Below are 144179 nucleotides of genomic sequence, written 5' to 3' on the forward strand. Positions count from 1 at the left end.
AAACGGCGTCCAGAATCGAAACGTGTCAGAAATAGCCAATACCATTTCTGTATCAATCAAATCCGTGCTATTTTTGAAAAGCTTATTTCACTCGTATATAAGTATTATACAACCCGATTAACACACTTTTTATATACGACTGAATTTACCTTGTCAAATTTGTACTATAATTATTAATAACAATGGGGATAAAAATAATATGCAAATACGGGCAGCATAAGAACAAGTCTATAGGACAGCCAGGAAGTCAATGAACAAGTTAAGCTTGAATTGTTTTCTCCATTTCTGATCTTTATTAAACATATTTCTCTATGATATTTTTGTGTAATTGTCTCGCAGTATTCATCTCTTCTAAGATATGATTTCTTGTTCCGCCGGCTGTGTTTAGATATTGAAATAAACATCTGTTGCCTCGTTAAAATGACACGCCATACATGCTGTTGAGCTCAGGTCGTGTATTGTTTGTGTAGCCTATGTTTTAACCGTGTTTATGCCTTTATGCATGTATTTTAAAAATAATGTTCAAAATGTTGTGGAGCTTTCTTCCTCGTAATCAGTACGTAAGTGGTTTCAAAGCAACCGGACCTCAGTGATGCACGTCCAATGATTAACAGTGGTTTTGAAACAACGTTGGCGTATAGATCTAGTACTAGTACTACTACTAATAAATATAATGATTCTGGATGTTTTAATATTCCCAGTGTGTGAAGCTACGTGTTCTCCTTTGCAGGTTCTGAATAAATTAACAAAGAAGAAATTGAGAAAAAAAGTCATACAATCATTCAATACGAGCTAAGAAAGAAAACAATGCAGCGGGACATCAGGATCAGTAGGCAAGCCAATTAACTAATTAACGGGTTAATTACCTCAGGTGCGGGCGGGCTGTGTTGTATAAAACAGCCGGTGGGAAGGCGCTCTAGATGTTTCTGGGTTGGGTTGGAGAAGGACGATCGAGCGGCCCTGGGTGACAGAAACGCTGTTTTATTCGCTCGCACGAAAAGCCGCTTCTTTGTCCGTCTTTCCTCCCGAGTCGCGGCGCGCAATGGGGGCGGCGGAGCTCCTGCTGCGCGTTGTGTTGGCGGCGCTGTGGCTCCAGAGCGGTGAGTGCGTGTTAGCGGCCCGGTGGATCGGCTCTGTGACCTGTCCGGCTGGGTGATTGTGACCGTCTAGTCCAGGGATGGCGAAGCTGTGGCACCGTGCCGTATAGGTGGGCACGCCAAGTGAGCGCCCACAAGTAATTGAGCATCGCTAACGTTATTTTCTGAATATTAATGTTTTAGGTCGGGTTCTTGTTCGCAGATTGTCACTGTTATGCGTAGAATTGCAGCGTCCTCCTCTCCCATTGGTGGAGCTACGCAGATCCTGTATCAAATGGCTACAATCATTCATTTAACACCTCGACAATTTTAAAAACTTCATGAAGTTTATAAAGCAAAATCGATGTAAATTCTCAAATGATGCCTTTGATTGTAGAGTATATCTGTGCACACTCCTAATCACGGTAGATGGATGACTGCATTATTTTTCTTGAAACATAAATGCCACACAATGTTAATCTACCAGTTATTTTTCAAAATGTAAACGCTGTAATATTTGGTAAATGTGTTGGGGAAGGGGGGGGGGAAACGAAGGTGCATTGGTGGTGATTCAGTGCAAGTGCAAACAACGCAGTAATATGGAAGGGTTACTAATGCAAGAAGTAGACGTCTGATCATTTGGCTGCATAGGGCAATGTGGGAAATCTGTGGGAATTTGTTTTGGGGTTAAATTGTGACTGTAATGGTGTTTTAAAATGTACTTTAGCATTATAATCCTGAAACTTAATGCGTGATTAAATGTGATTTTGTGGATTTTACTGCACTGTAGAAATACTGCAACATTTAAATGGTTCAAGGTGGTGGGGGGGTGGTGGGGTTCGTAGTGGATGCATGTTTGCTTCACTTCATAACAAAATGACTGACTAAAAATTAAAAAAAAAAAAAAAAAAGCCCTTTAGCCCCTGTATAAACTTTTATATCCCTAATTTATCATTGGCACCCTTTGGCACTTGGCAAAGTATACAATCTAGACTTTGGGCACTCCAGCCAAAAAAGGTTTGCCACAATGCACACCTGGCATTGTTGGGGCACTCCTGAGCTGCTTTACTCGACTCCTCTCCTGCATTAACCTGACTGCAGAAATTGCAGGGCTGTGGTGGCTCCATGCTGCCTCTCTGGTCCTTCAGTGTTTCCTCCCCCCTCTGAAAAGTTGTACCCACGCAAATTCTCCTCCCCCCACAGTGACTGCCCTGCCTGTGAATGGAGGCTCCCGTAGGGCCCAGCTCAATGGAGGGGGTAAGTGTGGATTTCTTTATCCTTTCCCACTTCATTCTACTCTAACCTAACCCCCTTCCTGTGTGCATGCTGCCTTCCCCAGCCCTGGCACCGCTGCAGCGACGTAGCACTACTGAGGACCTGCATGCTGCCCTGGAGGCCATTGATGCCATCCACGATGCCCTGTTAAGTGAGTGTAGGGGATGTTCTACTGGGTCATCTAAATGGTGCTATGTTCTGCCTTTGTAATCCAAGCCAGTTGCTGAGCTGCTTGCACTAGTGGTCCTCCTGCAGTTTGTGCTGTAGAGACTGGGAGCGGGTGGGCTCTGCTCTGCTCAAGTCTGTAATCCTCTCTCTCCTCCACTCCCACAGACGACCTACTCTCCCAGCTGAGCAGGCAGCCTGGCACTGGGGAGCATGGCATGAGTCATGGCTCTGGCATGGGTCAGGACACTGACGGTCATGGCGGGAATCCGGATGCTGGGGGTCATGGCATGGGTCACGGCTCCGGCATGGGTCAGGATGCTGGGGGTCATGTCTCGGGCATGGCGGCCACAGATAGCCCCTCTGTGACGGAGTCTCTAGGGCCTGTGAGAGCCCTGAATCCGACTGAGCTGCAGTCCACTGCTTCTGAGCCCCACACCACTGCTGTGCTGCCCCAGTCCACTGTGGGTGTCACCAAGCACTCCACGTCTGCCCTGATGAGTGGCCACCATAGACACGGTGCCCACCATGGACATGCCCATGACCATCTCCAGCTGGCCTCCTTGAACAGCCTCTTCTGTAACTTTGAGATGGACCTGTGTGCCTGGACTCAGTCGGGGACGGGCCACTCTCACTGGCTGCTGCACCGTGAGAGGCCAGGTGCCTTTGAAGGTGTGGCAGTCAGCGGGGAGGATGGCTGCCGCAACAAAGCAGGTATGGCCCAAAGTTTTTGATGGAAACGTTTTCTGCCCTGCCCCCATGTAAACCATTGTCCTGGGGCCTTCTTCCAGTTCTCATGGTCCCTGTCACTCGCAGGGCAGTACCTGTACATGCAGTCCTCATACCAGCACAGCCAGGGCTACACTGCAGAGCTGCGCAGCTGGGAGCTGACTGGTGCGGCCTGCCTGTCCTTCTGGTACAGTGTGTTCGGGGCTGGAGTGGGTGAGTGAGCTGAGGGAGGGTGGGGCAGATGCCTTGCTCCAGGTACACATGGTATCCAAACCCTTACCTGTTGACTAATAAGTTGCATTACAATAGAGGACCGCAAGCTTTTGACTCTGGTTCTCATGTGCCTCCTGCCTTTAATTCCCTACTGGAGGTACTCTATGATCTAACTGGAACCCTGATGTCCATCTTCTCTCCCTCTCAGACTCCCTGTCAGTGTACCTGGTGTACTCGGAGAGCTCTCTGGGCAGGCGTCTGGTCTGGTCTGATGGTGGCAAGGAGACCCGGCAGTGGTACCTGGAGACTCTGGATCTGGCAGTCACCGGGGCACAGAAATACCGGGTGAGTGAGGGGCTGTCTGCCTGCCCAGCTCTTCCACTGCTTTTGTCTGGTCTGTTGATCCAAAGTGACTCGATTTTGGATGTGCAGTGAGCTAGCTGTACATCACCCTGACTCCTGACTCTGCACTACTCCCCATTATCTACCGGTGTATCCGCAGGAATCTCTAGCTCTGTCCAGCCTACTAGTCTTGGTGCATTGCTATGGTTTGTGGTGGTCTTGGGCATCAGAGTTGGTGTCAATCTTGAAAGGCTGTTGGCCAACAGACCCATGGGGGTGGGTGGGTGGGGGGGGGTAGTGTCCCACTGACCCCTTGCTTGTGTAGTATCTGTAGCAGAGTACTGGGCTGTGGGGGTTGTCTTGGGATGTCTGGGTTTAAATGAACAAATGCCTCCAACTTCTCTCTCTCCAGTTGGTGTTTATAGGTACTATTGGCAATGGTTGTAATGATGCTGTGCTGGATGATCTGGAGGTGTGGGGCCAGCCATGTGCCAGTGTGTATAGATCCACCTCTAAGACTGCCATCACTACCCCTTCTATGACTGCCAATGGGGGTAACTTTAGTACCACTACTGCTTCTAGTTCTACCAATGGGGGTAACTTGCCTGCCACAGAAAACGGAACTGCTTCAATCACTGCCAACCTTGCCACCCTCCTGCCAACCACTGCCAGACTGGGCAATGCCACCTCGGCTCCCCCTGGCTCTGTGCTGCTGTACTGCAGCTTTGAGTCCTCGCTATGCGGCTGGACCCAGTTCCAGGGTGATGACTTTGACTGGCGCCTGCACCGGGAAAGGGAGCTGACGGCAGGGGTGCACGAGAGCCGGGCTGGCTGCAGAAACCTGGGAGGTACGGGACTGCCCTTGGGAGTTGAGGGGGTCGGGTTTCCATCCCTGCTCTGGGTCCTGTCTCAAACCCTGCAGGTGCATGGAGCAGGCTGTGCTGGTGAGCACGGTTGTCTCCCTCAGAACTTGGGGTGGGGGTAAACGTTCTCCTCACTGTACCTCTCTCCACCCCCTCTCTCAGGACAGTACCTGTACATTGAAGCGATCTCCCCCAGGAAGACGGGTGACCGGGCAGTGCTGTTGAGCCCCCCACTCAGTGGCTCGGTGTGTCTGCGCTTCTGGTACAGCCTGCTGGGCCAGGGAGTGGGTAAGTCTGGTGGGCTCCGCCCTACATGGCTACAGTCTTTTACAGTGGGGTTAAAACCGCAGCCTGTGGCCGGTCCAGTCAGAGCTGCACATTTCTGTGCCGTAGCTGGATTAGCTGTGAGGTACTTCAGGATGGGTGGTCTCGCACTGGTCTGTGGACCCCCGTCTGTGGCAGATCCTGTCCTTTTAAATGTTTATTGTACATTATTGCAATGAAGTTTTAATCCCAAGTGTTCTCTACTGGGTTTTGTTTTTCATTGGGAACTGCATTTCCCTCTACAAGTACACTTCAGTTCTTGTATGCAGTATTGTGGGTTGTGTAGTTTCCAAATGTCCTCTCCTCTTTCCCACCCCCAACAGACTCCCTCAGTGTGTATGTGCTGTTCTTGGACACCCCTGAGCTCCGGTACAGGTTGTGGGAGAGGCAGGGCTCCAGTGCCCGGGTGTGGGCCAGAGCACAGGTGCCACTGTCTGTGGAGCCGGATCGGAGCTTCCAGGTTAGTGTGGGTGAGAGGGCATGGACTGTACGGATACTGCATTGAACCCTTCTTGGATTCCTCTATCTGTTGGGGGGGTGGGGGGTGCATTCTTGCTCTAAATCTGTGCGTCAGCCCCCTGTCACAGTTCCACTCCTCCTTTGGCAAGCCTGTTGAACTGACCTGCTCTTTCTTTGTGCCCCCCTAAGCTGGTGCTGGAAGGAGTGCTGGGGGAGCAGCCCTGTGGTGACGCAGCCCTGGATGAGCTCATGATTGCGAGGGGCCGCTGTAGGGGGCAGTGAACTGTGCAGGATGCGTGTGAACCTGCAGGAACCAATAAACCTTTTTACAACCTAAACCACCTGTGTGCTTCTCCTTTGGAAGGCGTTTGAGAGATGCACATTGTCAGTGCCGGCCTGTTGGGAAGGCTCATTTGAATCTGGGGGGGGGGGGGGGGGGAAGGTGGTGGCTGCTTTTTTTTTTTTTTGTTGCCTAGGGTGGCTGAATGTCCAGGGCTGGCCCTGGGTTGCAGTCCCAGCCTGGGTCCTGCTGTGGGGTGTGAAAGCATGCAGGTGGGGAGAATGTGGGTTGAACCCAGGGCAGGAGGGTGGGACTACCACCACCTCTGGAAGAGATACTGGGCACTATGGCCTTCCTGCTAGAGGTCTGCATTCCCACGGCTCTCCCCGGGACCCGTTCAGATTTCTTGCAGCGTGGGATTACATCTCCGAATTGAAGACGGTATTGGTCGGTAACTGTGGTGTACTTTGGACAGGAGCGGGCAGTCTGACAATAGCCGCTCCCGATATCCTTTGACAACCACAGATCTGCGCTTTACTCATGCTTATCAACCCCCTACACAGCCTGCTCTGAGCACTGTGCTGCATGCAAGCATGAGTGCAGATGTTCTAAATTTGTAGGTGGGAGTGGGATGGGGGGGAAAAAAGTACTGTGCAGACCTCTACTTCCTGCACCAAATGCTGACCTGCCTGGCTAATGGACACTATCATTCAACAGTCCATGGGAAGAATGATTTAAATGGAGGAAAAAAAAAAAAAAACTTGCAAATGATTGTCCAGTTATTATTTCTTGACCGACACCCTTATGTAGGGTGACTTACAAAATATAAGTGCAATACAAAGTGCAAGAATACAGTGCAGTACAAGGCATCAAACATTACAAATTCAAATTTACATTATATAATGCAATTCAAAGTATAATACATTTTCCAATTTACACAGGCAAGTACAGTAAGTGAGGTCATACATCCTGGAAAGTCAAGGCTAAATGCTGTCAAGACGTCAGGTCACAGTCCAGGGCTATGGGAAAGGGAACAAGGGGAAAATCAATAATCCAAGTATTCGTAATGCAAGGTGCATGGTAAGATGTGAAGTGCTATCTTACAGGAGAGTAAAAGGACTAATATTACAAGTACGGTCTGAAAATGTGTCTTGTGTAAGCGCTGGAAGGAGGTCAAGGACTCTGCTGTCTTGATTTTTGTGGGAAGGTCATTCTACCACTTAGGGGCCAGGGATGAGAAGGAGTGGCTCTCGAGGAATGGGAGTGTAGAGGAGGCAGAGTTAGTTTTCTGGCACCGGAAGACTGCAGTGGTCTGCAGGGTATGTATGGGGAAAGGATGGTCTTACGGTAACTTGGTGCAGTGTGGTCAAGACAGTGGTAGGTGAGGGTCAATGTCTTGAACTGAATGCGTGCCGGTATCGGGAGGCAGTGGAGTAGCGTGTGCGAATCGGGGCAGAGAGAATACCAGATGAGCCGCAGAGTTCTGGATGAGCTGGAGCGGCGGGTCGCAGTCGCAGGCCAGGTGGGAGAGGACCAGGGACTGAATGAGCATGAGTCGAGTAGTTGGTGAGGAAGGGACAGATTTGACATATGTTGTTCAGGAAGAATCTACAGGTGTGTGTCAGCGTGATGTAGGGTTGGCAGTGCTCCAGGTTTGCTGGCTCCGGAGTGGCTCCAGGGTTTCAGCTCCGGCTCCAGAGTGGATGGAGGCCCCCTGCTCCAACTACAGGCCAGCTCCAGCAGCCCCAGCTCCAGCTCTGGAGCGGCTCCGGTGCAGCTCCACACTGCTGCTCCAGTGTTGGCTGCTTTTAACCATCTCCAGCTCCGGAGCCACAAAAAACAGTGCAAACTAGGATGCAAACGTTATCTTTCAAGTCGGAAGCACTGCCCAAGGGGGAGGGGTTTCTGCGCACTTCCTTAGGAACCCAATAGAAACGTCACTCTATCAAAGCTGCCATTGGCCCCTGTGCACGTCACTCAGAACAGGTCCCTTCCCACTTCCTGTTCTATAAAACGCGGCTCCCAGGCCACAGCCCAGGTCACAGCCCTGCCCACCTGCCGATCTCCGCTAGCGCCTCACTGGCAGGCAGGCGCCCCCCCAAGGCTCGCTGCCATGGCAGCTTGTGGTAGGAGGGGACCCGGCCCGACCCCACCTCCTCTACCACCCGAGCCCGCCCCTGAGGCATTCTAGCTCCAAATTAAATCAGTTGGCTACTCCCTGCAATTTCAGACATGTCCACCCCCCTTCCAGGGCATGGTATGGACGCGAGTGAGGGACCCGTTGTAGTGTGTGGTGCTTCGCATCGAAATCGCCGCTCTCCTGGATCTGCCACCTCAAGGTGCTGCAACCTGCGCACCATGTCCCAGGCCATCAAGCCCGGCGACTGGTTCACCATGGTGGATCTGAAAGATGCTTACTTTCACATCCCCATTGCGCAGGCACACAGGAAGTTTCTCCGCTTCGCCTTCGAGGGCCGAGCGTTTGAGTTTTCTGTTCTCCCCTTCGGCCTGTCGCTAGCACCATGCACTTTTTCCAAGTGCATGGATGTCGTGTTAGCCCCCTTGCGTTGCCAGGGGGTCCGCTTCCTCAATTATCTAGATGACTGGCTGGTTTGTTCTCACTCGAGGGATCAGGTTCGGATTCACACAGACCTGATTTTAGGCTGCCTCTCCGAATTGGGCCTTTGGGTCAATCGAGAGAAGAGCGGCCTGACGCCAACTCAGCAGGCACAGTTCCTCAGACTGCACCTCGATTCCGTTGCCATGCTCGTCATGCTAGCGCCAGAGAGAGTTGCTTCAATACACACGTGCGTCTCCCTCTTCCGACTGAGAGCTCGTGTCAGGGTGTCCCTTTGCCAGAGGCTGCTGGGCCTCCTAGCGGCAGCATCACAGACCCTCCCCCTTGGCCTCCTCCAGTTGAGGCCGTTGCAGTGGTGGTTCAGGTCTCTCAGGATGCACCCTGACTGTCTCATTTCCTGCCAGTCCTGCGGGACAGACATGTGCAGGTCCGGACAGACAACACAGCGGTGGTTGCCTATATCAACAGGCAAGGAGGTCTCCGGCCACGCAGACTGTACTGTCTAGCACGCCGTCTGCTTCTGTGGGCGCAGCCACGGTTCTGCTCTGTCAGAGCAGTTCACCTCCCAGGCCTGTCCAACACGGCGGTGGACCTCCTCTCTCGGGGAGACCCCCTGGTCTCGGAATGGCGCCTCCACCCGCTTGTGTTACAACAACTGTGGAGCCGGTTCGGCAGGTCGGACATGGATATCTTGCCTTGGCAGAGTGCACACACTGCCCACTATGGTTCTCCGTCCAAGACCTCTCAGGCGTGGCCGCGCTGTCTCCTTTACGCGTTTCCACCGTTCCCCCTTCTCCCGGTGGTCCTGGAGAAGGTCAGGAGAGAACGAGCGACAGTTCTGCTGTCACGGTGGCCTCGCAGATTCTGGTTCGCGGACCTGATCGCCCTCCTCCACGGAGAGCCTTGGCAGCTCCCAGTGAGAGCGGACTTGTTGTCCCAGGTGCAGGGCACGCTTTGGCACCCCAATCCGGGCCTCCTCCAGCTCTGGGCCTGGCCCCTGAGCGGGAGTAATTGATTACCTTGAGTTTTCCAGTGCCCCGCTGTGTACATAGTTCATTTATTCACACGGTAAGAGCTGTAGTTGCCCTGCGTTAGCTGCGCTATTCAACCAGGTGTCAACTGCTCCTGTGTTCCACTTGTGGTGCATGAGCCAGCTCCTGCACCCCGTGATGTATATATGTATTATGTGTTAAACAGCAGGACTGTGGCTCCATTCTAAAATTGTGCTCTTGTGCTGCGTGCTGACAGCATGAAGGTCTGGCTGTCACGCGATATGTTTAAATTGTATTGTTCAGCTCGGCTACTCTGTTGACTAGCCAGCTATGTATTATATTGTATTTTCTCATTGGGTCTGTGGCCCCGCTCCTATTGGATTAGGGGTCCACTGCCATGATATAGCACGGAGGCCGCACAAGTGCTTGATTGCCCGCGCCAGACATTGTGCAAGTAGATTACGGCCTCGCTCCTAGCTGCACTAGTAGAGCAGCCGGCCTTGCTCTTGTAAGAGGAGGGCATAAGAGTTAACCTCTGTAGCCCCGCTTTGTATATGCTGATTGCAGACAGTTCCCGGTAGAGCGTGACTACGGTCCTCGCTCCTGGACGGCTCAGGTACAGACCTACGGGGCCCCTAAGGTTACTGTCTGGAGTTGTGTTGCCGAGGCCCCCTAGCGGTGCACCTCGGGGCAGGCTCCCTTATCAGCTCGCTGCCTCCTCCCTTGCAACAGTTTTGTTATACAGTAACCCCTCCCCCTTGGGCAGTGCTTCCGACTTGAAATATATCTGAAAAAGGAAGCACTGCCCAAGGGTTGCAAGGTTGCGCGGGAGTCCTGGACGAACGAACGAAAAGAGGACGAACCTGCGCAGACGTCACGTTTTATAGAACAGGAAGTGGGAAGGGACCTGTTCTGATAGCTTCGATAGAGTGACGTTTCGATCGGGTTCCTATGGAAGTGTGCAGAAACCCCTCCCCCTTGGGCAGTGCTTCCTTTTTCAGATAACCGGGGTTGCATACGCAACCTATCATTTTAAATAATGATTCCAGTTTTACTTCTTTTATGTAAATAACGGTTTAACAAAACCCGAAAAATATGAAAAATATTCATTACAAACATCGGTTTAACCATTCAAACATGAAAAAATAGAAACTTGTAAAGATGTCTGTGGCAATTAGGGTTGCCAGCCGGCCAGTATTTTAGCAGACTGTCCGGTATTTGTACACTACATGGCCAACAGTATATGGACACCCCTTCTAATTACTGTGTTTGGCATGTGGGAGACTCTGAGACCAAGTAGAGGAAGATTCTATTGTCTGATGAGACCAAAATAGAGCTTTCTGGCCTCAACGCTAAGCGCTACATTTGGTGCAAGCCTAACACCGCACATCATCCTGAGAACACCATCCCTACTCTGAAGCATGGTGGTGGCAGCATTATGTAAAATGGATGCAGCAAAGTACAGAGAAATCCTGTAAAAAAACCTGCTGAAGTCTGCAAGAGACCTGGGACTTGGGAGAAGATTAATCTTCCAGCAGGACAATGACCCCAAGCATACAGCCAAAGCCACAGTGGAGTGGCTTAAAAATAATAAGGTCAATGTCCTGGAGTGGCCCAGTCAAAGCTAGGGCCTCAATCCAATTGAGAATATGTGGAAAGAGTTGAACATTGCTGTTCACCAAAGGTCCCCATGCAACTTGATGGAGCTTGAGCAATTTTGCAAAGACGAATGGGCAAACATTGCTGTGTCCAGATGTGCAAAGCTGGAAGAGACTTATACACATAGACTCATGGATGTAATTGCTGTCAAAGCTACCTCTACCAAATATTGACTGAAGGGGTGATTACTTATGCATTCAATAATTTTCCGTTTTGTATTTATAATTAATTTAGAAAAAAATGCAGATCATATTTTTCACTTTGACATTATGGACATTTTCGTTGTTGATTACATGTTGACTGATTAAATCCATTCTGATTTCATGAACATAAGAACATAAGAAAGTTTACAAACAAGAGGAGGCCATTTGACCCATCGTGCTCGTTTGGTGTCCATTAATAATTGAGTGATCCAAGGATCCTATCCAGCCTATTTTTAAATGTTCCCAAATTTTCAGCGTCTACCACATTGTTGGGGAGTTTGTTCAGATTGTGACTACTCTCTGTGTAAAGAAGTGTCTCCTGTTTTCTGTTTAAATGCCTTGAAGCCCAATTTCCATGGGTGCGTGTGTCCCTGCTGATCTGGAAAAGCTCCTCTGGTCTGATGTGGTCGATGCCTTTTATGATTTTGAAGACTTGGATCAAGTCCCCACTTAGTCTCCTCTGTTCCAGGGTGAAAAGGTTCAGTTCCTCAGTCTCTCAGTAGGACATTCCCTTGAATAAGTCTGGTTGCTCTCCTCTGAACTGCCTCTAGAGCAGCGATATCTTTCTTGAAGTGTGGAGCCCAGAACTGTACACAGTATCCAGATGAGCTCTAACTAGTGCATTGTACAGTCATAACATTACTTCCCTTGTTTTAAATTCTACACTTTTGACAATATACCCTAACATCCAGTTTGCCTTTTTTTATTGCTTCCCCACATTGTTTGGATGGAGAAAGTGAGGAGTCCATGTAGACTCCTAGGTCTTTCCATTGCGATACTTCATCTAGTTCAATTCCTCCCATAGTGTAATTATAGTGAACATTTTTGTTACCTGCATGTAATACCTTGCACTTGTCCACATTGAATTTCATCTGCCAGGTGTCGGCCCACAACTGAATGTTATCTAAGTCCCTTTGAATAGCCTGTGCTGCCGAGATTGTATCCGCTGAGCCACCTATTTTAGTATCATCTGCAAATTTGACAAGTTTGCTAACTATCCCAGAGTCCAGATCATTAATATAGATTAGAAAAAGCAAAGGCCCTAGTACTGATCCCTGTGGAACTCCACTAACAACCTCACTCCAGTAGGAAGCAACTCCTCTAATCGACACCCTCTGTTTCCTATACATCAACCAGTTCATAATACATCTACTTACATTACCCTGAATGCCTACAGCTTCCAATTTGGGGATCAGTCTTTGGTGTGGAACCTTATCAAAAGCTTATCAAATCATATGCTTTCACGTGATCTACAGCTGCAGTTGCATGTTCAAAAAATTCTAATAAATTAGTAAGACATGATCTGCCTCATCTAAACCCATGTTGACTATCTCCAAGAATATGGTTTTCATTAAGATGCTCCTCTATTTTCTGTCTAATCATTTTTTCTAACATTTTACAAGTGATGCAAAAGAGACTGATTTGTCTGTCATTTCCTGGCTCAGTTTTGTCCCCTTTCTTGTGGATTGGTATGACATTTGCTGTCTTCCTGTCAATTGGTACATCCCCTGTTCTAAGTGTCATTTGGAATATTTGAGTTAGCGGCCTATAAATAATTTCCCTAATTTATTTAAGTACTGTTGGAAATATACCATCTGGCCCAGGTGATTTGTTTGTTTTTAATTCTGCTAGTCCCTTTAGTACATCCTCCTCATTTATCCTGATCTCTCCTAGGATTTGACTGGACTGATAACCTGTGGCATGTTATCTGTCTTTTCTTTTGTAAAAACCTCTGTGAAATACTCATTTAGAACATTTGCCACATCTTGTTCGTTTTCCAAGATACTTCAATTTTTGCCCTTTATCTGTTTCACTTCCTCCTCTTTGCATTAGTTTTAGCTCCAAGAGCTATGTTTCTTTCTATTTCCCTCTTTGCTTTCCTGATCCCTTTCTTAAGATCTCTTTGCAGCTCAACATATTCTATGTATTTTGTTTCATCTCCGTCCCTTTTGTATGCGCTATACAACATTTTCTTCCTCTTTATATTTTTTTGCATACCTCTATTAAACCATTTTGACCACTGTTTTTTGGTCCTCAATTTGCTAAGTTTTGGTACAGATTGCTCCTGAGCAAGTAGTATATTCTTAAAATATAACCATCCATTTTCAACTGAATCTGTATCCAGTGTGCTCCAGTCTACCTCTTCTAAGTGCTGCCTCATACCTTCAAGGTTTGCTTTTCTGAAATTGTAGACCATTGTTTTAGACTTGAACCTTGTTTTTTTAAAGAATGCCTCAAAGCTAACTATATTGTGATCACAATTTGCCATTGGTTCTCAAACTAGTGTCCCTCTGACTCTATCCTGGTCATTTGAAAATATCAAGTCAATGCATGCATTCTTGAGTTAGAAAGCAATAATTTAACATCTCAACCATTTCTATTTCTGCTTCTGTAGTCCCAACCGGGCTTTCCCAGTCTATGTTTGGGAAATTGAAATCCCCCATTATAACAGCCACATCCTTGATACATGCAGTCCTGATTACACTGTACAATGCAACATCTTGCTGAATATCTGAGTTGGGTGGTCTGTAACACACTCCTACCACTAATCCTCCAGATCTCTTGTCCAAAAGTTTCACCCACAAAGATTCTGTTCCATTACTAGGATCTAATATGAGTTCTTCTGCCTCAATGTCATTTTTCACATATAATGCTACCCCACCCTCTTTTCGATTTTGTCTCTCCTAAACTGTGTGTATCCTTCTAACTTGTATTCATCCCCATCATTTTCTGTAAGCCATGTTTCCGTCACTCCTACAACATCATAATCACATGCCAGCACTGTGGCTTCCAAGTTCAACATCTTGTTCCTTATACTCCTGGCATTGAGGTACAAACATTTCAGGACTTTCCTACTAGCAAATTCTCTTTATTTTCTTTCCTTAGTGGAACATCTCCCATTGTCAGAGCTCCCTGCCCCCCTGGTCCCTAGTTTAAAAGATTCTCAATTTCTCTGCTCATATGCTCTCCCAATGCATTAGTCCCCCTTCTATTTAGATGTAGACCGTCCGGTTTGTACAGGTCCCATCTATTCCAGAAGAAAGACCAATGCTCCATAAACCTAAACCCCTCTTCCCTACACCAAGATTTCAACCACGTTAAACTTTCTAATCTCTGCCCGTCTCCCTGGCCTGGCACGTGGTACCGGAAGTATTTCGGAGAAAACTACCATGGAGGTTCTGCTCTTTAGTTTTGTTCCTAACTCTTTAAATTTGTCTTGCAGAACCTCTGTCCTACCTTTTCCTATGTCATTGGTTCCAATGTGGACCATGACCAGTGGATTCCCCCTGGCTTTGACCAGTAGCCCGTATACTAGTTTAGGGAGATCTGCAACCTGAGCAGCAGGCAGGCAAGATACCATGTGGGTCTCCTTATCACTAGAACACACTGTGTGATCTATGACTCTAAGAATTGAGTCTCCTACTATAACTATTATTATTCTTATTATTTATTATACATTTTTTTAACATAAGTGCAAAACAAAGTGCAAAAATACAGTTAACTACATCGATCATTACAAATAAAATTTAACTAAAACATAGCCATTCAAAATTACAAATTCCAATTTACAATTTACACATGTACAGTAAGTGAGGTCCTACATCCTGGACGGTAAAAGCTAAGTGCTGTCAAGATGTAGGGTCACAGTCAAGGGCTACGGGAAAGGGAGCAAGGAGGAAAACAAAATCGAAAACACAAGAAGCATGATAAAACTGTGAAATGCTATCTAGCAGGGATCATTTTGGTAACTACCTCCCTCTTTTGGGGGGAGTGGGCACCAAGGTGCTCTGGTGCTCAACTGCCCCCTCATCACCCTCTGAGCTGTTGGGCAATTCAAGCTCTTGGGGTGTCTCTAGGGGTTGTGCACGCCCTTTTCTGCCGTTACGACCTAGTGTAACCTAGCAGTTTTCTACGCTGTCCTGCTCTGAGGTCTCAACTCTCCTAGGTTTTGGCGTGCACACCATCTCTCTCATGGGCTGATTGACCAATTCTTCTATATACCTAATACAGCGCAGATCGACAAGCTGAGCCTCAAGATCACGAACTTTGATCTCTAGGATTTCAACCTGCCAGCAACATTCACAAATGAAACTTTCTTGGATGAGTTAATCCAGGAAGGCAATCATTCAGCAAACCTGACACTGTAGTGGCCACATGCTTCTAAATGTTAGTTTTCTTGTGTTTTTTTTTTTTTAATTATTATTACGGCTCTTGGTTCCTGTTGCCAAGTCAACTGCTTACATTTTGTGAACGAGCTCTTTCTCAACATTTGCTTTAAGTAGCTTTTGTCTACCTACCCCCAATTCACACCTAACTGGCCACACCTGGCTCCTCCTGCAACAGAATTCCTGCTAGTCCTCGACAACCCATTTACTTTCACCAACTCAGCAGCTGAACTGAATTGACTTCAATTTAGGCAAACTACAGACAATGCTAACTTCAATTAAGGCAAACTTAAAACAAAATGAGCAATGCTAAGACTGGTCTGAAACTAGTCAAACAACAAGATGGCTGCCTCTCACCTGTACTTTCCTGTGTCTCTTTTTGGCAACTTGTAAATACTTCTGTTTGTAACACAATGACATGTAACACAATGACATATTGTAACACAATGACATGTGGAAAAGACCAAGAGGGGTGAATACTTTTGAGAGCCAGTGTAAAATCAAGCAAATGCAGCAATCTCCTTAGACAAGCATTGGCAGTAGCATGAGCTTTACTGAGAGCTCAGTGACTTTCAACATGGCACTGTCATAGGATGCCACCTTTCCAACAAGTCAATTTGTCAAATTTCTGCCCTGCTAGAGCTGCCCTGGTGAGCTGTAAGTGCTGTTATTGTTAAGAGGAAACATCTACGAGCAACAACAGCTCAGCCACACATGCTCACAGAACGGGACTGTTGAGTGCTGAAGTACGTAGCCCATAAAAATCTTTCGTTGGTTGCAACAATCGCTTCTGAGTGCCAAACTGCCTCTGGAAACAACATCAGCAGAATAACTGTTTGTCAGGAGCTACATGAAATTGGTTTCCATGGCCGAGCAGGTGCACAAGCCTAAGATCACCATGCGCAATGCCAAGCGTCGGCTGGAGTGGTGTTAAATTCACCATCATTTGACCTGGGAGCAGTGGAAATGCAATCTCTGGAGTGATGAATCACGCTTCACCATCTGGCAGTCCGATGGAGGAATCTGGGTTTGGCGGATGCCAGGAGAACGCTACCTGTATGAATGCATAGACCAACTATAAAGATTGGAAGAGGAATAATGGCCTCAGGACTCGGCTCCTCAGTCCCACTGAAGGGAAATCTTAATGCTACAGCCTACAATTACATTCTAGATGATTTTGCACTTCCAAATTTGTGGCAAACAGTTTGGGGAAGGCCTTTTCCTGTTTCAACATGACAACCCATGCACAAAGTGAGGTCCATACAGAAATAGTTTGTTGAGATTGGTGTGGAAGAACTTGACTGGCCTGCACAGAACCCTGACCTCAACCCCATCCCACCTTTGGGATGAATGGAAAAGCCAACTGTGAGCCAGGGCTGATTGCCCAACATCAGTGCCCGACCTCACTAATGCTCTTGTGGATGAAATCCCCTCAACAATGTTCCAACATCTAGTGGAAAGCCTTCCCAGAAGAGTGGAGGCTGTTATTGCATCAAAGGGGGTCCAACTCCATATTAATGCCCATGATTTTGGCATGAGATGTTTGACGAGTAGGTGTCCACATACCTTTGGCCATGTAGTGTATGTACTTTGACCCCCTGTCCAGTATTTTTGGAAGATGTCTGGTTATTTTAAGTACTGTAATCCCCTACGGTGGCCCTGAAGTGCAAAACACACAAAAAAAAAATTGAGAACACAAACAATTATTTGAGAACACCAAAAATATTTTGAGCGGACAAAAAAAAATTTGAGGACACAAAAAACATTTTGAGAGGACAAAAAAAAATTTGAGGACACAAAAAATATTTTGAGAGGACAAAAAACTATTTGAGAGCACAAAAAATATTTTGAGAGCACAAAAAAAAAATCCACAACACACACAATTCTTCACAATGGAAATGACATCACTCATGAGAAGGCACTGTGAAGCAAGAGGAAGCTGAAGAGAAACGGTTGGAGTCGGTAAGGAGTTTGTTTTTAATCTTAAATTTGCTTATTATTGTAGCATGTTACTTGACACATGCTGTACAGCAGGATCGGCAACCTTTTAGACACGGAGGGGGGGGTGACGGTGCGTATTTTATATAAATGAAAGTCGGCTCCTCTCGCTGGTGCTGCGGGCCCGTGATCACCCCACGCGTGCCATAGGTTGCCGAGCCCCGCTGTACAGCAGCCCAGTGTGAGAGAAAATGCGTTTATTACAGCTCTAGCTTTAGGGGTTGCTTTTGAACAGTAGTAGCAGGGGCGTCGCAAGGGGGTAGGCATCCCAGGCAATTGCCTGGGGCCCCGGGCCCCCAAATGGGAAAAGTTCCGCCGCACCCTCCCCACCCCCCCAGCTCTCACGGAAGAAAACTCCGCAGCACCCCTCCCTCACGGGAGAAAATACCATCACCGTCAGGAATTATTTTGCCTAGGGCCCCCACATACCCTAGAATCGCCTCTGAGTAATAGGTCATGTATTTTAATTTACACTATGTGTATAATAGTGTTTTATTAATGTGCCATTATTTTTTTATTTGGAAACAAGGACATAGAATAAATTAAGTCACGTTTCTCAATGCAGGTCATGTTTTGTCCAGGTCAGCTCGACCATGACCTGCATTGAGACATCGCTGTGCCCCGCTGAGGCAGATCTCTGGGCTCTGGAGTCTCCCGCAGTGCCTCAGTGAGCGGGCAGTGCAGGCCAGGCTTTACTGTCCAGCTCATATTTAGGATGTGACCAATACTTTTTGGATATAACTTAGATAATAGCATTTCTACCAATTGTGATCATTACCGTATGTGTTAATTATTCATTTGTACGATTTTAGGTATGACCGGAGATGGGCTGACTCAATTGGATATGATAAGGGAGTATTTCAGAAAAGGCTACCCCTATGATGTAATGTTGGATTTTCTAAAAGCACATCATGGAGGATGAAGAACCTTTATTTAATGAAGTGGAGAAGTCGCTGAGAAGTAAAGCAAATATTTAGTACGAGCTCACCAGTCCAAATGTCAGTCTCGAAAGCTTACAAGTCTGTCACAGGTTTATACAAATTTTCCCTTGGCTGGGCAACATAGCGGGGGCAGCTCCTGTCACAGAGGTATTCACAGATGTATGCGTTATCTTCGGTACATGTCCACGTCACAACTTAGATACAGGAAAAACACAAACAATCGCTAAACTTGTATCTTGTTGACCTAGTTCATTTTGCTGACCTAATCTAATTTGCCAGTATTTTAATACTAAATTTAAGAGATCATTTCAGTTAATATTAATCATTACACTTGCTTCTTCGGAGTATCTGTGAGTCTGAGAATTTTAAAAACGGTCCGTCTAAGCATTGCAATGGCAGCTGAGTGCGCTCTGCAGTGCGCACAGCGGAGAGGAGCTGCTCGCTGTCTGGATACAGCGCTGTTTCAGGTGTTACAGCACAAACACCAGTTGTGTGTGAGGAGATGTGATGAAATGAAGCTGTATCTGAAATGAGTACGTCCTGAACATCTGTCAGCAGAGGAGATGGTTCTGTAGATCAGCTATTGGGCCACATTATGTTTGTCACGTAGATGGAAATGACTAATTAAAACCTTAAGGGTAAGTGGATGCATGGACGGATTTTCAAGAAAGATTTTATGATTAAACTGTTGTCCCACACAATCCAAAGCACACTGACCACTTTCCAAGTCACGTTTAAATATATAATCCTGGCTGTCAAATTTTAGAATACAACGGTAAAGTTATAGCCAATACATGTATCCTTTTTGTTGTATATTGAATAGATACATATGATTACATTGTGCAGTAGTCGTGCACACGATTGTTATTAAAATGCATAAATGCATTTATATGCACTTTGGTACTGTAGATTACCCTTTCCTTGTTTTTTTACTTTTAAAATAAACTTTGCATATAATTTATTAACATTCAGATAACTTTCACACAATATGTTTAAAACAATGTGTCATACAAGTGAGTTATGTTGAATAACTAAATTTCATATCTTGAGCACCCAGTTTTGGATGGAGCTCCTAGACTTGAAGGATGCAGGCTATTTCAATGGCAGCCATGAACAGGAGTGTTTTCTGTGCTTTGCTTTTTTTTAACATCCTCCAAAAGGATTTAAATGAATACAAGCTGCTCTGCGACCAGTACAGGATTAGACCTTTGAGAATGTCAGCTTGTCCATCCGGAATTCCTAATGAGATATTCAACCTGCCACACAGGTCAAGTTTATTTTTTATAATACTTGACTAAACAAGTGGGGAAACTATTTCTAATATTAGCTTCTTATAACAAACCAACTGAAAACAAACTGCCATACCAATGTTCTTTTGTAGTTTTTTCAATATTAATGAATACATCATTAATTGTTACTTATTTTGTTTTAACTTATATTTGAACATTAATTCAATTTATCTTGTGTAGCAGTGCAATTTTGCACGGGGACAGTGAATCATTAGTGTAATTGTAATATCTTGTTTAGGTTTCAGTTGATGGATTGTGGCAGTGGAGTGTCTGACGAACAGCTTCAGCAACTTTCAGCTCACTGTGAAGAGATTTGCTTCTGTGGAGATTAAAACATTCTGAACTATTTGAACTCAGTAAGAGAAAAAAGAAAACACTTCCTAACTTCCCATTGACACGTGAATGTGCCCTTGACTTGTATTTGAAATTGAAAGAAATAGCTGATTTGTAAAGATTACATAGAAGCTATAGTTTCTATTAATTAGTGTAAGGGTCATACTAACAGACAAGGGTTGAAAGAAAAAACAAACAAACTTGTATTTCAATTACAAATTACAAGCATTTGCACTTTGCATGCTGTAATCGACATTAGCAATCGCTGTTTGCATTTGTTAAAGCTACTTGTAAAATGTATTGGCCTATATATTTGTTTCAAATGCATTTAATTACTGTTTTAAACATTTGATAGGGTGGTGTTAAAATCTCATGGGACATGCCAATCACACTTTACAAAACAATATTATCCCTGTTTATATGAGTAGGAGAAATTAGATGCTTACAAAAACAAAAGGCAATAACATTCCATTTTGTAAAGTGTGATGGACAGGTGCCATGAGATTTTATTAGGTCCCAGCCCAAATCTGTAACTTAAGGTGAGACTTAATCAAACTTCTACCAATTGCCATTGATTCAATCAAACTCACCTGTAAATGTGACAACTTTGTAGTACATCAGTATTAATGAAATGTAACTAAATGTAAAGTATGACATGCACATAATTTGCATCTGCTTAATTTACCTGTCCAACTACCTCCTGTATATGTATTGTTCTTCTGTTGTGTATACTGATTCCCTTGAATCAATTACCTTTTCCACCTCACTGCCAAAACCCAGTATAATAACAAAAATGGAAAACTGAGATGCATAAATCTTTTTACATGGTATTGCCATTTGGTCTTTAATGTGAACATGTATTTTTCATTGACCAGTGAAAAATGTTAATGCTTGCTTTTAGTGTACTTTCAATAATAAGGATGCTTTTATTGTACTTTGTACTGTACTTACTCATGTTTTTTGCATTGCAGTATAACAAATAAAACTTGTATGTGATCCCTTCAGAATCTTTTATTTTCCTTCAGAAGCTTCAGGAGAAATACAAAGAGGCAGGGTTTTTCATCTCTCCTTTTTCAAAATGCCAACACACTCAATCATGGTCCCAACATTAACCTGAAAACATACAAAATAAATCTTAAATACTGGCAAAAAAATATATACCAACAACTTATCATCAAAACCATGGGTTTTAAAAATTAAACACTGACAACAAATATTTAAATCCAATTCACATTCTCTACAAATGTTTTACAATACAGGAGGAGGCCCAGGACGAAGCCTTGTGGTACACCTGTGAGGAGAGGTTGGGGGGTGGATGAGGAACCTCGCCATGTCACTTGGTAGGTCCAGTCGTTGAGGTAGGAGGAGAACCAGGTGAGAGCAGTTCCAGAGATTCCAAGGTCAGCGAGGCAGGAGAGGAGGATGGAGTGATTGACGGTGTCAAATGCTGCAGAGAGATCAAGGAGGCTGAGGACTGAGGAGAGGGAGGCGCCCGAGCACAGCTGAGGGAGTCAGTGACCGCCAGGAGAGCCGTCTCAGTGGAGTGAGCTGTGTGGAAGCCAGACTGCAGAGGATCCAGGAGTGAGTGATGGGACAGAAAGGCAGAGAGCTAACGGTGGACCGCCCGCTCGAGAGTCTTTGAGAGGAAGGGGAGTAGGGAGACAGGACGCTAGTTCTGAGGAGAGGTAGGGTCAAGGGTTGGTTTCTTGAGGAGTGGGATGACAGCAGCTTGTTTAAATGCAGAGGGAAACAGCCAGAGAGGAGTGACAGTTTGCTAATGACTCGTAATTGTATCCTAATTTAGTTACTTGGTGTTTGGTAATGAAGGGCCTACTTTTCATCAGCAACACTGACTCAATGACAAACAAGTTATTCATAAGAAGACAACTGATGGCACCTTTATTCATAGCAACTAGTTTCTAAGTAATGTATCATTTGATTGTTAATCATAAATATAATAAATAATGTGTCAGGCAGTCATTCATGCAATGGTATGCAAAATCATGATCCTACTAAACAGCTACTTCAATTAGGGTACAATCATTTAGCAATCAATTATTTATTTATCAATCATTGGACACCTATTTGGAGGTTGAAAACAAACATTTTAGCACTTTGTCAACAATTATTAAATGATCAATATGTTTCGATTTTAAATGTAGCCAGAAACGTAATCAGAAAGTAGCAACAGAGCTTGCCAAGGAGTGGTGGATGGGTTGACAACCTGCTCTTTAATGGCGTTACAGCACAACGTTGTTTATGACAATAAGGCACACGTGTGTGCATTTAACAAGTTACACCATATCGTGGCATTATAATCTAATATTGTACAACACTGAAACGCTTTTATTTTTTTCGTCCACAACCAACGAAAACTTAACATAGGCTGAAAGTAGCAAGCTAACGTTAACTGTGAGGGCTGCTACTTGGGTCAAATAGTTAGCTAGAACATTACGTAAATTGGTAAACGATTTAGCCTAGGCTACTAAAACGAACACCAAAACTTAACATGAACTGTTAAAAATTTTAGCAATTTATGCTAAAAATCGATGGAAGCTGGCAACCTACACGTTTCTCACCTTGACCTTCTTCTACGGGTATGGATCAATTTTCTGTTCTGATCTCAACAAGTCTGTGCAAATTACTGAGTAGGCACCAATCAGAGGCAGCATTTTTATTATGTCATCATGTAGACTTCTCACAAAGTATTTTACAGTATTTTTAAACTACAAAATACTAAAGTATTTTGATACAAAATATGAAGCCATTTCCATCAACCCTATCAAATACAAATTACAAAATCCTATTTTGTATTTGAAATACATATTTTAAATACATGTATCATAAATACTGCCCATCCCTGCACACAGGCCATATAGGATACAAAAAGAGCAAACAGAGCTAGATACATTATTGTGGCCTGGCACACGCAGATACAAGCCATGGTGGAGAGATGTGGTATGTGCATTGAGCGTCGCAGCTCCAATACAAAAGAACCAATAATCTCATGAAAATTAAAAGCAATATTGTCACACTTTGAAATCTCTCTGGCCAGGGCAGGGACTCAAACCCGGACCCCCTGCACAGCATTACAGTGACCTCACCACCTCACCTAACTGTTTAATATTGCTTAACATGCATTAACATAACCAATCTGTACATTTACAGGTGACATTTTCTAATGCTACAAATAAAATAATACATCGAAAACTCATGAAGTGTTACATTATTTTTATCCAACTTAAAAAAAAATTAGTTTCAAAGGTGTTTTATGAAGGATTGAGCCGCATATGTTGCGGGTGTGACAGCTGTATTTAGCCAGAAATCTCGGGGGTTCTAGTGGAAAATTATTTCATTATTATATATTACTGTTATTTATTTATTAGCAGACATCCTTATCCAGGGCAACTTACAAATCATAAGAGCATTATAAAAGTGCAATACAGTATACAATTACAGATCAAAACATAGTACAAATTACAAGTTCAAAATGCCATAAGTGCATAAGAAAAAATACACTTAATACAGGTCTTACATCCTTGTGAGCTAATCGTTGCAGACAAGATGTGAAGTCATGGTTAGAGCTCAGGCAAAGGGACATAGGGGTGATCAATAAACAACATGATATTGTATTGGACTACAGCAATACAAATATAACGTTACATTATCGTAATTATCCATACACTCATTGCGGGAGACAGCTGTTTTATTCAGACAGCTAATTCTAATTGGAGGTATTGCCAGACGAGAATGGATGTTTAAAGAAATAAACCCCTGCCCTGGCTAATACACCTCACGCTATATCTTAAAAATGGCTCATGTGAGCTAATGGACCTGAATGGACACATCACTGATGACCGATCTCACGGTCAAACCTCAGTGTAAAAGGGTGTGAAATCTCACTGTATGCATCTCAGTATGTATTGTATTGTACCATGGGGTGAATTATGTTACTAACGGCGCCTCATACTGTGCCATCTCTCCCTGTGAGCAGCCATCACATCCAGACACAAAGCCAGGCCTCTACTGGACACGACTGCGCACATCACTCTATCTTCCCCTGTCCTGTGCACCCAGTCCTCTGCCACGGGAAGCCGCTGCCACCATGCATATCTGCCCCTGTGCAAATAAGATGCGTTACAATATGAAAGTGTTTTATTGTAAAAGTCAGTGTTTCTGCATTTCTAGAGTAGGAGAGCCTTCCAGCCTGACCTTTCTGTGAAGCCACGCTCTTCAGGCTGTTAATACCGATGATTGTGTCTTATATTGTAATATCAATCTCTCAGTGCCACTGGTCAATCAACATGCGGGTAGATTATATATGAGGGGATGGGGCGACAAAATATTCGCACACAGGGCCCGCAATGGACAGCGATAAGAATGAGTGCACACAAATCACTGACTGGGTGGGACTAATTAAGCATTTCATTAATATTGATATTCGTAAGTATGAAACCGTGAGATGCAGTAATGAATTTTGGGTTACAGCTATAGCATAGGCAGTATATTGTTAGCATCCTAAAATTAGTATTAAATCAAATCATGTGTAGCGTTATGTTGGGTGTATTTTGATAAGAGCATTTGGGCTCTGAGCTGAAGCACTGATCTAAAGAAGACCTCTCCCCCCCCAAAGTTATCAGATTTCCTTAGCTCATCAGCTTGGAACTGGTTTGCATCAAAGTGACAGTTTTGGGGAGGATGGTACCGAGAAGAGGCCAAATAGGTTGGAATCCTGCTATGAGATGTCTGGAGAAAGGGGCCTGTAGGTAATAAAAACTCTTTGAAGTGGACGAGAGCCGAAATCCCGACATAGAGCTACGAACCCGGGCCAACCGGCATTTCCAAAAGATGGCATGGATTGACATCAGTCATAAATCAAGCCCCCCTCCAATAGGACACTGGGGGCTGAAACCGAAATCCAATCTCAAGAACTCAAGAACCAATCACCTATTGATCTGACAGACTATAAGGAACAGCGCACAGCCTTTTTTTCTCTCTCTCTCTCTCTCTCACCTGAACCAGAAACTCGCTGCCACAGCTCAACCTGTAGCTCTGTTGCCAGAACCGGAACCAGAAACCAACCAAGTCTTTGCCGGCAACAGAAGAGTTAAACTGGGAGAAGGAGATTGAGCCGTATGAAGAATATTTAATAAAGTCCTTTAAAAGAAAAGAACTTTACAGACTGCGCTGCCCGCCTGTGCCCACCTGATCAGTGGAGTTTTACAGCTGGACAATTGACTAAGTTGACTGTATACGAAAGTGTCAGTCATTTAAATAGCTATTGAGTCTTAAGAAACTTGACCCTTGGAACAAAGAGGGCCCTGCTTTCCTCAAAGACTTTGTCTTCAAGTAACTACGGTGGAACCCTGCTTACAAAGAAGATTTTGTGCACAAACTTGGAGCCTTCAAACCAGTGGAAAATCTGTTTGGAAAAGACTCTACATTCGCGAAACCCCAACTTCCAGGTGCATCGACTGAGTGGAAGTTCTTGGACAAAGCCGAACCGGACTGCCTTTGTTCCAAACCACACGGACCTCGTGCCGTGTGCTGTCATCTGAGCCCGAAGCCAGAGAGGCCTCTCTGCGACGAAGTTCAGATAAGTTTAACAGTTTGGAGTTCATGATTCATGACATTTGAGAAATCAATTAGAAATGTTAATCTGTGATTCATAACTCTAGAATGTGTAATATCATTTAGTTTTCTTAAATATAAATGTGTGTTGCATTAAACTGTTTTGTTGATAATTTTAGAAATAAAATCTGTCAACGCCGAGAAATATCTTCTCATTCCTGTTTAACTGTTTAGTCTGAAATTGACACAAGTTAATAGACATTAGATTATTGGTGGCCCTGCCTATCCTTAATCATTGAATAATAATCAGTTAAGGGAAATTGTGGTAACAAGTAATGATAGGATATTTCTCGGCACCTAAACGTAAATGAGACTGATATATATATAACGAGAAGTTACCTGACATTAAATACTAACCTGCGTAGTTATTTAATGTCTGACTACAATACTAATGAGAGACTCACCTTCGTCTTACTAACCGGTATTGTAGTCAATGTGTTTATTACCTTTTTTGTTTAACGATTTGTGTGTTATCATATGCGATCCCATGGTCTTTGATTTGTTGATCTAGAGTTGAATTTTAATTAGTTTTTCCCTTTTGTATAATTAGTGTAGTGCTACATTTAGTCTTTGTTTTTGAATAAATTTGACAATTTATATCTTTGGAATTGGTGTCTGTGTCCAATTATTACAGAAATTGAGTTCTACAAGATTCCAGGATTCGTGATAAGGTGATACTATAAATTCACTTCTTTAATTGAAATTTATAAGTGTACCTTACGCTACACGTGCATCAGGTTGCTAATGCAAGATAGTCTGCTTCTGTCAGCACAAGTGTTGCCCAAGACAAAAACACACTAAATCGCCCCCTACTGACCATATCTTTACTACAACCCACTTTTATTTCTTGTGTATGCATTTACAGATTTATATTTCTATTATTACGATTTAAGACAAAGTACTTTTTTAATTACATACAACAATCATTAATCAAATAAATAAATGAATACATACGACTTCTTGTGGTTTACTGTATACTGAGACGTCAGAATTCAAGCTCAGGAGATTAAACAATCTCTTGTTTCAACCAGGAAACAACTGGATGAAGTGAAGAGAGACAGGGACGCTGTGGTCCAGGAGAAGGATGATCTGATGGCTTCGGCCATGTGGGAACAGGAGGGGGAAGTGAAGGAAGCCAGGGATGATCTGTCTCTGCAGAAAGACCAGATGCTGGCTTCAACCTTGTGCAAACTGGAGGAAATGAAGGACATCCGGGACAGCCTTGAACAAGTCATAAGCAGCCTGACAGAGAAGCTCCGATCGAGCAAGTGGGAAGTAAAGGTATCCAGACTGTTATTGCCTTGGGGAGCACAAAAGGATCATGGGGCTGATGTAGGAAGAGGCTGGAGCATTGACACTGGGTTTCTGAGCACTTTCACAGTGATAGTACTGTTAAACAAAATGATAATTAGCATCCATCCCCACATACTCATTAGATGACCCTTTCCTCAATTGTTGTGTTGTAGAGCACAGTTTAATGAAAATGTACTGAAGTTACCTTTTATGACACCTTAGCGTATATATGTGGTAACAAATGATGATGATGATGATGATGAATAGGGTTTACTTTGTGTTCATTGCATTCAATTCTTTAAAGTAAAGATCGTAAAGATGCTGCCACCTTCAATAAAAGCCACAATTCCATTCTGAATCGGCAAAGAAATTGTTCTTTAAAAGCTGACATTTTAACAAGTGACAGATCTGATACAAGCATCCCCCCGCCCCTGCTGTCGGCCTGCAAGAGAAATTGGGCCTAGATGCAACAGCTCACTGCTCACCTCGAGAAGGTCCTGGACAATTATTCTGTCCCCAATGTGCGTTACATAACACCAGGGGTCTCCAACCCTGGTCCTGGAGAGCCCCAATCCAGTTTATCTTATAGGTCACCCTAAATCACCAATTTCTAAATACTAGGAACACATGTGAGTTATTAATCAATTAAGCAAATCAACCAAGGGAGCTCTTGCTCAGAGAGGCTGCAGGTATTCTGATAATTGCTTCAATGGTTTCTAAATTACTGAATTTACCAAACCAAAGCTTCACTGATCTGACTGAAATACTTCCAGGTGTTTATAAATTGGCAATATAAGGGTGACCTCTAAAACCTGCTGAATAGGAGCTCCCCAGGACCAGGGTTGGAGACCCCTGCACTACACAAATCGACAGATAGCGAACATGGCTTCAAAGAAGATCAGTGGCAGGAATGAAGTTGAGGGTGTTTACTCAATCTTCCATGAATTTAACTGTAAAACTGCAATAAAGACAAACAATGAGTGCATATAGAATGTATACATATCAAACAGCTAACAACTAACAACGGAGTGCTATACAAAAATGCAAACCTGCCTATATAGCATCAACAAAGATTACAAAATAGCATAGCATTTCTCTTCCTGGCCTAAGCCAACTAACCATTTCAAATATACCACATGTTGTGAATAAATTAGAAATATCACAATACATTTGCACTCTTGCACCTTATGACAAAGAAAGGCAAAACTTACAATCAAAGCTCTCCAAGGCACACAGTGGCTGTAAGAAGGAAAAAGCTTGCTGAATCACCCATTTTGAATAATATATGAAGTCACATGACCTTCAAGGCAAGTCACATGACCTGTAGGAAACCAATGAAGACACTTAACAATCCACTAGATGGTGTTGACAACAACAAATATAAAGCCACTAAATGTGTTACATAACACTCCCCGTCTGGTAATCAAACGATTACCATAACCCTAACTTAAACCGTAAGAAATGTCTCAGTCCTTTGGTGACATGAAGAGCACTGTTTCTGATACGGGTCTCAACAAGGTTTTCACCCTTCCATGTTTGGCAATCCTGAGCTTGATCTTCCTGACCTGTCCATCACTACTGGGAAATGTCTCTGTGACAAGAGCCATGGGCCATTTGTTGCGGCTCACTTGAGTATCTTTAAGCAGAACCAGATCACCCCATTTGATGTTCTGATGTTCGTCTTGCCATTTGCTATGGCCTTGTAGTGTTATGAGGTATTCCCTCCTCCATCTGCCCCAAAAAGATCTGTATCATTGAAGATGCCTGGAGGGGGAAGAGGGGTGCACACTTTCTGGTTGAGAAACATAGTTGGTGTCTGGAGAGAAGGAGAATCTGGGTCCGTGGAGATGGAAGTGAGAGGCCTGGCGTTGATGATTGCTGTAACCTCCACCATCAAGGTGGACAGCACCTCATGAGTGAGACGAGAGGGACCTGTCTGAAGGAGCATAGAGTCAAGTATACGTCGTGACACGCGTACCATCCGTTCCCAGGCTCCTCCCATGTGGGACGAATGTGGTGGGTTGAAAATCCATGTGCAATCTTCCTCGCACAGGTACTTCCTTACACTGGGCTGGTTGATGTTGGTCAGCAGGATTTCCAGCTGATGTTTGGCAACTCGAACCTTCAAGCTCCCTCCACAGATTTTCTATGGGATTAAGGTCTGGAGACTGGCTAGGCCACTCCAGGACCTTAATGTGCTTCTTCTTGAGCCACTCCTTTGTTGCCTTGGCTGTGTGTTTTGGGTCACTGTCATGCTGGAATACCCATCCACGACCCATTTTCAATGCCCTGGCTGAGGGAAGGAGGTTCTCACCCAAGATTTGATGGTACATGGCCCCGTCCATCGTCCCTTTGGTGCGGTGCAGTTGTCCTGTCCCCAGAAAAACACCCCCAAAGCATAATGTTTCCACCTCCATGTTTGACGGTGGGGATGGTGTTCTTGGGGTCATAGGCAGCATTCCTCCTCCTCCAAACACGGCGAGTTGAGTTGATGCCAAAGAGCTCGATTTTGGTCTCATCTGACCACAACACTTTCACCCAGTTCTCCTCTGAATCATTCAGATGTTCATTGGCAAACTTCAGACGGGCCTGTACATGTGCTTTCTTGAGCAGGGGGACCTTGTGGGCGCTGCAGGATTTCAGTCCTTCATGGTGTATTGTGTTACCAATTGTTTTCTTGGTGATTATGGTCCTAGCTGCCTTGAGATCATTAACAAGATCCTCCCGTGTAGTTCTGGGCTGATTCCTCACCGTTCTCATGATCATTGAAACTCCACGAGGTGAGATCTTGCATGGAGCCCCAGACCGAGGGAGACTGACAGTTATTTTGTGTTTTTCCATTTGCGAATAATCGCACCAACTGTTGTCACCTTCTCACCCAGCTGCTTGGCGATGGTCTTGTAGCCCATTCCAGCCTTGTGTAGGTCTACAATCTTGTCCCTGACATCCTTGGACAGCTCTTTGGTCTTGGCCATGGTGGAGAGTTTGGACTCTGATTGATTGATTGCTTCTGTGGACAGGTGTCTTTTATACAGGTAACGAGCTGAGAAGACACCTGGGAGCCAGAAATCTTGCTGATTGATAGGGGATCAAATACTTATTTCACTCATTAACATGCAAATCAATTTATAACTTTTTGAAATGCGTTTTTCTGGATTTTTTTGTTGTTATTCTGTCTCTCACTGTTAAAATACACCTACCATTAAAATTATAGACTGATAATTTCTTTGTCAGTGGGCAAACGTACAAAATCAGCAGGGGATAAAATATTTTTTCCCTCACTATAGGTTTCAGATGGGAGTGACAATGCGCGGCCTTGGGGGTTGGTATCTCAGCGCTGTCGTCTGGCATGTTGTAGCACTCAATCATCCTTGGCAATGTTACCTTGGTGGTTCCATCTAAAGACTCCACTCAGAAACATGATGCTCTTCTCCCAGATGTCTCGGTCTGCACAAGTGCAGATGGTGTATGGCAAGTCTGATCCCTTGATGCAGAATAGATCAAAGAACTCAGACCTGATGAGTGACCTATTACTCTGGTCATCTAGAATCACATATATGTTTGCTGCCTTTTCTGGCTGAGCCTCTGGGTAGATCTTCACCAACCAGATCTTAGAGCAGGACCATGCACTTTTACCTTCAACACAGACTTCGGTGCATTTAGAGGTAGCTGCGGGTGGGGGTGCTTCTGTTTCTCCATGTTCTCTTCGTGTTATAGGATCTTTGTTACCGATCTTCGGGAAATTCTTGATCCTGTCGAAAAGAGACTTTTCTATGACCTCTGGAGATCCATATACCTCTTCTAGGGGTTCCCAAGTGTTATCTAGGCCGATGGTGGGATGACCTACGTGCACTGCTCTAATCCTCCTCACGTGCTTAGGCTAGCCACTTCGACATGAGGTCTAGCTCTTCGCTGGCTGTCAATTGTTGCCCCTCGATGGCGTTCACAAATGATGATTTCCAGCCCAAGTAGCTTTCTGGACGATCTTCAAACATAAGCCCAGAGTTGACGAGCTCCTGGCGCACTAGATATCTTGCGACATCACTCATGTTGGCTCTGTCATTGAACTGTGGCTGTGGTGTGGCCTTAATAGAGGAGGATGTGAATGGCTGAGCAGGGGAATGAAGGTATGGCACTGGCGTTGGCTTCACAGGCTGCTGTGCCATAATGCCATCCTCACTTTTCATGTGTGAAGCTCTTGTATTATTATACAAGGTAATACGATGAAATCTGACAGGTGTCTCAGGTCTCAGTTCATGAACGACTGGCTCTAGTGGTGGACTATATGGTTCAACACCTGGAGGCGACCTTGAGCTTAGCTGAGAATGGCATGCAACGTAGGAGCGAGTGAGATCAGAGACCTCTTTCCTATATGAATGCCTTTCTTCATATTAACTCTTCAGGTACTTTAGACTCAGCAGTGGCTGCAGCAAATTCCCTTTGATGCTTTAATGCTTCCAATGTGGCTTCCATATGAGCTTCTGTCACTTTGAGTTGAGCCTTTTCAATCATGACTTCGGACTCCTGTCTAAAGAAGTCAGCTCGGACACGGGCGGACTCTAGCTTGGCACGCGCTTTGGCAGCAGCAAAGCTTGCGGATGAATCCTTGTACCCCTTTGATGATATGGATGCCAATGACCTTGTCTCGTATGATTGAAACAACTACGATTTATCTTCAGTCTTTAGCTGTTCCTCCGCCATCATGTAGTGCAAACGCCAAGGTGTGTGGAGTGTGATGATGAAAGAGATGTCTATACTGAAGCTTACTTCACTTGAATAACAGTGCCTTCTGTGAGGCTGATTTTTTACTATTCTGTCCCCAATGTGCGATACACTACACAAATCGACAGATTGTTAACATGACTTCAAAGAAGATCAGAGGCAGGAATGAGGTTGAGGTTGTTTTCTCAATATTCTATGAATTTAACTGTAAAACTGCAATAAAGACAAAAAATCAATGCACATAGAATGTATACATATATCAAACAGCTAACAACTAACAATGGAGTGCTATACAAAAATGCAAACCTGTCTATATAGCATCAACAAAGATTACAAAATAGCATAGCATTTCTCTTCCTGGCCTAAGTGGTTCAAATGTATTGTGATATTTCTTAATATCACAATACATTTGCACTCTTGCACCTTATAACAAAGAATGGCAAAACTTACAATCAAAGCTCTCCAAGGCACACAGTGGCTGTAAGAAGGAAAAAGCTTGCTGAATCACCCTTAAGACCAACCACCATTTTGAATAATATATGAAGTCATATGACCTTCAAGGCAAGTCACATGACCTGTAGGAAACCAGTGAAGACGCTTAACAATCCACAAAGTGGTGCTGACAACAACAAATATAAAGCCACTAAATGTGTGACATAACAACGACGGAAAATGGTATTGCATGGACTTGATTTCTAAGCAGCAGCAGATCCAGCAGCTATCTGAAGACTTGCAGGAGAAGAGCAAGATCAACCGCAGTCTGGAGAAAGAATTGCAAAAGATGCAACGTGTCACTGCCGAGCTGCAGAGAGAGAGAAGCGCTTTTCAGGAAAACGTGAATCAGCTCCTTTCTGAGCTGAAGGGATAGCAAAGGAAAGCTGCAATTGGTCCTGAAAGGAGAGTGCTGTGATGACCTGGAAAAGTCTCTTGGGGCCGAGATTCACCACCGCGCTGCACAGCTCAATGAGGTATGAATGAGGTAATTCCTGCCTTTTGCACTGTGGTTTTAGCAGGGTGGCCCAGGACTGGATTACAGAGTAGTAAATATGATCCAGCAGGTCTGATCTAACTAATGATGTCCTATGCTGCCTCTGACACTGTGTATTCACTGTTCCAGCTGCCTAAACCCTCAGAGCTCTCTGTCCCTCTTCTGCTGCTGCTGTTCTGAGATCCCCTGTGTGCACATGATGCAATATATATACATGCATTGCATTTTCCACTGGCTGACAGTATGTGGCTTCTGTGCACCCTGCTAGCCAATAGACCGAACATCCAGCCATACTTTACATAAGAAAAAAGGCTTCATATAGAGGTAATACAAAACAGCAAGCTCAAACAGGAGCACGCCTGAACACACCCCTGCTCAATAGCTTGGCACTGCATTCCCAAAAGGGCTCGACGGGAATCAAACGATCGTACAGGAGGCGTGAGAGAGGTCTGGTACACCTGACGATTCTGTCATGCCTTAGGGTGAATCTTGCAATCTGGGGAAGTTTTCCATGTAAAAAGCACTGCGATATGAAGCGCACTGTTGCTGATCGTGTGACCGATTGCTCTCCTGCAGGACGAGAGGGCTGGCAGGAGCATGACGGACTCCAACTAGGCTGAAGCTTGGAGCACTGGACACGGGGAATGTGATCAGGTGAGACTGACTTTCAACTCGGTTTGGTCTCCCCAGACCTTGATTTGCAGCAACGATAGATTCATGATGTCAGTTGAGGTTTACAGAGTCCTGGGTAAGTGCTGGTGAAGATCTGGGAAGCCTGCAGTGAAAGTATGAAGAAGAAAAAAGCCCTCTAGCAGGAGACTTGTCTCATTTATGGGTCAAGTGCCTTTTAGAAAGAACCGCTTGTAAGATATAACGGTTTTGGGGGGTTAGTTCACATATAGGATGAGTTGTAAGGAAGCGTGTCTGTCCCAGACTGTAAGCACTAGAGGAGCCCTGGTGTCTGGGAAGTGCGCTGTCTAATGAGCTCAACATACTCTCTTTCAAACGGCCACGTGTGAGATATGCTTTGGTCTCGCACTGGCCCTACTGTTGATCCAGCCCTGTTCAAGTGTGGCTCATTGATTTTCACTCTTCTCTCTCAGGCCTTCTGAAGCTTCTGACTGATCCACAGTCCAGGACCCATCACACCAGATCCCAGGGCACCCAGGAAGGCAGATCTACAGTCCAGTTACTGTGGTGGTTTTTGCCTTACAGGTCTTTTTCCAACACAGCCGGAGAGCATGCAGCAGCAGTAAATCCGAGGCCCAGCTGCCCGGCCTGCCTCGGGCTGTCATTAGAGATGCGTAAGGGGCTCCTCTGCTGGATTGCCCCCGCACTGCAGCTCGCGGCTGCGGCTGTAGGAGATCTCACTCTCTCCGCTAGCTGGGATGGAGATCTGCTTTCGCTCTCTGTGTGACACCCCCGGCACATCGGCGTCTGGGGCTTGTCCGGTGGTGTTGCTCCCTGGTACCTCCTGCGTCAGTGCTGAGGCATGGCCCAGTGACGTGAGCCTTGGCTCGTCCCAGTGCAGCAGCAATGCGGTGTTCTCCGGTGCTCCACTTGCCACGAAAGAATCCCAGCTGGTGCTGTGCCCCGCTGCCTGCACGCTTCACTCTCTCAGCTGTGTGTGTGGCACTCGGTGAGGATGGAGAAGTTTCCGCCTCCCGCTTCCTCTGCTGAGCCATGTGTGGCCACCGCATGCTTCCTCATGCGGATGGACATGTATGTCTGGACCTGACCACAGGTGCAGAGCACACAAGGACCCCGCCCCACTCCAGACCCCATTGCCTCCGCATCTCTGAGTCACCCTCTTCCCAAAGTGATGGCAGGGCTTCAGTGGCTCAAGAGTTTTGGCCTCCGCTACTGCTGAACCTCCTGGTGGAGCTGCAGTCCTCTTGGGACCACCTGGTGATGGCCCCTTCGCCAGGAAACAGGATCCAGAGAAGCAGGATCGACTGAGTTTCATCAGATCAGCTCCACCATCACGGCACTAGTCTCCTTTACCCCCCTGTCTGGAGAGCCCCAGGACCTGTCCTGCCCCATCGGGCAGTTCAGGTCGCTGAAACGCTTCTCCGGAAGGCCTGCAGCCCAAGCAGCGCGCCTGCGCAACCCTGCGAACCTGTCAGGCCTCTATGTGGCCGACTTGGCTGGGAGATAGTGGCGGCTGACTTGTTGGTCACTAATGCACCACAGCGCACGGGCTCCCCGCCAGCAACGGTGGAGTGCCGGATGCGGGACTCTTTTCCAGGCCTCACAGTTTGTGAAAGGAGCGTACGGGCTGTGGCCTCCTCACGCCCTTTCACTGCCCGCATGGAGCCTTGATGTCCTGCTGGATGTGCTTTCCAAGGCTTCGTCTTAACCACGGCAATCAGCTGAGTGTCGCTGAAGACGAGGGTGATCTGCCAAACGCGTGAGAGAGACGCATGTCCGTACAGCCTTCATGGGCCTGTTCCACGGGAGACGGTCCAGGGTTACCCTCTAGCCTCACCCTGTGTTCATCCCAAGAGTGCTGTCTCTGTTCCATGTGTACAGGCCTGTAGAGTTGGTGTCTTTCCATCCTCCTCCCTTCTCGTCAGAGCAGGAGAGTCAGCTGCACCTGCTCTGCCACGTGATGGCCCTCAGGGGGCCACTTGGAGCCCAAGGACACTCGGCGCTCAGACCGGTTGTTTGTGTCAGACGGAGTGCGGACACAGGGCCAGGCACTTTCAAACCCCTCGTTTTACAGTCACGTGATGTCTTATTGCTTTGTTTCACAGTACGGATAAAATGGTTCAATTTATAGCTGTTTGCCAATAAATATAAAAAATAAAATAATAAAACGATGATCTGTCTGGTTTCCTTCCAATCACAGATGGTTATCCAATAGTAATAGACCACTGTGTGTGAATACTTTTATCCACATCTGTGTGTACAGCAGCGTTTATTGGTTTCTCTCTTAAATCGAACATCACGGGATACAACTACTGTTGTAAACTGAGCTTTTATTGATCACTGAAAAGCGTGTACAGCTCGGGATGGCGCTCACTTTTAACTAAAGCAGAGCTGCTGAGACATGACTTCCCCTGACTCATGACCCCTATTGGAGCTGCTCAGGGATCATGTGACAATTACAGTACTTAATATAAAACTTAACTAAACCCAAGGGGCTAACTATCGATATTCTACATACACAAACACACACAGTGAGCTATATACTCTTCCGTCTCCATGTATATACCCAATATAGATGTATTTGAGCATAAACAAATGAAACGCATACAGGCACAGATTCACAAAGGCACGTGCAGCTATAGTCTGTGCTCCCTATCACAGAACATCTGTACAGGAAGAGCAGTTTGAACCTTTGTTTGACTAAATGTTGCCAGACCTGCACTGCTATGGTAATGGGCGGGGTGGAAAGAGTACATTTGGCAATCGCTTTAATTAGCTTCTGCTTGACTACACTATCTAATGATTAATATGAGCACTGGGACTCAGTCTCCACCAAACCTCCTGTCCATCACTACACACCACAGTAAAGTCCATGCTGGTTCTTTGTCTCGGGGGTCCACAACATGGGAGACAAAACCAAGGGGAAAATGTTTCATTAAAAAGTCAAAAATGTAAAGAAAAAGTCATTAAAAACTGCCCACAGATCAAAAGTATTCCTTAAAAAACATGCAAAAGTCAAAATCACATGAAGCTGTCCAATACAATGTACTCCCACTGTCTCTGCAGCAAGAAGATCAACAGAAAACCTCCAGCCTCCAGCCCTGGTCCAGGAGGAGACCCTACCCTGCTGAGCTCTCAATTACTTAATTGAACTAATGGTTTCCTAAATCAGAGCCTTTTAGTGACAGTAGGGGTTTTAAGATAGGTGTGTGGAACAATATATGGAGCAAACTGCAGGAGCCCTGAGGCTGGACGCTGTGGTGACTGTGGGGCGATGCAGAAGACTGCTCTACAGCTCTGTGTTGTTAAATGTGACATATGTTTATTTCATGTGTGTGTATTCTATGTCCGTATATTTGTGTGTATATTGTGTGTGTTTTTTGTATTGAACACAGGACTCCACTGTATTACCAAAGCATGTGATACAATTGATACATATAAACAGGAAAACATAGACTCATAGAAAATAAAGTAAAATAAGAAATATTTAATACAAAATAAATACATAAACATCATTAAAATAATTGAATAAATAAAAAGAAAATCATTGAAACTAGTATGATTAGGTACATTTCAAAACATAGAAGTAATATATATCATAGTAAATAATCGTAATAATATTTATGAAAAATAAACGACATCCCAGTAAAGTCCCTCCTCCCCCACCTTAGAAAGCCCCCCCGATGTGCTGATCCTATATCAGACTATAGGCTGTGTGGCTGCCCCCCCTCCGTGTGGTTGCAGGCCGTCCAGACACTGTCGACACCAAAGTCCACCCACTGTCCACATTGTCCACAGATTGTCCACACCACTGTCCACATTGTCCACACACTGTCCACATGGTCCACACACTGTCCACACCACTGTCCACATGGTCCACACACTGTCCACACCACTGTCCACATTGTCCACACACTGTCCACACCACTGTCCACATTGGTCATTATCAATGTTTGCCTTTCTTTCGAGTTTTTGATTTTTAGGTATTGTGCTTACACAATTCAAGTTGCAGTTTTTCTATCTGGCTTTTATCCCAGACTGTATAGGTGGGGTTTGTGAGCGGACCCCACACCTCACTCCCGTAGACCAGGATTGTCTGGCTAATTGCTTGGTGCCAGATTTGTATGGGTATTCTTGTTTGGCCAAATTGTGTTTTTATGGCTTAGAAAGCCCAACGTGCTTTTTCTTAGTGTGCTGTGGCCTGATTGACATTCCCTGAGGCACTGAGGGTCAGGCCCAGGTAGCTGTAGCTGGTGTTGTGCTGTAGCACCGTTGTTCTGGAAAACCATAACTCTGGTCTTGTCCAGATTGACTGTCAGGTCACATTTCTGACAGTACTGCTCTAGCAGGGCCAGCTGCTGCAGCCCCTGCTCTGTGGGCGACAGCAACACCAGGTCATCTGCGTAGAGCAGGAACTTGATCTCTGTGTAGTGGAGTGTGAGGCCGGGGGCGTCAGACTGCTCCAACACTGTGGCCAACTCGTTCATGTAGATGTTGAACAGTGTTGGACTCAGACTACTGCCCTGCCTCACTCCCCGCCCCCGAGTGAAGAACTCTATTATCACCAGTTTTCACTGCGCACTTATTTTCCGAGTACATTGATTTCATGATGTCATAGACTTCACCTCCTACACCACTTTGGAGGAGCCTGTAAAGTAGTCCTTTGTGCCAGATTGAATCAGATGCCTTTTTAAGGCAAGCATATATTTTACCTCTTTTTTTTGTTGGCCGTGTTTGTCTATGGGGGTATGTAGGGTATAAATCTGGTCGGATGTGCGGTGTTTTGGGAGGAAGCCAGTCTGACTCTGACTCAGGACACTGTGCTCAGTAAGGAAGGCCAATATCCAGGCGTTAATGATACTGCAGGACACCGTCCCCAGGTTGCTGCTCACACAGATGCCCCGGTAGTTGTTGGGGTCAAATTTGTCTCCACTTCTATAAATCGGGGAGATCAATACTTGATTCCAGACCTCAGGGAAACACCCGGCTCTCTGCACCAGGTTAAAGAGTCTGAGCAGCGCCTCCTGCAGCTGCGGGCTGCTGTGCTTCAGTGTCTCGTTGCTGATGCAGTCGGGGCTGTTGGCTCTCATGAGCTTCAGTTTGCATATTTGGTTGGTCAGCTCCTGCCAGGTTATTGGGGCAGTGGGTTTTCAAAGTTTTTAATAAATTTTTCCAAATCAGTTACATTTGGGTGATGCTGGCCTGATAAGAATTTAGTGTTTCATCAACTGGATGGTATACATTTTCAAAGTATCTTTTCCAAATTGTGTTTTTCATTTTTTGGACTTGGTTCTTTTAGAGTTTCCCAGAGAGATTTTTGATCGATTGACTTTTCAAGCTCTGATAATTGCTGGGACATAGCAGTGTAGTGTGGTTTTCTTGCGCAGCAGGTGTCTCCAGTGTTGTGCAGTCTGGCAGTAGCTGAGCCGCAGCTCCTGGTTGTGCAGCTTGTGGTGCTTCTTGTTGGACAGCTGTCTGAGCTCTTTTCTGACAGCCATGCACTGCTTATCAAACCTTTTGTCTCGTTTGTCGGTGTCCCTATTTTAGTTTTTTTGAGGTTGAAGTTTAGTTCTTTCAGCTAATATTCCGAAAATGTCATTCATTCTTTTTATTGCCAGGTGTATTCCCATTTTTTGACTCTCGTATTTTGTGCACTGCAAATAGTTTAGCATGTCTTCAGTCTCTGGGCTGCTCAGTTGTTTCTTTAATTCCTCTGTGCTACCCTCTGTCCATATGTATGAGGGTTTAAGTTTAGTTTGTTGGGGGTTGTGGTTCTTGTTTGTGTGTTGATTATTTTAAATGCAGGACTATTTGATTGTGGTCAGAAAGGGGCATTTGTTGCTTCACTATGAAGAGATTTATATTGTCAGGGTCCATGTCTGTGGCACAGTCAACTTCACTGTTCCCCAGGGCTGAGCTGTAGGTGGATCTCCCCAGAGAGTCCCCCCTGGTCCTGGAATTGACAATGTACAGACCCAGGCCTTCACAGAGACCCAGCCCCTGCTTCCCGCTCTTGTTGACCACACTGTCGTGGCTGTGTCTTGGGGAGGTCACCGGTGTGTGGTACAGAGAGGCGCTCCCCGCTATGTGTCCATTTCCCTCTGCGCTGATGTAGTCGACCTCTCTTCCAGTCCTGGCATTGAGGTTTCCACACAGCAGCAGCGAGCCCAGGGTCTGGTCGTGACTCATTTCAGTCTGGAGGTTGTACAACCCCAATTCCGAAAAAGTTGGGACAGTATGGAAAATGCTAATAAAAACAAAGAGGAGTGATTTGTAAATGTACTTTGACTTGTATTAAAACAAAAAATGTATAAAGACAAGGTATTTGGGACAGTATGGAAAATGCTAATAAAAACAAAGAGGAGTGATTTGTAAATGTACTTTGACTTGTATTAAAACAAAAAATGTATAAAGACAAGGTATTTGATATTTTACCTAATCAACTGCATAGTTTTTTGAAGGTAAACATTTATTTTGAAATTGATGCATGTAACACGTTCCAAAAAAGTTGGGACAGGGGCAAATTAGGACTAATTGCAATGTGACAAGTTGAAATAAGAAGGTGATGTGAAACAGGTGAGGCAATCATGTAATCATAGTATATAAGGAGCCTCCAAAAAAGGCATAGTCCTTCAAGAGCAAGGATGGGTCGAGGCTTGCCAATCTGACAACAGATGGGTAAGCGAATAATCCTACACTTTGAGAACAGCATTCCCCAAAGACAAATCGGTAGGATTTTGGGCATTTCACCTTCTACAGTGCACAATATAGTTAAAAGATTCAAGGAATCCGGTTAAATCTCGGTGCGTAAAAGGCAATCCCGAAAACCACTTCTGAATGCACATGATCTCTGATCCCTCAGACGTCACTGTCTTAAAAACCATCTGTAATGGATATCCTGACATGGGCTCGGGAATACTTTGGTAAACTTTTGTCAGTCAACACCATTCGCCGCTGCATCCACAGATGCAAGTTAAGGCTTTACTATGCAAAGCAGAAGCCATACATCAACACTGCCCAGAAGCATCGCCGACGTCTCTGGGCTCGGTGTTATCTGACATGGACAGTAGTACAGTGGAATCGTGTTTTGTGGTCCGATGAGCAACATTTCAAATAGTTTTTGGACAAAACAGCTGTCGTGTTCTCCGGGCCAAAGAGGAAAAGGACCATCCAAGCTATTATCAGCGTCAGGTCCAAAAGCCAGCATCTGTCATGGTATGGGGGTGTGTCAGTGCCCATGGCATGAGTAACTTGCACATCTGTGAGGACACCATTAATGCAGAAAGATATGTACACATTTTGGAGCAACAAATGCTGCCATCCAGACATTGTCTTTTCCAGGGACATTGCTGCATTTTCCAGCAGGACAATGCAAACCACATTCTGCTTGGATTACAAGCACATGGTTGCGTAAGCAGAGAGTGCCTAGCATGGCCTGCCTGCAGTCCTGACCTGTCTCCGATTGAGAATGTGTGGGGCATTATGAAGCACAAAATAAGGCAACCAAGGCCCTGTACAGTTGCACAGCTAAAGAAATGCATAATGGATGAATGGGGGAAAATTCCACTTGCTAAACTTAACCAACTGGTGTCTTCAGTGTCCAAACGCTTAATAAGTGTTATTAAAAGAAAAGGTGATGTTACTCAGTGGTAAACAGTCGACAGTCCCAACTTTTTTGGAGTGTGTTGCAGTCATCAGATTTGAAATGAGTGTATATTTTCAAAAATAAATTAAAGTAAAAACAAAGTAAAACATCAAATAATATGTTAAAAATGTGTTTTCAATATAGTACAGGGTGAATTGAATTTTCAAATGACTCTTTTTGTTTGTTTTTTCGCATTTTCCATACTGTCCCAACTTTTTCGGAATTGGGGTTGTAGAATCCTTTAAAGTAGTCTGAAGGGGGCATGTAGAATGCACACAGGTATGTATCAGTTTGTTGATGTAATATTTTAGCTGTGATTTTGAGTCACATGTGTGTCTCCCCTTTCTGTAGTGGAGAGATGTGGTCTTTGAGCTCCTCTCTATACCACACTATGACACCCCCCGAGTCCCTGCCATGCCTGACCTGAGGGAACTTTACAGAGGGCACTATGAGTACTGTGAGGGACAGTGTGTGGGCAGGTCTGCCCGGCACCACCAGAGGCGATTCAATCCTGCCTTGGTACCCTGGGCTACAACTTTTTGGAGGCCCCTTGTTTGGCCTCATCGGCCTACAGCGTGCAGTGTTCACTGCCTTTCATGGATACACTGATTCACAATGTGCATGTGCTAAATACATTTTGACCTCTTATGTGCACATATAAGACGCGCAAGTCACGGTTATTTTCTCATCTAGAGATGCAACAAGTGAGCGTGAGAGTAGCTCACACACAGCCAAGTACAAAGATGTATGAAAAGTTACCATAAATAACACTTCTGAATTCTTTCCATAAACAAACCCCTGTTGTCTATCTGAAAGCACTAGTAAAAGACACGGGATTCAGTACCCCCACCGATTATCAGTGACACATTACACAGCAAAAATAGCACAAAACCTACGATACTCCAAATATAATAAGTAAAACCACCAGGTCAACAGAGTGATACATCAGCCAATTATTTCTTATTAAAGAAGGAGGGCATTGGAGGTGATGATGAGAATGACAGCTGCTCTCCATGCTGGCAACAATGTTAGCGCTAGCTAGCCAAAAGTCGGGCGATGCTGTTTCTCTGCTAACTATTTCATGTGTAGGATTAGTTGGCGGCACAGATTTAAAGAACCCAGTTAGTTTGGGATTTTTTTTCAATAATTCCTGGTCACGGACCTCTTTTTGTTTTTGAGCCTTTCTTTTTTGAGTGCCGCTCTCAAATTTCCTACCCCGCTCAAAACATTTTGCTTGCTAAGTGAACATCACAGTACAGAATCAGCTGCGTGATTCACGTCAACACCAACCATTCTGAACCAGCCACTTCGCATTATTCTGACCAATCAACAGCAACACAACTTCATGTGAAGTGAAAAACTAGCAAATAAAAAAAACACAGTGAATGCTATATGTAAATGTGTATGTATTGGCCAATGAGAGGCCCCCTTGAGCTTCTGGTCCCATGGGCTTCAAGTAAGCCTGTGCATTAAAGCACCAGTGTGTATCAGCTATTCTGTCAGTGAAGTGCCATAGAGAGCAATGGCGTGTTGTAGGGGACAGGGGTGTCTCATAGGGTACATAGGCGTCTCACAGGAGACAGGTTTGTTGTAGGGGACAGGGGTGACTAAGATGGGACACAGGTGTGTTGTAAGGAAAAATTGTTGCAGATAATGGCTGCGTTCACGACACTCATAATCTGCACAGTCTCTGCAACAAACCTGTCCAAGGTAGCCATCTGCGTGAACTCAGCCGGAAAAGACGTCACCAGGTCATGCATCCACAGTGTAAAAATCTGTGCAGCCGCACAGCTTCTCAAGAGGAACTGTGGTGGAGCAGCCGTGGCTGCAAAACAATTACCGAACAAAGACGTGAGTGTCAATCAGAGACAGACCTCACTGCATGGACCAGCGCCACCTAGTCAGGGGGTGTGAATCGCCTTGAGTCAAGAGGATCCTATGAATTTCATGATAGATATGGCAAAGTACAACAGAAATATAATATTTTATCAGTGTCTCTGTGTTTTAATTTGCTACAAAGCAATCATTTTGGGTGGTATCTGGCCCTATGTGTATGATGTAGAATCTCTGTACAAAGTTCAGTCTGTCTAGCATCAGAAGAAAATAATAATAATAATAATAATAATAATAATAATAATAATAATAATAATAATAATAATACTGGGCTGTATTCATGAAGGGTTTAGCACGAATCTGCTTTTTCATAGAACAATTCTAGCAATAGTAAAGGTTCAAATAACTGTAAAATGACCGAAAAAATGCAAATCGAAAGGACTAACAAAGTCTGCTACTTTCCACAAAGAAAATTATTCCTAACATGGAACCAATTTTAGTAATTACTCTACATTCTAATCAGGCAGCGCAGAAGGCAGCTGCGGGGTCCTTCCACACGTGTCATTGGCTGCGGGGTCCTGACACACTATCAGGCAGGAAGCACTATTGCCTAGTGTTTTAAAAGTAAGTTACACATTTTAAAACTTGTGACTCTTCAGAAATACATGTATGGTTGTGTATGTATGTTTTTGCATTGCATACTGTACACCACGTTGTCGATCTTTTATAGCTAGTCCTTGTTGAAAACCTATGAACTCAAATGTGATCTGATGCGCACAGTGGCTGTAGTTACAGAGCAACACACGCACAGTATAGTGTTGCGAATCACAACGTTTGGATTAAGACCCGTAACTCGACATGATCCGTGTGTTAAATAAAATAGACGCACGTTTTGGTCCCGAGTAGCCAGGTATGGGGATTAATTTACCCACTGTATTTGTAATCTGCCCTGGCAATGGAAGAGTTAGTTATATGAGTAAATCCTTCAAATACTAATGTATATCTGTCCCTGTGTTTGTGGCCTCGCAGTGCCCGCTAGTGGAGGTTTAGTTAGAGGTGTCACTTAATTAACATCGTAGCCCACAACAACAACTTTTAAAACGCCAATAATAATAAGGCACATAGAGGAGAGACTGGTGTAAAATAAACCGCATCACTCCTCGGCTGTTGCCAAAGAAGTGTACTCAGGAAGGAAAGTTTAATGGTTTTAAAATTAAGGCAAAAATAGACCCTCCAGTGTGCAGGACAGCCGGCGACCCAGCTGCCCGGGAGGTGGCAGGGAAATGAGCCTCAGTCAGTTTCCCATTCTACACTAGTGCACTGCTGCCATGTGTGCGCCAAATGAACCAATACTGCGGCTGCTACATCCACTACTAGTAATAATTGCAATGGCAGCAAAATGCAAGAGAAGAATAAACCTTAAACACTGGAATAAAACTCACCGGTTGCATTTTTTTTTAGCTCATGGTTTTTGGTTATTAAATTAATTACTTTAAATGCTTATTTATACATAAATAACGTGGACAACCATTGTTTACTAACTTATAATGGGGTTGTGCAATAATTCACAAAGTTTTTGCCCTCCCCGTTCCAGATCTGTGGCCAGTGACACGATGGGTCGCTCCTCCAAGGACAAGCGGGATATTTATTACCGGCTGGCCAAGGAGGAAGGCTGGAGGGCGCGGAGTGCCTTCAAGCTGCTGCAACTGGACGAGGAGTTCGGTCTCTTCACAGGTAGTCTTGGCCTGGTGTCTCTCATCTCCTCCACTTGCCTGACAGAGAGCTCGACCAAATCAGAGCTTTGACCCGGCCGCCCACTGCAAATGACTAACGGGCCTGTCGGGTTTTCATTTATAAGCGGAAGAGATGTGGTTTCTGACACAAGTGAAACCAATACTGGGTGCAGGTTTGAGATTTGGGATTTGGCCTCAGCTTAAATAAAGGGCAAAAAAATGTGCTTTTCATCCATTAGTTGCAGAGTAGCTTGAACTTCCCACAATGCTGAGTGTAACCCCCTTCTCCCTCCCTCTCCCTCCCTCCCTCTCTCTCTCTCTCTCTCAGGCGTACGCAGGGCTGTGGACCTATGTGCAGCCCCTGGGAGCTGGAGCCAAGTGCTGAGTCGCAAACTACGGTGAGTCCCCGTTTCCCAGACTGCTACACCCCAACACGCACCCTGTGCAGAACCTTGCTGAGTGATGATTCATTTAGAGTGACTTGTGAAACCTGCAGCCTCTCCAGAAACAGGATCCACAGCCCCCTACTCTCTGAAAACAGATGTCGCAATGCAGTCCTCTTTCTCCATGCAGGGCAGACGAGGGGACGAGCGCGCAGGTGAAGATCGTGGCGGTGGACCTGCAAGCCATGGCCCCTTTGCCCGGAGTCACGCAGATCCAGGGAGACATCACCAAGGTATGGAGACCCGGCGGTGCCCCGGTGCATGGCTGTGGAGCTGCAGGTGGGAAGTGTGGGGCAGAGCGATGGGCGAGAGGCTCATTTCAGATGTGCTCCACTAACGCTTGGTAAATGACTCTGTCTCTGAGTGAGGAATGACAACACTGTCCCTCTGCTCCCCACCACCCCCCAGATCTCCACGGCCCAGGAGATAATCCAGCACTTCGAGGGACAGCCTGCGGACCTGGTGGTGTGTGACGGCGCCCCCGATGGTAAGTGTGTGGTACTGCAGTTGGTTCTCCTTATCATTGTATTCACAAGAAAATTGCAGCCGATTAGGCATCAGGCAGTCAGTTTGTATTGATGCTATAGAGCAGTGGTTCCCAAACTGTGGGGCGCGCCCCAAAGAGCTGAACTGGTAAAATGTGAAGGGGATCTGACAACCGTTGATTGCCGCCCCGCTGAAAATGCATTGGATGATCTTATTTCTTTTGCATCCACCTACCTCTTTGAAACAACTTTTTCCACACTTACACACATTAAAAACATACTGTACTGTCCTGACTAATAAGAGTGTAAATCAGTTCTCGGTTATTGGATTATTCCATATCCAATCCTGGCCAATGAGAATAGAGGATTTTCAGGTAGCAGTGTCTGTGAAGCCGCTGATTGGTAGTTTCAGACCAAAATACACAAAATGTGAGGTGATAATTACGGTAAAATAAATACATAAGAATAACTTCCAGCTCCAAAATGTCAACGAGTGGGAAATGAGCTCACCAGGACTCTCTGCTGCAATATTTTGGAAACACATTAACATAGAAATATATATATAATTAGGGATGAGACTGAATATATATATATATATATATATATATATATATATATATATATATATATATATAATATGGGTAAAATTGTACGAAATGGAAAGAGGGTGTTACTGTATCTTCAGGCTCATCCGTCTCATTAATTCGAGTGAGCAGCACTAGATGGAGTAAGAATAGGTTCATGCAGAGAGATTCCAATGTAAATGGCCAAATAAAATTGTAAAAAGTGAAATGCAAACAAGTATTAAAGTGTATTCATCCTTGTTAAGCATTAGGGCTTTCATAAAAATAAATGTTAATATAAATATGACCGTGTGAGACATGGGAGGAGGGGATTTAGGGGCGTGAGCTGTGACTCAAATGTTTTTGGGGGGCGCCACCCAGAAACCACTGGGAACCACTGCTATAGAGTACAAGTGTAAGATGAAGTAAGCAGCATGTAATCAGGGTGGGGTCAGTGGCACTGATCAATAATGATTTGGGATATGAACTGGGCGCTGAATGGAACTGTCTGAGTCTGAGACAGTGAGTCTCACGGCCGTCTCGTGGTTCTGTCTCTAGTGACCGGCCTGCATGACGTCGATGAATACATCCAAGCTCAGCTGCTGCTTGCTGTGAGTATCCCTCCACAAGCCGCCACTACACACCAGCAATATAGGACTCGAGACGGGACACTGCAGCCCAAAACCAGGCCAGATGTCGGAGCTGGCTGCAAAAGACCAGAATACAAATGACACGGGGAAAAAGAAAACAAACACATCCTCTCTCTCTCTCTCCAGTTATTGTAATTTAGTCTGGTTCTTTACACACCTGGACCCTTTTACTTGTTTATTTACGGGCAGAAGTTGTTGCCTCTGGGAATGAAGTTAAACTTCCAATCAGGTTCAGGTTTGGAAATTGCAATTTGAGTTTTCATGTGCTCCCGGCCTGAGTGTCTGTCTGAAGGCCTTCCACTGAGAGATGATTGTCCCAGACGTCTACCTTCGACTCCTTCCATGTCCGCAAATTCTAGGAGTCACTGTTTCCTGTATTTGTAAAGAAATCCCTTGATCTGCTTCCCTCCGCAGGCTCTCAACATCACTACCCATGTGCTGAAGCCCGGGGGGAATTTTGTGGCAAAGGTAAGGCGAGGGGGCAGCAGTGTTCGCTCCTTCTGTCTTCAGTGTTTTAGTGCTGGAAGGAAGCCCGAAGCTCCAACTACAAATGTTTGTCCGTGCCTCTGTCGGGTGGGTCGGGCTGGGAGTGATGGAGTGTTGCTCACCGTGTGAGTGAGTGTATGCCAGTGCTGAAGCATTTGTTCGACTGCGGGAGTGTGGGTGCCCATCTGTGAGCGAGCGAGTGGGAGTGAATGAGTATTGATCGATGCGTGGGTGGGTGGGTGTACGTTAATTTGTGTGTGTGTCAGTGAGTGAGTGTTACTGGTGAATCCAGCCTGTGTAAGGCCGGTCTCACTCTTCCCTTGTGGTCTCCGTTCTGTGGGCAGATTTTCCGTGGCAAGGATGTGACTCTCCTGTACTCCCAGCTGAAGATCTTCTTCTCCGGGGTCACCTGCGCCAAGCCCCGCAGCAGCCGCAACTCCAGCATCGGTGAGCATGCAGCTGAGCAGGGCGTGTGTGTGTGTGATTTTACCTCAGCCAGCCCCAGTATAGTGAGTCTCTGTGTCTCCCCCTGCAGAGGCATTCGTAGTCTGCCAGAACTACTCTCCTCCTGAAGGATACGTCCCCAACATGTCCAACCCGCTGCTGGACCACTGCTACGGTACGCGTCCTCCGCCTGCTGGCCCTTCCCCAACTGACACAGAACGCCCTGCATCCCTGCAAGAACCACACGCTTCACAGCCATACTGACTCTCCATCAGGGAACGACACATTACTCTGCTCACCGAGGGACAGACGCACGGACTCTCCGTCTTGAGGACAGACTGACTTGCATTAAAGAAGCGGGCACACAGTCAGACATGCGGGCCGTACTAGTCGGGGACACAGACTTCTCCCGGGTTGTTTTATGTGAGAGGACCCAGTTGGGAGTCTGACCGTGTGGTTCTTCTGTCTTTTTCTGTTCGCAGACGTGGACTTCAACCAGCTGGAGGGCCCCAACCGTGTGATTGTTCCCTTCCTGGCCTGCGGAGACCTGAGCGCCTACGATTCGGACCGCACGTATCCCCTGCAGGTATCACAGTCACTCCTGTCTGGTTTTCGATCATTCATAGCCACTGGCCTTGGACAACTTGAAGCTTCAGACCTAAGCTGTTCAAGGAAAGCAGGAGAAACTAAACCAGAATAAACTAACAAGAAAAGCCTTAGCGTGACATGACAGATAATTGGCAGTCAATGATTGGGTTGCGATAAAAGTTGCCGTCTTTTCTAATATTTCAGATGCATTCTAAGCGGAGTGGCTCCTGTGTGCATTTGTGGTATTTGTGGCTGTGTTGTGTCAACTAAAACGCTTACTGAGGTCAGGTTTTGTTTACATTGGGAAGGCGATTGATCCTGTTTGCAATCTGTCTTCCATTCAAGTAACCCTCTTGCTTAGGAGAGCGTAAGAAATGTCACTGATTCTGTCTAATTTTGGTGGCTTGATAAGATAGATCTGATGCATTTTCTTGCTTTTGCTCTACAGTTGGATCCCAGCAAGGAGTATCGCTACCTGCCCCCCACCCAGCCCCCGATCCGGCCCCCCTACCAAGAGGCCTGTCACCTGCGCAAACATAACCTGCTGGCCAAGGAAGAACTACCCTCCACCTCATTGGAATGCACAAGCCCCGCCCCACAAGTGTCGACCAATCAAGGACTGGGGACAGCTATGTCACCTCCCCCTTCGTCTCAACAAACAGCCAGTCAAGATCAGGTGGCACAGGAAGCAGTGTAAACAGGGGAAACAAAAATGGTGCAGGAGGAATTGTTTTAATTGTAAGATTTAATTTTTCATCTGAAATACACTTACTGTCAGGGATAATAGAGACGCTTCATGTGACCTTAAAGAACAATCCATTCTGAGTGGATGTGTATTTAAACAGCAGAGACCTGGGAAATAAAATAAGGACATATAAAGTTATAAAAACAATATCTAAACGAGGTCTGCAGGCCGGGGCACAGTGAACTGAAGAGTGTATTGCCATGCTCTCATGTACATGATTTTATCTGTAAATTATTTTTTTATGTTTTATCTATCTATCTATTTTCAAAACAAATAAACAAAACAAGTTTATTCTTGGACTTGAATACTTATTTGTAAATCATGCATGTACCCTGTTTCTACAATATTCACTAACTCTAAACTACATTGAGGAGTTCTAGGTGTATACAATAACACACGTCGATCACAAGTCATGTAAAACTGTGAGTATAATAAACTACTGAATCATGTTGCGTCAAAGAATGATGTCTGCAGAAGTCTACAGGCTTTGCTACCAGACATACAGGAAACCTTAAAATTAAAATTGGTATTGTATTTGTTGTGCTTCAGGAGTGTCATTTCTTTGCAATGGTAGCGAGATGCTCTCTGAGCCTGCTTCTGTGTCCCACAAGCTCGAGAGGCCCGTCATGTTCATCCTGTTTTTAAAAGGTGGGAAACGACGGCCCAATGTCAGTGTTTTCAAACATGGGATTTACAACAGGGTGTGACTATGCTGGGAGGTACAGGCAGGCTGCACTGCATGACTACCAGGCTACCAGGAAAGGATTTGATGTATAGGCTGCATCCCAAATCGCACACTTGCTCCCTCTGTACTATGGTAGCCATCTTAAGGGGTGTCCCAATCTCCCAATCCATCAATCCCTGTTTCTGCCCTTCAGTGCTCCCTTCAACGGAGTGAACAAAATAGTTAACTTATACAGAAGTGTGTTAATGCTGAAGTCCCAGAGCTCTGTGCGTTAAAGGCAGAGACAATTCAATTGGGAAAATACGGTAGTGGCGGTGCATATAAATAAAATGTAAATATAGCTAGACAGTTGTAGATGTGGTTAAATTATGTATCAAGGAAATTATAATAGATAATATACAATTATTCTATAATCATTATTTAAATATATGATTTGAAAGTACAGCAAAAAATTACAGCACATATCAATTAATTCATTACTGAAGTAATATTAAACTAGGAGGTGATAAAAGCGAACAATATATTTCCACATTATTATTATTATTATTTTATATTGTATAAATACTATTTGCCAAAATCCTTGAAAAACTTATTTGGAAGAGGAACTGTCAAATGCTATAGCTCTATTCTTTAAAACTACAGTCTGACAAGAAAATATTGTGTAGGTACTTTCTCAGTCAAAGGTAAAGGTGCTGAAGTGTGTCCCATTGAATGCTCTTAGCTTCGCCCTGCACCTGCACCCTCCTCACTCAAGTGCACACTGAGATGTCAGCACAGCGTCATGTAAAGTGCACACTTGTCGAAGGGTGTAGGGAGCAAGTGCGCGTTTTGGGATGCAGCTTTTACTCCCACTGCTGCCCCCAAACCCTCACTCTCCCTAACTGTGCCTCACTGCCTCCAATGTCCCGTCGCCTTCCCCTGCTGCCCTCCATTGCCTCTCACCACCTCCCACTATCCCCCACCCGCTGGCCTCAGTGTTTGTCCTCCGCCGTGTCCTTGCGCTTGCCCTCCGGCACCTTGAGGCAGGCCAGGCAGGGGTACTCGTCTAAGAACTGGTTGTAGATGTGCAGCAGCTCCTTCCAGTTGCTCTTCTTGCTGTAGAGCAGGATGAGGGAGCTGGCAGCCGTGTAGACCGAGGTAAAGAGGCCGGTGAGGTACAACATGGCGTTGTGGAACATGACATTGCGGTAGTGCATGTACAGGTCCATCGCCACGAAGCAGAAGAACACTGCCACCAGGCCCAGCGTCATGCGGATCACCCTCATCTCCGAGCCCAGCTTGGGGCCATGGAAGCCGTTGGTGCTGGCCTTCATGTGGTACAGGTGGATGCCCAGGTGGATGACGATGGAGATGCTGGACTTGATCACCAGCAGGCCGGGGACGAGGTCGGACATAATTAGGTAGTAGCCCATGTAGATGTAGCCTGAAGTGGTCACGGGGACCAGGATGCCGCAGTCCATGTTGCCGTGTGTGGTATTGTTGATGACCAACACTGAGACCATGGGCATGCAGGTCCCGAAGCCCACCAGGAGGATGGCCAGGGACACGGTGGTGGTGTGCTTGAGGAACCCCTCCTGGATCCTGGTGTAGCAGTGGATGGGCTCGATCACCAGCTTGGTGCTGTAGAAGAAGGACAGGAAGGCGGTGGTCCACACGATGGAGAACTTAAGGCTGTAGATGACCACAATGAGGAGGGAATAGACGAGATCATTCAGGATGCAGACGATGTCCAGATTGTCCAGGGTCATCCACAGGTAGCAGGCCAGCTGGTGGGCGCCGTTGCAGAAGCACAGCGTGGTGATGATGATCTCGCAGGGCAGCAAGTGGCCATTCTTGCGGTAGATCTTCAGGTTGGTCAGCACGATATAGACGTTGAAGAAGATTGTCAAAAAGGCCATGATGCTGGTCAGTACCCAGATGGAGTATTTTGTGTCATTCAATGACATGGTGCCCCTGTCTCTCTCAGGCGTTTCTGTCTGTCGGAGGAGGAGAGCAGGGGAACAGATTTCACAGCGGCTAAAAAAACACACATTCAAGCAGGGTTTTAATAGCAGTACATTTATAGTGTTTTTTCTCCAGTGCAAAATGTGTTCCTTTTTTAATGGAATCTGTGTTAAACTGGAACACCAAAACACTTTCTAAACAGCACGATTGAAAGATTGGTTTCAGATCAGTTCGCTTCATTTATATATATGTATATATTTATAATGTTACCTTTATCATCATCTGAGGTGTAAAAGCCTGTCACCCATCTATCACTTCTTAAAAATATTTAAAACCAAAAACCTAATTTGGAACAATATCATCAAAATAATAATAATAATAATAATAATAATAATAATAATAATAATAATAATAATAATAATAATAGTAGACTCACCAAAAGCCATCAAAATAATAATAATAATAATAATAATAATAATAATAATAATAATAATAATAATAATAATAATAGTAGACTCACCAAAAGCCACACGTACACAAAACAGAAATGGCATTTAATTGTATTTGCTAACCTCTGCACAGTTACAATATGAGAAGAGTCCACTAGAGGGCGTAGTAAGACAGGGAAAATGAACTGCCCAGGCAAAGTAAACAGACAGCATAATTGCACGTACGTGTTTTACTGTGGATATTTAATTTGCAAACTGGCATCTAAAATCATTTGTTCTGAACATACAATTACATGGGTGGTTGTGTGCTTTTATTAAGTTAGATTCCAAACAGGCGGAGATGTAGACCAATTAAAACTTTGACTTACCGGCAAATCACAGTACAAAAGTTCTAACCTGTACCCTGTACCTCACCACACTTTAATTTACTGTCAGAAGGCCAATAATCTTGACATGTAAGGTCCTGAATGACTCACAAATCATAAATTAATTAGCTCTCAGGAGCCTCTGGGTGCTGGGAGTGGAGCCTGGCCCTGTGCGGGTTTATACCCCGACTTTGAATTTCACACAGGAAATAAATGAGCCCAAACCTTTTAGCTCTGAAGAATGTCCCTGTGTCCTGCTGTTGGACTTCCAATACAGTTCCTCCTGTGACACAGAAAATTGGCAGCAGCTGCGGTTTATTGTGTGAAGGGCAGGTCAGCCGTGTCGGGCTTCTGTCTGAGAGTCTCCAGCAACAGTTATTCAGGTCTGGTAGGCAGCCAGAAAGCACTCGCCCCGATTTCACATTAATCTCTCTGTCACCATAGAGGCTGCTGCGAAACAAGGTCCATTAAACTAAGGTGTGTGTGTGTGTGTGTATATATATATATATATATATATAAAAAAAGCAGAATTCAATAACGTTTAAAATGTGAGTTTGTATCCCAACTTGAGACAAAACTGAGAAGAAAACTGTACAAACTGTGCGGATGTGTATTCCTCAGGGGTCTTGGTTGCCAGTCCACAGTCACTGCCCACCCACTGTCATCTCCAACTAAGAGACAGAGTTCAGTTTTGCAGCATTAGTTGGTGTACAAGTTGTCAGTTTTTTTCTTTCTTCAGTCCTGGGATTGCAAAAAAATTAAACCACGACAGCAGTGTCTTTTATAAGCTGGAGAGTTTTTCTCGGATCATTACATTTCTAGCAGAATTAAACTTAAAATCAATTAATCAATTAATTAGTCAGCCTACTTTCAACCCACAGACTCTTCATATACAGGAAACACAGCAGCCAACTATAAAGGAAAAATAATGATAAAGTAGGTGAACAATCCCTCGACTGGATTGCAAGGAGATCGACTGGATACAGAATAATGATACCACCAGCAGCTCTTTACGCAGTGTTTTACTTGGACAGTGATTGTGGTTGTGGGTGGGGTGGGGTGGGGTGGGGTGGGGTGGTGGGGGTTGGTGGTTCTGGTAGCTGTGGGTTCAGATTTGTTTTGGTGTTGCCAGACACTTAGGTGACCGCGCAGCAGGAGGCCCATGTTTGTCCGGCTGAAAGCCTATTCAAATGCTCTTCCTGCAGCAGCACATCCCCAGCTTACAACAAGGCTTAGCAGAGACCCGGTTTGCATGCAAAGCTATAGGACAAGAGCAAGACGTTCTCACTGATGTTGGGAGCCAGTATGGATGCTTCCCCAGAGTCTTTAGCTCCCCTTGTTTATATGTGATGGTAGCTTGCATTAGAAACATATTCAAAATTCACACTTTGAAACAAATACATTACAAAACTATATATATATATATATATATATTTAGTTATAAGCTATAGTTCTACATCAATTACATTAAATAAATGCATAAATACAATAAATAAGTAACTAATTTGCATGAATGGTGAGGAGTATGTGAATATAATGTTTGGGTTTTGTGTGCTTTCTCTTTTTCTTGTTCTCTTCCTGGACTTTTTGTTTGCACACTCATCCCATTATCCACTATTATCTGCATCTAAATAAACATAAAATGTAAAAAAAACATGCTTTCTGTAAAACAACAACAACAACATAACAACAACAAAAACAACAACAACAACAACAATAATAATAATAATAATAATAATAATAATAATAATGTCTTTCAAAATATAATTCCTTCTCAGGCCGCTATTATAATTTGTCCTAACCTGTGTGCTGATCCAGGCTGTGTGCTCAGAGAGATTTGGGGGGAATTTGCAAGACCCTGATTTGCCTGAACCACAACCTTGGACTGTTATTGAGCCGGGCTGAGCCGGGCCAGGAGGTAGGAGCTTTGTGTGGGTTCCCCCCGCCTTTCCCTGCCCGACGAACACTGAGGACATTTGTGATGGACAAACCCCCAGCATCCTTCCCCTCTCTCTCCTGTAGAACACCCCACTCCTTTTTTGCGTTGTTTTTCTGTTTGTTTGTAGTTTTCAGTGCTGCTCATACCCAGGGTCAGGATCTGAAGTTAGGCGGAACAATAGCAGGTGAGAAAACTTTAAAAAGATACAAATTAATAATAATAATAATAATAATAATAATAATAATAATAATAATAATAATAATAATAATAACACTCATGTCTACTTTGCAGTTTAGTTTTAAATTAAATATCTGCTTCTGAAACACAAAAGAAAGCAGTGATATATATAGCATATGTGTCTGCAGTTTCTTTTTGTCTATCTTTGCAACGCGTCTTGTGAAAGTCCTCTCCCCGGGGCGCTTTTTAATCCCCAGGCGGTTTGTGGGTCAGAGAACAGGCAGGTGGAGGTCACCTGTGGCTTGTGGTCCCCATCTCTAGAGCTCTGTTGGGCCTAACGCTGTGAAGACTGCGCACTACGATCTCTCGCCCCCCACAGCTGAGAGCGGGGCTGGGGGTCTATTTATACAGATGCAAAGTCTCGTCTCTCTACCTCTCATCTACCGTTTTTATTTTGAGAGCGGTGATGAGCCCCTCTCCTCTGTGTGCTGTATTGCAACTGAGAGATGGGGTGAGGTTTTCAAAGCAGCAATGTTTGTGTATGTGTGTGTGTATGTATGTGTGTGTGTGTGTGTGTGTGTGTGTTATTTCTTATTTGGTTTTATTTGTTAGTTTGTTTTTTCCCCCACAACATTATGAACATAATTAACTTCCTTTGGTCAGACTGTATAAACTGTGGTTGCTGTTATATGATAGTCAAACCTTGTACACACAAATAAATACATACATACATAAAACCAATGCTCTAGTAAGTCCAGTTCTAGTATCCACAGCAATCTCACCCCAGGCCTCCCTTTAAAGCTATAATCAACAGTAATTAAGCCGCCCAACTTTCCCCCACATTATCTCAACCGGCAATAAAACTCAAGAAATGAATCATTTCCCCCTGAGCAGCGTAGGCAAAGGGTTTTATTCTATGTGTGCAGCATCTGCTTCATGCAATTGAACAAACAAACAAACCAACAAACTGTGAAGCCAAGTAAATGCAAATAAAACACCAAGCCAGAATAAACATGTGCAGAGTTATAACCGCTCTGCTCTCCAGTGCGTTCCTCTCACCTGTGTTCCCCTTGTGAGTCAGCGTCCGGAGAAGAGCGCTTTGTGTGGTGAGGAGTGAAAACTGAAGGCTTTGACCTGACCATTCTCTCTTACTGTAGGTTTGTAGGAGAAAAAAAAGAAAGATTGAATAAAAATTATCCTGTAAACGATTAAACAAGTAACAATCAAAGAATTTAAATAAATAATATAAACTGTGCCCACCAGATTTATTCAAATGCCTGAATAAATAGGAACAAAAGACAGCATAAAAAAAGAAAGATTTAAAAATTGCATAACATGTCCTGCTGAATAAAAGTCTACAATGTTATACTGTAATCTTATTAGCATTTCACAGAGCAAAGTCACATTTTCCAGTTTTTCTGAAAATTTGGTTGGGCATTTATTATGTTATTAAGGAATATGTCCCTAGTTTGGGAATATTTATTACAGAAGAAAGTACATCTCTGTCTCACGGTCTGCCTGTGTCGGCCTGTGGCCAGGCTGTGGTCACTGAGGCTGTACTCGGCCAGGATCTGTCTCTGCTTCGTATCTCTGACAGTGAAGAGAGACTCTGACAGATTATAGTTTCTGTTTAGGGCCTGATAACAATCCAGTTAATTTGGGGATTTTGTTTCTATATCCCAATATTCCAGTTTGCAGTTTTGTGGTTAGTTTTAAACTTAATGCTTAATTCTGCCATGCATGCTATATTTTTTATTAATTTTTTATTTGCTCCTGCAGAGTTCAGCATGTAGATTTGATTGGGTGTTTGTCCCATTTAGTGTAGTCCTGTTGACTGAGGTTCTCGTGACCCTCCATAGAAAGTGGACTGGTCCTCTTCTCTTAAAGACTGCATTAATGGTACATACGCAGAGGTAAATTGTATCAGACTGACTCTGTTCTAAACCATGATTAAAGATGTTCTTTATGTTTATAATCGACCGCCCCCAGTCTGTCCCCCAGCTCCAGACTACATGCTAGATACTCGTAGGGTTTGCGCACTATGCAGAGGGGTTTGCGTGGCGCAAATGGCTATCGGACAAAAATGAGCATTATTTGCCATATTCAAAACCCTGTTTTGCAAGGCGCAATCCATTCTGTGCACAGCACAAACTGGGAGTGTCTGAAATTATATATGATTCCTGCTATATTCGTAGCTGTGCGCCGTGAAAAAAACAGGTTTGTGACACGCAAAACAATGCATTGAAAAGCATGTTGTTAACTTCACGCACAGCACTATTTCAGGGGACAGTGACTGGACAGCGACATTCCAGCGCACAGTCAACAATAGGGCTGTCTATTTTTATGGTTGTATGTGTGCTGCACCTGAACAAGTTCCTAACAGTCTTGTTTTTTTTTTTACATAATGACAATACAGTGAGGGAAAAAAGTATTTGATCCCCTGCTAATTTTGTATGTTTGCCCACTGACAAAGAAATGATCAGTCTATAATTTTAATGGTGGGTGTATTTTAATAGTGAGAGACAGAATAACAACAAAAAAATCCAGAAAAACACATTTCAAAGAAGTTATAAATTGATTTGCATGTTAATGAGGGAAATAAGTATTTGACCCCTTCGACTTAGTACTTGGTGGCAAAACCCTTGTTGTCAATCACAGAGGTCAGACGTTTCTTGTAGTTGGCCACCAGGTTTGCACACATCTCAGGAGGGATTTTGTCCCACTCCTCTTTGCAGATCCTCTCCAAGTCATTAAGGTTTCGAGGCTGACGTATGGCAACTCGAACCTTCAGCTCCCTCCACAGATTTTCTATGGGATTAAGGTCTGGAGACTGGCTAGGCCACTCCAGGACCTTAATGTGCTTCTTCTTGAGCCACTCCTTTGTTGCCTTGGCTGTGTGTTTTGGGTCATTGTCATGCTGGAATACCCATCCACGACCCATTTTCAATGCCCTGGCTGAGGGAAGGAGGTTCTCACCCAAGATTTGACGGTACATGGCCCCGTCCATCGTCCCTTTGATGCGGTGCAGTTGTCCTGTCCCCTTAGCAGAAAAACACCCCCAAAGCATAATGTTTCCACCTCCATGTTTGACGGTGGGGATGGTGTTCTTGGGGTCATTCCTCCTCCTCCAAACACAACGAGTTGAGTTGATGCCAAAGAGCTCGATTTTGGTCTCATCTGACCACAACACTTTCACCCAGTTCTCCTCTGAATCATTCAGATGTTCATTGGCAAACTTCAGACGGGCCTGTACATGTGCTTTCTTGAGCAGGGGGACCTTGCGGGCGCTGCAGGATTTCAGTCCTTCACGGCGTAGTGTGTTACCAATTGTTTTCTTGGTGACTATGGTCCCAGCTGCCTTGAGATCATTAACAAGATCCTCCCGTGTAGTTCTGGGCTGATTCCTCACCGTTCTCATGATCATTGAAACTCCACGAGGTGAGATCTTGCATGGAGCCCCAGACCGAGGGAGACTGACAGTTATTTTGTGTTTCTTCCATTTGCGAATAATCGCACCAACTGTCGTCACCTTCTCACCAAGCTGCTTGGCGATGGTCTTGTAGCCCATTCCAGCCTTGTGTAGGTCTACAATCTTGTCCCTGACATCCTTGGACAGCTCTTTGGTCTTGGCCATGGTGGAGAGTTTGGACTCTGATTGATTGATTGCTTCTGTGGACAGGTGTCTTTTATACAGGTAACGAGCTGAGATTAGGAGCACTCCCTTTAAGAGAGTGCTCCTAATCTCAGCTCGTTACCTGTATAAAAGACACATGGGAACCAGAAATCTTGCTGATTGATAGGGGATCAAATACTTATTTCCCTCATTAACATGCAAATCAATTTTTAACTTTTTTGAAATGCGTTTTTCTGGATTTTTTTTGTTGTTTTTCTGTCTCTCACTGTTAAAATACACCTACCATTAAAATTATAGACTGATAATTTCTTTGTCACTTACCACTTCCGTAGGAACCCGATTCGAAACGTCACTCTATCAAAGCAACTTGTGCGCCTTCCGTGCATTAACGTGGCAGTGAACCCTTGATCCTGCAGGAGCGGGGCCACAGACCCAGATAATAACACACAGCTGGCTAGTTCACTGAGTAGTTACAGCTGGACATATTCACTGAACGGTACAGAGCACCCAGCTCCACTGTGCTGTCATAACAACTAAACACATTGTGGGGTGCAGGAAGCTAATCATGCACCACCACGTGACACGGGAGCAGTTGTCACCTATTAGCGCAGCTAATGCAGGACAACAGCAGGCTCTACCATGACCATCAAACCATAACACTGCGGTGCGCAGGAAACCGTTCATGCACTCTTCGCATAACATGGGATCATTGGCCACTTGCTCCACTAGCCCAGCTAGGAGCGAGGCCACACCAGCTCTACAATGTTGTACAAATGAACATCAATATATATAGCGTGGCAGCAAGAGCATTCATGCCGCCTGCGCACAGCACAGGAGCATCCAACTCAACTGAATAGTACAGAGTGGAAGCGCTCTATTGTGCTGACAATTAGATTTTGTACAAATGAACTACACTCACCTAAAGGATTATTAGGAACACCTGTTCAATTTCTCATTAATGCAATTATCTAACCAACCAATCACCTGGCAGTTGCTTCAATGCATTTAGGGGTGTGGTCCTGGTCAAGACAATCTCCTGAACTCCAAACTGAATGTCTGAATGGGAAAGAAAGGTGATTTAAGCAATTTTGAGCGTGGCATGGTTGTTGGTGCCAGACGGGCCGGTCTGAGTATTTCACAATCTGCTCAGTTACTGGGATTTTCACGCACAACCATTTCTAGGGTTTACAAAGAATGGTGTGAAAAGGGAAAAACATCCAGTATGCGGCAGTCCTGTGGGCGAAAATGCCTTGTTGATGCTAGAGGTCAGAGGAGAATGGGCCGACTGATTCAAGCTGATAGAAGAGCAACTTTGACTGAAATAACCACTTGTTACAACCGAGGTATGCAGCAAAGCATTTGTGAAGCCACAACACGTACAACCTTGAGGCGGATGGGCTACAGCAGCAACAACAGCAGAAGACCCCACCGGGTACCACTCATCTCCACTACAAATAGGAAAAAGAGGCTACAATTTGCACAAGCTCACCAAAATTGGACAGTTGAAGACTGGAAAAATGTTGCCTGGTCTGATGAGTCTCGATTTCTGTTGAGACATTCAGATGGTAGAGTCAGAATTTGGCGTAAACAGAATGAGAACATGGATCCATCATGCCTTGTTACCACTGTGCAGGCTAGTGGAGGTGGTGTAATGGTGTGGGGGATGTTTTCTTGGCACACTTTAGGCCCCTTAGTGCCAATTGGGCATTGTTTAAATGCCACGGCCTACCTGAGCATTGTTTCTGACCATGTCCATCCCTTTATGACCACCATGTACCCATCCTCTGATGGCTACTTCCAGCAGGATAATGCACCATGTCACAAAGGTCGAATCATTTCAAATTGGTTTCTTGAACATGACAATGAGTTCACTGTACTAAACTGGCCCCCACAGTCACCAGATCTCAACCCAATAGAGCATCTTTGGGATGTGGTGGAACGGGAGCTTCGTGCCCTGGATGTGCATCCCACAAATCTCCATCAACTGCAAGATGCTATCCTATCAATATGGGCCAACATTTCTAAAGAATGCTTTCAGCACCTTGTTGAATCAATGCCACATAGAATTAAGGCAGTTCTGAAGGCGAAAGGGGGTCAAACACAGTATTAGTATGGTGTTCCTAATAATCCTTTAGGTGAGTGTATACTATAATGGAAATAAGATTAAAATAAAGTTTGCATGTGTGGTTTGTAACACGTATCTCTGGCTAAATATGGAGGTTCATAAACTGGACACAAGGTCAAACCTCTCTTGTTTGGAGAGCTTCATTGGCTGTAAAAACGAGAATGGGGTATTTATGTGTTTTTGGTGGTGGTGTGTATGTGTGTGGGGGGGTCTGTTCTCTGTTTCATGTCCAGAATGATTCTCAGCTCAAGCTTCCGTCTGTGCATTTCGCAAATATATCAGTCGCACCAAACTCCAAGAAAACATGGACTCTGTAACACTGTGTCTGATGCTATGTGAGTATGCATTTGTTATTCAGTATATAAATAATTAAATACAGAAAGAAATAAGACTATGAAATTGCATCTTTTCATTAATACTGATTATGATAATGATAACTGCAAAAATGTGCTGATAACCAATTGATAATAATTGATTTTTTTTTAACAAATGAACTCAGGGTTAAGGATTTGTTTTGAATGTAGACTCTGCTATGGACTAGGCTATGGAGGTGCGTTCCTTACATATTTGTATTCATTAATGCATTGATACATTAGGGCTGAAACGTGTGGAAATATAAACCTACTCCTTAACATCAGAATAACCAGAGAATTTGTGTGCACCAAGACAATAAGGTCAGGTCTTCATCAGATCTGTGTGACTTAATTTCTGTCTTATGTCTCACAGACACAACTACAGCCCTATCGGCCCCAGAGAAGCCCACTCTGTCTGTGAGCCCCAGTGCGGCGGGAATGGACAGCAGTGTGGAGCTGCGCTGTGACGCCCCGCGCTCTCTCTCAGAAGTCCAGTGTCGTTTCTACACAGAGGCCGGTGGACAGGAGCTCGGACAGGCGCAGTCGGACAGCCATGGCTGTGTGCTGTCAGTGAGCGGGACAGAGCTGCTGGGGGGCAGAGCCTCAGGGTTCACAGCTGAGGTCTCTGTGCTCTGTGATTACCGACAGGGAGAGACTCGCTCACAGCCCAGCCAGGACATCAGTGTGATGGTTTACAGTACGTACTCCACTACAGACAGACTCACATAGCATGACTGTGAATAATGTGTATTGTTTTAAGAATCAGGTGGTGAAGTGGTGCAATGGTTAGCGCTGCTGCCTCACAGCTCCAGGGGTCCTGGGTTTGAGTCTCAGCTCAGGGTACCTATCTGTGTGGAGTTTGCATGTTCTCCCCATGTCTGTGTTGGTTTCCTCTAGGCACTCTGGTTTCCTCCCACCATCCAAAGACATGCAGGTTAGGTTAATTGGCCACACTAAATTGCCCTGTAGGTATGCATGTGTGTTGCCCAGCGATGGACTGGTGTCCTGTCCTGGTTTTCATGCCTGCCAGGATCGGCTCCAGTGTCCCCTGTGACCCACAAAGATAAGTGGTTTTGAAAATGAATGGATGTTTTAAGAATAGGACACATTGAAATATTGACTTATAGTCAGGAAAATTATACCTCTGCAAGAATGAATTTGAATTTGTAGCTAAAAGATGCTCTTGTAAATTCTCCTGTTTTTCTCCAAACAGATGTCAAGACAAGACCAGAAATTAACTTACCCCCAAATGTCATTACTGAGGACAGTCCTGCTGTGATTAAATGTAAACCTGATAAAGCAATACGCTGTTACTTCTATATTGGGAACAGTACAAATCCATTCAAATCAGAGCCCTACAGTGAGGATTATAAAACATGCGCCATCGTTGTTCCTGGAAGGGAGCTGCTGCAACAGGGAGACACCAGGGAGGTCTCTGTGAGCTGCATTGCAGAACTGACTCTGGGCGGACAGACAATCATCTCTCCACACAGTGAGAGCAAGACAGTGATGGTGAATGGTAAGTGGAAGTGTTTTATAAATTGATATATGTTCCCCAGCAGCACAAAATAATTACAGTAATATTATATACAGGTCCACTCTCATTTATCCGCCAAATTTAGTTTTCATAAAATGTGGCGGATTAACAAATTTGGCAGATGAATGAGGATACATGCCTTATGCATGCATGTGATTTGTTAAGAGGGGGAGATAAAGGCATAGGAGAGAGAAATGGTGAAAGAGAACACTGTTGAGCGCAGTGTCACTTGAGAAGTGAGAAGGAGGAAACGAGAAATATACCTCATACTGAGATACTGAAAAGAAAAGTGAAGCTGGACGCTTGCAACTTGGGAGTGTGGGCAGAACTGAAAGGGACCTTGAACCCAGCTAGCTGTTTTCTTCCCTGATTTCAGCTGATGTGCATATTCTGCAGATCAAATAAAGACAAGCAATCCCCTCTCTCTTTAGTGGCTGTGATATTTCGGCCCCGTTTGTGTACAGCATGTTATCAGAACCTAGAGGGGGGCTGGGGTTAATTGCTGATTGGGTAGTTGGTGCTGCCTATGGGGGTTTACAGGTATGTGTGAGTTTATTATCTTTTCAATCGAAGGTTATTATTTGACGTGTTGAGTGTTTTTTGCACATTGATTTCTATCAGTTTGGAGTGTGTGTCATTTCGATTCTACGTGTTCCTGTTTGGTTTATAGTAAAAACTTTAGTTTGGAGTTGTGTCATGTTGTTATTTATCTGTTAAAACCCTTCTGTGTGTACTCATGCTGATTGTATTTATACTCTCCATTCACTGAAGTATTGATAACACAGTGCCACTTTGTATTGCTGCTATTGTCTGATTATTGAATGATTTATTGTATGCGAGTGAACTTTAATTATTATTTTATCGTATCCAAGAGTCAACTTTTTCACTTTACATTGGATGACTTATCATTTGGTGGACAAACGAGTACTAAATACAAGTACTGAGATTCAAAACTCTATGGCAGATGGCAGTGTGCTAACTGGTGGATTAACAAGTAGTTTTATAATGGGAATTAATTTGTTCTTGGTGATTTTTGATGGAATTGCAAATTTCGCAGATTAACCAGTGGTGGATAAACGAGAGTGGACCTATATACTATATACGTATATAGTGGGTGAAGCAATTATATACAGATGGGTGATAAATTAAAGGAAAAAAACAATATAAAGCATCTCAGTAAGGTGTTGGGCAGAACAGCTTCAATGCTCTTGGCACAGATTCTACGCATCTCTGGACTCTACTGGAGGGATGAACACCATTCTTGCAAAAGATATTCCCTCATTGGTGTTTTGATGATGGTGGTGGAGAGCGCTGTCGAACATGTCACTCCAAAATCTCCCATATGGTTCAATTGGGATGAGATTTGGTGACTGTGAAGGCCATAGCATATGATTCACATCATTTTCATACTCATCAAACCATTAAGTGACCCTCGTGCCCTGTGGATGAGAGCATTGTCATCCTGGAAGTGACCACTCCCATCAGGAGAGAAATGTGTCACCACAGGATAAAGTGATCACTCAGAATAACTTTGTAATGCTTTGCAGTGACCCTACCCTCTAAGGGCACAAGTGGACCCAAACCATGCCAGGAAAATGCCTCCCACAGCATAACAGAGCCTCCGGACCCCCTCACTGTAGGGGTCTAACAGGCAGGCCTGTACTGTTCTCTTGGTGTCGCCACACGTGTCGCTTGGCATTTGTATACACGCCACAGAGCATGATAGGATTGTATCATGCAGTACACCTTTTTGGAGTCATCTGCATTTGATATGTTCCTCCACTAATTTATTCACATTTTTCTCTTTAATTTGTCACCCGTCTGTATATGCACGTAATAATAATTCAAAATAATTCAATTTAACTACTTGGATTATTGTTTTATAAAAAAAATTGCTTATTTAAAAGAAACATATACCCAGTAAAGTTTCACAAATGTGTAGCCTTTAATGTTTTGGTTATATATATGGGTACAATTATACTGAGTGAGGGATTGGTCTCATTGCCTCCTCCTTGCCACACTGACAACTGACACACTCATCCTTCTGGTAGCTGTAATGCAGTATTATGTGATGTCGTTTACAGTGACAGCTGGGCAGAAGACAGCAGAGAGAGCGGGCGGAGCTGGTGAGAGGAGTGTCTGAAGAACTAAACTTCATAGCTCTGTCTGTCATAACTTCACTGATCCATACATGCAGTGAAGCTTACTATACCCCATATCTACTGCACTTGTCAGACGTGAGGGGAATGCGGTTTCGAAAAGCTGCCATCTGTCAGTAAGACTGGCTTTGATCTGACGTAACACTGCACTGTAACAACTGGTCGCAGAGCATGTGAGACATGGACCTGTGGTGCAGTGAGGTCTGGGCATGTGTTTCTTAGTGATCCAGAGTTTTTGTTGAGAATGGGATGGCAGCAGGTCTTGAGCAGTGTACCTCAGCTGGCTGTGTGGGAGTGGAGAGAGTGTGAGTGTGAATGTGGCCAATATCTGTAGATGATTATTGTGAATCTCATATTGTGTTCTAGATACGACTGAAGTAAATGTGTCCACAGCTGGACCAGGTGAGTAATCATCTTGACAGACAAGAAAGTGTTTGTTTGTTTGTGGATTTATTGCTGATATGCGACTTGGCAAAAATGCTGCGAGACGCCCAGCTTCTGAATTGTGATGAATGGATATTCTGTTCTAGGTTTGACTCAGAGGTTTGAGTCAGAGGTGCCTGCTGATAAATACTGTAAGTGTCACAGTTATGTCATATATTATTTTGTATTTATATACTTATTTTTGCTGAAGTGTTGTAGTGTGAATTTATTAATGGTCGAGTTTCTGGTCCAACCATGAAAATCCTTTTTTCTCCTTCCCGAGATTGTAGTCACCCTGTCGTGCTGTACAGCACAATGTCCCCTATAAATTCACAGCTTCTCATAGTCACGGTCCAGAGTCCTGGTAATTACAGCTGTTTCCTTTTCATCAAGATTTGGAGACAATATATGTATCTAGCAGCCGCACAAATCTTTCTGTATAATGTCCTCTCTCTCTCTCTCTCTCTCTCTTTCCCTAACGCCATTCCAACCTTCTGTAATTACCCTTCACTCTTTCTCTCAGCCCTGGAACAGGCCATCATCTCTCTGTCTGAGCCTCTGTCTGAGGGAGAGCAGGTCTCTGTCCGCTGTGGCGCTCCGTCCCAGTTCTCCGGCGCTTGGTTCTCCCTGTATGAGAGTGGCAGGGGGAAGCTCATCCACAAGAAATGGGCCTCAGCCAATGAGAGTCACACCATCTTCACAGTCCAGGCACACAGTCAACAGCAGGCATCCAGATACAGGTGCCAGTATCAGCACCATGGCGTGAACTCAGGAATCAGCGAGACTCTACATGTTGTGGTTGCACTGCAATGTGGTGAGATTGTTTTTATCCCCTATTCATGAAATGCCCAACCTCCCCTGCACAAGAATTCACAACCTCCAATCAGAGTCAGTTTACACATTTAAGTCAAATTTTTAAATTGCCTCCAGTCACCCTGTGCTGTCCTTTTTCCCAGTTTGTCCCACAGTTGCCGACTCCGTGTTACTGGCCCGTAATCTCGGTGGAGGACTCCTTCTCGTCTTCATGGTGATCACCACAGTGGCCTCTGTGCATCTCAGATGGAGAGCTGCCCCTCAGACACAGACCACCTAATGGACTCTCCTATGATCCGCAACTGAAGCCGTTGTGCTGCACTGTCCAATATCTCCTTGCCTCTCATTCCTACTGAAGGCAGCACTTGTAGCTAAGATGGCAAATTCGCTACTTTCTGTCTAAAACACAGTCCTGGCTTGCGATGCTGAACTAAATAAAAACAACATGACTTGTTGGTTGTGCTGTATATCAGTAATATGTATGTTTGAGTTTAATGTAATTATTGATGCCTATACACATGTAATGCATATTAATTACTCCTCCAATGCTGATATATTCCACACCTACAATATTCTTATTTTTCTCCATATTCCAAGTGGACGAATTACTAAGAGTTATACAGTTATTCAAGAGTTTATAATTTTTGATGCTATGTGTCAAATGCTTATCCCTGAGAGAGCACCGTTCTTCTGATACGTATTGAGATCTGCCTGTTTTCAGAGAAATGGTCTGAATAAAACATTTTTGTGCTGATGTCTGTCTGCTGTCATTCTTAGGGCTATAACGTCCTGCGATCACAATGCAGTTCTAAATACAAACTAGACAAACTAATTAGTCAATAAATAAAGAAATAGCTTTTTTTTGGAGGGGGAAGATTGTACTGTGGTTTGCAAGGCGTATGAAGAGCTATATATGGAGGGTCATATTTATACTGGACATCTGACCTGATTATACTGACCTCTCTTGCTCTGACATAACGATTTTACATTTGCTCTTACTCTGAGAACTTTTGGGTGAGCAGGGGTTCTGCTCTCTGTGTCATAATTGTCAGCGCCAGTTCCGCCTCTCTGCATTTTGAAATACTACCGGTCACATCAAACTGCAAGAGAGCATGGTTCCTGTAGCACTGTGTCTGATATTGTGTGAGTATGCATGAATTATTCAAGCATATCCATAAATAAATAGGATTACATGAGTATGAAATTTTGTTTAAATGTATTAATACTGAATATGATAATAACTGCAAAAACATTGCTAATGCATAACCAGAAATAATCATCTGTAAAAACACTGATGAATGTATGAAGGCCTGCAGATTGATGCTGTTTGTGTTTAATATAGACTCTGCTGTTGTGGACGTCACATCATACAATGGAGGTGCATTCCTTACATAGGTATATTCATTTATTTATTTATACATACAAGCTCAACATTATTTGGTCATATTCACCTGCTCATTTAGCATCACAATAAACTATTTTTTTAATAAGTAATGGTTACTTATTCCTTATTTCGTATAAGTAATGATTACTTATTTTTATATTTTTCACTATTCCTCAATAAATATATACTATACAGCATATACTATATAAGTAATATATACTTATTTCTTGTTACCGTTTTGTTTTTCAGCAAATTAAGTCATGTTTATGACACTTCCTTGCACAAAGCCATAGCAGATCCTTAAGCCCCCCTGCTACATGTTGTCTCTTCTTTTTTTACATACGTATGAAGAATAAGTAATGAGAAGTCTTGTCATATTCTGTTGTATCAATGTGTAAAGATGTGTTGTTGTATACAATCTCAAAAGTATTCACCCCCTTGGACTTTTCCACATGTCATTGTGTTACAACATGAAATCAGAATGGATTTAATCAGAAGTTTCTGCCACTGATCAACACAGAAAATGTCCATAATGTCAAAGTGAAAAAGAATAATCTGCAAATCCAAGGGGGATGAATACTTTTGAGAGCCACTATATGTCCTACAATTCGGAAAAAGGGAAATAAGAAATAAGTAACTTATTTAATGAAGAAACTAGAAACAAAAACAAAAATTAAGTAACAATTACTTATTTAATTTAAAAACAATGAAACAGACCAACAGGAAAATGTTAAAATAAGTAATTACTTATTCTTCCAAAAAAACAAAACAAGGAATCAGGAATGATTTACCATTACTTATTTATTGAAAACAGGGGAAAATATAAAAATGTGTAGTATTTACTTTTATTTTTTTAAATAATAAATAAGGAATAACTAATCTTAGAATAATTACTTTATGAAAAACATTATTTTGCAGAAAAACTGAAAACAGTAGTAATAAATAAGTATCCATTACTTATTGTTTTATTAAGAAAAGGAATAAGGAATAATGAAGAAGGCATCAGCTTCACAGAGCTGGAAAACCCACCTCTGTGTTGTTTTGTACCCTTCAGTTTAATGATGTATTGTTTTCATTTCAGCCTCTCAGTCTTTGCTTCTTCTGACTGCCTGCCGCTTTCCACTGTTATGTAAATCACTACACAGAGTTTATTCTCATAACATCTCTATAATCCATAACAAATCTCTGCTGTCCCTTTCAGAGCTACCCAACCCGGGCATCTCCCTGTCTGTTCCTCTCTCCAGGGCAGAGGAGGTCTTTGTCCGCTGTGACGCCCCTCCCCAGTTCCCTGGCACAGTGTTCTCCCTGTATGAAGAGGGGCACACTGGGGACCCCCTGTATAGAGCACAAGCTCTGGGTAACAATACTCACTTGGTCTTTACAGTCCAAGCCAACAGGCAGTACCTTGGACAGAACTTGGACAGTGGTGCCTTCATTATAGCACTGACTACTGAGCCAATTGGTAAAGATTGAAAGTTTGCCTTTGATATATTCCAGGGGTGACCAACCCTGGACCTGGGTGTCTTCTGCTTCTTGTTTTATCCAGATTGTTATTGCCTAATGGAGACAATTGTGTGTTTTAATTAGTCCAAATTTCCATGCTTTCAAGATATACAGTGATTGGTGATTTAGAGAAACCTGGGGAACAAGCAGGATTGTGACCCTTCAGGAACAGGGTTAGAAAAAAAATAATAAAGAAGAAAGACAGCAGAAATGATATACACATGTATTTGCAGGATATCCGTTACAGTCTCAGCTGCTCTCTGGTTGTTTTCCAGCTCTGGACTACGTGTTTCTGGGCAGGAACATTCTTGGAGGAGTCGTGCTCATCCTCATGGTGACCGTAGTGACCACTGTCCACCTCACGCACAGAGCAATCCTGAAGACACAGGACTCTGAGTGATCGGACCCTGAGCTGTCTTCTCAGGGGCATTGCAAGAGGGTAGGCATCCCAGGCAATTGGGAAAACTCCCCCACCCCCCGCTCTCACGGGAGAAAATACCAACACCGTCAGGAATTATTTTGCCTAATTTATTATTTTGAATTATTATACTCTAGAATCGCCACTGCGTCTTCTCCGTCTCCCTCCCTGACAGAACTGGACACGATGATGCTGTTTATTTAACATGGCCTCCACACGCCTGCATTTGTCTTTCTATAAAATAAACCTATGCATTTCCTGAGCCAGTCGATATTTAATTTCAGATAATAAAGAAAACTTTTTGTATTGCTTCTCCTTTGCGTCCGTTCACAGGTCAATAAAATATGTTTTGACATGTAGCCTTTCATCTCATGTTTTGCAAACCCATCTGACTTCAGTGACTTTATGAATCAATAACCTCTTGGTCAAGGATGCCAACACAGCTAGATTTGTTAAACAAAAAGATGTAGTGAAACAACAAAATACAGAGCCTTAGAGATAAGATAGCTATATTTGAAATGAGAGAAAGAATCTATACTGTTTGTCAGCTTTAAAACTCTAGGAATATGAAATGTATCTAGAAATATTAAATTTAGATCTTCAGTTCCTCCTGTCGGCCCCTGTGCTGAAATAACATGAATGCCTGGTGTCCGGAATACAATACAAAATAAAAATAAAATACAAATACAAATAAAATAAACTCCCATCCCTTGAAATGTGCTTCTTCCCTCTTCTATCCTCCTCAGAGTCCATTGGAGTGACGCTGCGTGTTCAGATGCTGCACTCCTACTTTCTCTTTAAGGTGTATATCAGTATAGAAGTGTAAGTGCTTATAATGAGTGAGTACAGCGGTTGTGTCAGTGGGTGTGAGTGTGAGTCTATATCACAATCCAGCATCTATCCGGCAGACTGGAGCATAGGGGGCATGTTGGATAAGATTCATGTGAGACAACAGACATTGAAAATAGCAACACATACAAATAGAGATGAATAAAACAGTATTTCCCAGGACAGTTACTTTCTTTGTTCCCATTTCCACCTCATATTGTCCTGCTTTTATTTCCGTCTTTGTGTCCTGCAAAGTTTTGTGAAGATCCTTCATCGCGGTTTCTAGCAACTTGTGTGCCTTAATCCCATAGAAAATCTGTGGAGGGAGCTGAAGGTTCGAGTTGCCAAACGTCAGCCTCGAAACCTTAATGACTTGGAGAGGATCTGCAAAGAGGAGTGGGACAAAATCCCTCCTGAGATGTGTGCAAACCTGGTGGCCAACTACAAGAAACGTCTTACCTCTATGATTGCCAACAAGGGTTTTGCCACCAAGTACTAAGTCGAAGGGGTCAAATACTTATTTCCCTCATTAACATGCAAATCAATTTATAACTTTTTTGAAATGCGTTTTTCTGGATTTTTTTGTTGTTATTCTGTCTCTCACTGTTAAAATACACCTACCATTAAAATTATAGACTGATCATTTCTTTGTTAGTGGGCAAACATACAAAATCAGCAGGGGATCAAATACTTTTTTCCCCCACTGTATGTACTTTCTCTCTCTCTTTCCTCAAACATGCTATTTCTTTCTGCAATTCATTCACATTTTCCTCTTTCTTTTCCAACATTTCCCTTTTATCCTGCATTTCCTTTTCCATTCTCTCATAACACTTAGTCACAATTACAACCGTTTTATCTGTTTTATTTTTACTTTCCTTTCCCCACCAATTTCTTTGTGCACTGGGGCTCCATTCTGAATCCCAGCCACCCTTTATCATTCTGCTTTCTACATTAACAAACTTTGTTCTCAAATGATTCAAGACAGACCCGCCGTCCATAAGTTTGGAAGACATATTAATTATGACAGACTAAACTAGGTACCTTTTATTATATATATATATATATATATATATATATATATATATATATATATATATATATATATATATATATAATCTCATGTGATCAGGGACTGTTATTTATTTCCCTTTTGTTGTTCACCGTACATTGTGATATATGTACCTAGGTTCAATCAATGCCTTCTAAAACACACAATAGTCTCACACTCCTCTTATTCAAAAAATCTTATAAATCTTATAGCTGTATAAATGGGTACAAATGTAAGTCACCCTGGATAAGAGCGTCAGCTAAATTACAAAAATAATAATATACTGTTTGCGGGAGGCTGTGTCAGCTTTAACCAGGTCCAAAGAGTAACAGAGAAACAGAGTCAGCTTTAAGCTTTAAACTCTAGGAATGTGAAATGTATCTAGAAATATTAAATAAAGGCATCCACATATGAACTGAATTTAACGCTTAAGTAAAAAAATAACAAATTAATAAATTGTATTTGTCAGAAGGATTGACCCTCCATATTTTCAAAAACCTTCTAATTGTTATTTCTACACTGATACCATTTAACTGCAGGAAATTATATATTTAAATAATAATAATAATAATAATAATAATAATAATAATAATAATAATAATAATAATAATGTACACGTAAGAAAATGATGAACACTGATCACCTGTTTCACAGAGCTATTCCCTAATCACTGCACCAACTGATATACCTTTCTTACACGAAACCTATTTTAAGTAGCTTGCAGCCTTCGCTGCCAGCTGTCATGACTATTGTACATGTGTGTGTGTGTGTATTTATTTATATATATATATATATAGCCTACTATATTATATTTTGTAAGGGTGTCTGCTAAGGAATAATAATAATTATACTGTAGCGACCTCAGGTTTTGAGGTCGGGAGTGAAATAAAGGGGAAAATAAACGCAAAGATTTCAAACAAAACAGGCTTTATTAAACTCACAGGGAGGTACATCTACTTTCCCTTCAAGGCTGTTATTCAATCTCGGCTCGGATGTTCTCTCGCTAATTCCCTACTAAGACTCCCTGAGCAGCCCGTCCCCACCCTGTTAAATACCCCCACCTCAGGTGACTCCCACCTGTCCAATCGCCGCTCTCTGGCCATACCACCTGTAGACAGGGGGGAGCCACACAATCACAAATAACCCCAGAGCATCCCTCCCTTGCCCAAAACAACAACATCCCACATGCAGTACACACACACACACACACACACACACACACACCGACAGACAGGGTTCCCGAACTAACCCCACAATACACACTTTTACACCCCCCATCACCTTGACTGCCCTACTGGCACAGACACGCACACACACTCGCCCTACAGACACCCGCCAGGATCGCTACACAGCCCCCCCCAGTCCCTCGCCCCCGAGGAACAGACAAATTCTGCAAAGCGTCCTGGTGGTCTCCAGATCCATGCAGGATGTACAGACAGAGAGGAATGTCCACAGGGGACAGAACCAGACCCCCTCCTGCGGGAAAATGGGACAGGAGCAGAGGAGAAAGATGCAGGGGACAGGGCCACTGGGAACCGGCCAAGGGCGATTGGAGAGAGGGAGGGGGTGACAGATGAGGGAGAAGGGGCAGCAGAGGCCAAGTTAAAGGGGGCAGGTGTGGGACAAGGGGCAACAGGTGGAGGGTCCAGGAAGCTGGGGCGGGCTGGGCCACAATAGGAACTCCCGCAGCTTCTAGCTGGTGCCGGGAAAACTGAGTTCTGCTTCTGTAGTCGGTGTGTCTGGGGGCTGTCTGAATGACACGGCCGTGGGGGTCCTCAGCTCCCCCCCGAGCTTGAGGAGGGCAGTGGTGCAGGCAGTAGATTCTTGGACGGCTGTCCAGCAGGCTAGGAGGACCAGGACCAGTGATTTTGATTCGCTGCTACCACCAGGGCCAGTTGAGTGCGGTGCAGTTAAACCTCTCAACGAGGCCATCACTCTGGGGGTGCAGCGGGTAATGCCGTAAGCGACGCAGTGTCTTGGTCAACCCGAAATGGCCGGCCCCTCTGGTGCCATGGTAAGCTGCTAGCACCTTGTCTTGGCAGGCCTTTGAAATTACTATCTGCCACTGTTCTTCACCAGTTGCCGGTTCCACCCACTGGCGATGCAGCACTCCCTTGTGGTGGGCCAACCCCGGCCACTGGGACCACAGGCTCTGTAGATTCACCGACTCAGTGACGACCTCTTCCCAGCCTGGCCTACAACCCACATCCACCCACTGTTGGACCTCGCGGAGCTCACCCCAAAGGTGAAAGCAGAGCTCGATGGGCGAGTGTCTCCTTTCCCCTCAACTCCTGCTCCCGGACCTCCTTTCAGGTGCATCCAGCACACCCTTCTGGACAAGCCGTCAGCATTCAGGTGGGCCACTCCCTTCTGGTGCTGGATGGTGTACTGGTAGGACTGGAGCTGTTCGATCCAACGCGCCACCTGTCCTTCTGGCTCCTTGAAGGACAATAACCTGCGCAGTGCTGCATGGTCTGTCCTGATGGTGAAGGGCAGTTCGCACAGGTAGTGGCGGAAGTGGCGGGTTGCCTCCACAACAGCGAGCAGCTCCCACCGGTGACACAGTAATTTCGCTCGGCTTTGTTGAGTGTCCCTCTCACCTTCCGGGGGGGGGGGGGGGGGGGGGGCTGACAGTGTTTTCTCCGGTGAGAACAGGGGGGCAGGGGGCTTGGGGACGGTGTTTTCTCCAGTGAGAGCGGGGGGGGGGCGGTGTTTTCTCCGGTGAGAGCGGGGGGGGGGCGGGGTGACGGTGTTTTCTCTTTGTGGGCTCCCTTCCAGCTCGGGTTGCCTGGGTTGCATAACCCCTTGAAATATTTGAAGATATCTTTAAATGATTTAGAGACACCTCTAAATATTTTAAGATATCTTTAAATGAATTACAGATATTTCTAAATGATCATTTGGCTTGCCATAGAAACGCCTATGTGAGGAGAGAGGGGGGCCGCATTCCATGCCCTGTTACCTGAATGCTGTTACTCATTGGCCAGCGGGTCACAGGTAATTCTATTACAGGGCAGGGCTGTAGCTTTCTAATGATACCAAACATGCCCATATCTGAGCAGGCTGCGCTGTGCTGAGCCGTGTGTTTGTGTGACTGCACTTAGGGAAGCAGGGTGCTTACAGGACAGGATGGACGCGATTCTCAGAAAGTGTCTCCTTGTTTCCTGAATATTCTATGGAACATCTGAAACGGTTGCAGGAAAATGATGCCACCCTTGGACGGTTCCTTTTCTACTGGAAAAGGGGAAAGGGGCCAGATTCTAAAGAGAGAGGATCCGAATCGAAGGGAACAGTGGAGCTGCTGAGGCAATGGGATAAAGTTGAGGAGCAGCAGGGAGTACTTTATTGTCTTATTGCTGATGCTCAGGAGGGCTGGGCTAGACAACTCCTTTTACCTGAAGTTTTAAAAAGGGAAGTTTTGACACAACTGCATGATGGGCATGGTCACCAGGGTGTTGAGCAGACCTTTAAACTTGTTAGACCACATTGTTATTGGCCAGGAGAAAGAGACAATGGACTGAGTGTCTGCCAGAGGTACTGTTTGCATATAACACCACGGAAAATGCAACTACAGGTTATGGACCTAATTTTTTAATGTTTGGGGTGAGCACCTACCCTCCCCATAGATTTCTTATTTGGATGGCTGGAAATGCAGTGTTCAGAGGATCCCCTTAATGACTGGGTGGAGAAACATCAAAATGCACTGCGTACAGCTTATGGGGTGGCAAGACAACGGCTGGAATATGTTACAGCTCAGAGGAGAAAACGCCAGCCAGAGGCATCTAAGGACAGCATACTATTGGATGCGCAGTTGGTGTATGTGTGTAAATGAAAGTTGAGAGGGCAGAACAAAATTCAAGATGTGTGGGAAGGAATGCCTTATAGGGTCCTTGGGCGCATAGACCCTGGCAAGCCTGTGTATACTATTGCCCTAGTTGATGGCTCAAGACCACCTAGAAATGTACACCGAAATGAACTTCGCTTGGCTGGCCTGACTGCTCAAAATTGGGAAGGGAGAGAAACTGAACTACCAAGTTTAGAAGGGTCAATGCCATCCCTGAGTTCTGCAGAGGATAGTGATGATGATGATGGTGATTTTTGTCAAGTTTCGGGACGGCCTACCATCCAAAGTCATCCAGATGAGACTTCACCTCAAGGCCAACGAGGACTGCCTGTATGAATGGGACTTTGTAGGAGGAGTAGATGGGGATCCTGAAGATACTTGTACTGAGGAAGAGGAGTTGGAGTTGCTTGGAACTGAAGGTCCAGCTTGGGAGCAGAGATGTTCAAAGAGAAGCAATGCAGGAAAGCATTCAAATCCTTTTAAGATACCAAAGTCAATGGTACAACTTTCCATCTACCAACAAGTTTTGGGCGAGGTCGGGAATGCAGCTCAAAAAAATCTATACTGGGGTTCTGCCTGATCATTTTCTTTAGTTCCTGACGCAACACACCATCCATCACATTTTCAGCAAACTGATCTCTAAGGACAATGTCCTTATCTGAAACCCCTTTAGACTTACATTGCACCACCTCTTCCAACATGGACATAAGGGCATAAGAATTTTCTCGCACACTTTCACCTTCCAGCTGTCTACGATCGAAAAAATGCTTTTGCAGCCTTGCAAAGGGTTGTTTGCCACCAAAAACCTCCTGTAAAATTTCCAATATGCGCTTTTTTTTTTTTTTCTGCTATAGGATGATACCGAATTTCCTCCTTTGCCTCCCCTTCCAAATGATCATAAATAAAATCTGCCTCCTCTGCAACGGACAAGTGTCAGGACCCCACTACACATTCTACATGATCAACCCACTCAAATACAGAGAGATTACCCCCAGGTTGCCCACTAAATGTTTTACATTTCTTTCCCTAGGGACATAAATTATTCTTTCCCCATAACCTGAGTGGCCTGATTAACTAGGGGGTTGAGATGAGGCCAATCCCAACAGCCTATCATTCTCATTCTTCAGGGCATCACAGTCAGCTTTTTCCTTTACAAGCCTCTCTTTCAAAGCTTTCAATTCAAGCTGAAGGTCCTCAACCGACATTCTAAAATTCCTACTAAAACAACAAAACAATTAAAATCACTCCCCAAGCCTTCAATTACTTATTGTCTGTGGTCCAGTAGGCCAAGTGGTCTGACTTCCAATCCTTGTCACGGTTTTAATTTATGGGCCTAAGCACCTAAATATACAGCTGCACCCAAACAAATAACTACTTCTGGTGTTCCAAATACTAAGATCCTGCTCAGAGCGCCAAATACTGTTGCACAGGTACAGTAACAGTACTAATTAAAGAAGACACCAGTGTAGTACACTTTGATCTCTTATTTAAATCACATAAAAGCAACAATTTGGAGACAGTTAAGTTCTTTCTTTTCTTGCTTTCAGATCAAGCTGTAAACAGTTGCTTGGATGCAGCTGTTGCCATTCACCAAAACATTATAAAAAAAAGATAAACACTTTCAAGTGAATCAAAATATAAAACAAATACAAAGTGTAAATATAGTGAAAATAAAACTAAACAGAACAATCAACCAAAACACAAGCCAGTAAATTAAAACCGTGACACTTAATTCTAAAAGAGAACAAAAAGACAAGCCGGACACAAGAAGGGAGAGAGTCTCGGGTTCCAGTGGTGTCTGGGCTTTATTATAATGCAGGGGAAAAACAAGGAGAACACACAAGGGGGTAAAACAACCAAACCAAACCAAAATGTCCACGCAAAACTGGGGGCTCCGGGCAGTCAGGGTTCGGAGTGTCAATCCTCCTTCTCGGCAGTTGCCCCGTTGGGGAAGGAGAGGGACTAAATAGGGAAGGCACAGCTGCCGCTGACGTCACAATCGCCTTGGTGCTCATTGCCTGCAGCTGTGAGTCCGCAGCCTGTTGGTGAGGGAGTGGACAACACAGCTGCGGCACATGAGCACCTCATCAGCGGACGTCAGTAGCAGCCATGCCATGACAGACAACGGCCTGTCACCCCCCCACCCCCCCCCCCTAAAAAAGGACTGCCCAACAGGCGGGCCGGGAGAGAGAAAGGAGGGGGAAGAGGAAGGGACAGGGGAAGGGGAAGGAAAGGGCCAGGAGAGGAAGTCAGCATTGAGGTGCTGAGGGCCGGGACGCACTCGGAAGTTGAAGTCCTGCAGGGCGAGATACCAGCGGATGATGCGGTGGTTGGAGTCCTTCACGCGGTGCAGCCACTCCAGGGGGGCGTGGTCTGTCTCCAGGGTGAAGGGGCACCCCAGGAGGTAGTAGCGGAGTGTCTCCACAGCCCATTTTATAGCAAGACACTCCTTCTCAATTGTGCTGTAATTACGCTCCTGGGGCGATAGTTTTGTACTCAGATATAGGATTGGGTGTTCCTGACCTCCATTACTCTGGGACAGGACCGCGCCCACTCCAACCTCCGAGGTCTGGAGAATAAAAGGGAGAGAGAAGTCAGGACATTTTAAAACAGGGTGTTGGCAGAGGCGGTCCTTAATTGCCTGGAAAGCCACCTGGCACTGCTCCGTCCACTGAACCGTATCTGGAGCACCTTTTCATGTTAGTTTGGTCAGGGAGTAAGCCAGGGTGGGAATAATACGATAATACCCGGCAAACCCCAAAAACTGTAGAACTTCCTTTTTGGATTTAGGAGGTGGACAGGAGGTGATATCGGTTACTTTGTCAACGACTGGCTGTACCTGCCCCCCTCCTAAGAGGTACCCAAGATACTTGGTCTCCCTCCTCCCAACTGTGAACTTGCCCGGGTTTGCTGTGAGCCCCGCCTGCTGAAGGGACTGGAGCACAGCTGCAACCTGGACGAGGTTTCCTTACTGAAAATCACCACATTGTCCAAGTACCCAGAGGCATATTGTTGCTGGGGCCGGAGCACACAGTCCATCAGCTGTTGGAAAGTGGCCGGGGCTCCATGCAGCCTGAAAGGCATAGTGTGGAACTGGTACAAACCCAGAGGAGTAGAGAAAGTGGTTTTCTCTTGGGATGCTGGACTGAGGGGGATTTGCCAGTATCCCTTGGTTAAGTCCAGTGTCGTGAAAAAGTGAACAGCACCCAGCCGGTCCAGCAACTCGTCCACACAGGGCATCGGATAGCCATCAAACCTAGACACTGCGTTGAGCTCCCTATAATCAACGCAGAATCTAGTGCTGCCATCAGGCTTTGGCACCAAGACTATAGGGCTACACCACTCTGATTGTCATTTCTCTATGACTCCCAGCTCCAACATCTTCTGCACTTCTTTGTTGACAGCCTGCTTTTTGTAATAGGGGGTGCGATAGGGTTTGACACGAATGCAGGTGTCTGGTGCCGTGTGGATGTGGTGTTCAATGAGAGGTGTGAGACCGGGTCGGTGAGAAAAGACATGCTGGAAGCGACGCAATAAAGAGCGAACCTGCTGTTTCTGGGTGTTTGTTAAATTGGGTTCAATGTGAACCTCAGAAACAGCGGCTTCAGACTCTTTATTGCGGGAGGAACTAGAAGCACATAGTGCTTCCTCCTCTTGCCACTTCTTCAGCATGTTCATATGGTATATCTGCTTTTCTCTCCGACGGTCCGGGCGACACACCTCATAATCGACATCACCCTAAGCGGCGTGTGAGCACAAAGTGTCCCTGCCATTTAGCCAGCAGCTTAGATGTTGAAGTTGGGGGTAACACCAGTACCTTGTCCCCCGGGGTGAACGATCATAACCGGGCTCCCCTGTTGTACAAGTGCTGTTGTCGCTCCTGGGCCTGTAAGAGATGCAACTGTGCAATTTTCCCCAGTGCCGATAGACGAACTTTCAGGTCCAGGACGTGCTGTACCATAGAGGTCCGGGAGGGGGTGGTCGCCTCCCAGTCCTCCTTTATTAAGTCAAGGATGCCCCTCAGCCGGAGCCCACGGTACCGCACTGGCATTGGTCTTCTGGCACTCTGGACAGGCAGCACACCACCTTTCTACCTCCTTTTTGATGCCTGGCCAGAAGAATCGGTCCATTATCTGGTTTAAGGTCTTGTCATGACCCAGGTGACCCGCCATAGGTACTTTGTGTGCAGAGAGAAACACAAAGCGCCTGTGCAAAAGCGGTACCAGCAATTGTTTTGTGACCGGGTCCCCCCCTCGGTTTTTGGTTACGCTATACAGCAAGTCTTTTCGATACAAGGGATACGAGTGCGCCCTCTGTGAATTCACTGTGCGACCATCCACAACTGCGACCTGGTCATATAACCGACCCATGTCCCACGCGTGCCCCAGCCAAATCAGATTAGAGCCTAGGATCCTTAATATTAGATAGAAATTCAGGGCCTTGACTTCACGTCCCCCGATTTTTACCGGTACTGTGAAGTCTTTTGCTGAACCAGGGTGAGGGGAGGGGCGAGCAGCATAAACCGTGGAGCAATCAGTTTTCACCAGGGGGCACTTGGCCAGGCTATGTCCGGCTGCCTGTGACACCGGCCCATCACTGTGGCTCTTCCAGGGGACCGCACACTACCTGGGGAGAGAGAAAAGGAGGGGGCTAAGGAGACAGGTTTGTTTTTGGGACAGGCAAGGGGAGAAGGGAAAACGGGTCGGGGAGAGATTTTAGGGAGAGGTTTAGGAGCTGGGATTTCTGGTGACGTGCTGGTATCCGGGGGAGTCCTGTTGAAGAGGGTCTTGGGAACGGGAGGTAGGGTGCCCACCGTCGATGCCTCCCGTGGACCAGGAGGTCACCTAGAAAAACTGCCCCATCTTCGGAATCCTTAACCCGGCCCAAGCCGGGTTTGCTGCGGCCACAGCAGGGTTAGGCGCAGGAGCTGGTGCTTGGACTTGTTGTGCCAGCATCTCGAGGGTCTGTTGCTGCTGCGCCTGCAGCCTCACTACTGCGGCCAGCAGCTGCTCCACCATGGATGCCTCCATCGCCGTCCTTCTGCTCACCAGATCACCAGGAGTATTAATGTAATCAGCCGCGGAGCTTCCCCACATTGGCCACCACTTGTAAAAGCCGAACACAAGGAGGGAGAGAGTCTCGGGTTCCGGGCAGTCAGGGTTCGGAGTGTTAATCCCCTGTCTCGGTGGTTAGCTGCACCATTGGGGAAGGAGAGGGATTAAATAGGGAAGGCACAGCTGCCGCTGACATCACAGTCACCTCAGTGCTCATTGCCTGCAGCCGTGAGTCCGGAACCTGTTGGCGAGGGAGCAGACAACACAGCTGCAGCACATGAGCATCTAACCAGCGGACATCAGCAGCAGCCATGCAGGGACAGACAGCGGCCTGTCACACAATCATACAAATATTAAAAGGTTTAAAAATATAAAATCAAACAAAGAAAACCTACCCCAGTCATAAGCAGTATTACCTCGACTCTCCACACGCAACTTGTGCTCGTTGTTACCTATTCTCTGTGCTCTCTGTGTCTAGAAGAGCTCTCTTCACCTCTTTAAATCAAAATGAACTCATCAGCCCACACTATTTAAAAAGACATAAACAAGACAGCTTTAAAAGTAAAGGAAACCCGTAGTTTACTCACCCCAGCTTGCTACTTTGTCTCCAAACTAACACACCACAGATTTGTCTGCATGGAGTTCCTTGCCCTTTTATACAGGGGCTCCCACATCATTAACCCTTTCCCTACCGCACTGCTACAAGAAGTTCATAAGACTTCGAAGTTTCACTGTCCAGTGTCTAAAGTCTGCCTGGAGAACTAACAAAGTGTTATATTGACCATAAATTCACTTTATTTCTTATAAGCATTTTTGTTTTTCTTAATTTTTTGATTTCTTTATTAACTCTGGTGGGGCAAACACAATTATTTGTTATTTTCTGAATCTCCAGTTTGTGCACTTACACTTGGCTCTAGCCCTTGTAGTTACAGAGTTATAAGTAAAAATATGACAACAATAAAATCAGGTGAAAATGGGGGGGACCTCAGAGGGTTACAGTCCAATATGTCACACAATGCGTTTTCAATTTCCCCTGGTGACCGAAGGCCAGTTTAAACAGCATTTGCTGACTTGTTATTGTTTCCTTTGATAAAATAAGTCATCAGTCATCTAATTTCCTAGGCCAGTGACAAATCTGCACACACTTCAGCAGCTGATAATGTGGTCTGCTGAGTTTTCATTTCTCTTGAATTGTTTTTACTGTTTTTTAAAAGACACAGAATTAATTCAGGTGCTATGGGCTGTGTTTTGTATTTCCTGTTTCTAAATTACTCTCCTGTAGATTTAAGTCCTGCCCTTTAAATTTGTCTGACTTGTTACAGGTTTTATGTTTTGTAAGTTGCCCTTGATAAGGGCATCTGCCAATAAATAAATAAATACATAAATAAATAAAAATAATAATAATAATTATAATCATAATAATAATATACTTTTATAACAGTTAGAAATGAATTGTTTTTTGACATTTTGTGAACTTTGTTAGTATATGTTGTTACATTTAAAGTTCTTGACTATTGTTGATGCTTATGTTGATAAAGTAATGTGTATGCTCTGTTTCTGAGCTGAGTGTTTGCACATGGATACAATCATTAATACGTTGTGTTGTGTATTATTTTACAGTGGGAATTTGGGTTATGGTTATCCATTCAGATAAGTTTTACATTTTATTTCCTTTTAAAGTTGTATTAAGTTCTTTACTTTGCAGATTCAGATGTGTTCATGTATATTTCAAATGTACACAATGTATTACATCGATTAGTAAGAAGAGTAATTGGCAATTATTGCATAGAATACACTTAAACTGTTAACTTGCTTTTGAGGTCAACTTTATTTGAGCTTCTATATATTATTGACTGAGTGTTAACCTAGGATTAGTTTCAGTTGTGTATTTGCTTATTGTGACATTTGTAATTTATTTAAATCTGCTGATTTGATGGGAATTAACAGGGGAATTCATGCCAATGCAGGCTGGAAAACATATTTAGCACTTCAAAGCGGTTTTCTGCATAATATTTTCCTGGATTTAAATTATAATTAATTCTTAACCAACAATTATTAACAATATTTTGGTTCATACAAATAGAAATGTGAAAATAAACCTTAATGAAGCTGAAATCGTATCACTATGCCCCGTGCTTCTTACTTTCTTAAAGTAACTTAAAGGTAAAGGAGAAAGAAGTCAGATTAATTAGATTCAATGATATTAACTGACTCTGCAGTGCTGCTGGTGCACAGATTAGCTAATTAAAAACTCAAGTTTTTGTTCCACATTAAAAAAATGTTATGAAGTTCTTCACACTTTAAACAGTGCAAAGCAAAGAAACTGGACAATTCATATGGTAAAGAAGCTAATTTTGAATAGAAGAAGTGGAGTAAATGTGAATCTGGGACCACAAACTCTGAAGGTTGTACAATTCTGATTATGATGTGAAAATGTTTTAAAGTTTACAGCTACATTTATATTTACAATTTTTGTGGAAGAGACATTTGTATTGATTTATATATGTCATCAACACGTGGCTAAAGATCAGATACATCTAGCCTAACCTCAACTTTTTCAATAATGTATTTAAGAGCTACTGTGTAATAAGAATAGAACAAATATTTCTGGCAAAATATCTGTCAGGAAATAGGTTGAAGACACAGATGAACTAAGTAACTTTCTGAAGTAGATAAACTTGAATGATGAGCCAAGTTAATAGTTCTGTGCTGTTTCGCACCCATTCCTACAGCCCTGTCGGCCCCAGAGAAGCCCACTCTGTCTGTGAGCCCCAGTGTGGCGGGAATGGACAGCAGTGTGGAGCTGCGCTGTGACGCCCCGCACTCTCTCTCAGGAGTCCAGTGTCGTTTCTACACAGAGGCCGGTGCACAATCTTCATTTGATTATGAAGAAAAATTAATGTTCTGTTCTGTTGGACTTATATGGGATATAGGTTGTGGACACTTTGTATAAGTGTAAAACACAAATTAATTAAGTTAAAGTAGATAAGATCATAGGAAGAAAGAAAATGAATTGTTCTGTGTTGTTTCCTACAGATAAAAGAATGTTCTGCATTCTCAGGAGTCCAGTGTCGTTCCTACACAGAGGCCGGTGGACAGGAGCTCGGACAGGTGTAGTCGGACAGCCATGGCTGTGTGCTGTCAGTGAGCGGGACAGAGCTGCTGGGGGCCAGAGCCTCAGGGTTCACAGCTGAGGTCCCTGTGCTCTGTGATTACCGTCAGGGAGAGACTCGCTCACAGCCCAGCCAGGACATCAGTGTGATGGTTTACAGTACGTACTCCACTACAGAAAGGATCACATAGCAATGACTGTGAATAATGTATATTTCTATAATTGAATGTAATCACAGAAAATTACAAGACAAAATGTTCTCATGGTCCGATCTGTAAGAGTTACTAGAAAAGTCAATTTTGTTCACTCTTAAATTATTTTTTACACACATACAAATTATTGTTAGATTTTTAAAATTACTATTATTGTTTGCACATACTTCTGTTTTTTCCCTCCACAGATGTCAAGACAAGACCTGACATTAGCATAACCCCGACTGTCGTAACTGAGGACAAACCTGCTTTGATTAGATGTAAACCTGATAAAGCAACACACTGTCACTTCTATACTGAGGACAGCACAGAGCCGTTCAGATCAGAGCTCTACAATGAGGAGCATAAAGTGTGTTTCATCAGAGCTCAGGTGAGTGAGCTGCTCGGACAGAGAGACAGGGGGGGCAGAAGGGAGGTCTCTGTGAGCTGCACTGCAGAACTGACTCTGGACGGACAGACGGTCATCTCTCCACCCAGTGAGAGCAAGACAGTGATAGTGAATGGTAAGTATAGGATACTTATCCAGTATAGAACCAGCCAAACTAGTTAATTGGAAACTGGATGTATATATTAAGTTACTGTTTTGTGTCCTTGGTTTGTAAAATTGTTCAGCAACATACATGAGATTATGTCTCTTCAACACTGCAATAAGATGTAATAGAGAAATACACATATAAACAGCCTGAGCAAAAAGTAGGTTCTGGTGGCGACATCATGTCTAAAACACCATTCACGTCACTTCACAGAATCATTTTACATGCTTTAAATAATGTATTGTGTATCTGTAACATCCACCTCATGTTGGCCAACAATGATTCTTAATATAAATGAAAATTATTTATTATACTAGCCATGTTTGTCTGATTAATTCTCATGGTAACTATACTATGATAATGTATGATGTATTTTTCTGTCACAGCCAGTGGGAAGACAACAGAAACTACCAGTGAGCAGGAAACTCCATACGATCGAATAGCTTATTAATTTCACTTGTATTAGTTTCTCCCAGTGTTTCTATTAATGGCTAGAATGTGGAACAAAAAGTGTTTAATAGGCAACAAATTAACTAGTAATTGGATACCTTTAAATGCTATCCCTGGTCTTTATTGCATATGCATATTTTACTATGTTGTACACTCACCTAAAAGGATTATTAGGAACACCATACTAATACTGTGTTTGACCCCCTTTCGCCTTCAGAACTGCCTTAATTCTACGTGGCATTGATTCAACAAGGTGCTGAAAGCATTCTTTAGAAATGTTGGCCCATATTGATAGGATAGCATCTTGCAGTTGATGGAGATTTGTGGGATGCACATCCAGGGCACGAAGCTCCCATTCCACCACATCCCAAAGATGCTCTATTGGGTTGAGATCTGGTGACTGTGGGGGCCAGTTTAGTACAGTGAACTCATTGTCATGTTCAAGAAACCAATTTGAAATGATTCGACCTTTGTGACATGGTGCATTATCCTGCTGGAAGTAGCCATCAGAGGATGGGTACATGGTGGTCATAAAGGGATGGACATGGTCAGAAACAATGCTCAGGTAGGCCGTGGCATTTAAACGATGCCCAATTGGCACTAAGGGGCCTAAAGTGTGCCAAGAAAACATCCCCCACACCATTACACCACCTCCACCAGCCTGCACAGTGGTAACAAGGCATGATGGATCCATGTTCTCATTCTGTTTATGCCAAATTCTGACTCTACCATCTGAATGTCTCAACAGAAATCGAGACTCATCAGACCAGGCAACATTTTTCCAGTCTTCAACTGTCCAATTTTGGTGAGCTTGTGCAAATTGTAGCCTCTTTTTCCTATTTGTAGTGGAGATGAGTGGTACCCGGTGGGGTCTTCTGCTGTTGTAGCCCATCCGCCTCAAGGTTGTACGTGTTGTGGCTTCACAAATGCTTTGCTGCATACCTCGGTTGTAACGAGTGGTTATTTCAGTCAAAGTTGCTCTTCTATCAGCTTGAATCAGTCGGCCCATTCTCCTCTGACCTCTAGCATCAACAAGGCATTTTCGCCCACAGGACTGCCGCATACTGGATGTTTTTCCCTTTTCACACCATTCTTTGTAAACCCTAGAAATGGTTGTGCGTGAAAATCCCAGTAACTGAGCAGATTGTGAAATACTCAGACCGGCCCGTCTGGCACCAACAACCATGCCACGCTCAAAATTGCTTAAATCACCTTTCTTTCCCATTCAGACATTCAGTTTGGAGTTCAGGAGATTGTCTTGACCAGGACCACACCCCTAAATGCATTGAAGCAACTGTCATGTGATTGGTTGGTTAGATAATTGCATTAATGAGAAATTGAACAGGTGTTCCTAATAATCCTTTAGGTGAGTGTATATATGTTAGAAAGTGTATTTTGTGAGTATTTTGTAATGTATGTTTAAATCACAATTCTGCCACAGGTTTCTGTGATAGTTTAAAATTATTCAGTTGTCAGTTGTTATTTATTCCCTTATTCAGTGTGACAGTGGCTCATGTATCTGTGTATATTTTTGAATGTTGAGTCTTGTTTTAGGAACATCTGCACCAGAGATTCCCACCCCTGGAATAAGCAGTGAGTCAGGAGTGGAAAGACATGGGAATGGGATCTTTATACACAGATGGGCTTTACACTCAGTCTCAATCACAGTTAAAATGACACCATTTGTGCTTGTTGTTTGAATGTGGTTGCGTGTGTTTTTTCTACCCAATATGTTTAACAGTGCCCTGTGACAACTCAATGTGAAGAGAGCTATATCAAAGAACAATTGATTTAAATTTAAGTTAAATTTATCAATCGCATTTGTGGGATTGTTTCTTTTCAGGCTTGACTGACAGCTGAATAAAATTAAAAGCTCTAGTATTACTATTTTATTTTGCATTTTAAAAATATATACATTAATAAATAATCTACAATGAGATGGATCACTGCCTTTGTACACCAAACTGTATTAAACACCACTGAAGATATAAATGCTGTCCTATGCTGCTCCTGCAGAATCATCAGCCTGTATTGGTGTCCTCCAGACTTCCAGTGTCTGTCTGTCTGTCCCTAATCTGCCATCTTGTCTGTCCTTTGAGACTTGCCCAAGGCCAGTATCTCCATGTCTGCCCCTCACTATGAGGTCTCTATCCATTGTGACACCCCTTCCCCAGTGAGGGGCCCCTGAACAGCAGTCTGGCTCTGGGCAATGATACCCAAGTCATCTTTACAGTCCCAGCCGAAAGGCAGGGCAGGTATAGGTGCCAGTTTCAGCACCAAGGACAGTGCTCCCCAATGAGTGAGGAGCTGCCTGCTGGAGAAGGAGAAGATCTACAGGAGAAATATCAGTGTTTTCATTTGTCCTCTTTTGTTTCTGAATCATGATGGATTGGTTTTTCAGCCTCTCCATCTTTCCTTCTGCAGACTCCCTGTCTTTATTTTTTGTGTGCTTGTCTTTTGTAGATTCCCACTGTTATATAAATCATATTGCATATTATTTTCTTTTAAAATCTCTATAACAAATCTCTGATCTCCCTTTCAGAGCTACCCAGCCCGGGCATCTCCCTGTCTGTTCCTCTCTCCAGGGCAGAGGAGGTCTCAGTCCGCTGTGACGCCCCTCCCCAGTTCCCTGGCGCAGTGTTTTCCCTGTATGAAGAGGGGCACATTGGGGAGCCCCTTTATAGAGCACAAGTTCTGGGCAACAGTACTCACTTGGTCTTTACAGTCCAAGCCAACAGGCAGCTGAGAGTAGCCAGATACTGGTGCCAGTACCAGCACCTTGGACAGAACTCCACCGTGAGTGAAGCCGTGCAGCTTGGGGCAGAAGCTGGTAAGACAGTGGTGCCTTCATTACAGCACTGACCACTGAGCCAGTTGGTAAAATGTGTCTTTAATATATTCCAGGGGTGGCCAACCCTGGTCCTAGGTGTCTTATGGTTCTTGTTTTATCCAGATTGTTATTGCCTAATTGAGACAATTGTGTGTTATAATTAGTCCAAATTTCCATGCTTTCAAAATATACAGTGATAGGTGATTTAGAGAGACCTGGGGAACAAGCAGGATTGTGGCCCTTCAGGAACAGGGTTAGAAAAAAAAATAGTAAAGAAGAAATTCTTTACTCAAAAGTATTTGCAGGATATCCATTACAATCTCAGCCGCTCTCAGGTTGTTTTCCAGCTCTGGACTACGTGTTTCTGGGCAGGAACGTCCTTGGAGGAGTCGTGCTCATCCTCATGGTGACCGTAGTGACCACTGTCCACCTCATGCACAGAGCAATCCTGAAGACACAGGCACTGAGTGATCCACCCCCGAGCCGTCTTCTCCGTCTCCCTCCCTGACAGAGCTGGACACGATGATGCTGTTTATTTATCACGGCCTTCACACGCCTGTGTTTCTGTTTCTATAAAAAAACTGCATTTCCTGAGCCAGTCAATGTTTAATTTCAGTTAATAAAGAAAACGTTTTGTATTGCTTCTCTTTTGCATGTGTTCGCCGCTCAATAAAATATTTTTTAGCCACGTGTTTTATCATGCGGCCTTTCATCTCACATTTTGCAAACCCATCTGACTTCAGCAGGAGAGGGACTGACTCACTCTGAGACTCTTCACATCACTGTCCCTCCTCTGCTATGGCTTCTGTTTCAAGTATCTGGTTATAGGAACCTAATTTATGTATTTGTAAAGCAGAGCAACTAAGAAGAAATATATCGATATAGACATAGATATAAGTATCGATAGATATGTATGTACTGTATACAGCGGTGGGCTGCCACTATGGGCCGTGCCCTACTTAGGAAAAAGTAAAAAATGAATAAATGGATAACAATGCACAGTTCAATAAGGCGGATGCTAATAATTGGAAGTAAACAAACCAGTAAGGTCACGAGTATGGCAAGCAAGGTCATGCGGTAGTGAACGTAGGTGAGCAATTGTGAGTGCAGCTGGTGGGGCCGGCCCTGTTGTCTGCACTGGAGCAATAACAGTGTACTGTACAGAAATACAGCACATTGCGCAGGCGCTTTACAAGTATTAATGTGTTCAGCGGGGGGACTTCAGCTTTAGCTCCTCGCCTTACTGTGCATGAACGTGTCACTGAGTTACTGCTATTTTGAGTCTTGTACAAACTTGATCAAGTCGATTTCTGTTAGAAAATGGTTTTTCATTGTTGTCATTTGAATTATTTTATATACACTCACCTAAAGGATTATTAGGAACACCTGTTCAATTTCTCATTAATGCAATTATCTAACCAACCAATCACATGGCAGTTGCTTCAATGCATTTAGGGGTGTGGTCCTGGTCAAGACAATCTCCTGAACTCCAAACTGAATGTCTGAATGGGAAAGAAAGGTGATTTATGCAATTTTGAGCGTGGCATGGTTGTTGGTGCCAGACGGGCCGGTCTGAGTATTTCATAATCTGCTCAGTTACTGGGATTTTCACGCACAACCATTTCTAGGGTTTACAAAGAATGGTGTGAAAAGGGAAAAACATCCAGTATGCGGCAGTCCTGTGGGCGAAAATGCCTTGTTGATGCTAGAGGTCAGAGGAGAATGGGCCGACTGATTCAAGCTGATAGAAGAGCAACTTTGACTGAAATAACCACTCGTTACAACCGAGGTATGCAGCAAAGCATTTGTGAAGCCACAACACGTACAACCTTGAGGTGGATGGGCTACAACAGCAGAAGACCCCACCGGGTAACACTAGGAAATAGGAAAAAGAGGCTACAATTTGCACAAGCTCACCAAAATTGGACAGTTGAAGACTGGAAAAATGTTGCCTGGTCTGATGAGTCTCGATTTCTGTTGAGACATTCAGATGGTAGAGTCAGAATTTGGCGTAAACAGAATGAGAACATGGATCCATCATGCCTTGTTACCACTGTGCAGGCTGGTGGTGGTGGTGTAATGGTGTGGGGGATGTTTTCTTGGCACACTTTAGGCCCCTTAGTGCCAACTGGGCATCGTTTAAATGCCACGGCCTACCTGAGCATTGTTTCTGACCATGTCCATCCCTTTATGACCACCATGTACCCATCCTCTGATGGCTACTTCCAGCAGGATAATGCACCATGTCACAAAGGTCGAATCATTTCAAATTGGTTTCTTGAACATGACAATGAGTTCACTGTACTAAACTGGCCCCCACAGTCACCAGATCTCAACCCAATAGAGCATCTTTGGGATGTGGTGGAACGGGAGCTTCGTGCCCTGGATGTGCATCCCACAAATCTCCATCAACTGCAAGATGCTATCCTATCAATATGGGCCAACATTTCTAAAGAATGCTTTCAGCACCTTGTTGAATCAATGCCACGTAGAATTAAGGCAGTTCTGAAGGCGAAAGGGGGTCAAACACAGTATTAGTATGGTGTTCCTAATAATCCTTTAGGTGAGTGTATATATTGTGACGGAACGTGGCTCCGTCCCTTTAAGGAATGTCTGCCCAAGGTAGAAAACTACATGCCCCAGGAGCCCCTGTGGTAGAGACAGGAATGGGCGGGGCTCTTGGGTATATAAGGGAGCAGGCAGAGAGAATCAGGGTAGTTGGTGGGAGGTTGCAGCCAGGGACAGACATGAGCTGGGAAGAAGGCTAAAAGGAGCTACTAGAACCTGTGGTAAGCTGCACACTACCCAGAAGGATATGTACCATCAAACTGCCCAGGTGTGTAGTTGGTAAGAGTGTATACTGTTGAGTGAGTATAATCGCCATACCCTTGCTAATAGTCACTTGAATACTACTAATAATAAAAATACCCTGTGGCTTGGGGAAGGATAAAAACCTGTTTTGGGAACCTAGGACTGTGGGAATAGTCCACCATTGCAGGACACTAATAATTGAAGAACCTCACGGACGTTCTAACCTGGGAATTGTCATTCTGACACCTGCTGGTGGTTGGGGAGAAAAAGTTTTCCCGAAAGGACTTCCCCTGTGTTTGTGGGGTCCCTGAACAGATGTGGTAATAGAGAGGGAAAGGAAGAAAGTCAGGTAGGCCTGGACAAGGCTAGGCATTTATTATTTTGTTTTGTTCAATTGTGTGTGTTACATTTTTTTGGTTTGCATTAAACTTACCTGGGCAGAAGAGTCCTTTCCACAAAGCCCCTGTCTGGACGGCTCATTCTTAACTCACTCACTTACCGGTCTGTCTCATATGGTGTCAGAGTGGGATTACATTTTGATCAGGAAAATCAATCAACCCACAGTAGAGATGACAGACCTGAATGCCCTTGTGACTGCGCTGGTGAACGCCACCGCAGTACAGCAGGAGACTAACCGGTTACAGGCACAACAACTCGAGCAAGTCAGAGAAGAACGAACCACCATCATGCAGCGGCTGGAGAAGATGGCCATTACTCCGACCCCCACCTATGCGATTAGGTCCACCCATGTCCTCCAAAAGATGACAAAGGAGGATGACGTGGAAGCATTCCTCCTGGCCTTTGAGCGAACCGCCACCAGGGAGGGCTGGGCCCCAGAGAAGTGGGCCGGGATCCTGACGCCTTTCCTTCTAGGGGAGGCCCAAAAGGCGTATTATGACTTGGCCACTGAGCTAGCAGAAGACTACTCACATTTAAAGGCAGAAATTCTGGCGAGAGCTGGAGTAATTTCAGCTGTCCGGGCCCAAAAGTACCATGCATGGGAATACAAAACAGGAACACCTACCCGCTCACAAATGTTCAATTTGATCCATCTGGTGACCAGGTGGTTGCATCCGGAAGTGAACGGGGCAGAGAAAGTAGTGGAGTTGTTGGTTATGGATCGATATCTTCGGGCCCTACCTGCACCCCTAAGGAAGTGGGTGGGACAGGGGAACCCCACCACCGTCAACGATTTCATTGACCTTGTAGAAAGACAGCTAGCCGCAGAGGATCTAGCTCGGTCCCCCGTCACCACATCACCACCCCGGAACCCCTCCCGGAGTACATGGAAGCCACGACCAATGCCACGGTTGGGAAAGAAACCGGCGACGCCGGAAGGGGGTGAAGAGCGGTCTCCGACCGTGAAGGGACTGTATAGAGAGTTTGTTCCTAATCCAAAGGGTGGTGATCCATCACTCTTTAGATGCTATAAATGTAACAAAATAGGTCATACAGCCAAGTATTGTAAACAGCCTGAGGACATGGATTGTAGTCTGGGGGAATCATTTGTGGGCAGTATTATTGTAAAAAAATTGGGGGGAATCAAATACCCCTACTTGATGCAGGTGGTGGTAAATGGGAAAAATGCTGAGGCCCTTATGGACTCTGGGAGCGCGTTAACACTGGTGACGCCCAACTTGGTGCAACGCTCCTTATTGAACTATAGTCTTAAAACCGGGATTACCTGTATTCATGGGGACATTAAATATTATCCCACGGCACGGGTGAAATTCACAATTGGTACAGAGTCTATGACCCTCCGGGTGGGGGTTGTGCCAAAGCTACCCCATGAGGTAATTCTGGGTAGAGACTTTAAGACCCTGGTACAAAACAAAGACAAATTGGCTAACCCTGCTGTACGCTCAATAATGAAAGGAGGGCCCACCGAGAGCCCAGCTGAAGGTTTCCCATTTGCCGACCTGGAGGTCTTTGAAGCGCCTTCCGAGAAGTTACGGAAGACGAAGAAACAAAAACGGGTAGACAAACAGCGAGGGGCTCCCATCCAGGTAGCTTTAATAGGGGAACCGGGGAAACGACAAGGGAAGGGCGTGGCCACACAGTGTACGGAAACAGAAATCCTGGGGAAGACACATGTTGCCCCTGCCTCTGTTGATCCCATAGACAGGACAGAGGATTGGACACAACCATTTAGAACAGAGGGGACCCGATTTGTTACTGAACAGGCTAATGACCCCACCTTGGCTAACATTAAGACCCGAGTGACAGAGGTAAATGGGGAGGTTGTAGAAAATGTACTAGTTAATCCTCTAGAACATTTTATTATAAAAAATGACCTGCTCTACCGGTGCACGCAGATAGAGGGAACTCCAATTGAACAACTCCTAGTACCTAGGGAATATCAAAATACGGTCCTACGACTGGTACACACACATCTGTTTGGGGCTCACCTAGGGGTAGAGAAAACCTTGCAAAGAATATTAAGGTGGTTTTATTGGTTAGGCATACGGAAAGCCGTAGAACGCTACTGCAAGTCCTGTCCGGAGTGCCAGAGTGCAAGTCCGAGGCCCTCTCTACGAGCACCCCTGCAGCCCCTACCTATCATAGATATTCCATTTGAGCGCATCGCCATGGATATCATAGGGCCGTTTAACAAGTCAGCTCGGGGTCACGAGTATATACTGGTGATTATGGACTATGCCACTAGGTACCCGGAGGCTATTCCATTACGTAATACAGCCACAAAAACTCTAGTTAAGGAGCTAGTCCAGGTAATGTCCCGGGTGGGAATCCCAAAAGAGATCCTAACTGACCAAGGGATCCCATTCATGAGCAAACTTATGAAAGATCTATGCAAAACTCTGCACAACACAGCGTTACGCACCTCAGTGTACCACCCACAGACCGACGGGCTTGTCGAAAGATTCAATAAAACCTTAAAATCAATGCTGAGGAAAGTAGCAGACAAAGAAGGCAGGGATTGGGACCAGTTACTGCCCTTTCTCATGTTTGCCATTCGAGAGGTTCCGCAGGCATCAACAGGGTTCTCCCCATTTGAACTATTATATGGTCGCCATCCACGGGGCATTCTGGACCTCACTAAGGAAACCTGGGAGGAACAGGGCCTAAGGGGGCGTAATGTAGGAGAACATATTCTCCAGTTACAGGACTGAATAGACATGGTCACCCCAATCGTCCGCGAACACCTTGAACGGGCACAAGAGATCCAGGCATATCAATATAACAAAACTGCCCAGACCAGAAAATTCAGCCCAGGAGATCGTGTGATGGTCTTAGTACCTACCCCAGAGAGTAAGCTCTTTGTCCATTGGCAGGGGCCGTATGAAATCATGAAGCAAATCGGGGAGGTTAATTATAAAGTACATCAACCCAATCGTAGAAAGACCGAACAAATTTACCATGTCAATCTCCTAAAGCCATGGGTAGACAGGGAGGCTGAGAGTGCGCTGGTGGAAATGGGGATAGAGGAACATATGGTAAATATAGGGCCAGAACTGGATGAGGGTCAAATGCAGGAGGTCCGCAAAATGGTCAGGTCCAACCAGGACGTGCTCTCAGAGAAACCAGGGAGAACCTCGGTTATTTGTCATGATATAATAGCCTTCCCAGGGGAGCGCGTCAGAATAAGGCCATATCGAATACCTGAAGCAACAAGGCTAGACGTCCATAGGGAATTGGAGAACATGTTAAAACTAGGTGTAATAGAGGAGTCTAAGAGTCCCTGGAACAGCCCCATTGTAATGGTTGCAAAACCGAATGGCAGTTATGTAACAACTTCCGAAAATTAAACAGTATTTCCAAATTTGATGCATACCCCATGCCCAAGGTAGACGAATTAATCGAGCGTCTGGGGAAGGCCAATTACATTACTACTCTTGACCTCATGAAAGGGTACTGGCAAATCCCTTTGAGTGAGGAGAGCAGAGAAAAGACTGCATTTCCCACCCCACGGGGTCTGTTCCAGTATAGAGTTATGCCCTTCAGACTTCATGGTGCCCCAGCAACATTCCAGCACCTGATGGATCGGGTGTTGCAGCCACACGAGGCTTATGCGGCTGCCTACATTGACGACATAGTGATTTTTTCACAGGGGTGGGAGGATCACCTACGACATGTGGAGGCGGTGGTACTGGCACTGAGGAAGGCATCCCTCACTGCAAATCCAGACAAATGTTTTGTGGGCCTACGAGAGGCTAAATACTTGGGGTTTGTAGTGGGGAGGGGAAAGATAAAACCACAGATAGGAAAAGTGGAAGCTATTAGTGCTTGGCCGACCCCAAAGGACAAGAAGCAAGTACGAGCCTTCTTAGGGTTGGCTGGCTACTATAGACGGTTTGTTCCCGATTTTTCGACCATTGCAGCCCCGCTGATGGACCTTTTAAAGAAAACTGGCCCAAATAAAATAAAGTGGACCTCGGAGGCTGAGCTAGCCTTCCAAGAGGTCAAAACCCTCCTGTGTACTGACCCCGTCCTTAGGGTCCCTGACTTCTCCCGGCCGTTCATTGTGCAAACGGATGCATCGGAAATCGGTATAGGTGCAGTATTATCCCAGGTGATTGAAGGAGAGGAGCACCCTGTCATGTACTTAAGTCGGAAATTGTTACCCAGAGAGAAAAACTATGCAGTAGTGGAGAAAGAATGTCTAGCCATAAAATGGGCCATTACCTCCCTGAAGTATTACCTGCTAGGGATGGAATTTGTCTTGGTCACTGATCACTCCCCTCTTTGTTGGATGAAAGATAACAAAGAGACAAATGCCCGGGTCACCAGGTGGTTCTTGGCCTTGCAACAATACAAGTTCTCTATTGAACATCGCAGTGGGGCCAAACATGCTGATGGCCTGTCCAGGGTGCATTCGGGTTGGGAGGTTGACCGCTGGGGGGAAGGATATGTGATGGAACGGGGCTCCGTCCCTTTAAGGAATGTCTGCCCAAGGTAGAAAACTACATGCCCCAGGAGCCCCTGTGGTAGAGACAGGAATGGGCGGGGCTCTTGGGTATATAAGGGAGCAGGCAGAGAGAATCAGGGTAGTTGGTGGGAGGTTGCAGCCAGGGACAGACATGAGCTGGGAAGAAGGCTAAAAGGAGCTACTAGAACCTGTGGTAAGCTGCACACTACCCAGAAGGATATGTACCATCAAACTGCCCAGGTGTGTAGTTGGTAAGAGTGTATACTGTTGAGTGAGTATAATCGCCATACCCTTGCTAATAGTCACTTGAATACTACTAATAATAAAAATACCCTGTGGCTTGGGGAAGGATAAAAACCTGTTTTGGGAACCTAGGACTGTGGGAATAGTCCACCATTGCAGGACACTAATAATTGAAGAGCCTCACGGACGTTCTAACCTGGGAATTGTCATTCTGACACCTGCTGGTGGTTGGGGAGAAAAAGTTTTCCCGAAAGGACTTCCCCTGTGTTTGTGGGGTCCCTGAACAGATGTGGTAATAGAGAGGGAAAGGAAGAAAGTCAGGTAGGCCTGGACAAGGCTAGGCATTTATTATTTTGTTTTGTTCAATTGTGTGTGTTACATTTTTTTGGTTTGCATTAAACTTACCTGGGCAGAAGAGTCCTTTCCACAAAGCCCCTGTCTGGACGGCTCATTCTTAACTCACCCACTTACCGGTCTGTCACAATATACATGCATATGGTGCATCTGCACATCATTTACAATTGATGTTTTGTGTTTTTATGATAACGGCATTTAATCACAATTTAATCTTATTATAATACAATCTTAATCAATGTCTCAGCCTATATATATAACTCCAGCAGCAAATAAATTAACCACCGTACACAGTAAAATGCATACTTAGTTATTGTTTTAATATGCTTTCTCATGATTAATGGTATTCAAACATTTCAGTAACTCAAAAAAAATAATCTTCATCTTCATCACTTAACTTTTAAACTTGTCAGTTTATGCGGGAAATTTAATGACCGGGGTGCAAATATACATGCTTACATGGATACATATGATGTTTGCAATGAATCTGACCTCTCTTCATCACCCTTTATTACGACTGTCAGCCACTGCTATAATTGTTCAGAAACGCGTCAATAAACAAATGAATAAATAAGTAAAATAAGTATATTTTGTCTCAGTTGTATTCACACTCCAAAAATAAGACTCTAACGCTCTAAAGAGTTGCATGTTTCTAGTTTCACAATTTATAAATGGCCAGAACCTTAACATGCATCTCAGTCAGATTATCACGCACATCCTGACTTACTTCCACATGTGAGGTTTTGAACATATCTCTAAAAAAAGAGGCTATTCTTCTAATCAGTTTTTATTTTATCTTATAATCATTATATTTTTAAGTGTTGCCTTCTTGTCTTCAAAGAGCACAGCACAGGACAGGACAGGGAAATAATCATTTCACTTATTAAACATAATTAATGATAAGTTCTCCAAGGAACAGGACAGGACAATAAACATTTGGCTCAAGTCGCAAAAATTGAACAGGAAACAAGGAGGAGAAGAAGGCTTAGTGGTGCAGGTGTTGGGGCAGGGATGCTGTGAACCCCTAAACTAAAGTGTTATCTATTATTGCAGCTACGGACCACAAACAGCTGCAGGCATCTCACTGTGAAAAGATTTGATGTGTCAGGAGCTGAGAAACTACACTTATTATAGAATAAAATATTAGAAAATGAAGGAATCCTAATTGCAGTCCAATGTGTCACACAGTGTGTTCTCAATTTCCCCTGGTGACCGAAGGCCAGTTTAAACAGCATTTGCTTATTTCTTGTTATTGTTTCCTTTTGGTAAAATAAGGTTATTTCTCAGTCATCTAATTTCCTAGGCCAGTGACAAATCTGCACACAATTCAGCAGCTGATAACGTGGTCTGTTTCTCTTGAATTGTTTTTGCTGTTTTTGAAAAGACAAAGAATTAACTCAGGTGCTGTGGGCTGTGTTTCGTATTTCCTGTTTCTAAATGACTCTCCTGTAGATTTAAGTCCTGCCCTTTAGATTTGTCTGACTGTATACAGGTATACTTTTGTAACAGTGAGAAATGAATCGGTTTTTGACATTTTGTGAACTTTGTGAGTATATGTTGTTATATTTCAAGTTCATGACTATTGTGGATGCTTATGTTGATAAAGTAATGTGTGTGCTCTGTTTCTGAGCTGGGTGTTTGCACATGGATACAATCATTAATATGTTTTGTATTATTTTATCACAGTGGGAATTTGGGTTATGGCACAGGCAATCCATTCAGGTAAGTTTTACATTTGATTTCATTAAAAAGAGTTTAATTAAGTTCTTTATTTTGCAGAATCAAATGTGTTCATTTATATTTCAAATGTTATCAATGTATTAAATATATTAGTAGGAAGCATAACTGGCAATTATTGCACAGAATACACTTAAACTGTTAACTTGCTTTTGAGGTCAACTTTATTTGAGCTTCTATATATTATTGACTGAGTGTTAACCTAGGATTAGATTCAGTTGTGTATTTGTAACACAGTGCTTATTGTGACATCTGTAATGTAAATCAGCTAATTCGTTGGGAGTTAACAGGGGAATTCATATTCACACAGTCCACTTCACAGTCCACTTCAGGACTTCAAAGAGGTTTTCTGCATAATATTTTCCTGCACTAAATATGAACAATTTGTCTTATTTCTGGATTTAAATTATAATGAATTCTTAACCAACAATTACCAACAATTGTTTGGCACGTACAAATAGAAATGTGAAAATGAACCTTAATGAAGCTGAAATCGTATCACTAAGCCCTGTGCTTCTTACTTTCTTAAAGTAACTTAAAGGTAAAGGAGAAAGAAGTCAGATTAATTAGATTCAATGATATTAACTGACTCAGCATTGCTGTTGAACTGGCGCACAAATTAGCTAATAAAAAAAGTCACGTTTTTGTTCCACATTAAAAAAAAAAATTCTTCAAAAAGTTCTTCATATTTTAAACAGTGCAAAGCAAAGAAATTGGACAATTCATATGGTAAAGAAACTAATTTTGAATAGAAGAAGTGGAGTAAATGTAAATCTGGGACCACAAACTCTGAAAGTTGTACAGTTCTGATTATGATGTGAAAATGTTTTACAGTTTACAACTACATTTATATTTACAATTTTTGTGGAAGAGATATTTTTATTGATATATATGTGTCATCAACACGTGGCTAAATATCAGAAACATCAAGTCTAACTTGACCACAAAGTAGATAAACTTTAAAGATAAAGATGCACCAAGTTGAATAGTTCTGTGCTGTTTCCCTCCCATTCCTACAGCCCTGTCGGCCCCAGAGAAGCCCACTCTGTCTGTGAGCCCCAGTGTGGCGGGAATGGACAGCAGTGTGGAGCTGCGCTGTGACGCCCCGCACTCTCTCTCAGGAGTCCAGTGTCGTTTCTACACAGAGGGGGGTGGACAGGAGCTCGGACAGGCGCAGTCGGACAGCCATGGCTGTGTGCTGTCAGTGAGCGGGACAGAGCTGCTGGGGGGCAGAGCCTCAGGGTTCAGGGCTGAGGTCCCTGTGCTCTGTGATTACCGACAGGGAGAGACTTGCTCACAGCCCAGCCAGGACATCAGTGTGATGGTTTACAGGACGTACTCCACTACAGAAAGGATCACAAAGCAGGACTGTGAATAATGTATATTTCTATAATTGAATGTAGTCACAGAAAATTACAAGACAAAATATTCTCGTGGTCCGATCTGTAAGAGTTACTAGAAAAGTCAGAGACAATTTTGTTCACTCTGAAATTGTTTTACACACATACAAATTATTGTTAGATTTTTAAAATTACTATAATGTTTTGCACATATTTCTGTTTCTTCCCGCCACAGATGTCAAGACAAGACCTGACATTAGCATAACCCCCACTGTCGTAACTGAGGACAAACCTGCTTTGATTAGATGTAAACCTCATAAAGCAACACGCTGTCACTTCTATACTGAGGACAGCACAGAGCCGTTCAGATCAGAGCTCTACAATGAGGAGCATAAAGTGTGTTTCATCACTGTTCCTCTGAGGGATCTGCTGGGACAGAGAGACAGGGGGGGCAGCAGGGAGGTCTCTGTGAGCTGCGCTGCAGAACTGACTCTGGAAGGACAGAAGGTCATCTCTCCACCCAGTGAGAGCAAGACAGTGATGATGAATGGTAAGTATAGGATACCAGTCAAACCAGTGAATTGGAAACTTAATTTTTATCTTATGTTACTGTGTTGTTTACTTGGTTTGTAAAAATGTTCAGCAACACACATGAGATTCTGTCTCTCCAACACTGCAATAAGATGTAATAGAGAAATATACAAATAATCAGCCTGATTGTAAAAAGGGGCAAAAGCAGGAGGTGGTGGCGACATCATGTCTAAAACACCATTCAGGTTACAGACTCATTTCAAATGCATTATCTAATGTATTGTATATCAGCTTTCTGCTCTTCAGAAAGTGTTCTGGTGACATCAGTCAGACTTCACTTTATGAAGTCTTATCTTCCTCCTCTTGAAAACCTTGCTAATAATGAACTCATTATAATTAAAGACTAAGATATTTCAATACAAATGAGTAAAAGGCAAAATAAAATCACAAAACAAATATGTACAGTGATCCCTTGCTGATTTTGTATGTTTGCCCACTGACAAAGAAATGATCAGTCTATAATTTTAATGGTAGGTGTATTTTAACAGTGAGAGACAGAATAACAGCAAACAAAACTAGAAAAATGCATTTAAAAAAAGTTAAAAATTGATTTGCATGTTAATGAGGGAAATAAGTATTTGATCCCCTATCAATCAACAAGATTTCTGGCTCCCAGGTGTCTTTTATACAGGTAACGAGCTGAGATTAGGAGCACTCTCTTAAAGGGAGTGCTCCTAATCTCAGCTTGTTACCTGTATAAAAGACACCTGTCCACAGAAGCAATCAATCAATCAGATTCCAAACTCTCCACCATGGCCAAGACCAAAGAGCTGTCCAAGGATGTCAGGGACAAGATTGTAGACCTACACAAGGCTGGAATGGGCTACAAGACCATCGCCAAGCAGCTTGGTGAGAAGGTGACAACAGTTGGTGCGATTATTCGCAAATGGAAGAAACACAAAATAACTGTCAGTCTCCCTCGGTCTGGGGCTCCATGCAAGATCTCACCTCGTGGAGTTTCAATGATCATGAGAACGGTGAGGAATCAGCCCAGAACTACACGGGAGGATCTTGTTAATGATCTCAAGGCAGCTGGGACCATAATCACCAAGAAAACAATTGGTAACACACTACGCCGTGAAGGACTGAAATCCTGCAGCGCCCGCAAGGTCCCCCTGCTCAAGAAAGCACATGTACAGGCCCGTCTGAAGTTTGCCAATGAACATCTGAATGATTCAGAGGAGAACTGGGTGAAAGTGTTGTGGTCAGATGAGACCAAAATCAAGCTCTTTGGGATCAACTCAACTCACCGTGTTTGGAGGAGGAGGAATGACCCCAAGAACACCATCTCCACCGTCAAACATGGAGGTGGAAACATTATGCTTTGGGGGTGTTTTTCTGCTAAGGGGACACCGCATCAAAGGGACGATGGACGGGGCCATGTACCGTCAAATCTTGGGTGAGAACCTCCTTCCCTCAGCCAGGGCATTGAAAATGGGTTGTGGATGGTATTCCAGCATGACAATGACCCAAAACACACAGTCAAGGCAACAAAGGAGTGGCTCAAGAAGAAGCACATTAAGGTCCTGGAGTGGCCTAGCCTGCCTCCAGACCTTAATCCCATAGAAAATCTGTGGAGGGAGCTGAAGGTTCGAGTTGCCAAATGTCAGCCTCGAAACCTTAATGACTTGGAGAGGATCTGCAAAGAGGAGTGGGACAAAATCCCTCCTGAGATGTGTGCAAACCTGGTGGCCAACTACAAGAAACGTCTGACCTCTGTGATTGACAACAAGGGTTTTGCCACCAAGTACTAAGTCGAAGGGGTCAAATACTTATTTCCCTCATTAACATGCAAATCAATGTATAACTTTTTTTAAATGCATTTTTCTGCATTTTTTTGTTGTTATTCTGTCTCTCACTGTTAAAATACACCTACCATTAAAATTATAGACTGATCATTTCTTTGTCAGTGGGCAAACATACAAAATCAGCAGGGGATCAAATACTTTTTTCCCCCCACTGTATATATTCTACATTTCAGGTTTTGTTTATACATAAACATAAGTCACTCACTGTAACACCACCTCATGTTGGCCAACAATAATTCTTAATATAAATTAAAATGATTAAATCTTAAAAATCTTGTCAACTTTGGTTGATTGGTATGATGTATTTTTCTGTCACAGCCGGTGGGAAGACAACAGAAACTCCCAGTGAGTAGGAAACTCCATACAACTGAATATCTGTCTGTCTTCTTAATTTCACTTATTATATTCTGACAGTCTTTCTATTAGTGGCTAGAGTGTCATAAAAAAAGTGTTTAATAGACAACAAATTAACTAGTCATTGGATACATTTAAATGCTATCCCTGGTCTTTATTACATATGCATAATTGTACTATGTTGTACATATGTTAGAAAGTGTATACAAAAATGTATTATATTGAGTATTTTGTAATGTATGTTTAAATCACAATTCTGCCACAGGTTTCTGTTATAGTTTAAAATAATTCAGTTGTCAGTTGTCATTCAGTGTGACATTGGCTCGTGTACCTGTGTATATTTCTGAATGTTGAGTCTTGTTGTAGGAACTGCTCCTGAGATTCCCACCCCTGGAATAAGCAGTGAGTCAGGAGTGGAAAGACATGGGAATGGGATCTTTATACACAGATGGGCTTTACATTCAGTCTCAATCACTATTAAAATTACACCATTTGTGCTTGTTGTTTGAATGTGGTTGCATGTGTTTTTTCTACCCAATATGTTTGATACTGCCCTGTGACAACTCAATGTGAAGAGCGCTATATATCAAAGAGCAATTGATTTGAATTTAAGATAAATATATCAATCGCATTTATGGGATTGTTTCTTTTCAGGCTTGACTAAGAACTGAAGAACATTAAAAGCTCTAGTATTACAATTTTTTTTGTATTTTAAAAATAAATACATAAATTAATAATCTATAATGAGATGGATCACTGCCTTTGTACACCATACATAAAACTATATTAAATGCCACTGAAGATAGAAATGCTGCCTTATGCTGCTTTCTGCAGAATCATCAGTTGTGTTTGTGTGTACTGTGCCCTTCCAGTGTCTGTCTGTCTGTCCCTAATCTGCCATCTTGTCCATCCTTTCAGACTTGCCTAAGGCCAGTATCTCCCTGTCTGCCCCTCAGTATGAGGTCTCTATCCGCTGTGACACCCCTCCCCAGTTCCCTGGCGCTGAGTTCTTCCTGTTTGAGGGCAGCAGTGAGGAGCCCCTGAGCAGCAGTCGGGCTCTGGGCAATGACACCTACGCCATCATTACAGTCCCAGCCGACAGGCAGGGCAGGTATAGGTGCCAGTTTCAGCACGACGAACAGCGCTCCCCAATGAGTGAGGAGCTGCCTGCTGGAGAAGGAGAAGGTGAGGATCTGAAGGAGAAATATCCATGTTTTCATCTGTCCTCTTTCATTTTTGAATGAGTGGCTATTAGTGGCTCGCCAAACAATGTTGGAAATACATGAACGCCTTTAGCCATTTAGCCATTTAGCGTGGGTTCAGTGCTATCTCTAAGGTTACAAACCTGTAAAAACTAAAGGCCTGAACCAATCAGAAGCATCATATGCGTTCTGCCCCCGGAGCAATTCAGCTGGATTCCAAAACCTCGCTTCACTGATTGGGTCACTTACTTCTATTTAAAAGTGTGACTAAGCTCAGTAACAGTCCAGAGAGCCTTTGACAGGTTAGAATTATTTTAAAGAAAAAACCATGAGGAAGTAATGCTGAAGCTTGGAACCATCATGGAAGCAGTGATCGGCTAAAGATCTTCATTGGGAAACCGTGAAATATGAGTTAAATATAGTGAACAAGTGCAGTGCGAATGCTGTGAAGCATCATTCGAAACATTCATAATCACCAAACACACCCCATGTGCAGCTTATGGAGGTCCAACCCATACCATTCCAGTGGCCTTGAGTTTGTCCCATTTAATGCAATGCTGAAACTTGACAGATTGGGTGCACTGTTGCAAGTGGTGAGTCCATTTTTCCAAAACTAAACTACGAAAACTCCCTTCACTCAATGATGACTGAGCAATGACTGAGTGGACTGCTGACAACATCTATTGAGCATGAACCAGCTCAACAGCTGGATTTATGGAGTCTGTATGCGCCTTTACAGCAGAAAAGCCAGGTGGGTCAACTTTCATTAGTGATAAGAATATGGTTTTGCTTTCTAAGAATATCATAGCATATGCTTTCATGTGATCTACAGCTGCAGTTGCATGTTCAAAAAACTCCAATAAATTAGTAAGACATGATCTACCTCGTCTGAACCCATGTTTACTATCTCCAAGAATATGGTTTTCATTAAGATGCTCCTCTATTTTCTGTCTAATAATTTTTAAAAAATTGTACAAGTAATGCAGGTGAGACTGATTGGTCTGTAATTTCCTGGCTCAGTTTTGTCCCCTTTCTTGTGGGTTGGTATGACATTTGCCATCTTCCTGTCAGTTGGCACATCCCCTGTTCTAAGTGTCATTTGGAATATTTGAATAATTTCCCTCATTTCTTTAAGTGCTGTTGGAAATATACCATCTGGCACAGGTGATTTGTTTGTTTTTAATTCTGCTAGTCCCTTTAGTACCTCCTCCTCATTTATCTTAATCTCTCTTAGGGATTGACTGGACTGATTGTTAACCTGTGGCATGTTATCTGTCTTTTCTTTTGTAAAAACTATTTTTTGAAATACTCATTTGGAACATTTGCTACATCTTGTTCGTTTTCCAAGATAATTTCCATTTTTGCCCTTTATCTGTTTCACTTCCTCCCTTATTGTCCTCTTGCTGTTGTAGTATTGAAAAAAACTCTTTGCATTAGTTTTAGCTCCAAGAGCTATTTTTCTTTCTATTTCCCTCTTTGCTTTCCTGATCCCTTTCTTAAGGTCTCTTTGCAGTTCAACATATTCTATGTATTTTGTTTCGTCTCCATCCCTTTTGTATGCTCTATACAACATTTTCTTCCTCTTGATATTTTTTTGCATACCTCTATTAAACCATTTTGGCCACTGTTTTCTGGTCCTCAATTTGCTAAGTTTTGGTACAAATTTCTCCTGAGCCTCAAGTAGTATATTCATAAAATATAACCATCAATTTTCAACTGAATCTGTATCCAATGTGCTCCAGTCTACCTCATCTAAGTGCCGCCTCATCTTGTCCCTTATACTCCTGGCATTGAGGTACAAACATTTCAGGACTTTCCTACTAGCAGGTTCCCTTTGTTTTCTTTCCTTAGAGGAACATCTCCCATTGGCAGAGCTCCCTGCCCCCCTGGTCCGTAGTTTAAATGATTCTCAATTTCTCTGCCTATACGCTCTCCCAATGCATTAGCCCCCCTTCTGTTTAGATCTAGACTGTCCGGTTTGTACAGGTCCCATCTATCCCAGAAGAAAGACCAATGAAGTGTGTTTCATTACTGCTCCTCTGAGGGAGCTGCTGGGACAGAGAGACAGGGGGGCCGGAAGGGAGGTCTCTGTGAGCTGCGCTGCAGAACTGACTCTGGACGGACAGACGATCATCTCCGCCCATTACCGCCCATGACCCTGTCGCCGGTTCACCGCTTTTCCTTCCTTGGACCACTTTTGATAGGTACTGACCACTGCAGACCGGGAACACCCCACAAGAGCTGCAGTTTTGAAGACGCTCTGACCCAGTCGTCTAGCCATCACAATTTGGCCCTTGTCAAAGTCACTCAGATCCTTACGCCCATTTTCCTGCTTCTAACACATTAAGTTTGAGAACAAAATGTTCACTTGCTGCCTAATATATCCCACCCACTGACAGGTGCCATGATAACGAGATTATCAGTGTTATTCACTTCACCTGTCAGTGGTCATAATGTTATGGCTGATCGGTGTAAAGCTCGTATCAGGCATAGCAATCAATATGACATCTAGCGTTCGTAATTATAATATATTCATAATTAACCAGAGCAAAACCGCAACTTTACTGTATTAATAATGGCAAACAAATACAGTAAATTTATACAAATTCATTATTAGATCTATTGCAATGCAACAGGACTCAATGTGGCAAAGGTGTAAATAATACCAGGTTAAAATGTTAATGCAGTGGCTCCCAACTCTGGTCTTGGGGTCCCAGTGTCCTGCTAGATTTTAATGTAATTTAGATTTCAATTCTTTAATTAAACTAATAATTGGCCTAATCAGAGCCTATTCATAATTTTAAACTATTGGAGATGTTAATGTTCAGTTAATTCAGTTAATGTTTTAAGAATAAGAATTTTAAGAATATGAATCATGGTGTGTTATCTGTTTCCTCTGGTCACCGAAGGGCAATTTAAACAGCATTTGCTTATGTCTTGTTATTGTTTCCTTTTGTTAACATAAGGTTAATTCTCAGTCATGTCACTTCCTAGGCCAGTGATGAATCTGCACATAATTAACTCATTATAATGAACTGCACATAATTAACATGTTCCGGACAGTTCACTTCTAAAATTTTTTGTTGTTATTTTTGAAAAGACACAGAATTAACTCAGATTCTGTAGGCTTAGTTCCGTATTTCCTGTTTCTAAATGGCTCTCCTGTAGTTTAAGTCTCCTTAGTATTGTCAGACACTAGATCAGTTTTACTTTTGTAATGGCAGGAAAATGAATAGTTTTATGACATTTTGTGAACTTTGCAAGTACATGTTCTTGAGTATTTTGGACACTTATGTTGTTATAGTTGAATGTTTGCACAATTTTATTATTATTATTATTATTATTATTATTATTATTATTATTATTATTAATTAATTGGCAGATGCCCTTATCCAGGGCGACTTACAAAATATAATCCCAATACACAGTGCAAGAATACAGTTCATTACAAGGCATCAAACATTACAAATTGAAGTTTACATAACACAGTGCAATTCAAAGTGTTATAAGTGCTATCGTGCAGGAGAGTAAATGACTAAATTACAAGTACTGTCTGAAAAGATGCGTCTTGTGTAATCGCCAGAAAGTGGTCAGAGACTGTTTTGACTTCGGTCGGCAGGTCGTTCCACCATTTAGGGGTCAGGGATGAGAAGGAGCGGCTCTGGAGGAAGGAGAGTGGAGAGGAGGTAGAGTTAGTCTTCTGCCACTGGAAGAGCGCAGTGGTCTGGAGGGGATGTGTGGAGAGACGAGGGTCTGAAGGTAGCTTGGTGCAGTGTGGTCGAGACAGCGGTAGGTGAGGGTCAATGTCTTGAACTGAATGCGTGCCGGTATCGGGAGCCAGTGGAGGGAGTGGAGCAGTGGAGTAGCATGTGCGAATCGGGGCAGAGAGAGTACCAGACGAGCTGCAGAGTTCTGGATGAGCTGGAGTGGCGGGTAGTAGTTGCAGGCAGGCCGGCCAGGAGGGAGTTGCAGTAGTCCAGGCGGGAGAGGACCAGGGATGGCGTATGTTGCTCAGGAAGAATGTACAGGTGCGTGTCAGTGTGGTGATGTGCTGGGTGTTGGAGAGCGCAGGATTGAGGGTGACTCCTAGATTTTTAGTGGAAGAAGGAGAGAGTGTGGTGGATTCCAAGGGGATCGAGATGGGGAGGTCAGCAGAAGGTGAGGAAGAGTGGGGGAAAAACAGGAAATCCGATTTGGAGAGGCTGAGCTTGAGGTGGTGTGAGTGCATCCAGGAGGAAATGGCAGACAAGCAGGAAGAGATGCGTGAGGGTATGAGAGGGTCAGAAGAGGGAAAAGACAGGAAGATCTGGGCATCATCAGCGTAGAAGTGGTAGGAGAAACCATGGGATGCGATGAGGGGGCCCAGGGAGCGATTGTAGAGAGAGAACAGGAGCGGGCCCAGGACGGAGCCTTGGGGTACGCCTGTGAGGAGAGGTTCGGGGGTGGATGAGGAGCCTCACCATGTCACTTGGTAGGACCGGTTGCTGAGGTAGGATGAGAACCAGGTGAGAGCAGTCTCAGAGATCCCAAGGTCAGCGAGGCAGGAGAGGAAGATGGAGTGATCGACGGTGTCAAATGCTGTGGAGAGGTTAAGGAGGCTGAGGACTGAGGAGAGGGAGGCTGCCCAAGCACAGCTGAGGGAGTCGGTGACTGCCAGGAGAGCCGTCTCAGTGGAGTGAGCTGTGCAGAAGCCAGAAATTCAGAGGATCCAGGAGTGAGTGATGGGACAGAAAGGCAGAGAGCTGACGGTGGACCGCCCGCTCGAGAGTCTTTGAGAGGAAGGGGAGTAGGGTAACAGGGCGGTAGTTCTGAGGAGAGGTGGTGTCAAGGGTTGGTTTCTTGAGCAGTGGGATGACAGCAGCTTGTTTAAATGCAGAGGGGAAACGGCCAGAGAGGAGTATGCATCTGTTATTCAATTTAAAAATAAAAAATAAGCCCTGGACAACAAATTCTCACTTGGTCTTCATAGTCCAGGCCAACAGGAAATAGGGAGCAGTAAGACACTTGTGCCAGTAGCAGCACCATGGACAGAACTCCACAATGAGTGAAGCCGTGCAGCTTGGGGCAGATGATGTACACATTTGTTTTGCTATAGTTCCGCACAGTCTCAACTGCTCTCTGGTTGTTTTCCAGCTCTGGACTACGTGTTTCTGGGCAGGAACTTCTTTGGAGGAGTCGTGCTCATCCTCATGGTGACCGTAGTGACCACTGTCCACCTCACGCACAGAGCAATCCTGAAGACTCAGGGCACTGAATGTGCTGAATGTGCCCGAAACCGTCTCCTTCTCCTCCCTCCCTGACAGAACTGGACACGATGATGCTGTTCATTTAACTCCACCTCCACATGCATGTGTTTGTCTGTCTATTGAACAACAGTGCATTTCCTGAGCTGGGCAATATTTCACTTCAGTTAATAAAGAAAACCTTTTGTTTCATCAGCTGGGAATTGTGTTTTTACTGATTGGCTTGGTACCAGTGAAGTGCACGTCATGCATATGGTATTGCGTCTCCTTTGTGTCTGTTTGCTGCTGTATTAAATATGTTCAGCATGTGGCTTTTCTTCTCGTGTTTTGCAAAACCATCTGATTTCAGCCAGACATGGACTGACTCACACTGAGCATTTTCACATCATTGTCCCTCCTCTGCTATGACTTTATGGCTTAGAGTTTCTGTTCTGTTTCGATGTATCAGGTTATAGGAACCTCATTTATTTATTTGTATTTCAGAGAACCTAAATATAGTGCAAATAACTAAGAAGGCATCTATATATACTGTATATATTACGTTTTTTTTAATCTGATCTCTCTTTATCACCTTGACTGACATTTTTAACATTGCCTTCTTGTCTTTAAAGAGTGCTGCAAAGAACAGGACAGGAAAATAAAGAACCAAAGTAATTGTTTATATCCCGTTAATAATTAATGATTTATAATAAGCGCTAAATGTAATATTGATAATTATGCCCGATCTACCCACTGCGTGCATAATGGATTTGGTGGTGACTTTCTTTGCTCAACAGACACGTAACTCTGATCAGCTGTTTATTATTTACAGTGCTTCAAATGTAATCACTTTGCCTGTCTATCTATATATCAGACACCTTTACCCAGGGTGACTTAGACTTACACTAATTTAAGAATATAAAAGAGAACATAAAGGAACCTTAATTACAGTCCCATTTGTCACACAGTGTGTTATCTGTTTCCTATGGTGACCAAAGGCCAATTTAAATAGCATTTGCTTATGTCTTGTTATTGTTTCCTTTTGTTAAAATAAGGTTAATTCTCACTTCCTAGTCCAGTGACGAATCTGCACATAAATAGCTGATAACATTTTCTGGACAGTTCACTAGGGTTGGCCGTGCACCGGCTCCGGAGCCCAGAGCCAGCTCCAGTACCTGGACTCCGGAGCCGGAGCTGCTCCACTCCATTAAACTCTCACATATATTAAGTACAGTTTTCTTAAATTAACAAAATATATAACTTCATAGGTATAGGTGTGTGTTGGGGGTTATAAAATACGATCAGTTCTCACTCTAGATATTAGTGCATAATACATTATTTTTTATTAATTGTAATTATATGACACCTTCACTTTCTCACTCTCACTCATTCTATAATCTCTCGTGAACCACTTCCAAAAGAAGGAATTCTTCATCTGCCTAAATTAATCTAATTTTACAGCCATCTATTATCTGAAAAGTCCTGACTTTAATTTGTCCAAACGTTGGTTATGGTCACATGCAGGAGTCATGCCCCCTGCACCTTGTTTGCCACTATGGTTGCCACTTTTAAGATTTGAAAATACCGGACCCCAGGAGGAGGTGCGTTGGCGAAATGTAAATCGAGAGGGGGTGCTGGCGATTTGATGACGATGGGGGGAGGTTCAGGCTAAATTTTACACTGATAACATTTTTAACAACATATCCAATAGATTACAGTACTTAGAATAAGCGGAAATCTTCCAAAAATACTGGACAGGGGGTACATACCCTATATGGCCAAAAGTATGTGGACAGCTGCTCGTCTAATATCTCATTCCAAAATCATGGACATTAAAATGGAGTTGGTCCCCCATTTAATGCAATAACAGCCTCCACTCTTTCCACTAGATTTTGGAACATTGTTAAGGGGATTTGCTTCCATTCAGCCACAAGAACATTATTGAGGTCGGGCACTGATGATGGGCGATCAGGCCTGGCTCTCGGCATTCCAATTAATCCCAAAGGTGTTCGATGGGGTTGAGACCTGGGCTCTGTGCAAGCCAGTCGAGTTCGTCCACACCGATCTTGACAAACCATTTCTGTATGGACCTCGCTTTGTGCATGGGGGCATTGCAAAGGAAACAGGAAAGGGCCTTCCCCAAACTGTTGCCCAAAAGTTGGAAGTGCAAAATCGTCTAGAATGTCATTGTATGCTGTAGCGTTAAGATTTCCCTTTAGTGAAACTAAGGGGTCCAAACCAAGAAAAACAGCCCCAGACCATTATTCCTCCTCCAACCTTTACAGTTAGTACTATGCATTCAGGCAGGTAGTGTTCTCCTGGCATCCGCCAAACCCAGAAACCCAGATGGTGGAGCATGATTCATCACTCCAGAGATCACGTTTCCTCTGCTCCAGAGTCCAGTGGCGGTGAGCTTTATACCACTCTAGCCGAAGCTTGGCATTGCACATGGTGATCTTAGTCTTGTGTGGCTGCTTGACCATGGAAACCCATTTCATGAAGCTCCTGGCAAACAGTTCTTGTGCTGACGTTGCTTCCAGAGGCAGTTTGGCCAAATATTGACTGAACGATGTGATTACTTATGCATTCAATTATTTTCTGTTTTGTATTTGTAATTCACTTAGACAATTTACAGATCATATTTTTCACGTTGACATTATGGACATTTTCTGTGTTGTTCAGTGGCAAAAACTCCTAATTAAATCCATTCTGATTTCATGTTGTAACACAATGACATGTGGAAATGTCCAAGGGGGGTGAATACTTTTGAGAGCCACTGTATACACCTGTCAGCAGTGGGTGTGGCTGAAATATTCAAATCCACTAATTAGAAGGGGTGTGCACATACTGTTGGCCTTATAGTGTAAAAATACCGGACAGTCCAGGAAAATACTGGCCGGCTGGAAACCCTAATTGCCACAATTTACAGTTTTCTACTTTTTCATGTTTGAATGGTTAACAAGATGTTTGTTATTAATATTCTGGCTTTGTTAAACAGTTATTTACATAAAAGAAGTAAAAAAGGATACATTATAAATAATTATGTCTTTTTTGTGGCTTTGCGGCCTGGAGCTGGAGCTGAACCTCTGGAGTCACTCCAAAGCCGGAGCCAGCAAACCGGAGCACTGACATCCCTACAGTTCACTTCTCTAATTTTTGTTGTTATTTTTGAAAAGACACAGAATTAACTCAGGTGCTGTGTGCTCAGTTTCATATTTCCTGTTTCTAAATGGCTCTCCTGCACCTTAGTTCTGTCAGACACTAGATCAGTTTTACTTTTGTAAAGGCAGGAAAATGAATAGTTTAATGACATTTTGTGAACTTTGTAAGTATAAGTTCTTGACTATTTTGGACACTTATAACTGAATGTTTGCACATGGATACAATCATTACTAAGTTCTGTTGTGTATTGTTTCATCACAGTTGGAATATGGGTTATGACACAAGCAATGTATTCAGGTAAGTTTAACATTTCATTTCCTTTACAATTTGTATTTAGTTATTTATTGTGCAGATTCAAATGTGTTCATTTAATTTCATATGTAAACAATGTATTAAATACACTCACCTAAAGGATTATTAGGAACACCATACTAATACTGTGTTTGACCCCCTTTCGCCTTCAGAACTGCCTTAATTCTACGTGGCATTGATTCAACAAGGTGCTGAAAGCATTCTTTAGAAATGTTGTCCCATATTGATAGGATAGCATCTTGCAGTTGATGGAGATTTGTGGGATGCACATCCAGGGCACGAAGCTCCCGTTCCACCACATCCCAAAGATGCTCTATTGGGTTGAGATCTGGTGACTGTGGGGGCCAGTTTAGTACAGTGAACTCATTGTCATGTTCAAGAAACCAATTTGAAATGATTCGACCTTTGTGACATGGTGCATTATCCTGCTGGAAGTAGCCATCAGAGGATGGGTACATGGTGGTCATAAAGGGATGGACATGGTCAGAAACAATGCTCAGGTAGGCCGTGGCATTTAAACGATGCCCAATTGGCACTAAGGGGCCTAAAGTGTGCCAAGAAAACATCCCCCACACCATTACACCACCTCCACCAGCCTGCACAGTGGTAACAAGGCATGATGGATCCATGTTCTCATTCTGTTTATGCCAAATTCTGACTCTACCATCTGAATGTCTCAACAGAAATGGACACTCATCAGACCAGGCAACATTTTTCCAGTCTTCAACTGTCCAATTTTGGTGAGCTTGTGCAAATTGTAGCCTCTTTTTCCTATTTGTAGTGGAGATGAGTGGTACCCGGTGGGGTCTTCTGCTGTTGTAGCCCATCCGCCTCAAGGTTGTACGTATTGTGGCTTCACAAATGCTTTGCTGCATACCTCGGTTGTAACGAGTGGTTATTTCAGTCAAAGTTGCTCTTCTATCAGCTTGAATCAGTCGGCCCATTCTCCTCTGACCTCTAGCATCAACAAGGCATTTTCGCCCACAGGACTGCCGCATACTGGATGTTTTTCCCTTTTCACACCATTCTTTGTAAACCCTAGAAATGGTTGTGCGTGAAAATCCCAGTAACTGAGCAGATTGTGAAATACTCAGACTGGCCCGTCTGGCACCAACAACCATGCCACTCTCTCTCAGGAGTCCAGTGTCGTTTCTACACAGAGGCCGGTGGACAGGAGCTCGGACAGGCGCAGTCGGACAGCCATGGCTGTGTGCTGTCAGTGAGCGGGACATAGCTGTTGGGGGGCAGAGCCTCAGGGTTCACAGCTGAGGTCTCTGTGCTCTGTGATTACCGACAGGGAGCGGGACCTCGATCACAGCCCAGCCAAGACATCGGTGTGGTGCTTTACAGTACGTACTCCACTAGAGAAAGGATCACAAAGCATGACTGTGAATAATGTATATTTCTAAAATTGAATGTAGTCGCAGAAAAAAGACAGTAAACATACTTCTTACAGTCAGGAAAATAATCTGCAAGACATGGATATGAGTTACTAGGAAAGTCAAAGGCTATTTTGTTCACTCTGAAATGATTTATTACACACATACAAAGTATTGACAAATTTTTTAAATTACTATAATGTTTTGCACATATTTCTGTTTCCCTTTACAAATGTCAAGACAAGACCTGACATTAGCATACCCCCCACTGTCGTAACTGAGGACAGACCTGCTTTGATTAGATGTGAACCTGATAAAGCAACACGCTGTCACTTCTATATTGGGAACAGCACAGAGCCGTTCAGATCAGAGCTCTACAATGAGGAGCATAAAGTGTGTTTCATCAGAGCTCAGGTGAGTGAGCTGCTCGGACAGAGAGACAGGGGGGGCAGCAGGCTGACTCTGGACGGACAGACGATCATCTCTCCACACAGTGAGAGCAAGACAGTGATGATGAATGGTAAGTATAGGATACTTATCCAGTATAGAAGCAGTCAAACCAGTTAATTGGAAATTGAATGTATATATAATGTTACTGTTTTGTATCCTTGGCTCATAAAAATGTCTTTCCAACACTGCAATAAAGATGTAATAGAAATACAAATAAACAGTCTGATTTTCAAAAGTGGCAAAAGCAGGAGGTGGTGGCGACATCATGTCTAAAACACCATTCACGTCACTTCACAGACTCATTTCAAATGCGTTATCTAATGTATTGTGTATCAGCTTTCTTATCTTCCTACTTTTGAAATCCTTGCTAATAGTCTTTTATTATAATTAATTAATTAAGATATTTAAATAAAAATGTGTTAAAGCCAAAACAAATCAGAAAACAGATACAGTGAGGGAAAAAAGTACTTGATCCCCTGGTGATTTTGTACGTTTGCCCACTGACAAAGAAATGATCAGTCTATAATTTTAATGGTAGGTGTATTTTAGCAGTGAGAGACAGAATAACAACAAAAAAATCCAGAAAAACGCATTTCAAAAAAGTTATAAATTGATTTGCATGTTAATGAGGGAAATAAGTATTTGACCCCTTCGACTTAGTACTTGGTGGCAAAACCCTTGTTGGCAATCACAGAGGTCAGACGTTTCTTGTAGTTGGCCACCAGGTTCGCACACATCTCAGGAGGGATTTTGTCCCACTCCTCTTTGCAGATCCTCTCCAAGTCATTAAGGTTTCGAGGCTGTCATTTGGCAACTCGAACCTTCAGCTCCCTCCACAGATTTTCTATGGGATTAAGGTCTGGAGACTGGCTAGGCCACTCCAGGATCTTAATGTGCTTCTTCTTGAGCCACTCCTTTGTTGCCTTGGCTGTGTGTTTTGGGTCATTGTCATGCTGGAATACCCATCCATGACCCATTTTCAATGCCCTGGCTGAGGGAAGGAGGTTCTCACCCAAGATTTGACGATACATGGCCCCGTCCATCGTCCCTTTGATGGGGTGCAGTTGTCCTGTCCACTTATCAGAAAAACACCCCCAAAGCATAATGTTTCCACCTCCATGTTTGACGGTGGGGATGGTGTTCTTGGTCAGAGCATCTCCAAAACTGCAGCTCTTGAGGGGTGTTCCTAGTCTGCAGTGGTCATTACCTATCAAAAGTGGTCCAAGGAAGGAAAAGTGGTGAACAGGCGACAGGGTCATGGGCGGCCAAGGCTCATTGATGCACGTGGGGAGCGAAGGCTGGCCCGTGTGGTCCGATCCAACAAGCTCAAATTGCTGAAAAAGTGAATGCTGGTTCTGATAGAAAGGTGTCGGCACAAACAGTGCATCGCAGTTTGTTGCGTATGGGGCTGCGTAGCCGCAGACCAGTCAGGGTGCCCATGCTGACCCCTGTCCACTGCCGAAAGCACCTACAATGGGCAAGTGAGCATCAGAACTGGACCACGGAGCAATGGAAGAAGGTGGCCTGGTCTGATGAATCACAAATTCAAGGTGTTGACTTGGCCTCCAAATTCCCCAGATCTCAATCCAATCAAGCATCTGAGGGATGTGTTGGACAAACAAGTCCGTTCCATGGAGGCCCCACCTCGCAACTTACAGGATTTGAAGGATCTGCTGCTAACGTCTTGGTGCCAGATACCACAGCACACCTTCAGAGGTCTAGTGGAGTCCATGCCTCGACGGGTCAGGGCTGTTTTGGTGGCAAAAGGGGGACCTACACAATATTAGGCAGGTGGTCATAAGCTTATGGCTGATCGGTGTATATATATATATATATATATATATATATATATATTTCACTTCAGGTTTTGTTTATATATAAACAAAATTCACTCACTTTAACATCCACCTCATGTTGGCCAACAAAATAAATCTTAATTTAAATGAAAATGATTCTGTTATGAAACTTGCTGTTTGTTTAATTAATAACTATGCTATGATAATGTATGATGTATTTGTCTGTCACAGCCGGTGGGAAGACAACAGAAACTCCCAGTCAGTAGGAAACTCTGGACGACTGAATATCTGTCTTATGAATTTCATTTCTGTTAGTTTCTCCTAGACTGTGTTTATTCTAACCAAATATGTTTTTACCTGTGAAAGTGCCCTGTGACAACTAAATGCAAATTGACCACTGAGGAATTGATATAAGTGTTTTGTAGTAACTGTATAATGTTTTATATTAATATTTGAAGTACTAATATGTCAACAGAGCTAATTGTATTAATTAGCAAATGTTAGCAAGGCTGTTTTCATGAGCGCTGATCCTGCAGAAGTCCCTCCCAGCATTTGCGTCTTGGTTTTCTGTGGTTTCTTGGATGGAGAGGTCACATCATAGTGATTGATTGACAGTTGTTAATGATGACCGTGGGACCGGACTTCTCGGATTAATCCAAGGAAGCCATCTGGTTTCCACATCCCACACTTTCCGCCCAGGAAGACAGATTACCAACATTCCAAAGCTACACTTCTTGGGAGCATGTGACTGGACCCTGTCTTATAAATGCTGTTACATTTTGTTGTTCAGAGAGTCTCCGCTGAGGTTGGGGAGCTTCCATGTCGGGGCCTTCCAGGCCATGCATGTTAAATAAATATATTATTGTCTGTACTTCAAGTCTGATTTTTTATAGAAGGGTTCAACACTTGGCGTCAAGAACAGGGTCTGCCTCCACTGCCGGGCCCAAAATGGGTGAGTGTTTTTATTCTACCACCCTGTATATTTAAATTATGTTAAATTAGTTTTTGAGGCTCTCAGAGTGTAATTTGAAAGTGAACCTGTGAAGTAGAAGAGGTACAGAGAATTGTAAATGTGTGACTGTACAGTTTGTGTGTTTTGTGTGTTAGTGACTACGCAGTGGAGAAGCTCAGTTAGGAGAACTCCAGGTTAAGACAGATCTGAGGGGATTGATGCAAAAGGGAACTGAACGGCATGGCAAGGCCTACTGAGCCCTATGTTACGCAAAGAAATCCTTGTATGCGAAGGCTAGTGTTAGTGGCGGTTAATAGCCAAACTGAACCCGAGGTGCTGTAAGACCAACGATTAGCCCCATCGCTGGCAAAAGATAGGATTGACATAATGGCATCACAGGAAGTATCTGTATGTGAATTCCTACAAAAGAAGTTTAAAAATGTTAAACTTACAAAAAAAAAGGAGCAGGGGGCCTCCATGCTCCAGGTAACACATAGAGCAGTAGAATCAAGGAAAAACAAGATAAAACCAACAATGTTTCCATAATTCTTTAACAGAATAATAAGAATTTAGAGAAGAAATTGATCACAATGGATCAAGAAAACACAGAAGAGGTGAAATAATTTAGATAAATTATTTTACCTGTTATTCTAAATAATGAGAAGCATCATAAATAAATAAATGCAATAAATAAATACAATAATACATAAATAAATAAATGATAAGGGCTGTTTGAGACACTGCAGGGTCAATAAAACATGACACAAATCTGATATCTGAATTATCTTTGGATATCAATGTGTATGTGCTTTGTGTGTTTATGTAGATGTATAGTCTGAAGGTTATGTAAGGTAAATGCCTATGTTTTGTATGGATTGTATTTTTAATATTGTGTGTAGCCCAGAATAAGACTAATAAGACTAAGAATAATTTCAGAATTATATTTTTAAATGATGCGGTTATTTATGTTGTAACAACAGATTCATGAGGATTTAAATATTTAACTTTTTACAGAGTGCCTAAGGCATCAGAAATTAGAAGGACATAATATATTCTATAAGAATAATGTTATAATACAAAATAAATAAACACTAAATAAATAGATCAATAAATAATAATGAGAAATAAATAGCCATGGTGTCCTTTAAGATGCAGCCTGTGAAAATATGAAATATGAGACAAACAGCCTGATATAAAATCCAGGTAGGAGAATGCAAACAGAATAGTGGCATATTATAGTCTTACTTTCAGAAATGTTTGGTAATTGGTGCCTAGCATAAAACACCTGACATTAAAGATAAATTAGACCCTGGATTTAAGATGAGCGGTGTAGGAAAGGGTAATAATTTTAAGGATGCTATAGAAATATATAATTGCAAGCATTGAATAAGTGAGATAAATGAATAAATAAATTAAAGGAGAAAAGGAAAAATAAAAAAATACTATTAGAATAGGTTTAACAAACAATAAATAAAAATAAAATGTTGAAAATTGAATTAGAGCATCCATCTTCAAAACCACTTATCCTGTTGAGGGTTGCGGGAGCTGATCCTGGCAGGAATACACCCAGGACAGGACACCAGTCCATCGCTGGGCAACTCACACACCTACAGGGAAATTTATCAAGGCCAATTAACCTAACCCACATGTCTTTGGATGGTGGGAGGAAACCAGAGTGGCCAGAGAAACCCCACATGGACATGGAGAGAACATGTAAACTCCACACAGACAGGCCCCCCGAACTGAGCCTCAAACCTGGGACCCAGAGCTGTGAGGCAGCAGCACTAACCACCACTGTGCCACCCTGAATTAGAGCAAATTTTAGAAATAGGCATCTGAGGAAACAGCAATAATTCGGTGAAGGTTTCCTAGATATGAATAAATAGATAACTAGGTGCTCCAGGAAATTAAAAATGTGGTCATTTGGTAGCTATAAGTTCCACAATGAACAATTTTGAAATCCACAGAAATCCCTAAATACACTGAGTAGGTAAGAAATAAACTATTGATCAGTTCAATCTTGCTTTGGGAACAGTTCTTCTGAACCTGTACTGGTGTAGATTGGGCTTCAATAGGAGGAAGCTGACACAATAAAGACCTATGAGCCGTGCAGGCGGACACAGTCTTAGTGCCCATGCAGGCTCTTCGTTCAGGAAATGATTGACTGGACACATTCCTTGAAGATTTGTTTTCCTGACATACCTGGGAATCATTATTTAGATCAATGAAGGTACCTCTTAGCACCACACGAGGGCATAAAAACAATAATTATGGTTAGTTCCAATTTAAGGGAACCAATGCAATAAAAATAATAACTATTATTATTGTCAGATATTATTTGCAGGTGTGGGGGCAGGGATGCTGTGAACCCTTAAACTAAAATGTTACCCATTATTGCAGCTACAGACCACAAACAGCTGCCGAGTTTTCATTTCTCTTTAATTGTTTTTGTAATTTATGAAAAGAAACAATTAACTTTGTGGGCTGAGTTTCATATTTCCTGTTTCTAAGTGTCTCTCCTGTATATTTTAGTCCTGCCCTTCAGATTTGTCTGACTGTATACAGGTATAGTTTTGTAACTGCGAGAAAATTAATTGTTTTTTGACATTTTGTGAACTTTGTGAGTATATGTTGTTATATTTCAAGTTATTGACTATTTTGGATGCTAATGTTGTCATATGAATGTGTGTGCTCTGTTTCTGAGATGAATGTTTGCACATGGATACAATCATTAATACGTTTTGTTATGTTTCACAGTGGGAATTTGGGTTATGGCACAGGCAAATGATTCAGGTATGTTTTACATTTAATTTCCTTTAAAAGTTGTATTAAGTTCTTTATTTTGCAGATTCAGATGTGTTCATTTATATTTCAAATATACACAATGTGTTACATATATTAGTAGGAAGAGTTACTGGCAATTATTGTTTGAAATCTTTGCAAATGTATTAAAAATAAAAAACAAAAAAAGCACATGCACATAAGTATTCACAGCCTTTGCCATGACACTCAAAATTGAGCTCAGGTGCATCCTGTTTCCACTGATCATCCTTGAGATGTTTCTACAACTTGATTGGAGTCCACCTGTGGTAAATCCAGTTGATTGGACATGATTTGGAAAGGCACACACCTGTCTATATAAGGTCCCACAGTTAACAGTGCATGTCAGAGCACAAACCAAGCCATGAAGTCCAAGGAATTGTCTGGAGACCTCTGAGACAGGATTGTATCGAGGCACAGATCTGGGGAAGGGTACAGAAACATTTCTGCAGCATTGAAGGTCCCAATGAGCACAGTGGCCTCCATCATCTGTAAATGGAAGAAGTTTGTAACCACCAGGACTCTTCCTAGAGCTGGCCGCCCAGCCAAACTGAGCGATCGGGGGAGAAGGGCCTTAGTCAGGGAGGTGACCAAGAACCCGATGGTCACTCTGACAGAGCTCCAGTGTGTCTCTGTGGAGAGAGGAGAACCTTCCAGAAGAACAACCATCTCTGCAGCACTCCACCAATCAGGCCTGTATGGTAGAGTGGCCAGACAGAAGCCACCCCTCAGTAAAAGGCACATGACAGCCCACCTGGAGTTTGCAAAAGGTACCTGAAGGACTCTCAGACCATGAGAAACAAAATTCTCTGGTCTGATGAAACAAAGATTGAACTCTTTGGCCTGAATGGCAAGCATCATGTCTGGAGGAAACCAGGCACCGCTCATCACCTGGCCAATACCATCCCTACAGTGAAGCATGGTGGTGGCAGCATCATGCTGTGGGGATGTTTTTCAGCGGCAGGAACTGGGAGACTAGTCAGGATCGAGGGAAAGATGAATGCAGCAATGTACAGAGACATCCTTGATGAAAACCTGCTCCAGAGCGCTCTGGACCTCAGACTGGGGCAAAGGTTTATTTTCCAACAGGACAACGACCTTAAGCACACAGCCAAGATAACAAAGGAGTGGCTACAGGACAACTCTGTGAATGTCCTTGAGTGGCCCAGCCAGAGCCCAGACTTGAACCCGATTGAACATCTCTGGAGAGATCTGAAAATGGCTGTGCACTGACGCTCCCCATCCAACCTGATGGAGTTTGAGAGGTCCTGCAAAGAAGAATGGGAGAAGCTGCCCAGTAATAGGTGTGCCAAGCTTGTAGCATCATACTCCAAAAGAATTGAGGCTGTAATTAGTGCCAAAGGTGCTTCAACAAAGTATTGAGCAAAGGCTGTGCGACTGTGCTATTTCTGATTTAAATTTTTAATACATTTGCAAAGATTTCAAACAAACGTCTTTCACGTTGTCATTATGGGGTATTGTTTGTAGAATTTTGAGGAAAAGAATGAATTTTATCCATTTTAGAATAAGGCTGTAACATAACAAAAAGTGCTGTGAATACTTTCTGGATGCACTGTATCTTGTCTTGCATTTTGATTTTGGGGGAGTTGCTGTCCACCAGAAAGGGGTAGTAATTGTGGCTGATGGAGCCTTGGGCCCAAATTAAGGAATTTTGGGGCGTTATTGGGGTGGTGTGGAAACAGCTTTTCAAGGGGCAGAATACCCAATGGGGTAAATTCCTGGGGGCAGCTGGGTGGTCTTTTCCCTGGGAACAGGCATTTTCTGTATACAGGAGGCTGGAGATGGAGGCAGCGCATCCTGTTTTGTGTGGTACAGCGAAGCTGACATGGCAGTCCCCTGTCCAGATTTCGCCCTGCAGCAAAATGGTGCTGTGGGCACAGGTGCTGGAGTTCCCCCATAAAGTGAAATTCTGTGTCCCAGTTGAGGCTTGGGATGAGGAGCAAGAGTGACAGGTGGCTTGGACCATCGCGTGGGTACGCCAGGGTAGGGTTCCATTGCAGGTGCTAAATCTTCCTCCCTACCCTGTAGATGTGCCCCAATGCTGCCCACTAGCTAGACTCTCCTGCATAAACCAGCAGGACATTTTCGCTGAGGATGAGGCCATGTTCCAGTTCCGGTATCTGGACATGGTCGAAGTAGGGGTCTGTTTGGTAAAGACACAGGGGGTGACGAGGTCCATGGACTGGACAGGGGGATCCACTGATTTGTCAAGGGAACAATGAGGACGGCAAGAGGCCCCGTTACAGAGGTGGCGTTGTGTCTTTGCCTTGCACAATGAAGACTTTGGTTGAACAGAGGCTGTGTACCACCATATTCCAACTGGGACAGCCCCACCTTCACAAGAGCGCTACCGGCCCGTGCTTCTGGCGATGTACCAGGAGCTGAGAGGACTGCTCCATTAAATGAAGACTCAAGGAGTAATTGTGGAGAGCAGCAGACCCTGGGTGGCCTCATTGATGCTTGTGAAGGAAAAAGGCAAAACCCTGTGGTTCTGTATTGATTATCGTAGGTTAAAATCGGTAATGCATAAAGATGCCCACCCGCAAATAGGAGGAGGTTATGGCCGTGTCTCGTCACACCTGGTGCATCAGCTCCTGCCTCAACAGGCCCATCATCTGGCGGTGTACTGGTCTCTCAGAGTCTCTTCTTCCTGGGCCGACCCCTGGGTTTCCTCCCAGTGCCACCTGGAAAACAACTCACGAAGCCGGAGAGTGAACACCACTACAGTCTCCCCTACAGAATTTTGCCCTCAACTCTGCTTTAGACTCCCCGAGTTGGTACAGTGAATCCAACACTCAACAAACCTTTTGACTGGTGGCCCATTCCCCCGCTTTTAAAAGCAAGACCTCACATTTTGCATCTCCCTCCAAGGCCTCACACAGGAAATCTACTTTCTGTGATTAATTTAAATCCTGTGCCTGTAGCATGGCCTGTAACTGCCATTTCTATTCCTCATAATTATTCTCTCTCCCCCTTTAAATTTAGGGATCAATGGTGCTCCCATGTACAAGGGCATGGCTACAGCCCCATCCAAACGAGGTGTACCTCCTGGGGGCGCCTGCTCCTCCATATTGGGTGTTCTGAGGTCCTGCCATGACTGCCAATGTGTCACAGAGAAGAGTGGCCAACCACACCCCGCGCACAGGTTCGGACCGGACCCCAGTACACCACATTAGACCCAGGTAAGCAAGTTAGATTTATTCCAAAAGGCAGAAGTGAAAGCAGGACATGAAGTCTGCAATCATAAGAGTGTGCAAAATGACAATCAATAAAACCTAAATTAAAATCGCCTTTAATAAAAATGGGCGATAAGAACTAAAACCCTATCCTAATGAAAAAGAAAACCAAATGTTAGTAAAAAATACAATACAATAGCTGGCACTACTCTTGCCTTGGGCCCAGCTGACTGCAGGGGGGACACACCATCTCTACCAGCAAGTAATCAGTGGGAAATCAGTGTCTGTACTCAAACTGATTATTTCCTCAGGAACCATATTTGTGTCAGGAGGAGACAGCTGTCAGCCAGGAAACGTGTGCAGCAAAAGTCAACTAAAACTCATTCCAGACAGAGTTTTCCCCAGAATATTAAAGTACTTATCCTGCCACGAACAATTCCCCTGTTCCAATCAACAGCCTCCTATGTTACTCCGTCTTCCTGGCCTTTATTGCTCCCGATCGCCGCACCCCCTCCTGCCTTGATCCCACTTATGCGGTCCGGTTCTGTTCCAGGCTCTGGGCTTGAGCCCCTGCTGCTCTGTGTACTGCTATTTTAAAGCAGGTTTCCCTCGCTATGGGTGAGAAGAAGGTATAAGTAAAACAGGTGTGCTGGCTGGAGAGGCGGGGAACACCACCCAATCAGATGGGTGTGTCCTTAATTAGTGCATGCAGCTTGTGGAAGGTGCTGGCTTCATGTGAGAATGTGGTTAATCAAAGTGACGAAAAAAACTGTGAAATAGTGAAGATTAACAAAAGTACTAAAACTAACAAGAGCAAATATAAACCCACAAAACTCCATAATAAAGAAAAAAAAATACACCAGTTACAAGACAACACAACCAATTCTCCTAGCACCTCTTGTAACATACACACACTGTTCCTCAACAAGTATCAATAAGAATCAATGTTTTTCCACAGTCAAAAGAAACCAGATATACAATCACTATAATTCTTTGATTGGGAGAAAAACTAGCTGGTAACCAAACAATGTCATCTGGAATAACTCTCCTTTCCTTCTTATAGTTGTGGTTGCAGGAACTCTTGTCAAGTGAGTGGAAACTCTCAGGTGTGCTATGCACAGGGGAATACAACGTGAATCTTCTTGGTCTCTTTTTGCAGGTTTCAAGCCGTCCTTCCGACTGCTACGAAACACCGCACAGAAGCACAGCCTCCAGGTTAGTAAGTCCTGTATGTTTAAATAACTCAGTCTTTATATATTCAATGCCTTTCCTCTATAGATTACAGTCTGAGGGAAGGAGAGGAGGAGAACGGCAGGAAATCAACCCAGCAGCTTGGCATCTTAAGCTTCTCTGTTTCCACACTCTGTGGAAATAACAAAACCGAAAGTGCACTCACTGCAGCCTCTGGAGGAATCTGTCCCTCTCTGCTAAGCACTGAATCTTTCTTTCTGCCCTTCCATGCCGTGTTGATCCCATTCCTGCTGTCCTCCCCTCCTGTCTGCCTGTAATCCATGACATGGCTCGCCTGCTGTCCGTTGGGGAGGATCTGCTTGTTCCTATCAGACGCCCTTTTATCCTCTCCCAGGGCAGGGTCATTAGTTAGGATGCTTGGTGATGGAATGCAGGTGGACACAGGCGAGTTGTGCTGCGGTGATTCACTCAAGGGAAAACATTAATAATAAGGCACACATTAAACAATCATAATAATAATAATAATACTGAATAAGAAATTAAACAATAAGGTGAAGGATAAATCGAAACACAAAATAAAGGCAATGTAATTACCAAACAAAATACACACAACCATATTGAATAAAGTGAAAGTGAAAGATAAATTTAATAGTGATTAAAAGAGCTGTAAAAATGAGAACAGGGTATGTATGTGTTTTTGGTGGTGTGTGTGTGTGGGGGGTCTGTTCTCTGTTTCATGCCCAGAATGATTCTCATCTCAAGTGTATGTCTGCATTTCATAAATGCACCAAACTCCAAGAAAAGATGGACTCTGTATAGCACTGTGTGTAATACTATGTGAGTAGGCATCTATTATTCAACATATAAAAAAAAAAAATAAGACCATGACTATGAAATTGCATTTTCTTTTCATTAATGATTATAATAATAATAATAATAATAATAATAACTACAAGAATGTGCTGATGCATAACCAGAAATAATGATTTGAAAAGCTTTTTCAAATGAACTCAGGGTTGAGGATTTGTTTTGAATGTAGACTCTGCTGTTGTGGATGTTGTGTATTCATGAATGTATTGATACATTAGTGCAACCAGAGAGTGAGGTCAGGTCTTCATCAGATCTGTGTAACTTAATTTTTGCCTTATGTCTCACAGACACAACTACAGCCCTGTCGGCCGCAGAGAAGCCCACTCTGTCTGTGAGCCCCAGTGTGGCGGGAATGGACAGCAGTGTGGTGCTGCGCTGTGATGCCCCGCGCTCTCTCTCAGGAGTCCAGTGTCCTTTCTACACAGAGGCCGGTGGACAGGAGCTCGGACAGGCGCAGATGTGATGGTTTTCAGTACGTACTCCAGTAGAGAAAGCTTCACAATGCATGACTGTAAATAATATGTATTGTTTTAAGAATAGAATAAGAATAAGAATAAGAATTTGTATTTGAAAGAAAGAATTTGAGTTTGTAGATAGAATATGCTCTTGGAAACAGATGTCAAGACAAGACCTGAAATTAACATACATCCAGATGTCATTACTGAGCAATATGCTATCACTAAGTAAGGTAAGTGGAAGTATATATAAGTGATATATGCTCCCCACCAGCACAACATAATTACACTAATATTATATACAGGTCCAATTTGGTGGATTAACACATTTGGCATATTAATGAGAATACATGCCTTATGCATGCAAGTGATTTGTTAAGAGGGGGAGATAAAAGCACGGGACATAGAAATGAGAAATAAGCGCCTGAAAAGTGAGCAGGAGGAAATTATGGATATATACCTCATACTGAGTAAAGTGAAGCTGGACACTCCAATAAACGATTGGAGATAAAAAAGAAATCATGGAATCTTTTGGTTTAACAAAATGTAACCCCTTAAGAACCACGGGACACGGGGACAGGGAAACTCAATTGCGGTGCGTGGGGATGTGGTCAGACAGGCGTGGGTCACATACCAGCCGGTCAGGGCAAACAAGGGCTAGGCAAAGGACTGGTAAGGAAAGGCGATTGCGACATCTAGTGGGGAACCGGGGATGTGTTGTGAACTGTTACACTTAAGCTGACAAACCCATTCAAAGACACACATCTGCCTCAGTCACCCTGTGCTGTCCTTGGTGTTTTCTGCCAGTTTGACCCCCATTGGCCGACTGCGTGTTACTGGCCCGTAATCTCAGTGGAGGACTCCTTCTCGACTCAGATGGAGAGCTGCCCCTCAGACACGGACCACCTCGATGGACTCTCCAATGATCCAACTCCACTTGGCTCTTGTGCTGCATGTCTGCTGGCCATTTTGGTTGCATGCCGTTGTGCTGCACTGTCCAATATCTCCTTGCCTCTCTCATCATTCCTAGTGGCGGCAGCATTCATACCTAAGAAGGCAAATTCTCTACTTTCGATCTAAAACACAGTCCAGGCTAAATAAAAACAATATGACTTGTTGGTGGTGCTGTATCTCAGTAATACATACTGTATGTGTGAGTTTAGTGTCATTATGGATGAAGTATACATTTAATGCATATGAATTACTCCTCCAATGCTGATATATTCCACACCTATTCTTATTTTTTATTTTCTCAGGTTGACATTTCAGTTTTGCAGTTGATAACATAAAATATGTTGATAACTCTAAATATCGTCCCCACAGAACATCTCTGAGTGTGGAGAGCTGTGTTCAGTTCATCCAGTTAATTATATAATTAGACCAATTAGGGAGCCAAGGTGTTGGCCTGCAACACAAACCAGAAGACACCCTCCAGGACTGGACTCTAACATCTCTGATCAAAAGAAAAAAACACCTCAGTGAAGTGTATTTTTGTTTCAAAAAATAAGTAATGGTTACTTATTCCTTATGTACGATTAAAAAAAAAAAATGTATTACTTATTTTCTAATTTTTCAATTTCTGAATAAATAAGTGATGATACTTTCTTGTTACCGTTTTCTGTTTTTCATGTTTAATTATTTTTTATTTCAGATTTGTCAGTTTCAAAATGTATTGTTCCTTATTCATTACTTATTTTTATATTTAAAAAACATAGTTATGGTTACTAATTCCTTATTTCAGATTATATTTTCCCCTGTTTTTAATGAAATAATAACTTATTTTATATTACTGTATTTCAATAAAATAAGTAATGGTTCCTTATTTCTTATTGCTATTTCCGGTTTAAAGTAAGTTTTTGTTTTTATTAAATAAATGATTTTTACTTATTTTTTTATTTTTTCTATTCCAGAAATAAGTAATTTCTTCTTTCGACTGTCAATAAAAAATGGTTACTCATTTCTTATTTCTCTTTTTCTGAATATTAAGACATATAGGACCACACTATTACACATCACTACAACAGCATATGACAAAACTTCTCATTACTTATTTTTTTATATGTCGATAAAAAGTAATAGACCACATGTAGCAGGAGGGTTAAAAGCGATACTTCCGTATTTTGTCATTTTAGCCTGATTATTATTATTATTATTATTATTATTATTATTATTATTATTATTTATTTCTTGGCAGACACCCTTGTCCAGGGCGACTTACAAAATATAAGTGCAAAAATACAGTTCAGTACAAGGCATAATACATTTTACAAATCCCAATTTACACAAGTGTATACGAGGTGTACAGTAAACAATATATGAGGTGTTGCATACATGATTGCTTTCTCACCCAGAGTCATACGAATCCATGGAAACCTTTTTAATTTTGTGCATCCTGTTTGAAGACATTTCAATTTATCGTTTTGTTACCTCAGCACAACTGATGAAAGTCAATGGTCATCAAAACGCTGACTCATAAAACTGCCTAATAGATCTTTAAGACAAGCACGAGTGCGTAAAAAACAATAATTATGGTTAGTTCCACTTTAAGCGGACCAATGCAATAATAATAATAATAATAATAATAATAATAATAATAATAATAATAATAATAATAAAACATATTTTTATTGTCACAGGTGAGCTGAGCAGCTGGTCTGTTTTATCTCTCCATTCCTGAGACACACAGCTCCTACAGCCGGGTCAGCTCTCCTCAGCGCCAATCCACTGAGATCAAAGGGGCTCTTAATTAATTAATTGAACGCAAGTCACAGACCAAAGCTGCCCAGCGGACATGTGGGCATCAAGGAAACAAAGAGGATATGGTGACCTTTGTGACCTGGTGACCGAAAGACAGTTTAAACAGCATTTGCTTATTTCTTGTTAGTGTTTCCTTTTGATAAAATACGTTAATTTCTCAGTCATCTAATTTCCTAGGCCAGTGACAAATCTGCACATAATTCAGCAGCTGATTACGTGGTCTGTCAAGTTTTAATTTCTCTTGAATTTAGTTTTTTTGTTTAAGACACAGAATTAACTCAGGTGCTGTGGTGAGTTTTGTATTTCCTGTTTCTAAATGGCTCTCCTGTATATTTTAGTCCTGCCCATCAGATTTGTCTGACTTTATACAGGTATAGTTTTGTAACAGCAAGAAAATGAATCGGTTTTTGACATTTTGTGAACTTTGTGAGTATATACTGTTTTATTTCAAGTTCATGACTATTTTGGATGCTTATGTTGATAAAGTAATGTGTATGCTCTGTTTCTGAGCTGAGTGTTTGCACATGGATACAATCATTAATATGTTGTGTTGTGTATTATTTTATCACAGTGGGAATTTGGGTTATGGCACAGGCAATCCATTCAGGTAAGTTTTACATTTGATTTCCTTAAAGAGTTTCATTAAGTTCTTTACTTTGCAGATTCAAATGTGTTCATTTATATTTCAAATGTTATCAATGTATTAAATATATTAGTAGGAAGTAAAGTAACTTTCAATGATTGTACAGAATACACTTAAACTGTTAACTTGCTTTTGTGACACTTTATTTTAGGCTTCACCTACTATGCATGTATTGGCCATGAACTGGTCACAAACAATCACATAATAAGACCTTTATTGGCACAGAATAAGGCATTACAAGGACCTTATTAACACCTTATGTCCGTATGTGTGTAATTGAAATTAACTTTTGTTAGTTCTCCTAGTATTGCCAAAAGGGGCTAAACTAGCGAACACCTTATTTTGAGTGTCGTACAAAAGTGTTTAACAGATATCAAATTAACTAGCAATTGAATATTGTTAAATGCTATCCATGGTCTGTGTTGTACATATATCTATGTTGATATACAACATGTAATACATGTATTATACACCAGTATTTTGTATGTTTGTATTACAATTCTGCCACAGGTTTCTATTATACTATTCTGGTTTAAAGTAATTCAGTATTCAGACGTTTTGTTATTTAGTCCCTCAATCAGACTGACAGCAGTGCATGTGTCTGTGTACAGTTCTGAATGTTGTGTCTTGCTGTAGGAGCAACTGCGACGGAGATTCCCACCACTGGAGTAAGCAGTGAGTCATGACCGGAAAGATATGGGAATGGGATCTGTCCCTAATCTGTCATCTTGTCCTTCCTTTCAGACTTGCCCAAGGCCAATATCTCCCTGTCTGCCCCTGAATATGAGGTCTCTATCCGCTGTGACACCCCTCCCCAGTTCCCTGGCGCTGAGTTCTTCCTGTTTGAGGGCAGCAGTGAGGAGCCCCTGAACAGCAGTCGGGTTCTGGGCAATGACACCTACGCCATCTTTACAGTCCCAGCCGACAGGCAGGGCAGGTATAGGTGCCAGTTTCAGCACGACGAACAGCGCTCCCCAATGAGTGAGGAGCTGCCTGCTGGAGGAGGAGAAGGTGTGTTTGGACATGTGGTTTGTAGCACATATATCTGGTTAAATATGGAGGATACAAATACTGGATAAGAGTGCAAACCTCTCTTGCTCTGACGTGGCAGCATTTCATAGGATGTTAAAAAGGAGACATTTCTAACTTAAATTGATACATTTTTGTGTTTTTAGTTGTGGTGGTGTGGGGGGGGGGTTTCTGTTCTCTGTCTCATGTCCAGAATGATTCTCATCTCAAGCATCCACAATTAGAAAATCTATCAGTCACTCCAAACTCCAAGAAAACATGGTGTCTTATACTTTGTGAGTAGGCATCTGTTATTCAATTTAAAAATAAAAATAAACTCTGGACAACAAATTCTCACTTGGTCTTCATAGTCCAGGCCAACAGGCAATAGGGGGCAGTAAGACACTTGTGCCAGTAGCAGCACCATGGACAGAACTCCACAATGAGTGAAGCCGTGCAGCTTGGGGCAGATGATGTACACATTTGTTTTGCTATAGTTCCGCACAGTCTCAACTGCTCTCTGGTTGTTTTCCAGCTCTGGACTACGTGTTTCTGGGCAGGAACTTCTTTGGAGGAGTCGTGCTCATCCTCATGGTGACCGTAGTGACCACTGTCCACCTCACGCACAGAGCAATCCTGAAGACTCAGGGCACTGAATGTGCTGAATGTGCCCGAAACCGTCTCCTTCTCCTCCCTCCCTGACAGAACTGGACATGATGATGCTGTTCATTTAACTCCACCTCCACATGCATGTGTTAGTCTGTCTATTGAACAACAGTGCATTTCCTGAGCTGGGCAATATTTCACTTCAGTTAATAAAGAAAACCTTTTGTTTCATCAGCTGGGAATTGTGTTTTTACTGATTGGCTTGGTACCAGTGAAGTGCACATCATGCATATGGTATTGCGTCTCCTTTGTGTCTGTTTGCTGCTGTATTAAATATGTTCAGCATGTGGCTTTTCTTCTCGTGTTTTGCAAAACCATCTGATTTCAGCCAGACATGGACTGACTCACACTGAGCATTTTCACATCACTGTCCCTCCTCTGCTATGACTTTACGGCTTAGAGTTTCTGTTCTGTATCAGGTTATAGGAACCTCATTTATTTATTTGTATTTCAGAGAACCTAAATATAGTGCAAATAACTAAGATGGCATCTATATATACTGTATATATTACGTTTTTTTTTATCTGATCTCTCTTTATCACCTTGACTGACATTTTTAACATTGCCTTCTTGTCTTTAAAGAGTGCTGCAAAGAACAGGACAGGAAAATAAAGAACCAAAGTAATTGTTTATATCCCGTTAATAATTAATGATTTATAATAAGCGCTAAATGTAATATTGATAATTATGCCCGATCTACCCACTGCATGCATAATGGATTTGGTGGTGACTTTCTTTGCTCAACAGACACGTAACTCTGATCAGCTGTTTATTATTCACAATGCTTCAAATTGAATCACTTTGCCTTTATCTATCTGTCTATCTATCTATCTATCTATCTGTCAGACACCTTTACCCAGGGTGACTTACACTTGTCACAAAATACACTTTTCCAAACATTTACGCCATACAGCAAATTACAGTAAACACAAAATACAATGTAAAGCTCGGATCAGGCATAGCAATTGATATGACTTCTAGCATTTATAATTATAATATATTCATAAATAACCAGAGAAAAACAGCAACTTTACTGTATTAATAATGGCAAACAAATAAAGTAAATGTATACAAATTCATTATTAGAGTTATTGCAATGCAACGAGACTAAATTTGGCAAAGGTGTAAATAATACCAGGTTAAAATACCAGTGGCTCCCAACTCTGGGATCTCAGTGTCCTGCTAGATTTTCATGTAATTGAAATCTGATTTGTTTAATTAAACTAGTAATTGGCCTAATCAGAGCCTATTCATAATTTTAAACTATTGGAGATGTCAAGCAAAATATTAACTATATAAGGCACCCGCATTCTCCATCCACTTTAAAGTTACACCATTTAAAACGTTGAATGAAGCAAATTTTAAGGTCAGTTAATATTTTAATTAGTTATTTGAGAATGCAGTTGGATCAAATGCCAGCAGGATAGTGGGTCCCCAGGACCAGGGTTTAAAGGCTACTTTAAAATCCCATCCTGTCTCAAAGTGTCTCGCTGAAGACAAAGTCATACGTCACAGTGCCACTGAACATAGCTGCTGTGAGAAAGACAAATCCTGAGCTCTGGCTACAGACCATATTCAGCTTCAGGTGTAACAGGGCTCATCCGTGTACAATGAGCCCGTTACAAAGTGACGTAACCCCTAAGTAAAAGTAATGCAGTGTTAAGCCTCCCATGGTAGGAGGCCTGGCCTGTTAGCATAGCGGGCTTAACACTGCACTGCGCTGCAGCTGCCACAGTGTGGAGCGTTTGGAGGGGCGCTGGTGGTGTGCGGTTTGAATCCCGGGTGGGGAGTTCCAACCTGCATTGGCTACAATGGTGCTGAAACCTGGGATAATTAAGACTGATGCTGAGAGGAGTTAGAGGGGAAGAGTGTAACAGGGCTCATCTGTGTACAATGAGCCTGTTACAAAGTGATGTAACCCCTAAGTGTTAAGTGCAGTGTTAAGCTTCTTGTGGTAGGAGGCCCAGACTGTTAGTGTAGAGGGCTTAACACTGTGCTGGAGCCACTGCAGTGCATAGCACTCAGAGGAGCACTGGTGGTGTATGATTTGAATCAGCTCTGACCCACATCAGCCACACAGGCATCTCTCTGTGAAAAGTTTTGATGTGCCGGGAGTTAAGAAGCTCTGACAGCTCAAAAGAATAAAACAGTAAAACTACACTATTTATACAGTCCCATTTGTCACACAGTGTGTTATCTGTTTAACCGATAGCTCTTTAACAGCTGCGATATGACAATCAAAGGCAAACTCAGATGTTTTATTCATGAACTTCAAATCCAACATTTACACAGCACAAATGTAGTATTTAAATTGAAACGTAATCATAAAATATTATTATTATTTCTATAAATAACACACTTTTTTCTAAACACGCACACTGCAGTAAAAACATGAATAACTATAAAGCCTACAATGAGCAAAACGATCAAAAACGGGATACAATAAGAGAATGAAACAAGTGTAAATGTAAATATTGGACTAATGCTCAAAAGCAATATTTTATAGTTCAAAAATAACTATTGCATTTATCAAAACATAATTGTACACTAAAGTAAACATTTTCAACACCGTGTAAACTTTGTTTTCAACATACGATGCTTGTATTCATTTGTATATATTTGTTCATTTGTATTAATTCATTCATTTGTATATATTTATTTGCGGGTAATCACTGTATCCACTCAATCTGAGTACAGCTGTAAGAAAACACCTGTAATGCTGTACAATGCGTGTATTTTTCAAGCACATGAAAGACTGCAGACAGGTAGAGATTGCCACTTGAGTGCCAGACTGACTGTATTGTAAAGGGAAGGCAGGATTATGTGTTATATTTGAGTTACTATGTATTTAAATGACCGGTCAAAATAACACGATTTTGGCCCTTCTAGGTAAATGTGTTTATATCTTATTTATTTTCGCATTTATCCAGCTGAAATGCTGTAGGCATGTTTAATACATATATTTAGGAAAAGTCATGAACGAGTATGCGCAGTGTATTTAGGAACACAGAGTAATTCAAATTTTAATAACCAAAACAGTCACATTGACCAGCTTGGCGCTTCTAGTGTTAAATAGTAAAACCAATGGAAATGGCACAGACAAAAATATTGGGACCCTTAACCTAATATTTAGTTGCACAGCCTTTAGAGACAATAACTGCAATCAAGCGCTGTCTGTAGCTCTGAATGAGATTTCTACACTTCTCGACTGGTAGTTTGGCCCACTCTTCTTGAGCAAACCACTCCAGTTCTCTCAGGTTTGATGGGTGCCTTTTCCCAACTGCTAGTTTCAGCTCTTTCCACAGATGTTCAATGGGATTTAGATCAGGACTCATAGAAGACCACTTCAGAACTGTCCAATGTTTTGTTCTTATCCATTCTTGGGTGCTTTTAGCTGTGTGTTTTGGGTCATTATCCTGTTGGAGGACCCATGACCTGCGACTGAGACACAGCTTTCTGACACTGGGCAGTACGTTTTGCTCCAGAATGCCTTGATTGTCTTCTGATTTCATCGTGCCCTGCATAGCAAAGCAGCCCCAAACCATCACTGATTCTCCTCTGTGTTTCATGGTAGTGATGGTGTTCTTTTCTTTGAAAGCTTATTTTTTAAGCACTGATCCAAAGAAGACCTCTCCCCCCAAAGTTATCAGATTTCCTTAAAGCGTGGGACTGGTTTACATCAAAGTGACAGTCTGGGAGGATGGCACTGAGAATAGGCCAAATAGTTTGGAATCCTGCTGTGAGATGTCTGGTGAAGGGGGCCTGTAGGTAATAAAAACTCTTTGAAATGGACGAGAGCCGAAATCCCGACACAGAGCTACGAACCCGGGCCAACCGGCATTTCCAAAAGATGGCATGGATTGACATCAGTCATAAATCAAGCCCCCCTCCAATAGGACACTGGGGGCTGAAACCGAAATCCAATCTCAAGAACTCAGGAACCAATCACCTATTGATCTGACAGACTATAAGAAACAGCGGACTTTCTTTCTCTCTCTCTCTCTCTCTCATCTGAACCAGAAACTCGCTGCCACAGCTCAACCTGTAGCTCTGTTGCCAGAACCGGAACCAGAAACCAACCAAGTCTTTGCCGGCAACAGAAGAGTTAAACTGGGAGAAGGAGATTGAGCCGTACGAAGAATTCTTTTAAAGGACTTTATTAAATAAAGAACTTTACAGACTGCGCTGCCCGCCTGTGCCCACCTGATCAGTGGAGTTTTACAGCTGGACAATTGACTAAGTCGACTGTATACAAAAGTGTCAGTCATTTAAATAGCTATTCGAGTCTTAAGAAACTTGACCCTTGGAACAAACAGGGCCCTGCTTTCCTCAAAGACTTCATCTTCAAGTAACTACGGTGGAACCCCTGCTTACAAAGAAGATTTTGTGCACAACCTTGGAGCCTTCAAACCAGTGGAAAATCTGTTTGGAAAAGACTCTACATTCGCGAAACCCCAACTTCCAGGTGCATCGACTGAGTGGAAGTTCTTGGACAAAGTCGAACCGGACTGCCTTTGTTCCAAACCACACGGACCTCGTGCCGTGTGCTGTTATCTGAGCCCAAAGACAGAGAGGCCTCTCTGCGACGAAGTTCAGATAAGTTTAACAGTTTGGAGTTCATGATTCATGACATTTGAGAAATTAATTAGAAATGTTAATCTGTGATTCATAACTCTAGAATGTGTAATATCATTTAGTTTTCTTAAATATAAATGTGTGTTGCATTAAACTGTTTTGTTGATAATTTTAGAAATAAAATCTGTCAACGCCGAGAAAAATCTTCTCATTCCTGTTTAACTGTTTAGTCTGAAATTGACACAAGTTAATAGACATTAGATTATTGGTGGCCCTGCCTATCCTTAATCATTGAATAATAATCAGTTAAAGGAAATTGTGGTAACAAGTAATGATAGGATCTTTCTCGGCACCTAAACGTAAATGAGACTGATATATATATAACGAGAAGTTACCTGACATAAATACTAACCTGCGTAGTTATTTAATGTCTGACTAACAATACTAATGAGAGACTCACCTTCGTCTTACTAACCGGTATTGTAGTCAATGTTTTTATAACCTTTTTTGTTTAACGATTTGTGTGTTATCATATGCGATCCCATGGTCTTTGATTTGGTCACGGAAGTGATTTGTCTTTGATTTGTTGATCTAGAGTTGAATTTTAATTAGTTTTTCCCTTTTGTATAATTAGTGTAGTGCTACATTTAGTCTTTGTTTTTGAATACATTTGACAATTTATATCTTTGGAATTGGTGTCTACGTCCAATTATTACAGAAATTGAGTTCTACAAGATTCCAGGATTCGTGATAAGGTGATACTATAAATTCACTTATTTAATTGAAATTTATAAGTGTGCCTTACGCTACAAATGTGTTAATTTAATTTCATATGTAAACAATGTATTAAATATATTAGTAGTAAGTATAGTACCTACCAATTATTGTACAGAATACACTTTAACTGTTAACTTTCTTTTGAGGTTCTATATATTATTGATTGTGTATAGGATACGTTTCTGTTGTGCATTCTTGACACATTTTTACAGTAATGTAAATCTACTGATTCAATGGGAGTTAACAGGAGAATTCATGCCACTGCATGGTGGGAAACATATTCACACAGTCATCCTTTCAGCACATCGAAAACAGTTTTTTGACTCCAGAGATTTTCTGCATTTAATATTTTCCAGCAAATATAAACATTTTCTCTTATTTTCTGGATTTAAATAAAAATCAACAATTACCATCAATTTGTGGTCCATACAAAATAAAAAGTAAAGAATAAATGTGTGATATATGAGAATCAGCGATTTTAACTGACTCTTCACTGCTGTGAAACTGGCACACATATTAGCTAATTAAAAAGTCATGTTTATGAATAGATCCAGATTTGAAAATTGCTTTTTCAAAGTAACCGTAACACTTTAAACAGTGCAATGCTAAAACAACTGCACAATCTTCATATGATAAAGAAGAAAAATGTATGTTCTGTTTTTTTTAAACATTTTCAAATGGACTTATATGGGATATAGGTTGTGGACACTTTGTATAAGTGTAAAACACAAATTAACTAAGTTAAAGTAGATAAGATCATAGGAAGAAAGAAAATGAATTGTTCTGTGTTGTTTCCTAGAGATAAAAGAATGTTCTGCATTCTCAGGAGTCCAGTGTCATTTCTACACAGAGGCCGATGGACAGGAGCTCGGACAGGCGCAGTCGGACAGCCATGGCTGTGTGCTGTCAGTGAGCGGGACAGAGCTGCTGGGGGGCAGAGCCTCAGGTTTCAGGGCTGAGGTCCCTGTGCTCTGTGATTACCAACAGGGCGAGACTCACTCACAGCCCAGCAACAGGACCAGTGTGATGGTTTACAGTACGTACTCCACTACAGAAAGGATCACATAGCATGACTGTGAATAATGCATATTTCTACAATTGAATGTAGTCTAAGAGAAAAGACAATAAACATATTTTTTATTGTCAGGAAAATTATCTGCAAGCCATGACTATGAGTTACTAGAAAAGTCTAAGGGTATTATTTTTCACTGACAGTATTCATTAAAAATACAAAGAGAATTGAGAGATTATTAAAATTACTATCATTTTTTGCACATTCTCCTGTTTTTCCCCTCCACAGATGTCAAGACAAGACCTGATATTAACATAGTCCCCACAATCATTACTGAGGACAGACCTGTTTTGATTAGATGTATAGCTGATAAAGCAACACGCTGTGACTTCTGTACTGAGGACAGCACAGAGCCGTACAGTGAGGAGCATAAAGTGTGTTTTATCAGAGCTCTGGCAAGGGAGTTGCTGAGACAGAGAGACAGGGGGGGCAGCAGGGAGGTCTCTGTGAGCTGCGCTGCAAAACTGACTCTGGACGGACAGACGATCATCTCTCCACTCAGTGAGATCAAAACATTGATGGTGAATGGTAAGTATAGGATACTGTAGTGATCTCGAGCCTCACTAAGAGGTCTTGGCCCTTTAGTGATGTGGTAAGATTGCTGCATTGTGGTGCATGAGAATGGGGTTTAAGTCCCCATTGTGGCCAGGACCCCTGGGTCATTACAACACTTATCCAGTAAATAACCAGTCAAACCAGTTAATAGGAAACTGGATAACATTTTTAACCATTGCAATCATTTATATTTCATGTTATTGTTTTGTATTCTTGGCTTGTAAAAATGTTCAGCAACACGCATGCGATTCTGTCTTTTGAACACTGCAATAAAGATGTAATACAGAAATACAGAAATAAGCAGCCTGATTGTCAAGAGGGGCAAAAGCAGAAGGTGGTGGTGACATCATGTCTAAAACACCATTCAGATCACTTCACAGACTCATTTCAAACCCCTGATTCCTCGAGATTCTACATGCATTGAAGCGCCTAGTAGCAGACATTTTTATGGAATCGAGGTGAGTTGGGTCCAGAAAAACTACCACAAATCCCCGCTAGACGCATAAAAATGCTACTTTATCCTATGCTTTCCCGCCCCCCCAGAAGGTGGCATTCACTTGCTTCAGCCTTACGCATTGCAGCTTCCTGGTGCTGCACATGGCATGCTTTAGCCCACTGGCTCCATGCTTCCAGAAGCGGCTATTCACTTGCTTTATCGTTATTCTCTCAGTTCCGTATACAGCGCTGCATTTGTCGTCTTTCATTTGATCCCATGGAGAGGCAAATGGATAGGCTTAATTTTAAACGTGATGTCTTGAAGTAGCCTTTATTTATATATTGCTCTATTTATTTCTGTATGCAGTGTACACACAGCATGTTTTAACCCTCCAGCTCCACGCCTCCATATATATGTAAGTTTAAAAATAGCTGGTGCTACAATAGCTTTAATAAATCTTAAATGCAGGGTGCCTTATTCCAGGAATTTTATATAGAACAATTATCAATGGAGGATGGACAGTAGGTCCGGTCTAAAAACAGTCCATATTCACCGATGTCTCAAAAAATAATTGAATTGTGTTTTTACCCACTGGCTTGGTATCAGTGAAGTGCATGTCATGCTTACAGTATTGCGTTTTTTTGTGTCCCATCGCCGCTAAATAAATTATGTTTTGACATGCGGCCTTTTATCTCATGTTCTGCAAACCCATCTGAAGAGCCTGTATTAATGTTTTATATAAACTGTATAATGTTTTATATTAATAATAGTATGCAGACTGAGCAAATTATATTTATCGACAGGAATATAACCTCTAGACATTCTTCTCTCCACTTTGACTTCTGTTTATTATGATAAGAGGAACACCCAAACAGATAAGTAGCCCTCAGTTGCCAGTTTGATTCATTTCCATTTGTTGATTTCCTGTTGTTCTCTCAAAGCTGAAGATGTTACATTATTGTGATTGATTACCTCATTGTGCATCATTAAAGAAAACTGTGAGATTGGGCAGTTTGTATGCCATAACACGAAAACACCTGCTTCCATGATGCTCCCCGCCCACCTCAGGAAGACAACCACAAACATTACAAGGGTCAGGGACCTGACCTCAAGACACTTTGGGAAACCTGTGACTGACCCTGCCTACAGAACCACATGTCATGCATTGTATAAAAGCTGTTAACTTCTGCTGTTCAGAGAGAGACTCAGGTGGAGAGCTTCCATGTCAGGGGTCTTACAGGTCGGGCATGTTAAATAAATACATTTATGTTCTGTGCATCAAGACTGGGTTCTTCACCATCTGACTTCAGAAAGACACGGTCTGACTCACTCTGAGAATATCCACATCACTGTTCCTCCTCTGCTATGGCTTTGTGGCCTATAGTTTCTGATTTAAGTATCTGCTTATAGCAACCTCATTTACTTATTTGTATAGAAGAGCACCTAAAGATTGTGAAAATTATATATATATATATATAATTTTGTAAGCTGACACCCAAGAGACAGGAGGAAGAAACAAGGTTAAAGTTGAAAAATAAAACTCAAAACAAAACCACCAGCACTTGTGCCTGAAATACTAAAACAGATATGCAGTTGGCTCACAATCCCTGGGTTCTTTACTGTTCTCTATTGTATTAATTGTCTTGCTTCTCCAGTCCATGGGAGTTGAGGCTCCTTAAAAAGTGTGTGGTCCATTCTTATGGTGCTGCATTCTTATGATGGCCAATCAGTCAGTTAAGCCTCCCAGACCAGCACAGCAAGTCCATGCGGCAGGGGGGAGCTCACCCAGTCTCTCTCTCGCACACACACATATATGTACTGTATATATGATGTTTGTAATGAATCTGACCTCTCTTTATCACTCTGACTGTCTGCCACTGTTAATTCAAAGTTTCAACATTGCCTTCTTAAAAGAGTGCTGCAAAATGCAAAACAATTACAAAATACCAGGCAGAGTTACAACCATAATCTGAATAGTGTGTAGATCAGTCATAGTAATCAATATTCATAATGAAAGGGGAGATAAACAGCAACTTTATTGAACAAATAATGGCAAACAAATAAAGAAGATGATTACAAATGCATTATTAGAGTTATTGCAATACAATGGGACTCAATTTGTCAACGCTGTCAATAATTCTTAGTTAATATTTTTATGGTGTGGTTCCCAACTCTGGTCTTGGGGACCCACAGCGGCCAGCTAGATTTTCTCCCAGCTGAAATCTCAGTTCTCTAATTGAACGAAAAATTTGCCTATTTAGAACATATTCATAATTTTAAACTATTGGAGGTGTTAAGTTAAATTTTAAAGAATATAAGGCGCCCGCATTCTCCAACCATTTGTAAGCTAAACCATTTTAAAAGTTGAATGACGCAAATTGAAAATTCTGTTAATGTTTTAATTATTTAATTAAGAGTGCATTTGGATCAAAAGCAAGTGGGACAGTGGGTCCCCAAGACCAGGGTTGGGAACCACTGTGTTAATGTCTTTCCATTTAAAGGCGAATTTAAATTGCCCTCCTGTCTCAAAGTGTCCCGGGGAAGACAAAGTCATATGTCACAGTGCCACTGAACATAGCTGCTGCAGGAAGACAAATCCAGAGCTCTTGTAGATGGCAATTTTCTGCAATCCTGTAAGTGTTTAAACGTCACAAGCTGAAAAACAGAAGAGCTCTCCTTTGGCGGTTTACAGTAGCCATGATTGTGATGAAAGTACTTCCAATGGGAAGGGGACCAATGACATAATAATAATAATAATAATAATAATAATAATAATAATAATAATAATAATAATAATAATAATAAGTAAGTAGTAAAGGATGCCACAAAATGCATTTGTAGTGGGGCAGGGATGCTGTGAACCCCTAAACTAAAGTGTTACTGATTTGTGTGGCTACAGACCACAAACAGCTGCAGGAATCTCACTGTGAAATCTTTGATATGAGAAACTACACTAATTAAAGAATAAGACAATATAAAATAAAATAACAAAACTTTAATTACAGTCTAATGTGTCACACGGTGCATTCTCAATTCCCCCAGTTGACCAAAGGCCAGTTTAAACAGCATTTGCTTATGTCTTGTTATTCATTCCTTATGCTAAAATAAGGTTATCGCTCAGTCATCTCACTTCCTAGGTCAGTGACAGATCTGCACATAATTTAGCAGCTGATGACGTGATCTGTCTAGTTTTGTATTTGTTTGCTTTTGAAAAGAAACATAGTTAACTGAGGTGCTGTGGACTGAGTTTATTGTTTCCCGTTTCCACAAATGGCTCTCCTGTACAATTAAGTCCCACACCTTATATTTGTCAGACACTAGACCAGTTTTTCTTTTGAAACCACGAGAAAATGAAATTGTTTTTGACATTTTGTGAGCTTTGTGAGTATATATTCTTACATTTTAAGTTCTTGACTGCTTTGGATGCTTATGTTGATAAAGTAACATGTGTGCTGTGTCTAAGCTGAATGCATGCACATTTTTTGTTTGTGTGTATTTTGTAGTGGGAATATGGGTTATGGCACAATCAATTGATTCAGGTAAGTTTTACATTTAATTTACTTTTAAAAAGTTTTATTTAGTTCTTAATTTTGCACATTCAAATGTATTTATGTATATTTCAAATGTAAATAACTGTAAATTATTGCACATACACTTTAACTGTTAACTTGCTTTTGTGGTCAATTTTATTTGAGGTTCTATATTTTATCAAGTGTGAGAACCTAGGATTAGTTGTGTACTTTTAACACAATGTTCATGGCATTTGTAATGTAAATCTGCTGATTGAACAAAATATTTTCTGCATAATGTTTTCAGGAAACCACAAAAATGTACATATTGTCATTAATTCCTGATTAACAATTACCAATAATTTTGTGGTCTATAGAAATAGTCACAGAAATGTGGAAATGAACCTTAATGAAGCTTAATCTGCCCTAAAATGAATCTAATTTTAACAAAAGGAATTAATTACAAGACTTAAGCAAATGCTGTTTAAATTGGCTTTGGTCAACCAGGGGTATTGAGAACGCACCTTGTGACAAGTTGGACTGTAATTAAGGTTTTTTATGCCCTGTGCTTCTTAATTATAAAGTAAAAGTGAAGATGTCAGATATATTAGAATCAGCTGCTTTAACTGACTCTTCACTGCTGTTAAACTGGCACACAGATAAAAATAAACACAAATAAAAAAGTAAAGCTTTTGTTCCACATTAAAAACATATTCTTGAGAAATAATATTTTTGGAAATATAAGAACATACAAAAGAACATAAGAAAGTGTACAAACGAGAGGAGGCCATTAGACCCATCATGCTTGTTTAGTGTCCATTAATAACTAAGTGATCCAAGGATCTTATCCAGTCTATTTTTGAACGTTCCCAAATTGTCGTCTTCTAACAACTTCTATATAGGTTGGAGACACTGTGCATAAGTTGTAAAACACAGGTGAACTAAATAACTTGCTAAAGTAGATAAACTTGAATGATGAGCCAGATGAAAAATTCTGTGCTGTATCCCACCCATTTTCACAGCCTTGTTGGCCCCAGAGAAGCCCACTCTGTCTGTGAGCCCCAGTGCGGTGGGAATGGACAGCAGTGTGGAGCTGCGCTGTGACGCCCCGCACTCTCTCTCAGGAGTCCAGTGTCGTTTCTACACAGAGGCCGATGGACAGGAGCTCGGACAGGCGCAGTCGGACAGCCATGGCTGTGTGCTGTCAGTGAGCGGGACAGAACTGCTGGGGGGCAGAGCCTCAGGGTTCAGGGCTGAGGTCCCTGTGCTCTGTGATTACCGACAGGGAGAGACTCGCTCACAGCCCAGCAACAGGACCAGTGTGATGGTTTACAGTACGTACTCCACTACAGAAAGGATCACAAAGCATGACTGTGAATAATGTATATTTCTATAATTGAATGAAATCACAGAAAAAAGACAATAAACATATTCCTTACAGTCAGGAAAATGATTAATGACCATGACTATGAAAATATTTATTATAAACACAAGTAGTATCGATACATTTTTTATTTTAAAAACGTTTTTTTCCCGACAGAAATCAAAATGAGACCTGACATTAGCATACCCCCCACTGTCGTAACTGAGGACAGACCTGCTTTGATTAGATGTAAACCTGATAAAGCAACACGCTGTCACTTCTATACTGAGGACAGCACAGAGCCTTTCAGATCACAGCCGTTCCGTGAGCAGAATAAAGTGTGTTTCATCGCTGTTCCTCTGATGGAGCTGCTGGGAAAGAGAGACAGGGGGGGCAGCAGGGAGGTCTCTGTGAGCTGCGCTGCAGAACTGATTATGGAAGGATGGACACTCATCTCTCCACACAGTGAGAGCAAGACAGTAATGGTGGAGGGTAAGTATAGATATATGTTACAGAGTGTGTGGTAAGGGTAGGCTCTCAGGTGGGGATCAGGGAACATGGAAATGAGGGTGTGGGGGAATATGTGTTTTATTTTACAGTGCTCAAACCAAACAGACAGACAGAAAAGGTACAAATACAACTAATAACTACATAAGACACCACAACCAGTCCAAAATCTGTCATCCATAGTCTGTAATCAAAGTTCATGCACAAAGTCCCATTACACTTATACTTCTGTTATTCTCTCACATGCTTGTTCTCCAACGCACTCTCCTCCTAGACTCAAACAACTCCCAGTTAGTAGGAATCTCTGGACGACTGAATATCTGTCTATCTTTTGAATTTCAGTGACTCTGTATGTTAGGGTTCACCTACTATGCATATATTGGTCATTAACTGTTCACTGACAATCACACAATATGACCTTTATTGGCACAGTATAAGGCTTTACAAGGACCTTATTACACATGTACCTATTAATTGCTAATTGTGTGTCAATTAAGCTTTGCTGAAATTCACATCTCTTTGTTTCTCCAAGTCTTCCTATTAGTGGCTAAACAAGGGAAACACCTAATTTTGAGTGTCATACAAAAGTGTTTACTAGACATCAAATTAAGTAATAATTAAATAGTTAAATGCTATCCATTCTCTTTACTATGTTGTGCATATGGTAGACAGTGTGTAATAAATGTATTATACACCAGTAGTTTGTTATGTATGTTCTTATCACAGTTCTGCCACAGGTTTCTGTTATACTATTCAGGTTTAAAATAATTACGTTTTCAGATATGTTGTTATTTATTCCCTAATTCAGTGTGACAGCAGCTCATGTATCTGTGTATAGTTCTGAATGTTGTATCTTGTAGTAACATCTGTGCCTGAGATTCACACCACTGGAATAAGTAGTGAGTCAGGACAGCACACCCCAGTGAGCAAGGAGATGACTGCTGGAGCTGAAGGAGGAGGTGAGGATTGATTGATTGATTGATTGATTATATTCCAAGCCAGTGGTTTTCAAACCGGTCCTGCAGTACCCCCTGCCCTGCTGGTTTCTGTTCCAACTGAGGTCTTAATTGCTTAATTGAATCCTTAATTGACCTAACAAAGCAATATACCATTCTATTAAGTAATTAAGACCTAGGTTGGAACAAAAACCAGCAGGACAGGGGGTACTCCAGGACTGGTTTAAAAACCATGGTCCAAGCCAATAGGCAGCAGGGAGTAGCCAGATACTGTTGCCAGTACCAAAGGAGAAGGTGAGGATCTGAAGGAGAAATATCCATGTTTTAATTTGTCCTCTTCTTTAGTTTGATGGATTGGTTTTTTCAGCTTCTCCATCTTCCCTTCTTCAGACTCCCTTTCTTTATTTTTTGTGTGGTTGTCTCTTACAGCTTCCCCATGTTATATAAATCACATTGCAGATTTTTTCTTTTAAAATCTCTATAATTAATCTTCCTTTCAGAGCTACCCAGGCCAGACATCTCCCTGTCTGTTCCTCTCTCCAGGGCAGAGGAGGTCTTTGTCCACTGTGACGCCCTTGTATAGAGCACAAGCTCTGGGCAACAATACTCACTTGGTCTTTACAGTCCAAGCCAACAGGCAGCTGAGAGTAGCCAGATACTGGTGCCAGTACCAGCACCACGGAAAGCACTCAAGAGTCAGCAAGACTCTGAATATTGTTGTCATGCTGTCAGGTAACATGTGGTCTTTTGTATGTCTTCTCAAGCCAACATTAATGATCCACGGTCTTTATAGAGATCCCGTGACCCTCTGTAGAAAGAGGACTGCTTGTTTTCCTTCTAATAAAGCCTGCTTTAATGGTGTTAATACTGTGGCACAGTGTGGGGTTGGACATGATGCTGAGGTTTGATATACAGGCGGGATCTAGGAAGTAGCAACACAGGCAGGGATATGGTGAGAGGAAGTGATATATTTTACACAGTGAGGAGGTGATCCAAACAGCAGGACATACAAAAAGTATAAACAAAGCTCCTTGTTGAGCCGACCTAAACACTTAAAACAGGTCCCTCTCTAAACATGTACCTAATTTAACAAATACAGACAAATGGCAATAAAGCCAGTGTCTGTAATCCAACAATCCTGTCCAAGTCCAAGTCCAAGGTTTGTTACAAGTACATTTCTAACTGTCTCTCCTCCTGCCTTCTCAACAACAAAGGATGGCTGCTTCCTGCTTATATGCAGGAGATAGCCAATGGGGGGAGCCCTACAGCAAATCTTTCGAGACTTCTGGGGGATGTAGTGCCATTCAGGGCAGTCTTTACCTGCCCTGCCCAGCAGTGTTGCAATACATACATATGCAGTATTACAATCAAATCTGATCAAAAAAACTATTTAAACTGTTCTTGGTGGGTTTTTTTTCCCAATCTGTCCCCCAGCTCCAGACTACGTGTTACTGGTCAGGAATATCCTGGGAGGAGTCCTGCTCTCCCTCATGGTAATGGCAGTGACCTCTGTCCACCTCAGCCACAGAGTTGCACTGGAGATATCGGCCATCTGACAGACATGGTCTCAGACACTGTGCACCTTGCGTCTACATCGTGTTTCCTAGCAATTGTGGT

At 43.1% G+C, this 144179-nt stretch overlaps 3 protein-coding genes and 1 long non-coding RNA gene across 5 annotated transcripts; 3 read left to right on the top strand and 1 right to left on the bottom strand.

The window, feature by feature from the left end:
• Positions 1 to 925: 925 nt before the first annotated feature.
• Positions 926 to 5784, top strand: LOC136759279 (MAM and LDL-receptor class A domain-containing protein 1). The gene is made up of 10 exons (XM_066714198.1): positions 926 to 1100; positions 2280 to 2333; positions 2416 to 2502; positions 2685 to 3230; positions 3333 to 3458; positions 3667 to 3803; positions 4213 to 4648; positions 4826 to 4951; positions 5311 to 5447; positions 5636 to 5784. Exons 1-10 carry the CDS (start codon positions 1043 to 1045, stop codon positions 5726 to 5728), a joined length of 1800 nt encoding a protein of 599 aa, XP_066570295.1. The 5' UTR covers positions 926 to 1042; the 3' UTR covers positions 5729 to 5784.
• A 37398-nt stretch (positions 5785 to 43182) lies between these two features.
• On the top strand, positions 43183 to 49322 carry ftsj1 (FtsJ RNA 2'-O-methyltransferase 1). The gene is made up of 11 exons (XM_066714199.1): positions 43183 to 43272; positions 44243 to 44382; positions 44710 to 44779; positions 44955 to 45057; positions 45233 to 45311; positions 46431 to 46483; positions 46937 to 46990; positions 47353 to 47455; positions 47544 to 47627; positions 47935 to 48038; positions 48489 to 49322. The coding sequence occupies exons 2-11, from the start codon at positions 44262 to 44264 to the stop codon at positions 48735 to 48737; spliced, it is 1020 nt and encodes a 339-aa protein (XP_066570296.1). The 5' UTR covers positions 43183 to 43272; positions 44243 to 44261; the 3' UTR covers positions 48738 to 49322.
• A 1119-nt stretch (positions 49323 to 50441) lies between these two features.
• Positions 50442 to 51437, bottom strand: tas2r202 (taste receptor, type 2, member 202). The gene has a single exon (XM_066712574.1). It carries the CDS (start codon positions 51414 to 51416, stop codon positions 50442 to 50444), a length of 975 nt encoding a protein of 324 aa, XP_066568671.1. The 5' UTR covers positions 51417 to 51437.
• Positions 51438 to 61675: 10238 nt separating this feature from the next.
• LOC136759281 (uncharacterized) lies at positions 61676 to 64796 on the top strand. 2 transcript variants are annotated; one of them, XR_010820019.1, is made up of 4 exons: positions 61676 to 61975; positions 64078 to 64119; positions 64519 to 64554; positions 64683 to 64796. It is a non-coding gene; the product is annotated as an uncharacterized LOC136759281 (long non-coding RNA). The 2 variants fall into 2 exon arrangements; XR_010820018.1 differs by lacking the exon at positions 61676 to 61975 and adding an exon at positions 62222 to 62533.
• The last annotated feature ends 79383 nt before the right edge of the window (positions 64797 to 144179 follow it).

This window comes from Amia ocellicauda, chromosome 9, assembly GCF_036373705.1.
Source record: "Amia ocellicauda isolate fAmiCal2 chromosome 9, fAmiCal2.hap1, whole genome shotgun sequence".
Taxonomy (NCBI): Eukaryota; Metazoa; Chordata; class Actinopteri; order Amiiformes; family Amiidae; genus Amia; species Amia ocellicauda.

Coding starts and splice junctions, on each gene's coding strand:
- LOC136759279 (XM_066714198.1), top strand. CDS start 1,043: ATGGGGGCGGCGGAGCTCCTGCTGCGCGTTGTGTTGGCGGCGCTGTGG. Junction 1,101..2,279: donor GGCGCTGTGGCTCCAGAGCG/GTGAGTGCGTGT, acceptor CTCCCCCCACAG/TGACTGCCCTGCCTGTGAAT. Junction 4,952..5,310: donor CCTGCTGGGCCAGGGAGTGG/GTAAGTCTGGTG, acceptor CACCCCCAACAG/ACTCCCTCAGTGTGTATGTG.
- ftsj1 (XM_066714199.1), top strand. CDS start 44,262: ATGGGTCGCTCCTCCAAGGACAAGCGGGATATTTATTACCGGCTGGCC. Junction 44,383..44,709: donor GGAGTTCGGTCTCTTCACAG/GTAGTCTTGGCC, acceptor TCTCTCTCTCAG/GCGTACGCAGGGCTGTGGAC. Junction 45,312..46,430: donor GTGTGACGGCGCCCCCGATG/GTAAGTGTGTGG, acceptor TTCTGTCTCTAG/TGACCGGCCTGCATGACGTC.
- tas2r202 (XM_066712574.1), bottom strand. CDS start 51,416: ATGTCATTGAATGACACAAAATACTCCATCTGGGTACTGACCAGCATC.